At 37.3% G+C, this 135,928-nt stretch overlaps 2 protein-coding genes across 2 annotated transcripts; both read right to left on the bottom strand.

Annotated features, from left to right (window-relative positions):
- Positions 1-21,661: 21,661 nt before the first annotated feature.
- nAChRbeta1 (nicotinic acetylcholine receptor beta1) lies at positions 21,662-82,133 on the bottom strand. Its single transcript, XM_090163497.1, has 6 exons — positions 81,165-82,133; positions 49,336-49,472; positions 43,692-43,736; positions 39,653-39,762; positions 38,328-39,423; positions 21,662-21,967 (listed from the first exon to the last, which is right to left on the bottom strand). Exons 1-6 carry the CDS (start codon positions 81,217-81,219, stop codon positions 21,797-21,799), a joined length of 1,614 nt encoding a protein of 537 aa, XP_090019623.1. The 5' UTR covers positions 81,220-82,133; the 3' UTR covers positions 21,662-21,796.
- A 48,035-nt stretch (positions 82,134-130,168) lies between these two features.
- LOC149922558 (uncharacterized) lies at positions 130,169-132,718 on the bottom strand. The gene is made up of 5 exons (XM_090162307.1): positions 132,632-132,718; positions 132,339-132,572; positions 132,235-132,281; positions 130,900-132,052; positions 130,169-130,795 (listed from the first exon to the last, which is right to left on the bottom strand). Exons 1-5 carry the CDS (start codon positions 132,716-132,718, stop codon positions 130,169-130,171), a joined length of 2,148 nt encoding a protein of 715 aa, XP_090018433.1.
- Between the last annotated feature and the right edge of the window lie 3,210 nt (positions 132,719-135,928).

Here is a 135,928-nt window from a genome sequence, read left to right as displayed (position 1 = left end):
AATTTATGAACAATCCTTTTAGTAAAAGGTGACTTCAAAAAAATTTGTCTTGAGAAGAAAGACTAATTGAAGTCGACCTCAGCAGAACCTTATGGACAGTGGCCGCGGCGCTGTCAAATCCTTTTACTTAATCTTTCAAGCAAAATCTTAATCCTTCGTGACTATCTACTTAAAAATCATCGCCTTATTAATTAAAATAAAAAAGATGGCAAGATGATGACGTAGAGGATCAGTCATTTTTTTCCTATACCCGATTAAAAAGAGCAATTTTGTGCAAAGACGGTTTGTGGAATATATATTTTAGTTTAGAACTATCCTCGAGAACGGTGGATATTTCATTTCGGAAATCGCGTTCTATTTATTTTCCGCCTATAAAGATTAAATTCTTTTGACATCCAATCATATTCGCATCCTTCGCAATCACCCCCCCCCCCTCCCATCGCTACCCCCCCCCCTCACCGAAGAATTGAAAATATTTCCCGCTGAAGAATTTTTCAAGGCGTGGTTTAATCATCGAAGCCGAAAGTGATACATCAAGCTATCAACATTATTTTTCTCTTTCCCTTTCCATGACCTGGATTTTGAAATAAGCCTAGCTTCGCACGAATTATGAAACATAGATATCAATACCCACTAAAAAGTATATATATATACGTGTGGTTAAATACATATTATATAAACATACACATATATAAATAAATAATAATAGTAAATATATAAGGTCCAACAAAAATTAATATAATTCATCAGTAATCATTGATAATGAGCACTTCAATAATAATCAACTTATAATAAAATATATCAGCTTGTTACAATTGCACTAATTATTAAAACGAAATTATTTAACCTTAATTCCACATAATTAATTAGATTTCTATGGAAAATCTGTAAAAATAAATAAATAATCAAATACAAATTGGTAATTATCGTAATATTAAAATTAATAAACGCGAAATCTTAAATTTGAAATAAAACATTATTATCTGTGATAATAATTTTTTTTAATTAAATTAGAGACATATTAAAAATATACATACAAAATGATGATTTAAAATTTAAAATTTAATAATTATCGTAATCATCGTATTCCTAGTAATCAGTAGAATGAATTCTTGTTTATCAAAAATGTTGGCAAACAAGCTGCTTTACCAAATCGCTTGCATTTAAGTCTTGTTATTGAAAACGGTTGCAATGATAACTTATTTAATGAAGATTACACGAGCCTTAGAAAACAATTGGTATTAGTCATGATGGCATTTTTGTATTTTATGATACAAGTAATAAGAATGGATTGGGATTTTGACCAAAATTGATTTTAGTAATTTCAATCAATTGTTCGTCTTCATATACCCAAGTTTACCGCAAAAATAGTAAACCAATGCTTTAATCGTCAGTGGGGTGTCGGAGTGGTTAGTACCTTCGCCTCGCAGCAAGAGGAACCAGGTTCAATCCCAGCTTGTGGCATTGAGTGAAAAATCCGAACAACTTCCGCGTTGAGTTTGCAAGTTCTCTCTCCACTGGTGGAAGGGGTTTCCCCTCTAGCTCTTCGGTTTCGCCTTTCATAAAAACTTGTTGAGTTTAACGGTAATAGTTAGTGTAAGGAGCTGTTGGCTCGAGTGGCATGAAGGGCTTGCCACCACCCTCCTACGTGTTGTAACCCGGACACCTGAATTAATGGCTTTAAAAGTCGCTCGATGACTTGGTACCGTTATTATTTAGAGCTAGAACAAAGCAATACGCTTAGCATTAAACTCTCAACATACGAAATCGCTTTTCTACCGGAATTGGGATCGGCAGACTTGTTTGACCTTTAGTACCTAACGTTATTGTTTAAATTTAGCGGAAGCTCAAACTCAAACATTTTTAATTTACCTTGCCGGATTGTTAGGAATGGAAAATTTCTGGTAGGAGAGAACGAGCCCGCGAACTCGATATACCTCCTTCTCGACCCTATTTTAAAAGCGTTTGAACATTCCTTCCAAATGAATCGGAGAGCGCTAATTAGGACAAAGTTCAATCAGCTTCTGGTACAGGCGGCGAGAGAAAAAACCCGTAACTGGAGCTTCCCCGCCGGAAGAGCAAATCAATTATTCGAGGGAAAGCTTATTAGTAGATAAAGTGCGCTGCCAAAAATTAAAAGACAGAGAAATCGTTATTATTTAGGCGGGCCAGGCAGCCCAGTTGATCCGAGTACCGCTAAAAGACGATTTTAATTAATGAGCTTCAGTTACGATTTAGTCATTAATCTCGTTTGTTTTTATCACGGTTCTCTTTTCTTTCGTCAAATATTAAAAATATTTCCGATTATTCGCGTTGTTTGGTGAGGTTCCACTTCGTTGCCAGCTCAGCGTCGGTCACTATTGATAATTGATTGATCTGGTTTGTTTGCGCTACGTACTCGAATCGTATTCCATTTCATCTAATTTGCCAATTGAGTTTCACCGTTCCATTCAAAGGTTGACTTCGTGGGCCGTATACATTCAAAATTGATTATGTATCTGCTTTTACAAGATTGCTTTTTTATTAGTATTTATAATCCTATATGGAATTGGTTTCTATTTTTAGATTTTGCGATTTATTCAATGAATAGTGAAGCTAAAGTTGACAAATGTTTGTGTTTGAAACTGCGCAATTAGCTGGAACAACAAGTTGTCCAACGAAAGTTGTATATTAAGAACGACAAATAATATACAGGATTTTTCAAAAGGTTATGCAAACTTTTTAAGGAGTTGTAGGGGGTTAGTTGAGAAGTATGCCTGTTTTTTCCCCATTTTCCTACTATGAGTGTGGCCTACTAGCACCTGGAGGTAGGCTGAAATTGGCACAAAACCAAGCAACAGGGTCTTTAAATACTGTTTAAGTTACTTTTTACGTTGGTTATCTCGATTTGTTTACAAAGTCTTTTTTACCTATCACACGAACCTAAACCTTAATGTTCGCATTCCCTGGCTGCTTGTTGCAGTGTACTTCCAGGCACTAGTAGGCCACATTTGAAGCTCTCGGGCGCTCTTCTAACTCATCGTAGGAAAATAATAAAAAAACAGGCATACTTCTCAACTCACACCCTACAAATCCTTAAAGTTTTTGCGTAACCTTTTGAAACACCCTGATTTTTTTTATTTTTAACGTGAAATTTCTTTAAAATAATTTGGGCTATTTATGGTTTTCAGCTGAATTTCATTTCAAATCTAATCAAAGATAAATAAGCTTAGCGCTATCCCATAGATTTAGTATTCTTATGAAAACTTTACCGTGAGCCATTTGACTTTCTAGCTGAGTAGGCCTTCAATTAGTGGTCCACGTCACGCGCTGGTTTTAGCCCTAAATGCCGCCGTTTTCCCGTTGTCGCGGCTTCATCGGGGCGTAACGAAATCTTGTTAAATTCCAGCAGCGAAACAGGCGGGATTAAGCCTGTAAGGCGTTGAATGCCGATGAAATAAGATTGGATTTTTTTATTATATTTAAGAAGACGTAGAGGGATGTTAGTGGAAAAATTTTGTCAGCTCGCTCTGGTGGGGCCTATTTTTTCTCTCAACTCTCTTTGGGGAAACTTTTAATACAAGAGGCGGGCCCGTTTTAAGGGGCCTTTTCCGAGATTTAGGGCCGCGACGTGACGTTAGGGTTTGATGGGTACCCCCGTTACAAACTTTAAACTAGCAATTGCGCGATAAATTTGTTCTTAAGGGTTTAGCTATAACTTACGAGGTAAAGTATACTAAGGAGCGAAACAATAAAGTTTGGCCGCCGTTGTTTCGTTCAATTCCTTATATACGTTTCGCGTGTAGGCTTCGTCTACGCTTAATGCGCGTTTTTTCTCGAGTTAACTGGTATAGAAGGTCAACAATTATTTAAGTTGGTCTTATTCTTATACTACTTCCGTTTGTTAGCAGTCCATTTCCTTTAATTTTAACAAGGATATCACAATTTCTATACTTCACAAACAAGCTCGCAAGCGCTAATTTGTTTTCAGTTAATTTTTATAGACGATGTATCATATTATTTTATGTAATATAATTAATAATAATAATAATAATAATCAGCTAGGCTAATAACCAAGGCACCACCTTTAGGCCTAAGTCATCAAGCGTCTTTTAAAGTAAATAATTCAGGTGGCTGGGTTACAATACGTAGGAGGGTGGAGGCAAGGCCTGCATGTCACGCGAGCCAACAGCTCCCTACACTAACTATTACCGTTAACCCCTACAAGTTTTAATGGACGAGCTCGGTGGAAAACCCTTAAACCAATGGGGAGAGAACTTGCAAACTCCACGCAGAAGGCGTTGTTCCGAGTTTTCACCCAGTGCCACAAGCTGGGATCGAACCCGGCTCCACTTGATCCCAGCGAAACGAAAGTGCTAACCACTCCTCCACCCCATTGCGAACTTAAATTCTGTATACTCCGACAACGACTCTAAAATTAGGTCGTTGAAATCGTGGCCTCGGTAGCCAATGGAAGTGACCTTGGGACGGTAAACTGATATAAATTTATTTTTATTGATTTTTTATTTTAATGACTTTTGATACCTGTTTGATTTGACAAATTGATAAATAATCTGAGTTCAACCGTAACGTAAATATCTATTTAAATGATTTTTAATTTCATTACTTATGTAAAACAAAATTTAAGTTAGTTTGTTCCGAATTTACATTACTAGAGAGTTTATTTTAGTAAATTGAATTGTGTAATAGATGATTTAAAGCAATGACTTTTAAAAAAAACCACTGGATTTAAATCGCGAACTAAATCACCAATTTCAATTTAATTGATTTAAATTAGACAACAGTGGTTGAAAGAAACCGCTTTAGTTTCCGAGATTAAGAAATAATTTATCTATTAGACCTCAATAGTTTTATTGTTCTTTGTAAATTAACGTGAAATGGTTCGCAGTCTTTTAAAAAACAGGTTAGAAGGAAGAATTACATAATGTTTTATCTCAACTAACCATCCATTCCAAGTCTTGTAGGACCTCCTTCGTAGCCACGCTGTAAACTTATTGAAACTATTAAAATGCCCTGGTTTTATATTTAGCGATATACAGGGTGGAAGCCTCAGCCGTGGTCCAGCCTCGGTACTTCTCATAGTACACCAGAGTGCTGCGGGTCGAACACTTCTACAGGCGCTGGTATTACCAAAATAGACCAATGGGATAATTAGAAGCGCATCTTTATCCAATCACCCGAAAAAGCATTTGGAAGATTATTGCCTTGGTCTATTTTTAGACTAGTAAAAGTTCCGAGGCTGGACCACGGCTGAGGCTTCCAATTCTCCCATTGGTCTATTTTTGGGCTACCAGCGCCTGTAGAAGTGTTCCACTCGCAGCACTCTGGTGTACTATGAGAAGTGCCGAGGCTGGACCACGGCTGAGGCTTCCACCCTGTGTACAACAATTACGTTTTGAATTCCAAGTGATTTCATTTACTGGGCAATGGGTTTTTGGGGAGTGCAACTGCCTTTTCCGAAGCGGCGGCTTCATTTAAATCTCTCGATAGACTGCGGCTGTTCCTCCCAACCAGAGCCTGCCATTTGGCGAAGGATCCGGTTGCTGTTATTGCCAAAACAAACGGCGAACAAATTTAAAACGTACATATCCGCGGAGTTAATGCTAATAGATAATTGAAGCCAATGAGGCGCGTAACGAGAGGGTTTGGCGTTCTCGGCCGGACCCAGAGCCAAAGAGAGACCATCTCTATATTTACCGAGGGCGAGTCAACTTCCGAGGCAATAATTGCGACGTAATTGTAACGAATCGGACCTCCTATAAACAACATCCCCGATTGTATCGGAGGATCCTCCCGTCCGTCCCTTTTAAGGATGTCCGGGATGTTTCTAGTGACCCGAGCTCGAGCGCGACACGAGCCTGTCTCTTTTCACGGTCGGTCGCGCTTCCCCAAATCGTTTACCACGCCATCTATTTCTCGACAAATGCATTAATCAAAATTCCCGAAACATTAGCTCCGCGCGCTTTATTCCATTTCCAACCCTCTTTTTCGGCCTTCGAGTCGGGTCCTAGCTCTATCGACGCCCTCTTTACCTTTCGAGAGATATACGACCTCTTTCGATCTCTCACACCTTTAGCCATTTAAGGGGAAAGCTACCTGGAACGGTTTTCATTTCACATTTACTCCTAAAAACTCCATCGAATATTTTTGGTTAGTTTTAATTGATTAGATAACACTGTAAGTAATCAAGATTTTTGGAAACACAGTTTTGGTTTCAAGGGAGGGTTTCTCACTTATACAGGGTGTTTCAAAAGGTAATGCAAAAAATTTAAGGAGTTGTAGGAATGTAACGCTAAAATTATTAAGTATTCTTTTTTAGAAGGCCAGATGATTTTTTTTAAAACATTTCTTACAATCCTAAATTTATGGCTCTGTTTACGAATTGTCTTCCGCGAACTCATCTACCTACCGGGACGCCGGTCGTCCAGGTGACAGGCTAATAAGCTTACCCCTTCCTTTCTAAACCCCCCCCCCCCCCTTCTTATTGAAAGTCGTTCGGGGACTACTGGCCATTGTCCCCTTCCACTTTCCTTTCGGCAGGGCGAAAATATAATTGGTATCGCCCTGTCAACTTATTTTCTTTTGGTATTGTTAGTTCTGCTGAACTTCGTTAATTTATGATGGCCGCCACTCTGGCGGCATCTCGCGTCATAAATATTTTTGGAACGATGTGCGGGTCACCCCTTTGATGGTGCGCGACACCGTGGTCGCTCCCACGGTGTGTGATTGGAAAAAGTTCCAAGCGCGGGATTCTTGTGAACGGTGAGGATTGGTCCGAACGAAGAACGTTCAACAAGGACCACGTGACCTCCGACCTTAAAACCGGGACTTCAAAATTTTGTTGGGGAGAGAGTCAAAAAATGTCTTCGAAAACGGTAACCGTGTACTAAGGACCGCGATCGGAAAATGTATCGTGAGATCGGGGCTTCGCCGCGCTACAAAAGTTTCGACGCGCAATGTGCGACCATATATCGGACCATCTCAGCAACCAACGCTAATGCGGAACTATCGTCACTAACAGCGAGTCTTCGGATCGCCGGACAATGCCGTAAAATCGTTCTGTATATTTTTATTTTATAAATATTTATTATTTTACTCTTATCATGTGTTTATTGACCCGTACGTTTTAAGTTACCCGTTAATGGGAACTTTTGTTTATCCGTCTATGACGAAGGTAGTCGACTACCCTAATAATTATTATCTTTAGTATTCTTGTAAATTGGCAATGCTTTTATTATCTGTTTTAGTGTTATTATTAAATGTTTTATTTCCATGGCAAACCTCAACCAGTTGTAATTTCTATTTTAAGCTTACCCCTAGACACCATAACTGACCTTAATTTATCAATAATAAATCCCCTAGACAACCTTAAAAATTATATCGCTCACCCCAATAGAGAAAGTGACGCGGTTCCCCGGGCCAGAGTCTTTGTTCGACGAATGTAGTGTTAAGTTATTCCAAATTTCGAATTATTATTATTGATTAGGTATAGGTAGGGATACCCTAGCGCTACAGGGGGCGAATTGAGAAGTATGCCAGTTTTTCCCCATTTTCCTACGATCAGTTAAAAGAACGCCAGAGAGCTTCAAAATGTGGCCTACTAGCCCCTACAACTCTTTAAAAATTTTGCATCACCTTTTGAATTTAATAATTAATAATAAATACATTGTGCATAAGATTTTAAATTTTAAATTAAATTAGTTCTATTGGAATTGAAACTAAGGAAGTGAACCTCAATACAAAACATTTCTATAGACTGTCTATAATTTCTTATAGAAATAATGAAATTTTATATAAAGATATTTTTGTCTTCAATAGAGTTCTCAGTAAATATTTATCTTGATATGTTATAAGATTATTAAAAAGATGAAAAAATCTTTTTTTATTACATAATTAAAAGACTCATTTAATAATTCTTTTAAATACAATAAATTTAAAATACAACAGCGACAAATAAAAAAGACCCATATTAAAAAATTGTTTTAATTTTTATTTTCTTTAATATTCCTAAATTTACTGTCAACCTCATTTGGAAATGTGACAGTAAAAGCTTTCGAAAGACATTTAACGGTGGAAATATTTGGGGAATAATTGATTTTGAAAATTATATTTTATCATTGGATGAAGCCAGTAATATTTTCTGGAGATCAATGTGGTTAGTCCAAAAAAAGCGCGTAACCAGCTTAAAATAAATACCCCGCAAGTTATAAAAAAAAATTTTAAAAATCCCAAAGAAATACCATTTATTTTTTCAAATAATCCTTCAACAAGAAAACTTCTCAAATTCTCCAACTTATAAAAGAACAAAGAATTTAATGTCGGTGGACAGTCGAGTATAGGGTTCTCTGATAGTGTCCATTGTCCATTCGGTGTGACGCGCGAAGGTATAGAATTATAAAAGATATCAGTCAGCCCGTCGTCAGGGCCGGGTCTCTGGGGAAATGGCAACGTAATTCCGGGGCTAACCATCAATTTGGAGATCACGTTGCCTTTTGCTTATTCCGATATTTGGGCGCTCCGTTTTGAAAGGGAGAGTCGTCCGCGCACTCGGAAGAGTAGAAGGGGCTCTCGAGTAACCCGATTCGTCTCATTTATCATCATCTGGTCAGCCGAGAGAGATAATAGGGATCTAAAGTTTTTCCCCGAAACTCGCGGCGGAGGCTCGTCTTCACTCCTTCTCCGTTGCTTTTCCCAGATCCTTGTTTCCGATCCTGTTTTCAGTCTCTGTATACCAACCGTGTTTTATTTTTCGAGGAGGAAAAGGGGTTTTCTCTTCCCATCACGCATTGCTGGAATGATTATTTTTGCGACGAACTCCATCGCCGAGCTTATCAAGTTACTACTTGGGACACTTTTTTTACCGCTTATTTTTATTTTTACTATTTTTTAAGGCGTAAATTTTTCGAACATCCTGGCCCTCACACCTCCCCCGGGTGGTATTTGGCGTGCCCAGAATTTCGATTCCAGTGAGGGGAAGAAAATACGCGTGATAGCAATTTTAAAAGTGGCCAACCCTGATTCGATTACTTTCCAGTGATTTATCCCCCACCGTTTCTCTTAGTGTTTTAACTAGGAATATTTCAAAGATTTTACAGTCAGCTTGTTCCGAGCACTTTCGGTCTATTTTTGATCTACTAGCGCCTGTAGAAGTGTTTGACACGCAGTGCAATGGTGTCTGCGGTGAAGTTAATTTACACTTTTGGGTGAACGAAAGTCCGAGTCACAAAATTTTTAAAAATACACAAAATTATTAGTTTTATCCGAATTGTATCATCGTGGGATCAAAACCAATCGAAAAATTACTTTTCCCCAAACAGTTCCTACGCGCTAAGAGGATTCCGCGGGTAGTTACTAAGGCTAAAGCTTTATTGATGAAACAGAGTCCTTGATGTGCAAAAGGGTGATTGGACGATACGACAGCGAAGAAAAAAGTTCTTAGGACTGCCTTGTATGGTTACTCTTACATCATCGTGTACTCTGTTTAGGATAGACTATTCGCACTTTGAAGAGCGCTAGCTTTTTTATCTTCTTTGAAAAACTATCTTTAAATTAATTTTTAATAGTTAGTTTACGTGCCCCATTAAACAGTTTTAGCTTTAAAGTTATTGGTCAACGTTAGTATTTATATGTCCAATATATTAAAAAAATTTACGGCCAGTATAGAGACAATATTAATGTAAATATTGCAAGGGTCGCTTGGCATGGCTATGTTTAGGGGCTGGCGCAACTTTGCAATAAAACTGTTACTTTTTATACTAAGAAAACCATGTATTTATTTATTTTTGGATTTTTAACTCCGTTGTGACTTGACCATCTCTGACTAACCAACTCTCTCCCTTGTCTATTCGTACCTCGGTTGGGAAGTCCCCACTCAGGGGGAACCAAACGTGGCGTTCTACAAAAGTAAGGAAATTCCCAACTAGGGAAGAATTTGCGGGTGTAAGGTACTCATCCCCAAAATGGTTTATTGCTCGGGAAAACCCCAACTTATAACACATACGACAGGAATCCATACCTCTACTTGGAATGCTTATCGCGGAAGTTTTTCTTCTCAGTGTGGCTGACGGTTTTTTGGACGTCACTATGGTAACATAACAAACAACAACGTGAGAGGGGAGCTCGCGCAAAGGGGATTTTTTCTCTCGTAGGCAGGGCCAAAGCCGTCAGAGTTATCTTACCATAAGCGATACGGTAGGATAATCATTCCAAGTAGAGGTATGGATTCCTGCATACAATTATATTTACGGAACCCGTTTTCAACCCTTACACTAAACATTATAATATATTTCCCATACCATAATTTAATAAATCAAGAAATACAAATAAAACTAAAATTTTATTATCTATTGAATAATTGTTAATAATATAATCGTTTTAAATTTTCCCTACATATTGTCTTACTAGAGAAGTAACTTTGAAGCGGACCGAGAATCCGCGTAAACCTGCTCTGAGGGGAATATTGAAATCGTTAAAATATTATAGGCGACGTTGTCTCCTCTCCACCAAAAATGATGAGCGGAAGTAGTGTAAAGGGTGTCCGACGATCAAACTAATTTAATTACGGCGTTTAATAAGCTGTCAAGAACCGTTGCTTTTGGGGAAAAGACGGTGAGAGGGCGAGGGAGGGGACCTTTACTCAAATCGATACCCGGCTCGAGTTGGCCGTTTTCGCAGACTCAACATCTCTGGCGCCTCATCCGTTTCGGGCCTCGAAATTTGGCGGAGACTATGTTTTAATAGTCGTTTAACGCGTTATAATCTTTATCCAGGGGGCGCGCGGGTGCTTTAAATCGTGACCTTATTCGCTCTCCAAGCTTGACCGTCGACACCGAGAAAAAAAAGGGGGGAGGCAAATACGGGTCGGGCTTCGTTAACCCTATCCGGATGACGCTAATATTATCGGCTATAGCTTTTACCCGTTTTCCGCCCCACCGGCGTGCTTAATACCCTAAACTTATAAGGCGTTAACTTAAGGCGTAAAAGGTACCTTTACGAGGTTGAGTTTGTACCGCCGAGTCAAATCGCGAATGTGTCCGTTCACTCGGTGAAAGGCGAAACCTTAGGCCGGCGTTAGCGCTTTGCAACGAATTTCTAAGCCTTGGCGTAAACAACGGCTTCGGAGAAGGCTCTCGAGCTTCCCTCCTCAGCGAACAGTTTTGACGTTGCTCATTTATCACGGCACTTTTGGAAAAGGCGAGCAGGCCGCCGGGAGCGAGTGAGGTTGGGTTGTGGGTCGGGTTGTATCTACCCGGACGCGTATCCAGAAATGGAGGAGGTGAGAGCGTAGAACGGCGGGGGAGCTGGCCAATATGATGTGGAGATGAGGACTCATTAGTTGCACCCGACGAGCCTTAAGGAAAAGCGCGAGCTTTGGAATGGTCACGCTTATATCGTGGTCATCGCTCTTTCTACCAGACTTTGCTTCTATCAGCCTCAGCACCCCTCCTCTGTATACTGCAGCGGCAATAAGCCCGGCTTCCTCGAGAGCTCCCATCCAAGAAGAAACGACCAAAAAGGAGTATCGCAATTATATATATATATATATATATATATATATATATTTATATATATATACAGGATGTTTCAAAAGGTTATGCAAAATATTTAAGGACTGGTAGGGGGTGAGTTGAGAAGTATGCCTGTTTTTTACCCATTTTCCTACAATGAGTTAAAAGAGCGCCAGAGAACTTCAAAGTGTGGCACTACTAGCCCCTGGAAGTAGGCTGCAACAGGCGCCAAACCAAGCAGCAGGGAAATGCGAACATTAAGGTTTGGGTTCGTGTGGAAAGGTAAAAACGGACTTTGCAAACAAATCGAGGTAACCAGCGTAAAAAAGTAAACTTAATCAGTATTTAAAGTTGTGATGGACCGCAATTTATCATCACTTTCAAACTGCAACAATGGAGCTCACTACGGAAGATCTGGTGGATATTCATTTCGTGTATGGACTAGCGGATGGCAATGCATTGGCTGCTCAACGTCTTTACCAGGAAAGGTACCCGAACCGGCGCATCCCCGTCTCACGGACTTTCACCAATGCCTACTTCCAGGGGCTAGTAGGCCACACTTTGAAGCTCTCTGGCGCTCTTTTAACTCATCATAGGAAAATGGGTAAAAACCAGGCACACATCTCAACTCACCCCCTACAACTCCTTCAAATTTTTGCATAACCTTTTGAAACACCCTGTATATATTATTTCTTTAAAATTTCGTTGGAACAGTCCATGATGAGGATACTTAAATGTTATTTTTATTTCGCGACCTTTTGACTTTCTTTGATTTCTTAACAAACTCCGTCGCTCTCTAGGAATTGAGAGGCAAAAAATCTAAAGCCGAACACGGCTCTGCTAATATTGGTTTTCTATTAGAGTCCGTGTCTCGTAATTAAAGTTTCGAAGTAGCGTCTTTTTTTACCCTATTCAGATTTTCGGGGCGAGGGTCTCCGCGTTTCTTTCCCAACTTCCTTTTTCGCTTTTGGAGTAGGATGGAATTGCAACATCCTCTCTCTCTCTCTCGTCTCATTGGGAAACAGATTTTTTTGCCCAAGAAATTGGAAAACTATTTTTTTCGTTCTGTTCGAGGGATGGCCAATTGCTAAGTAGAAGCTCCAAGGGGGGAGGGGGAGGGGGAGGGTTTTGGTCTTCCATTTCTTTCCCTTACATTTGTCGACTTCTATACGAGGAATCGTTGTTTAAATGAACTCGGTAGTTGGACAAGACTTTTCCAAATTTTTTTGCCCTAAATAGGTGGTCTAACTGGTTCTTGAATTATTGACTTTCATCTAATTCGGAACCACTCTGTACTCTTTATACCTTGTTCCTCATTAATACGCTTAAGTTTCTTTCGTTGCGGTCATGAGGGCCAGGACACATTTACGCTTTATTATTTACTGTTCTAAAGCTACACTGATTGAACTGATCGACACAATACTCTCTTTGGTAAGTCCTTTTTCAGATAGTTCTGGTGCATGCAATTCTAACCTCATTTTACTTATAGTTAAATACGTGAATTAATAATAATAATTCAATTCAATTCAAAACCCTTTTTTATTTCCTGACAAATAACATTCATTGAAGCACTTTTTACAATTCGACAGGGTGTTAAAATGAAAATTTCATGGATTAATATTTGAATAAATATTTTGTTTTGACATGAATCATATGGTCGCGTTTTACATATCTTTATAAATTTATGTTCTATTATATATTAAATCAAGGTATTTAAAAAAATATGCGAATTAAAAGGATTTTAAGTAGTTTTAGTTTGATTTGATTTGTCTTGGGTATACAGCACGTTTCATCAACCCATTTTTGAGGCTTGGCCCTCCCAAACGCTGTGTTCAAAAACTAACAAGTTGATTGAAAGGCACCCATTATACACCATCAGTAAAACATTACGCACCCATGGTGTTCAGTAAGAAATTGCAATTTCAAAGGGGGGGCCAAATTTAACAAATTTTAGGGAAAAGTGGAAGTGGGGGGGCTCGGATAAAGTTTGCCCCCCTTTGAAATTGTATTTTTTTACTGAACACCATGGGTGCGTAATGGGTTACTGATGGTGCAAAATGGTGCATAATGGGTGCCTTTCAATCCACTTGTTAGTTTTTGAACACAGCGTTTGGGGGGGGGGGGGCAAGTTAACTGAGCCCATTTGGGACTCGTTACAAGGTTAAAAATTACAAATTAAAATTAAAACCCCTTGTAAAGTATTATGAGTTTTATGATAAAATTTACATTTCAATTTGGGGACACGATTTGGTTTTTATAATAATGATAATAAAAATAATAATAATCAGATAGGATAATACCCAAGGCAACACCATAGGCCCAAGTCATCGAGCGACTTTTAATGTTTTTAAATCAGGTGGCTGTATTACAATGAGTAAGCCCTTCACGATAAAATAAGAAATTTTTTGAAAACCATTCTACATTTAAGGAAACTTTAATGATGAATCGAATCAAAGTTTAAAAATTTCATTTTCTGTTTTGTTTACTTACCGAATGTACGTCGTCCATTTTGACGGTGGCGGCCACGGCTATACAAAATTCGTATTTTTTCCAGCCGCCAATTAGAAGTAACAGCTTCAACGTCATTTAATTGCAAATAATAATATTTAAGTAACACGACGGAAACTTCATGGTTTTAAAAACATTACTTTAATGTTGAAAACGTAAAAATTGTGCGAGCTTTCGGGTACGTGACCCCTTGTCAAGCGCTAAATCTTAATTAATTTTACATTTCATAAAATATTTCCTCTTTCCTTATCACAAATCATTTTTTATATTCCTTCATTTTTAATTCCCCCAATTTTTTATACAAACTTTCCCTTTATCTAAATTTAATTTTCCATCATTTTTATCGAAACCGCTTCTTTAAAATATCTTTTAAAATATTTCGATTCACGTGTTACAGTTTTACCATTATCAAAATCCACTGTAGGTCCTTCCGTTTTCCACTTACTTTTTTCGCCTATTTTTATACATTTCTCACGCTCATTTTTTCTAACTTTAATTGCATTCTCCCAAATAGTAATGAATGAAAATTAACTTACCTTTACACGGTAATAGATAGAATAAATAGAATAAAAATAGAATAAAATAGGAAGAAAAAGCCACTATATGTACAAAAATTATAGTTTATTTAAACTAGACGACTAGTTTAAATAAACTATAATTTTTGTACATATAGTGGCTTTTCTTCCTTTTTTATTCTATTTTAATGTACAAGTGCCATTAATTTAAATTTTTAGAATTTAAATCTTATTATTATAACGGTAATAGATGTTTCTATGAAATAATATGAATAATAAAATAAATGTCAAATGTTGTTCTTAAACATAGCTTTATCTGAAATTCTTCTGGATACTCTTCGTAGACTTGTAAAAGTGAGAGACAATGACGTCAGAGCTACATTAAATGAAATGTTAATGACGATATTTCCCTCCGATATGTTTGTTGAAGATCTTAAGTTTTAATCAAATATTCCAAGCTACTAGAACACGACCAGGGCACCTGCACTCCCAAAATAAATCTAATAATAATCAGCTAGGCTAATACCCAAGGCACCACCTTAGGCCTAAGTCATCGAGCGACTTTTTAAAGCCTTTAATTCAGGTGGCCTGGTTACAACGCGTAGGAGGGTGGTGGCAAGCCCTGCAAGCCACGCGAGCTAATAGCTCACTACACTAACTATTACCGTTAACCTAGACAAGTTTTTATAGAAGAGGAAACCCATTAAACCAGTGGGGAAAGAACTTGCTAACTCAACGCGGAAGGAGTTATTCCGAGTTTTCATCCAGTGCCACAAGCTGGGATTGAACCCGGCTCCTCTTGCTGCGAGGCGAAAGTGCTAACCACTCCGCCACTTAAAGTAATTCCCTTTGGCCACAACTCTTCAAATCTTAAGGATCTAATTTAATTTCCATTGCAAGGTCGAGCCAAATGTTCCTAGTCAAGTGGATCTCAATAGTTTCTTATGTATAATTACTAATAACTATAATTTTTATTTCGCAAAATTTAACAAGAAATTATAAAATTTCCATTTTAAAAGTTGAGAATTACAAACGTGTATCTCGGGGAAAAATCATAGTAAAATTAATGGCATTCGATAAAATTTTAATTTTTGCTTTTATTCTTATTAATAAAATCATAAGTAACATAACAACAATAAGTATGACACTTCCTATTCAACCAATGCAAATTTTCTAACGATAGTCTGTTTCGCCAAGGACAGCGTAAACAATTACTTACCGACGGACTGACAATTCTCTGGGAAAATCACCGACGGTCCGGCGTCGGCCGTCAGCCTTTTCGACGGACCAGCCAAGGCCTATTGAAAATTGAAATACTTTCTAAAATGAAAATAACTTTTATTTTGGAAAATAATGAGGAATTATTGATTCGGAAGATAAAAATAACTTTTATAAACACTGTTTTCATTTCAGAAGTTAGTTTTTTTCGAATTTCAAACCTAAACGCGTGTACGCTAGTATTTCTCGCCATCAAAATAACCAACTATTTTGCCAACTGAAAGAGTAGAAAGGGACGAGTTTCCTGTTCGGAAACTTCCTATTTCGCAATCACTCCACGAATAATCAGCTAGGCTAATACCACCATAGGCCTAAGTCATCAAGCGACTTTTGAAGCCATTAATTCAGGTGGCTGGGTTACAACGCGTAGGAGGGTGGTGGCAAGCTCTTCATGCCACGCGAGCCAACAGCTCCCTACACTTACTGTTACCGTTAACCTCGACAAGTTTTTATGGAAGGGGAAACAGAAGAGCTCGGGGAAAAACCCCTTAAGCCAGTGGGGAGAGAACTTGCAAACTCTACGCAGAAGGAGTAGTTCCGAGTTTTCATCCAGTGCCACAAGCTGGGATCGAACCAAGCTCCTCTTGCTGCGAGCTGAAAGTGCTAACCACTCCGCCACCCCACGACAGACTACCATTAACGGAATTCATTCCGTGCCATATTTATGTTTACTATATTACTTATGGTAAAATTAATATTAGAAATAAATTGGCTATTTCCAAAAGGTTGATCCCTAGTGCGACCGCGCCTGTACTAATCGGACAATGTTCTACACGACTTTAGAGACTTGCTCTGGAAATGGGCTGACCCTTTTTGCCAGCGATACAAAGTTTATAGCAAAGGGTAATGATACGGCCAAGGTCGATGTCCCCGAAGTCCGTTCTCCCGCCGTAACTTGATTGGGTTTAAGTGAAATAAATAGTCGTGATTCGGGAATGTCACAGACGCAGTTTAAATTTTATTTCCCAACTGGAGAGAGATATAGCGGTCATTAGGGTTTTCCCTCTCTCGCTTTTTCAGATGAGAACTGAAGGCAGTAATGGCTGCTCCTTGCCGTTGAATACTTGGCGCTAGGGGGAGCTCTTTGATTTAAAATGGCGTTTCACCCTTTAATGGCTGAACCGTTTGCTTATCCTCCTGCCTCTATTCTAGCCCTATATGAAAAAAAAGGCTGCAGTCTAAATATACGACTTCTTTTGCTTTGGTTAGAATATTGGCTTTTCCCCTACCACGGATCTGGTTATACCACTTTTAGCATAAGAAAATAATAGTTTAATAAGTAGGACACTTCCTATTCGAATAATAATAATGATAATGATAATAATAATAATTATAAGAATCAGCTAGGCTAATACCCAAGGCACCACCCTAGGCCCAAGTCATCGAGCAACTCAATGCTAATTTGTTTAATGATAGTCTGTATTGCCTATGACTATACATGTAAAAATCCTTACATGGTTAAGGACTGACAACTCTCCGAGAGTTGTAACTTGTCTTTGGAAATTCCAAGAAAAGGTGCTCTAGAAATATCAACCGCGAGTCTTTGGGTGGATGAGCCAAGGATTATGGAAAATAATAACGCTTACAAGAATAAAATAAATGATTAAATCTATGAAATAATGATGAATTATTGAATTCAAAGTAAAATTTACTGAAGGTGTTTATTTTTAAAATTTGATTTGAAAACGCTATTTTGGCTCAACGGTACTAAAATATCATTGCTCAAAACTACTTTAGAAACTCGAAGAAATTTTTAAATCGAAAGACCTCGGTATAATTGAACCTAACCTTATCCAAAGCCAAACCTAAATGAATCCAAACAGCTCGAAAAATAAGGACTAGTTAATCAATTCGCGATTTTCACAGACTATGGAAAAGACGTAAGCCTCAGACAATGAAATTTGGCACCTTTTCTACGTTCAGTCACTTCTCACATTTATCGACATACTATCAATAACTCTAAATTGTTCAATGACATTCTTCTCAGTTTTATGTTACTTATGCTTAAACGTATTGTTTGGTCAAGGCAATTCTAAACTTCCTTTAAAATACAAAAAAACCAGGATGAGATAAAATGTTCATTTGAAATTTCTTTATTGCCTATGCTCCGTTTGGGCTTTTTGTTCAGCGGGCAAACTGTCTGTCGTTTTCTACAGTGTTTAAAGATGCTTTTAAACTTAAATTAAAATAATTAATTATGTTCAAAATTATATCGGCTTAACATTTAAGTTAACAATACTTTTCGAACTTAATTGGGCTCATTTAACCATCTAGGTAAATTTTGTGAATATCATTTTTATTCTCAAGGAAACTTCGTTGATTAAATGAATTGTGGTGTAAGACCGAGCTTACGCCATGCATTTTTTGACGGTTTCGGCTGTGGCTAGACAAAATCTGAATTAATGAATATTCAATCATAAGTTAAAGTGTCGACCTAACATAGTAACAAAACGCTAACTACCACAGCAAAATACCATACCTTAGAATTTCTAATTTTGGATTTGGATGATTTCGGTAAGATATATGATGGCAATTTGTTTGGTGGTGAAAATTAAATTCTGAAATCTACACCGAGAATTATAAAATAATATTCCAAACTAAATTGAATAAAACAGTTTATTTCTTCGGCCATTCAAAACAATGTTTAATCCATCGGTCATACAAAGATACATTGATACCGATTTCGTTTTAAATATTTAACAAAAGTAAAAAATATAGTCAATAAACTCGTGCAAAATTAAAAAATTTCATTGAAGTTTATCCTTTAACCAAAAAACGAAACTAAAACCAAAACTATATCAAAACGAAAATTTAAAAAAAATCAAAACGGACTCCGAAGCTCTAGACCTTTTTATTTAATTTTATTTATTGAAAAATTCCATGAAACTGTCATTTATATAACGTTTAATTTTTTTACTTCATTTTTTAATATAGTTTTGAAATTTTTTTGTGTTGGTGGTTGGCATTAGAACTAAATGTCGTTTTCACGGTTAATATGTATCGTTCATTTGATACGATGTTGAAACCAACCCTAAAAGATATATTGATCAGACTACAGACATTTTTTTCTTCTTTCCCTCATTTCTGAGGTTTTTAATTTTTTTTAAATTGTTTTAAATATTTTTTTTTAATAGAAGACAATGAGCCCGTAATGGCAGGTGGAAACATCGAAATAAATCGTTCATTTAATCATCCTATTTCAATATTTATTTTTTTCGACGTATTTCCCCCCTTATTTTTATTCATTTCTTTAAAACTCACCGAAATGAAACATACGTACATTTTTTTCAACAAATATTGGAAATAGAGAAGGATCATGCAAAATTCGGTTTTAAATTATTAAAAATGTATAAAAAAGCGTCTTCTTTTCCTCGAAATTATTAGTATTTTAATGTAAGGCAGTTTAAAAGTTTATCCTTTTTTTCCTCTATCCCATTTAAATCAATTCGAATAACGGTAAGCGTAAATTTAAACTGTAATCCGTGATTTGTAATAGAACCCGATCTTCTACAAAAATCGATGAAAAACTTTAGGAAAAATCTTAGAGAAATAAGTAAAACGTTCTTATCCTCAACTTTACGAAACTACGGAGGCCATTAGAAAAATTACACATAGATATATATATAAAATAAAAAGGGTTCTAAGAAAACGTTTAAGGGAAAAGACGTTTTTAGCAGCGCGTTACCCCGAAAGCTATCTTAAAATTGGACATCTTTTTCTCTTTTTGTCCAGTCGGCAAATTCATTTTTGAGAGAGAGACATCCTGTAAATCAAAGAACGTCCAAAGTCCCTTTTTGGCTGACGTCCAGAGGTCGATTTGGGCCCAGCTTGACCCCCCAGGCGGATAACCTTATCCTAGGGTTAGCAACGCCCTTCTTGCACTTACTACTGGTAGAAGATGATAAATCAGCGTTATAGTCATCCTAGCAATCTTTTTTTGATCTCTCTTCACGTTGTGAGTATAAGCCTTTTACGCGCATTTAGGATCGCTAGCTATTCCGTAATTAATATCAAGCTTCGAAGAACATTGTTCATTTTATTTATTTTTTCAAACCCGCTTACTTGCCAGTAATTTCAACTCGTCATCTTTAGTTTCTTTACTCAAATTAAATCTTTAAAGATTTTAAATTAAATAGATTTTGGTGATAATTTCTGCGTGGCATTTAGGGATTTTTTTGGCACTGTTTCTTTATTTTAAAAGAAGGCTAGTGTAAAACATAAAAGCACCAAAAAATCGTATTTTACTTATTATTAGCACCAATTTCGTGTTTTATTTATGTAAAATAATGAAATTCCTTATACAATAATTACTGCATGGCGTGTCAAGGAAGAACTATAGTTTATTTTAACTTGATCAGGGTAATACATATCCTTCTCTATTCCAAATTTAAAAAAAAAGAATTTTCGAAGTATAATTTTAATTTTTTTCCTCAGTTCCCCGTATGAAACCCAACATTTGGTATTTGTCTCGGCCTTTTAACGAATATTTAACAATTTTTATGGTTTCTTCGGGGGGAAACTCTAACAACAAACTTTTTTATTAGAAGATAGTTTATTTATCGTTCACTTATTAGTTCATTTTCATTTTATCCTTACATTTTTTCAACATGACCTTTTATGACGAAGAGTTTTATTTTTTTTCTAATTGTTCAATTTTCCGTCGCTTGATATAAAGATCAAGTGACCAAAAAAAAACGTTTTTTTTTTAATCTTGGGAGGTCGAGAAACATTTGAAGACAGCTTGAGCATTTTTGTAGTACGACTTTTTTGTTATTTACCCGACAGGAGCAATTTTATTTATGTTTTGGCCGTTGCGTTGCGAGCGATAATTCACTTCACTTTTTTCCACGCTTTTTGACATAGTTTTTATTGTTCGTTTAACGAAATGATATATAAACCGTAAACCGCGTAAATCATTTTCAAAATTTCGCTGTTTTTTTTTTCTTATTTAGTATTTTTTTTAATATTTTCAACAAACGGAAGATCTTTACTATTGTAAGAACTCAGTAATGTCACTAAATATGTAGGATAACATTACTTTTAAATATATAATTCAAAATGTAAATGAAATTAACGTTATTGTAAATTTAGACGACACATCTCTCGAAGAACTCCTGACCATTTGTTCATAATAGTCAAAATTGTTTTAAATTTCTTCTACATTTTATATATATATATATATTTATTTATATTTATATATTAGCTGCTCTAGACATAATTTGAGACGAAAGTGTTTTATATATACGACGGAGCAATTCTTCATTTGTTTCATTTAAAGTTATTAACAGCTTTTCTCCGATTCTTCAACATCGTACTTATAATAATTTATTTAATCTAATTTATTTTCTTTTTATTAATATTGTTTATGAAAACTTTAACTGCAACTGATTATTTTTTCTTGTCGTTTATATTCGGGTTACGGGAGAGAAAATAAGCCACTTTTTTCGTATTTCTTCCGAAAATCTAATTGTGTAAAACACTGGGCAATCAATATTCCGATTTCTTGTATCCGTAAGACAAATCAAAAATATTTTCCGAGTCCGAATAGTGATGGTAAACGAATGAGAATAACCTATTTTTAAAAGATCTCGTATAAAACACCGATTTGTTTTTCCTTTTCTTGCCTCTAGATGGCGTTGATTAAATTTTCGTTCGTGTTATATAGTCCGTGCATTAGCTCCAGTATTACAAATTATAAACCGTTTTTTCTTTCGACATATATATATTTATATATCGACGTACTTATTCGCGCTACGAATTGGTAAATAACGCCTCGTAATAGTTCCTTTGAATTAGTTTTATATATATATATATTTTCCCCTAAAAAATGCCGCTATATTTTGCGAATGATTAGACGGTATAGACCTGTTTGAATTTGGTTGTTACGAATCTCCAAGGCGTAATTTTCTTCCTGGAATTTAGCGGAGTGGTCGTGGTACAACGTTGCTGAGAGTTAGATCGGTTGCGTCGGGATCGGGCGAGCGGATCTCACGTTGGCTTTCCTTTGTGAATCTCGATGATTCGATCTTGGTCTACATATTGGAAGATGTGCGGCGCATCCAGCAAAATGCCTATCGTACCCGCGGTCGTCACCGCGAAGAATATGTAGAGTTGTAGCCTGTCGATTACCATTGCCACGTATTTCCAGTCTTCTCGGATCTGTCAACAGAAATTACAAACTTTTTAATCTCACGACATTCGATAATATTTTCCATTACACACTAATTTGCCTATTTTTATCTAAAAAACGCCTGTACATGGGTTTGATCAGCAATACATTGACGCTCAGGGTCAAGTCGATATTCGGATATTCACCGGGAATATTAAATTAATAGGAAGTTTGTCAAATATTTAACCTACAACGAGTATTATGTAATTGGACTATTTTTGATCTACAAAACCCCTGTATGTATTTAAACAGCAATACATATATATTCAGGGTAAAGTCGACATTCGGATCATCACAGGAAATATTTAATGAATACCAATTTTAGGGCGTTTATTTTGGTTTTAGTAAATAGATATAATAAAATCTTATCTACCTTTAGAGCAATTTATTTTACCTATTACACGCGGATAATCGGAGTAATCTATATAATTTCTATATAAATTTTAACCATTTTGGCCATTGAAAAAAAATATATTGTTACTAATGTATGACACATGCAAAACGTTTACTAAGAGATATTAACTATAGGGCAATTTTATTCCAGGGAATATCTCTCGGTAAAATATTTCCCAAAAACAAACACTTATGGCAACAATTTAATAGACTTAGGCTAACCATATTTCGCGTTTTATAATCCGCTTTGAGGCAAAGCTAACCGCGGATATAATAAAAATTAAGCCGTCAAAGTTTAAAACCGACCGAGTATACTTTCGCGAGTAATACCAGTAAACGACCTTAACACTGAACGCAATTCGGAGTGGTATAAATCAAGCGAGGGACTTTGTTTTCCGTCGGGAACACGCGCTGGACTTTCGCGGCTACTTTACGCCGCTGTCCCACTGTTTGTCTTCTAAGGTTTTGTTTTAAAGTCAAAGCCTTTTATAGGCTCAGCCAGCCCTTCGACCGATGAGCGCGATGCGCTTGAATTATGGCCACTAAAGTAGCCCATTAGGCCGGTCCGCCGTGAAACTGCCATACCGGAGAATTTCAGTTAAACTAGCTGATAATAAATATATCGCCACCTATGTCAATTCATTTTGGACGAAGGGGGAAATAACCTTGGACCTGCCTCCCCCCTCCGATATTATTTACAGCGAGGTGGCCTTCCCCGAACTGCCCTCTCGTTGATGTCCCTTTTTATTACTAGATGAGGTATCTGGGAAATGTTTTCCCGCTATAGCCCCGGCATTCCTCTCAGTTAAGCCTAGTTCCCACTTAGCGAAAAAACCAATTTTCGCGGTGAAAATTGACGCTCGCGCATAAAATTTGCGATTTTTTTCAAATTCGCCGCCAAAGTCGCGTCTCCGCGGTATCTAGCGAATGTTCTATTTTTTGACGTCCACACCTTGGCGATAAAAAGCTTCAGCCAATCAGAAAACGCGTTCCCTCAATCTATTCCGCTCCCGTCCGTCACTTATTAAACCTAGGTCTTTAGAAAAGCGGCTCAGCCAACTTGACCAAGATACTGAAGTAAAGGTAATTATCTCACGAATAGAATCGTTTATTTATTGAAATTATCAACAGGAACATCCATTTGGTTCATTTTGAACTGATGTTTTATGTTAGGCCTAAAGCATTACTAAAAACCCGCACGAGTTGTTTTCAGCGTTTTTAAATTTTCGCGCTAAAGTGAGAACCGCTTCCCCAGCGACCGAAAAAACGCGTCTTTTTTCGTTGCGCGAAAATTTTATTAGTCTCGAAAATTCGCCAAGTGGGAACTAGCCTTAACAGTGGTAGATCGCGCTGCACTTTGAAACGGTAAATATGTTAGGCAACGTTTTTGAGAATGTACGCTCCGCAATTACAAATCTGTGTTACTCTATTAACAATCAGAATTCGTTTACTTTTTTCATTACTGGAACGTGTACTAATTCCATAATAATAACACGGCTATTATGTCCATCACCAAACCAAGAGTTTATTATTATGTCCATCACCAAAACAATAGTTTATTATTATGTCCATCACCAAAACAATAGTTTATTATTATGTCCATCACCAAAACAAGAGTTTATTATTATGTCCATCACCAAAACAAGAGTTTATTATTATGTCCATCACCAAAACAAGAGTTTATTATTATGTCCATCACCAAAACAAGAGTTTACTAGTTCGATCACTGTAGTACATTTAAAAGCTCTAATGATGCTAGCATGATTACTAGCTCCGTAACTAAGCAGGCTAACTATCTCCAACATTAAGCAGGTTTACTAGCTCCATCCCTAAACAGGATTTACCAGCTCCGTAACTAAGCAGTATTTACCAGCTCCGTAACTAAGCAGGTTTACTAGCTCCATCACTAAACAGGATTTACCAGCTCCGTAACTAAGCAGTATTTACCAGCTCCGTAACTAAGTAGGTTTACTAGCTCCATCACTAAACAGGATTTACCAGCTCCGTAACTAAGCAGGTTTACTAGCTCCATCACTAAACAGGATTTACCAGCTCCGTAACTAAGCAGTATTTACCAGCTCCGTAACTAAGCAGGTTTACTAGCTCCATCACTAAACAGGATTTACCAGCTCCGTAACTAAGCAGTATTTACCAGCTCCGTAACTAAGTAGGTTTACTAGCTCCATCACTAAACAGGATTTACCAGCTCCGTAACTAAGCGGGCTAACTAGCTCTATCACTTACGAGGAGACTACCCGAGGTGATAATCACCGATTCGGTTGAAACTAGCTGGGTATGTGGACCTTATGGTAACATGAAATTTCACCAAGGGAAAAGTTGCAATGGGCATTATTTTTGCCATGGCAACCGAAAATGTTTTTGACAACACAGTATGTATATTTTACCATTGAAAATAACAATTGATCAATTATTACATATTTTGATCAAATTGACCAAAATTCATCAAAATATTATAAAATTCATTTCATTTGTCAATTTTGATCTATTTTTTTTTGGTTTTGAAATTTGAAATTTTTTTAAAATTTTTCACAGGGGGTACCCTTAGAAGTGCTCAGATTCCCATGTTATTTTCAATAAGAAAATATACATACTATGTCGTCAAAAACATTTTCGGTTGCCATGGCAAAACTAATGCCCATTGCAATTTTTCCCTTGGTGAAATTTCATGTTACCATAAGGTCTACATACCCATCTAGTTTCAACCAAATCGGTGTGTTACACCTCGGGTCGTCTCCTCGTTTGTAGGTCTACCAGTTCCGTAACTCAGCATGGTAAATAGCTCCATCACTAAACAGAATTACCAAGTCTGTAACTAAGCAGGGTAACTAGCTCCATCACTAAGCAGGTTTACTATCATTAGCGAGTTCATCAACCTACAAATGTTAGTTCTATTTTGATTAGCGAAAATAAAATTCCCAGTAGTTGGACCAACGCTGATGGGGACGTTTTAATACCGTTACACTAAAAGAGTTTTTATCTTTATTTCGCTAGCAGCCAAAAAGGCTGGCTATCTGCACTTTTTAGTAGCGTATAGCTCCGGCAGATAGAAGCTAGCGTATTTTTTTTTAACGCCCAACGCTAAAATAAGAATTGCTGACACCGATAGTGACAGTTTCGTCACCAGCCGTATATTTATGACGGTTTTAACCAGATAAGATTGTACGCGGCATTGAATATACGGCCACGAACGAGGAAGGTTGTTGGGGGCTAAAGATACGGAGGAAGAGGGCGCGAGGGGCGAAGAGGGGCGCGAAGGGTTGGCGAAATTTGGGCTCTAAAAATGCTTGGCGGGCTCTTCATCACTCGCTTGACGCACTTTGGCGAGCGCCCTTAATGGCCAAAAGCGTTTGCTAGATAATGAAAAATCATCTCTGGAGGTAGATTTTTAGGGGCGCCTGCCCTTGGAATCTTGGTGGGCCGCCTTTTCTTCTCCAAACAGAAAAGTCATCTTACGCGCGAGCAAGGGCTGCGGGCTGCAGCGGCCCAAATGAAAATCTACGGCCTCCAATATGAAAGACAAACAACCAACCTAATAAGGCGTCGTAGAAGCCGCCATACGCTTTATACGAACCAGGAGGAACTCTTCCCATAAATTAACATTATAGGGCAGCGCCGCGGAGTAAAAAAATGGCGCGGAAAAATCTGTAACAACCAACGTTGGTGCTTTGGAGTTGAATAATTTGATAAGGATTCTGGGCGACATAGCGAGATTTCTCGCGATATAATGGTTCCCGAAAACCCGGAAATACGAACGACGGACGCCATTGCTCTAACGAAGATTTGTCAGATTGCTTTCGAGGAAGCTTTCAACGAGGTTAACGGTAATAGTTAGTGTAGGGAGCTGTTGGATCGATCTCGTGGCATGCAGGGCTTGCCACCACCCTCCTACGCATTGTAACCCGGCCACCTGAATTCATGGCTTCAAAAGTCGCTTGATGACTTAGGCCTAAGGTGGTGCCAAGGGTATTAGCCTAGCTGATTATTATTATTATTATTAAACATTCAGCTTGTAAATTACGAATTTGTAATATTTTTACCCGAGACTAGAGAGCGTGAAAATGCGGCTTAACGCCATATAATACGATAGGCTAGGCTAATACTCTACGTACTACCTTAAGCCCCAGTCATCGAGCAACTTCTAATGCTTTTAATCAAGTGATGGTTATACCGCGACGTTAGTGGCATGGCTAAAAGCTCCCAGCACTTACTATACCTAATACCGTTAACCTCAACACTTTTTTATGGGTGAGTGGTAAACTGAAAAACTTGGGTGAAAACCCCTTTTACCCTTAAGGAAATAACTCAAAGTAGGGGCTTCTCCAAGTTTTCACCCAACGCCACAAGTTGGGTTCGAACCCGGCTCCTTTTGCTGCGAAGCGAAAGTAGTAACCACTCCGAAACCTCACCTTAAATAAGTGCTCAATATTTCCAAGTGCTATACGCTGTTTTGCATTAAAGCCATAATAATAATAATAAGCTAGGCTAATACAAAAGGCATCTAGCGACTTATTATGCCTTTCCATCTATCAGTTTCATTGTTTCAATCTTTTTAATTTAAACCTGGAAAACATATTATTTTATATGATGTACACCAGAAATTTCTAAGACTCCGTTGCCACCGTCCTAGAAAGCTGCCACCACATAAAAAAAATAAACCAATCAGTAAACCCAGCACCCCACACAAGGAGAACGCAGCTCGTCAAAAGTCGTGCATTTTCTCGCGTACAATTTTCATTGGTTAGACGCTTTAGCGCCTGCTGCCGTCGGAAGGGGAAAATTCGGAAATTGTTCTTCCTCCTTTCCGTGAAACTTTCAGCGTAAAGGCTCCACCAATGAAATTTGTACGCAACACTGCGCTAGCGTGTTTAAAGGCTAGCTGAAATTCCGGGATAATTTAAAACATTCATCCTATTGAGCTAATTAGTTACGTGATCCAATGCGCGAGCAAAAATAAAACGAAATCATCTGTCATTAGAAGTGTGTATAATTCCATAAATATTAGTTATTTGTTAGTGATGGATTAGCACGTTCGATTTATAAATATTTTATTATACTAATCGTACTGAATAGGCAAACTTTTGAAGGTTACGCGTACGTACCATATTTAGCTTAATTTTTGTCGGCGTGCCGTATATTTTCTTTGGAGGAAAAGCCTAATTTAAAATTCGGGGTTTAATGGGCAGAAAACCTATTTTAGCGAGGCTAATCTATTTCGTTTTGTTAATTGAGTATGAAATATGATACTCTGTTGGTCACCCACCTGTTTACTTTGCTGAAATTTGGCCCCTCGCGCTTTGGGTTAATGGGCGACATAAATTTGAGACCGTGGTGGGGTGGCCTTAATCGCCGGCGGAAGGCAGTTTGCTTAAGAATTAAAAGCATCTTTCCACCCGCCCCCTCATACGCGGCAGCTTTTATGACCATGGGTAAAGCCGTAAAAACCAAAGAGGTTATCGTCGTCAATTCCCCTTCCCCACTTCGCCTATTTGCCCAACTCTTTAAACCTGGCCTGAAATATGGGCTATACCCCTTTCTAAAATGGTTAAGCGCTTAAATGTATAAATAAAGGTCAGATGCTGAGTTTTTACTTAATTTGGGTCGAGGTAGTTTCTTTGTATGTTTCGAAATCGAATGGTCAACGTTATGGTCAGCGAAAAGGCCCTTCTCAAAACATTTAACTAGTGGGGCGGTGTGGTTGGCACTTTCGCTTCGCAGCAAGAGGAGCCGGGTTGGATCCCAGCCTGTGGCACCTAGGAGCAACAAACACAGCACCATACACAAGGAGAACGCAAACCGTCAAAAGTCGTAGATTTTCTTGTGTACATTTTTCATCGGCTAGACGCTTTAGCGCCTGCTGCCGTTGGAAGGGGAAATTACGGAAATTGTTTCCCCCCCCCCGCCCGTAAACCGTTCAGCGTAAAGGCTCGTGACGCTCGTCCAATGAGCTGTTGGCTCGCGTGGCATGAAGGGCTTTACACCACCCTCCTACGCATTGTAACCCGGCCACCTGAATAGCTGTTTCTATAAAACAATATATACGTATACATGTATAAAAACTGTTATTTTTTGGAGCGCGCCCTTCCTAATATTTTGGTGTAGAGGGTCTCGTGCGTTTTCGCGCGAGCTCAACAAAAACAAAAATATGCGCGCGCTCTCTAACTTTAAATGCACGATGAATCTAACGTAATCACGTGACCTCTCGTAATGCCGAAGATCGGAAATTTTTATCACATGATTATTAATGGTGTTCATTGGGTGATGGGGGCTTAGACCTGAGGATCCCTCGCACCGTTTACCCAAAATGATATATAGTTTTCTAAATGAAATTGTACCCATTTCTTAACAAATATTTAACGGAAATCCATTCGCCAAAAAAAAATAAAGTATAAAAATTAAAAATAAGAAAACAACGCAGTACTTCATTCATAATTCAAAGACCGTTGGTGCTAAATTTTATAACCTTTTATTGACATAATTTGATAAATTGTAAAATTAATTTTCTATTTATCTTTTTAATTTTATTTCAAATTCAGGGCTGAAATTTCTAAATGGTGTCATCCCTGATAGAACTCGTGAAATTTGTGTTCCTAGTTTGGATTCTTTCTTTACGAATCTAAGCTAGATCGTTTACCCTTGAGTAAATTCTGAACTAAGAATTATGAGACTAACGTTTGAAATATTTAAACTGTTAACACGCAGTATTCCGCTAATTAATTACAAAATCCCTTACTTTAAAAAATATCCCCATTAAATCATTTCGAGTAGAACAATTAGTTTTTCATTTGTAAGATTACTATTTTGGCGACAAATCTTCCAATTATGGAGATTACGCGGACTAAATTGAAAAGGAATTCCCCCCTCGACACACAATCTGCGCTGGCTCCCTTTTGTTATAAAATTGCCTGCAAATTTATCCCTTCGCAATATGCAGTGTTGTCCTATAGCGTAATCACGTTTTCTGCTCTTGTCGGCTCCCCTCTCATCTTTTGTTAATCATTCAAGTCCCTCTCATAGGCTGTTCGCGGATGCCCCTTAATCCAGTCTCTAATCTCTCCGCGAGGACCGGACTTAATCCGGACATCGGCTCTTTTATATCGACGCAGCGCCCGAAAATGACCTACATTTCACTAAAGACAAACTAAAAACTAGGCCCAGAAAGAAACAGCTCGACTACCGAATTATCTCGCGCTATGTTTGAGCTGGACGCTGATTAAAGCTCTTGTATCTTCGTAACATGCTAGCAAAATTGGCCCTTAATTTAATATTACGGTCCAACCTGTTGGCCTATAATAGCTACCCGAACGCCATTTTAATTTTATTCTTAAACATATTTATTAAGTTAATTTTAAGTATAACAATATTACTACATGGTTTAAAACGGTGTTTATATATTTTAAAGATTTTAAGTTGCCAGGTTTTATTAACAAATGTGAAATTAAGCGGTACCTGTTTTCATAAAAACTTGTAGAGGTTAACGGTAATAGTGTGGAATGAGGGCTTGCCACAAACTTCCAACGCAATTTAACACGGCCACCCGCTATAAGGCCATAAAAGTCGCATGATGACTTAGGTCTGTGGTGCCTTCGGTATTAGCTTAGCTGATTGTTATGAATAATATAATTTAATTTAAAAAAACTATGAAACTAATATTATAACAAAAAAAACATTAAAACAATATAAAAGCTACTATTTTAAACGTAGGATTTACTATACCACGATCATATCTCTTTACTAAACCACGGTCATATCTCTTTACTAAACCACGGTCATATCTCTCTACTAAACCAAGTCTAGCATAGCCGTCGCCTAAAAGGTGGAAATATCATAAAGAAATATTTCTGGAGGCAAATGGCGCGCCGAGCAACGTTATATTTCGAATAAAAGATTCCAGTAGTAGATTCCAGATTTTCCTAAAATATGTCAGCACCAATGAGGTAGAATAAATAGAGATCCAAACAAATCTGGGATTTAAGTCGGAGAACTAGGCTTAAGTTTCAACTTTATCCAATCGTGTTGGCGCCATCTGTTTCTATAAGCAGACTTTTTTGCAAAATATATTAAAGATTAGTTTTCCAATAACACGATAGATGGCGCCAACACGATTTGATTAAGTTCATTTACTAGGCCTAACTCTCCAACTCAACAAATACTGTCCAGCGAAACGGTAGGTCCAGGAAGGCGGATTTGGATCTCTATTTATTCTACCTCATTGGTCAGCACATATTCTTGTTCCCAGTTACTTTGTACTGTTGGTTCGGTAACAGGGTAGCTATAACGGATAAAGCACTCTTGTGATAAAACAGGGTACCCGATGAGGATAAATTCGATTGGACGAAACTACTGCAAAGTTAATAGGATTGATCAATACGTATTCGGCAGCTTTAGCAAAAATAATACTAGCAGGCTATCATGAATAATACTAGTTATTTTATTACTATTACAGCAAAACCAAGATAACTATTTGGAGGCTTTCAAGTATCAAAGTGTTTTTAATAAAAATTAAGTTTTTCCAATTTCTTAAAACGCATTTAAGTCGATATTAGAAACAGCTTAAAGGTTACCCTTTAAAGGGCTATTAGATTAGATCAAGATATGATCAAAGATGGCCCATTAAGGTCCAAGAATTTAATACTTAAGCCCTGTTCCTTAAGAAACTTGATAGAAATCAATCAAAAGATAGCGACTTTCCCGCGTAAGCGATGTAGGCCAAACTAAGGCGCAGTAGGTGGATGGGCCGCTTTAGGTTGTTGTCCTATTTGGGTTCTGTTTATCGTAAAGATTAATGCCAGTCGATGTAGGCTATGACAGGCTGCAGGCCCTTTGACGTTATCCCAGAAAGGGAAAAGGCCAGCCTGACATTTCATTAGGAAGATCAGCCGTCCTAATATTATCCGGTTCCGAGGCGTTTCCTTTCTAACCATCGATCTGGAAGACGCGAGAAGGTTTTTCCTTCTCTTAATACAAAAAGGGTCAGTTAAGGTTGTCCCAGCGACTAGCGCCGCCAGCGATACCTAATCGGTAATGCCGCTGTTCTATATTTGCGAGCTTGACCGTCGGCGCCCTATCGCTTCCGGGAACCAGCGGTAGCGGTCACCATCCGGAAGAAAGCCAAGTTTGCCGTAAAATACTTTTCTTTCGGAGATCCAAGAGTCTTAGCCTTAATTTTATCTTTTAGTTCGAGAAAGCTAGCGACCAAAAGACGCGCATTAGCGTCCGAACTTCTTCGTTCGAAAGACATACATAGGTCTTCCGCTGATAACAACGTTCCGCGTCACAGAGCCTGCGAATGCCACGAGCCTGTCGTTGCAGTCTTAAAGGGTTTCAAAATATTAGTTTCACCTCTTGCCGTATTTCTGCCTAGGCCAACCTAGGCCGTGGCCTATGGGTCCATCCTTGGAAGGGGCCCTCCACTGTATTCGAAGGCATAAATCTATAATATCAATCGTAATTTATATTGGAAAAATTCCTAGGTAGAAGATTTTGTTTTAAAATTACCAAAATGTCTGGCTGGCAGTTTACGGACGCAGCCTTAAATCGCAATGTTGCATAATTATCGCGTATTTAGTCGACCATTTGTTAAGAGCTTTTATTAAGTAATATAACCGTAGAGCTCAGACTTCTACGCTGAATCCGGGAAATTCAGGCACAGCCTAGTTCCAGGGATAAGAGTAAATGCAGCGTGTGAAAAGGGGGCCCAGACTCCTTATCTGCCTATGGGCCCAGGATCTCTAAGTCCGGCCCTGGTTTCACCCTAGAGTGACTATCGCGCGACACACCAGACCTTAAAACTGATTTTACGTTGCTTTGAAAGTTTAGAGAAAGTGGTTTTGAAAATGGGATTCAAGTGATAAAGTGGCCTATTAGTTCTTAATAATTTCTATCATCGTGGGAACAAAATGAAAAGGTTGCGAAATCCAGTAACAGCTAAAACCCAGTAGCTAACTAGTTACTAACCGATTTTAGTCATTGTGTAATCAGTCAAAAAAGAGTCACCAAAATACTTGTTGTAAGCCCGGTTCCGTTGGTACTTTATAATAAATAATAATCAGCTAGACTAATACCCATGGCACCACCTTAGACCTAAGTCATCAAGCGACTTTTAAAACCATTAATTCAGGTGGCCGGGTTACAATCCGTAGGAGGGTTGGCAAGCCTTTTAAGCCTCACGAAACGACACTAACAATTACCTTTAACCTCAACAAGGGGATTTCAAAGAGCTCGATGGAAAACCCCTTTAACCAGAAGGAGTTGTTCCTAGTTTTCACCCAGTGCCACAAACTGGGATCGAACCCGGCTCCTCTTGCTGCGAAGAGAAATTGATAACCATTCCGCCACCCCACTGACGATTAAAGCATTGGTTTGCTATTTTTGCGGTAAACTTGGGTACACGAAGACGAACAATTGATTGAAATATACTAAAAACAATTTTAGTAAAAAGCCTTAATCTATTCTTATTACTTCGCTGTCGTACTCTCTGTTGTATCAAAAAACCTTAAGGCTTTTTTAAAGAATATTTGTTGTTTCCAATGACTCCCGTGAACTATACTTTGAATAAATTAGCTGATTTTAAACGTAGTATAGAACCTTTTAAGCCGGTCGTGTAACTGTTACGCTTTCTAGGCGATTCTAATCCTACAATACCTACAATGACGTTTCGTACAAGGACATTTTCTCAAGACTGCAGTGTATTTTTGAAAAAGGAGTGCCGTTAGGACACTCACGCGGCACTGCCGTTTTGACTCAAAGGGCGTCCATTTATAGTAATTCTTATAGCCGCCAAAGGTTCGAAGAGGAGAAGGGGGCAACGGAAATGCGCGATTTAGAAGGATAACTCTTTAGTTTCCGGCCACTATTAAGGCGACGGCTTTGCGGGGTCTAGCCACAGCTGCGATGGACTGACGTTCTCTCGATTTCTGCTCAGCCAGAGCCAGCGCCCTCGCGGCGGCCTCTCCTCTTTCTCTTTTTCGCCGATAGCCGCCTTTTAACGCTTACAATCTGTTACCCGCGAAAACTATTGACTGCTGGCCGGCCTTCCACTTTTCTCGATACCGCAGCTGCGAGAATTTCGCTTCCGCGCCACTCGAAGCCAGATTTTTCCCCGTGTCACTTCTGCTGCCGAAAGTTGCGCCGCGTGTCTCCGCAAATATCAAAAAAGATTTCCTCCCTGGCGGAAGACTTTTCCTCGATACCGACAGAGAGAGAGAGAGAGAGAGCGCGAGAAGAAAGACAGAGTAGACCTTACGTGTCGTTATCGGATCAAAGCTTAAAGCCTCAGCCTCCTTAGCTCGCCGCGGGTTATCGAGTCTAATAGGCGTTCAATGTAACAGCCGTCGCCGTTTTCGGTTCCGCTAACTGTATCAGCTTGAATTATTAGCCCGGAATATGGACTAATAACGCGTCGCGCCTAATAATCTGGCGCGCGTTGAAACTTTCAGGAGGCCGTAGCGTCGAATATCTTCGCCTAAATAAGACTAATGCTTTGGTTGTTCTCGATAATCGATAGGTCGGCCGCGCTGTTAATGGCACCGAAGGGAACGACGGAGCTGGAAGCCCCTTCAGCCTTGATTTGTTGAAATGTTCATAAAGGGCTGAAACGATACTCGAAGGTAAACTGATTCTATATCTCACGCAAAACGTGATCCTGGCTTTCTATTTACGGGTGACAGCGGGAAATTATATACGCTTCGAGGAAGTCCGCGTGACAAGATTTCTCGCCATCTCGCGTACTCGACGGTTTTCAACACCGGAAGTAGAAACGACTAGCGTTAATGTTCTCACGATAGATTGTTTTCGAGGTAGTTTATAACAAGAATTAAAGATCGCGGTGCCCTTATATTGGACAGGTTAAGTCACCTCTTGAAAACGCGTTACGAGGGACGAATATATATTGAACGCAATAACACTACGTTGGCACTCCAGCAAGATTCACGTTTTCCATCGCGAGCTTAAACTGTCCATGGCTGCTCGTTAACGGTTTTTAGGTATTTAATTCTTTATTAATTTTAGATGTACTTTTAACCAATTGTGAAAATTTTTAAGGTATAGATAACCAAAGCGAGGTTGAAGAAATTACATTTGTATCTAGAAACAAATGTGTTACACAATCTTTTTCAAATTTCAAAGGCTTATCGTTTCAAATTATAAACGTATTTGATAAAATTGATATTTTTTTAACCATTCTGATTTTAAGAAATTTTTTCAAGACCCTGTTCTTAAAATAAGGAAACCGTTGAGAATGTGGATTCATTGCCGATAATGCACCAGCAGAAAAGGACGGGGTTTGAACTACGTCCAATATATACCTAAGACGTATTTTAAAATTCATTGGCTGAGAAGCCGTCACTGCAAAAAAAATTAACGACGTTCATTTGGAAAATAAACTTAATCCAAAATGGTTCAGTTCTCTAATATTCTAATAATCTTCTTCTAAAAACTGGACAAGTTATAATGTCCAAATCTTCAACAGCGTAATGAGTCTTCGAATCATAGAACTGTTGAGGTAAAAAATGGTCGTTCGATAACTGCCCATAGATAAAAAAAAAGTTTTATAAGCAAAGATACCTAATATAACTTAACTTACCCTTAACCTCAGATACCTCAGCCTCAACCTAACCTAAATTAACACTTTTTATACATGTATGCGTATATATTATTTTATAGAAAGAGCTATTCAGGTGGCCAGGTTACAATGCGTAGGAGGGTGGTGGCAAGCCCTGCATGCCACGCGAGCCAACAGCTCCCTACACTAGCTATTGACGTTAGCCTTAACAAGTTATTATGGAAGGGGAAACTGAAGAACTCGGGGGGAAACCCCTTAAACTAGTGAGGAGAGAGTTTGCAAACTCAACGCGGAAGGAGTTGTTCTGAGTTTTCACCCAGTGTCACAAGCTGGAATCAAACCCGGCTCCTCTTGCTGCGAGGTGAAAGTGCTAACCACTCTTCCACCCCACCCCACCCCAGTCGCTAAATACAGTCGCTTTTAGTAAAATATGATTCGTTCCTGATAAACTATTAACCACTTAAACTCAGGGGAAACTCTTATCGTAATAAAGAGGAGTGAAAATTTGAAGGAAAGTAACAAGTTGGCAAGCCAAAATATACCTCTCCTCGGAATAGTTTTTTATTATCAATGAAGCGTAACTGTATCCGTGGTTCTGCGGTAGAATAACGGCCGATTAAAAAATTATACTACACCCAATGACAAAAAGAGGACGTTTTTGGAAAAACCTTTTCCCTGATTCTAAGAAACTGCGTACGCAGTGATTACCCTTTGCCCCGAAAATGCGAACGCGTTCGCAGGCCTGACAGACAAACCCACAGACAGACAGACACGGTGGTTGTATAACCCCTCCTAGGGTACAAAGTCCCCTCGGAGAGGTAAAAAGTGGATTTGAAATTAAATTTCTGCCCCCAAAATTACTATCCCCAAATTTGAAAGCACTTTACAAAGCGTCAGAATAATATCAACGAAAAACTAGTTAGTTTGGCGAAGGTGGGTGTAAGGTTAAAAGGGGTGGGGCTGGGTGTATCGCCAATGGCTGTCCTCGTTTCACTTTTCTTTGTAACGAAAACCCCTCTCTATCTTTGGATCTGTGTCTCAGTCCCGCAGTCCACGTTATATTCTCGTTGAGAAATGCGCTTGGCATCAGGCCAGAGCGGCCGCGTCTCTTTCACCGCGAGTGCACCTCCGGATCCGCCGAAAGGGACGAGCCTCTCCAAAGAAAAGTTTTGTAAGAAGGCGAATTTACAACTTCCTCCGTCGCCGCCACCTTCCCCGCCGCTTCCATTTTTTTCCTTTTTTTATTCCTTCTAAAATTCTCGACCAATTTATTTTGAGAGGCCGAAAAGTGTGAGCTGAAGACGCGAATAATAGGCGAGAATGAGGCCGTTTGTGTCAGAGTCGCAAATTGGCCACCCGACAGCGATATTTTTCCTCAGCCTCCTGACCCCTCTCCCATTTGCACGTCACCAAAGGTCCCCTTCATTCCCCGCCTACGTCCTCGTCTATTTCTTTATTTAAATTGATGAAAGATGGCGCGGGATTCATTCCGTTTAATATTTCGAGAACGCTTCATTTGCGTTGAGTTTGACAATTTTTGTGATTATCTACAGATAATTGTATAGTTTCCGCTAGTTTAACTGGGACAATTTTTATTATACATTCAGAGTGCCCTATATATGAGTAGTGCTCGGAATTGTTTATTCATTATCCACAAATTTTCCGATTTATTTAAAAAAACGTTGGTAAAAAGAATATCATTTTAACTTATTTAATTAGGTTTTTTTACGCAATCAAGCATTTATTTGAATAAAAGTGGCATTTATTTAAATAATTGTTTGTTTTATTTACATAATAGGCTTTTTCACTTTCGATTATTTAAACATTTTACAATTTTTATTCAACTATTGGTTATTTAAATAAATATTATTTAAATATCGCCGAGCTTATTTTATTCATGGATAAAAATTAATCGAAATCCGAGCACTATATATGAGCAGTCCATTGCAATGGGCACTCTGAAGTCTAAATGTATATTAGTTTTACTGATATCGGCAGATTTCCGAGGATAGCCGGAGTTCTTACACAGTACTGATGAGCCCCAAAAGGGCGAAACCGGTCTACTGTTGGAATCTCTGGCTAAAATTTTGACTTTTGATACAAATTTTATTAATTTATTTAAATAAAAATAATCCAATTAAATCCAAATCGACCACAACTGGATAAAATTTTATAAATTAATTTTATCAACGGATAAATAGGTAGATTCAAATATCTTTGTAATTAATGAAATTAATTAAGCGCGTATATATATCTTTTAGTCAATATTTATTTTGATTATAAGATAAATTAATAATTGAAACAATTTATTTTAAAAACTTAATTAATTTACTTGGAACTTTTGCGTCTCTTATTAACTATATTTTTGTCCATGGATAACATATACAATTTGGATAAATGAGTTATTTAATTAATATTTCCTTGAATAAAAATTAAAAATGTTTCTTTGTATAATTCTATTTAAATATTTTCGGTACAGATAGGATTTAAATATCCGAACAAATACAATTTTATCTGTATTATTTCTTGAAGTTTTACCTACGGATAACCGAATGTCGACTTATAGTCTTTGCAATTTTCCCGAAAGTTAAAACGTCGTGTTATTTGTAATGTTGGTAAATTTATATCTAAATAAATAGATTTGGGAGAATCGCGAATTATTATAGTTTTTGTCATCTTTGGTCGGAATTCACGAATTTACTTAATGAAGGAGTAATTATATTCAAGAAAAGGAACGAATTAATTCTAGGTATAAATTGAACAGGTAGTTTTCTAGGACAATGTTTTTCGGTCCCTGAAACGAGGTCACAGCGGGTGATGATGGGAAGCTAGCATTTTCTTCGTCGAATGCATTCTGAAGCGCGACAATTGAAATGGGCGAGTTCCGCTTAATAGCCCCTGTTCCCGTTCGTGTCAACTGGCTAGATCATCGCGGATTGCGTACACGCGTGTGCAACCTCTGATTTTCATCTTCCTCGCTGGTTTGCCCGCAGGCACCACTTCCTTTTTTGGGTGACTAGATGAATGAACCTAATTAGCTGGCTATTGTAACGCGCAATCTTAACGAGGGGCCTTTCTGTCGGGACAAGAGAAGGAACCGCCAGTTTTCCTTCATTCTATTTCTACCTCTCAAGAAAGACTTTTCCTTTTTCTCGTTCTTTTTATCGGCGAAATAATGTCTGAGAAATTCCTAGATTTAAAAATGTTAAAAGACAATTCCTGGTCTCTATTTTCCGCTTAAATTTAAAATCTTTAAAGGGAAGCGATTCTAAGGGAAGAGGATAATGGTATTAAACCCGCTAAGATAGCGCGTTGTTAAGTTATGGATTTGATCGACGGGTGGTATGGTAAGGAATACGGCATATGTCGGCACATACCTGTATGTACTCGTCTTCGCTTCTCAGGTGCTCGGCGATGAACTCGATGGCTTCGGTGGCTCTGTAGGCGTCCGCGGTAAGGTAGAGCATGTCGGTGCTGTCGGTGTCCGCCGAAGCCGCTCCTCGCGGAGGAATGGGTAGATCGCGGTCGGCTGAGCCTTTCCTGGCCACGGTGCAGTTGGGATGGTGGATGTCGGCCAACTCGACGAACTCCATTTTCTGCTTCATATTGCATTGCTTTAGCTCGGGCGAGCCGGCCCCCGTGGCCGGCGTGGCCCCTGAGCCCGCCGTGGCCGCCGCGGCCCCCGACGCGCCGACGCCGCCGTGGTAGTGATGGTGAACTCCCAGTCCCGGCATCTCCATCATCCACCGAAGGCGCGTTTTTTTGGGCCTCTTCATGAATAAGAGAATGGGGAGGTACTTGAGAAACACTACCCGTATCCAACTGGGCATGCGATGGGTCCGAGGGCCCCTGAAGTTCCAATTGATAATGATAACCGTCACCAAGATGGAGACGGTGTTCATCAGAAAAATGAAGAGCAGGTACTTGGCGATGAGCGGCAACACCAGCGAGGTCGGCGGCAGGATTTTGGACACTAAGAGCAAGAAGACGACCAGCGACAGCAGGATCGAGATCCCGAGAGTCACCTTTTCTCCGGCCTCGGCCGGCAGGTAGAAGACCAAGATGCACAGGAATGAAATGAGCACAGTGGGGAGAATCAAGTTCACCGTGTAGAAGAGTGTCTTTCGACGGATGGTGATGTGAAAGGAGATGTCCGTCTCCGTGGGCAAGCCGTACTTGCTGTTGTTCTTGACGTTCAGGAAGGCGGGCACCTCGACAATGTCCCAAGTGCCGCTCTTCCAGTAGTCCGACAAATCGACCCAGTAGTTGTCATTGTAGAGCTTTAAGGACACTTGGTCGCCGTTGAAGGTCCACGAGCCGAACTTCATGACGCATCTCTGCTGGTCGAACGGGAAGTAGGTGACGTCGATGGTGCACGAGCTTTGGTAGATGGCCGGAGGCACCCACATGACCATACCCGTCGGGTAGATCAGCACGTTGCACTTATACCGCACCTCGTAGTTACCGTCGGCGCTGCGCCCCGCCACCGCCATCACCAAGCGCCGCCACCGTGTGCGTGCGCGCAACGACAACGACCACGGACACGGGTCCAACGCGGAGTGGAGAAAGACGGACGCGGAAGATAGAAAAAGAAAACGACACGAAGAAATTAGTCATATTCTAGATATATGTACTAGGCCTATTCTTAAGCGTATCTAAACGATCAAAATTCGGACGCTATGAATTGAAACGTCGGGCTCACTTGTTAAACAACACGATGTCCGGTTTCCAGACTTTATCGGGAGGTAATCGAAGAACGGCAATTCCTCCGTAGTCCGCCTCGTCCCATCGAAGTTGGTAATCGTACCACATCTATAGAGAAAAGCGAGGAAAGAGGGAGATAAAAGAGTTTCGTTATTTATCATTTCGAGTAATCAAACCCAGCCACGCCGAGTACGCGCGTTGATGCCGAAAAAAAGAGTGAGAGTTGGTTAAGGCTTTACAATGCCGGGCCCCGGGGTTTCTTATTCGCGGGCCATTTTTAATAACGAGGCTTATTCCGGGCCCGATATCGTCCTCTTTTCGATTCCGAAACAGATGTTACAATTGATCGCTAGGTTTTAAATGTCCCTTCGCTCCTTCGCTCTACGGAGAGGGATGTCCCGTCGCTGTTCGGCCATAAATACTTTAAAAGGCAGCGTTTCATCTTTTTTCTCTGGCGCTCCGCGTGCCGTAAGAAAGGACAAATGGTCTTTTAGAACGGGCTCGGATGGCTTCGAAAGAAAATTGATTGTCGCGATTGTCCAAATCCTCGGATTTGCTCGCGGGGAGGGGCCTACTTTCCCCTCTTTTTATATCTCTGTCCTCTCTGAGAAGGACAGTTTCCCGGTTCTCTGATGAACGGGTCGCCTGGAAGGTCTTATCGTGGCACGCTACCCCTCAAATCAGCCCTTTCCCTAAAAACAGGGATCTCGGGGATAGAAAATGCCATCGACTTACAGGTGCGGCCTTACAAAACGCTCACCTTATCGATGGGACATTCCCTTTCCCCTCCTTCGAATAACTTTAAAAAAAAATCATTGTTACTATTTGAAGTACCGCTACATAATAATAATCAGCTAGGCTAATACCCAAGGCCCCACCTTAGGCCTAAATCATCAAGCGACTTACATGGGACCAATCAAACATGACGGCACGAAACGAAATTTAATTGTTACGAAGAGTGACGATTGACACTCAGCCCAAGAGCAAAATTGCTTTGACCCTCATTAAAACACGATGTCGTTACTGTTTCAAACTTCAAATGGTTTTATTAGATTCTAAACTAAAAAAGCTAACTATACTATTTTAAATGAGAAAATAAATAATAAATTGAGACTGTAAATAGAATTATATGAAATATAACATTTCAGCTATCATATTGGAACCCAAGTATCGACTTGATCTATAAATAATATATTGAAAAACATATATTTAGAATGGTGTTCAGGGATAAGCAAATTACCAGGGTTTACAGGTTTCTTTTCCTACACCAATATGTACCAATCAGTAAAAGATCTTAAGTATAATAAGTACGTTCCCTATCTTTTGCTGATAGATCTTCTCGTGATAATTATTTCATACATTTATTTAACTCTGAGACGAAACCATCTTATGTTCAATGACGTCGTATCTAGGTCACATCCCCCCGTAGCTATTTCAACCGTCTAACATACTTACTGAATATAATTAGACTTACGTTAATATTATCTAAATAATTTATACTTTGAAAGCTACCCCTATTGTTAACGAAAGAATTATTTTCAATAAACTACGGCTGGATATTTCTTTTTATCAGATAAAAATGATGGTATATCTGGTGAGTTCCATTTCTGGCAGAAATCGAGAATTCAATTTCTTTTAAACGTCTTAGAGAGTATCGGAACAGGGGTGAGGCTGGGGTAAAGTGATGGTAGTCTGTGTATACGAAGAAACTTAGCTGCAGCTGTCGATGTGAGAGCGCCAAGCAGCCATGGCCCCGCAAGATATAAAGGTTTTTAGCGAAGATCTCTTACATCCATTTGTTTGGACGATTTCTAACTTCTTACTTTGAGAAATGATACTTTGGACCTTTTAGAGTGTCGAATCTCTTTCACTGGTTTTTACCCCCTCTATTTTTATTATTATTATTTCTTTTCCTGTGTGTGTGGGTGTGTGGGGGGTTAGTGGGTGAGTGTCTGGGGAGGAGTGTACGACGAATGCTAGCGCGTGTTGGGACATGGAATAGAACGCGTGGGATAAGAATGAGAAACATGTCAGTTTTCCGCATAGACGTTCATCGTCTCGGAAGGTTGAGATTGATGCGGATTAGATTTGGATTTTGAAAAATGAATCGGACGCTCGCTATTCGTCCTGGTCTCCGGATATTAGCAGCGCGGACCAGATAGAACCTCTTCCCACCCACCTCCGAAAGAGTGATTGGTTTTAATGTCGATTCTTTAGGGCGGAAAACGACGGATAAATATCGCGCGAGGTCTTTTCCCTTTTCGCCCACCTTTTCACGAGAAGTTAGTGGTTTTGTAAACGTACGCTGTAAAGAACGTTTTTATGTGCACTGAGAACAAACGAGTCAATCTGTTTAAGTTAGGTTGAAAATAGCAAGTGAAATTGAAACCGTAACGACATCGTGTTTTAAATATTTTTTATGTATACGATTATTGAAAATAAATTAACTATTTTGCTATTTATAATTAAAATAAATTAAATAAATCACGAAATTCAACTTGCATTAAGGTTGTACGAACTAATTTAAGAGTTAAATTGAGCTTTTCCGGAAAACGTTTTCTACAACCGATACTAGATGGAGCTATAAAATTTTGAAAAAGAAATGTTTCATTTTCAGACTATAGCTTAGGTTTAACATCATGTTAACCGACCTGAAAGGTAAGTCCCTAAGTTATCAGCATTCTAAGTAAACGTTCGCTATATTAGTTATTTCATATTTAGTAATATAAAACTAATTTTATAGATTGAATTACTTTAATTAATAATATAGTCATATATTGTGAATAAGATTCCCAATTATTCAAAATACTTTTTTGAAACCAGACGATTTTCTATTTTTTCAATTTAAATTTCGTAAGTACGTATCCTCTCTTACGTTCTCAGTATTCTCAATACGTTCTTTGCCCTATGTAAGGAAAAGAAGGGGTTTGTATTCGCGGAATAAAATTTAATTTTATTAGGCACATCTATTAGTTTAAACTTACGACCTTGTTGTTTTGAATTTATTTCGAGTGTGCAGTAACAAATCTTTTGCTAGAGCGTCCTGTTTATTTCTAAACCACTTGGGGATGTCTAAGTTGAAAAATCTTTCCGGGCAGAGCCATTTTTGGCCTCCCTGAAACCCCAACATTCAATACGACTTACTATTGTGTTTCCTATATCTAAGAAAAAAATGGGCCTTTTAAAGTGATATCTCAATAAAATATTCTTAAGGGAATTCTAAATCTAAAATATTGCTCGAGGGTAGTCTTCTAGAAACGCTTAACGGTTTACGATTCTTTCGCTACGCACTTATAACTGTATTAATATAAACCTTTCAATATCCTTGTGAAATGTTTTGACCATTTATAAATTTATTTAAAATCTATTTTGAAATTTTAGTTATTAGATGTACTATAAATATAACAACAAAAAAATTATAAACAAAAGATTTCGATCAATATACTTATATTAAATTCTCAAGTTTTTGTATATTTGTAAAACTCAGTGGAAAATAAATCGAAAATATTTTTGTGAGCAACATAATTAAATAATAGAATTCTCAGACAAGATTCGCTACCATTAACAACGAAGAAACCTGCTCTTACAACCAACGACAAGGTAGACCATCCGAAGAGGAACGTAATGTCGAAAGGGGAAACGTAAAAAGCCGTACATTGAGAAACCAGACTAAATCGTTATTCCATTCAGTATTACTAGACGCAAACACCTGGTAGCTAACTTGTCCCTGAACACCGGTAAAATAGTGGAAATTTTTTAAATACTGTTAATGCAACTTTCTTTCCGGTTTTAAAATGTATATCGTTTTTTGTTTCAAACTGCTCGCGGGTCCAGAAATGGATTCATCCGTGTTTTAAAAGGGATTTGTACAGTACATTGAGCTAATAAATACGCAACGAGTAGATCAGCGTCAAACCTATTTTTGACCTACTACTCATTTACGAACAGAAAATTAAAATTGTATTCGCTTTAGCTTAGCACTATATCTCTAACAAGGGATGTAATGAAATAACCTTAAGCCGAAAAAAAGTACTTACAAACTGTAACCATACATTGGACGTCATGATTTGATTCTTCTCGTTCTGTTAAAGAGAGGAAAAAAGGTAAAAAACACACAAAGCGAAATCGATATTAGGATTACGGAGCACAATAAACAAGAAAGTTTATACGCCATACAGAAAGCGGCCGAGTACAGAGAACTATATACTAGTAATCTAAAAGCGAACAAAGGAAATGGCATTGAATATCGGCTGGAATCACCCCCTCCTCCCGTTTGGAAGAAAGTCTGGCAACATCGAAGGCTATCTTGATTAAACCCGCTTAATTAAAGGCGAAGTTGTTGGCCGAAACTCCTTCAAATCCACCCCCCCCCTTTCTTCTCTTGATCGAACAATTCTTCCGATAAAAAAGGGGGAGAGGGAGTGGCAGGTTTCCTTTCGGTTACTAATGGCTCGATCGATCACGCCTAAAAGCGGGGACACCGTCCGAGGAAACTATAATCGATCAAATAATTTAAAAGAAAGAAATACTGTATTGCCTAGCATTCGGCGCGACTTAAGCGACCCCTAACGGTCGTCGAATGAAACATTACCTTCCCAGCGATTATTCCAAAGATGTATTTAGCGTTTCCATATATTCAATACCCATTTTTTACTTAACGTTTAGTTCCCCAAAATAATATCTTTATAACTTATATCACTGACGATGTTAACGATTCATTTTGATTGTTGTCTTTAGAGTTTAAAATAACATAAACACAACTTTATATTATATTCAATTAATTAATTAAATTAATTTCTTAAGTAGTTTGTTACTAATTATAAATATGAATTTCATTCTCTCGAAACAATATCCAAAAGCTCTATTGTACCATTAATATTCCGTAAACCAAACGATGCGTATATAGAACAACCAACTTTAACTTTTCTCGATTGCTATGGGCGAAATATTAAGCATTTTCCAAGTTTACATTTCGTATCAAGTTCCTTAATATACATTTCTTTGAAAATCGGAAAAGGCTATATAACGTAGCTAGTTTCGGATTAAGTCGTTTCTATTGAAAAGAGACTTGGCTTTTGCCGACCCCCTTAATTGTATTCTAGTAATGCGAACACGTACTTTTTTTGCTCCCTGGCAGCGTTTTTTGGTGCCTGTACTCGCATTTGCTAATAGCTTTCGTTGGAACGATTCCCAAACAAGCCCTTATTACCATATTATTACACTGACTTTGACGACTATCCTGCCGGCCCGCTGAGCTTCCCCTCCTCCCTCTTCAGGGAGGGAAAGGTCGAGATAGGACCCCTAGCGGAGGGAAAAAAGCCTACTTCGTGAGCCCGGTTTCCTCCCTATCGTTTTTATCTTTTCCGTACGGTTGGACGATCCAACGTTGCTACCATTTTTTTCCCGCCTGCTCTCCCCTCCTCCATTTTCTCTTCGGATCTTTCTCGGGAAGAGGAACGCGCTTTCCTTAGGAAGCAGAAATTGAAATGAACTCTCGAGGGTTTCAATTGATTTTATTCGCGATTCTCTCTATGCGGAGCGAAAGCCGAAACCGAGGAAGAAAGTATAAAACGGATCCCGATCTTCAATGACCCTCATTCGATCGGACTCTCAGGGAAAAAGTGCCAGACGCCGTTGTTGTTGAAAGCAGATTCCAATGACCCCCGGGATGTCAATACTATAGAATCTGTCCACACTACCAATTTCTGCCAACGTGTGTGAAAAATTTTACTTTGAAAATCGTCCAGAGCTGGTCAAATCTATTTATCTATTAAATTATATCTATTATTATTAATATTATCTTCTTGGGTAGAAATATTTTATAGGAGTATATTAAATTTAGTTTTCTATAATTCATCATAGCTTTGCGCATCGTCGAAGAATACCCCACGTCCGTATTTATTGCGGCAGCTAGGAGCAACAAACACAATGAGAACGCAGCTAGCCTTTAAGCACGCTAACGAAATGTTGCGTACAAATTTCATTGAACGAGCCTTTACGCTGAACGTTTTACGAAAAGGGGGAAGACAATTTCCGAATTTTCCCCTTCCGACGGCAGCAGGCGCTAAAGCTTCTAACCTATGAAAAATGTACACCAGAAAATGCACGACTTTTGACGGGTTGCGCTCTCCTTGTGTGGGGTGCTGTGTTTGTTGCTCCTAGGTGGCAGCATCTACGGTAAGCAGATTGTATATCATTTTGTAGAAACTGGAGAGAAGGAATCATAGTAGATGGCGCGTTACTACGCGTACGGGGATCATATTTATGAAGTGGTGTATTACAAGTGGACAACTGGAAAGCAAAAATCAGGATATCATTCTTAACAATTCGTTATCATTTTTTAGAATTTATTTCGCTAATGGGTTTCGAGACGGTTTAAGTACCACTTGGAGATATAAACTTTCATTATTCCATTCTATCGGCATTTACTTTGTCTTAGAAAAACCACCCTCTTTAAAAAAAAGGCTCGTAGGGGTTTGTAGGTCAGACCGAGTCGAAATAAGCTAACTCAGATTGAATTTTTGGGTGCGATTTCGTCTCTTCCTCTTCTTCGAGAATAAACTCAAATCCTCTTTTATTCGTTCGAAGGATATAAAAAGCAAAGTAGGGGTGTTTAAAGGGATGAACTCGCCTCCTTCCCTACAACCAACCTCGGATTATCCTCCCTGGTTGGAACTTTTTTGGAAGTTTTAAAATTTACGGTTCCAACTCAATTCGAGGGAAAGTTCTGAGTTTCTTTTTGAAACTTGGAGCGAAACGACCGAAGAGGCCTGGACACTCTCCGGGAGGAGGGTAACGTTCCAGGGTCAGAGAGAAAATTGAGGATGGTGGGGACGGAAATGTCTTCCCGGAGAAATAAATAGTTGCTGGGCTCTGCGGAACCATTTCGGCCAAAGTCCGGCATAAACTGGGCCTAAGCCTGGCAGATTAGGGGCTTAACTGGGATCATATACCTGTTTCGTTGTTTTGTAATTGCCGAACTTTCCCCCCTCACCTTTGTCTCCCACGAGGGCGGCCCATATAGAACGCCTACTTTCTAAATCCGACGGCCTCCCTTGTACCGTTTCTACGCTAAAAGAACGGAGGCTTATCTATACGAACATATATTTTTTATATCATTTCTTTGTTTGTTGGGGATTTACTCGATGGCTACGATGTACCCTAACAAGACGATTCGCTCACGTCAAAGGCTTCCTCACCCACACCCTCCACCCTCCACCCTCCGACCGTATACTTCAATGGGTTTATTTTGTAACTTATAGCGGTTTTAATCTCTAACAAAATGTATTTATTGGTCGGACGATTTTGATTATAAATTGAAAGGTCATCAGACCATTGACCCCTGGATTAAGAGAAGGCCTAGAAATGGTATGGGCAGGTGTTGAATTTTTGAAACTGACAAAATCAATTTTAGTTTTATGCCTCTGTTGGCCGAAAGATGGCCCTAGATCTTTCTATTTTGACGTCATCAAGTCAGGCTGACAGCGAAAGATCGGCTGCTATTGCTTAAGGGCATTAGATTATGCGAGAATATTTAAAATTCGCGCCTTGATCGTCTCGATATAAAGGTTGGATATCGCGCCATCTACTGAGTGTTTCGCGAGCGTGTGAAAAATGTTTGCCGCCCCCTGTAGTAAAACGATTTCTAGGCCTTCTCTTAATCCAGGGGGCAATGGTCAGACTTAAGTTTCCGGGATAGTATTTGAGCACTACGTTTCTTTATGTAAGAGCATGAGTGTATAATATTATAACATAAGTGTGACACTTCCGATTCTTCACGTGCAACAGAGACTGCATTACGGGCTTGATCGCCGTTTCGCGTCCGCTCGCTTGCCTTTGACAGCGCCTCGCTAGGGGAATATTTTATCCTTATGCTGACGTCACTCCGTTACTAGCTCTCAGTAAAATATTCCCCAAAGTGACAAAACTTCTGGAAGAATATTATAGACTTGTGGTAAGAGTAAGACCTAATTTCAAATGAAATGTCAAGAAAGAATCTAGTTCAATTTCGGTTTAATTTCCGTAAATGTTTTAATACTTTCGTATAAACCAACTTATTAGCCTTAAAAAGTTTTCGTTTAAAATTAAACCCTATTTTAATTAGTAATCTCCCATTGGTCCATCACTTGTAAATAACCTTTGTTTAAGTCGTGTTTCTTACAATTAGTTCTTTATATCGTGGAACCACAAATTCTTCTTTGGTCACGCTAGTTTTGGAGAGTGTAAATTTATTCAAAACAATCCCTTTCTCGAACCAACTCATTTTAATCCTTAAGTAAGGAATTAATGGCTAAGAAGTCTTATGTTTTAGGAACGGGGTCGTGTTTCCAATAATTTCAAAAGGAAACGTCTAATTAGGTTCTTCACGACGGTGCGGAAGATATAGGCTCGTCCGACTAGCTGAGCTGAAAAGGGTGCCAAATGTGCGGGCACAATCGCGTTACTTCTCAATGAACGGAGAGAAGCGGGTGTTGGCCGTGAGATGGAGTGCGGACCCGCTTCAAACGCTCTGATATATCGGCCCTCCTTAAGGAAATCAATTTTCTCAGGGACACACGAGCAGTTGCCGCAAAGGCGGGGGCAGGAAATAGGGGAGGGGAAGGAAATAACGCCATGCTGGAGTGGGGGGCGCAATTTGGGGTGTATGCCGAGGGTGCAAGATTTCCAGCGAAGCCTTTTGGGATGTTATATTATAGCAGAAGTAAATGACCCGAAGTTATCGAAATAGCGCTCAGAATCGGAGGGCGTTTTCCTTGTGAAAATGATGAAAAATTCAAGTCAAATAAAAGCTAATTTCCATCCCCGTCTTTTAACGCGATAAATTGCACTTGTGAATTGTGTATAGCTATTTCTATGTATAAAAAATGGTTTCATAAAAACCAAAACTTTTTTTCAGCCTAGGAGCGGGCAAAATTTTAAATTCGAGGTCAAAATGTAACTTCATAAGGAAAACGCCTCCAGCATGGGGAGTATAGCAGTCTGATAACTTAGGTTCATTTACTTTTGATTATAGTTATATGCCGTAATAAAAAGTCAGCATTTTTTGCACACCATAAATTTCTGGAATCTATATGGAAGACTCCGGTTAATGTGTCGACAATTAAAGATTTTTTTTGTTTTATCATTTCATAAGCGTCTTCCGTAATAATGATCAATTAACTTTTTTATCATAGTGGTATATTTTATTAGGTAAAAGGATTTGGCTATTGTGAAATAATAATGAGGTATTCTTGAAATTAATATTAGTTTTTATCTAATAAATTGAATAACTATTTCTGTACTTTGTAAATTAGGACTTTTAAAATTTAGTGAAATTTTCTCTTAAATTGAAAAGCTATTCCATTATAACTTTTATAAATTACATTAAAAATATTACAAATTCTAAAAAGATTTTGGTAATTTTTCCTCTAGGATTTATATTACAAATCTATAAAATAAATGTAGAACGTTTTAAACAATTTTGAATCATAACGGGGGTGAGAGATATCAAACGACTATAAATCAAACGATTTGTATTTAAAATCTCTTCGTACTTGTCTTTAATGACGGGCCACCGGGAAAATCTGGGAAGCCGTGTCAAACAAGTCCCCGTAGGCCTTGCCACCTCCGGATTCTCTCTAGATAGGAGGATCCCGAACCCCCGCACTTCCCCGATCCCCCATCTCTGTATTTTTCACTTACCACGTTAATGAGTTGGATGAAAGAGAGGCCGAATTGAACTTCCACTGTTTTGTTCATGGATTCCACAGGCCGGATGAGTTTGTTGTAATCGCGAAACAGATCTCGAACTAACCTTTCCTCGTCTTCGGAACAGCGGACTTCAAAAGAAATAAGAGAAAAAATGAACCAATTTAGTATTATATTATTCCGATTTTAGAGAGATCACTTGGAATTATTTATAGGGAAATATATATTGTATACGATTATTGAATTTACTTTCAATATCGATTTAGTTGAATCTACGACAAAAAATGCTTTTTCAGAATTCTTATATTTCGTTAAAGCGAAAAAATACTAAAATTCAATCTTAGACAAAGGATGAAGAAGCTTATTATTAATTTAAAAATATATTGTTTTATTGTAAGAAAATATGAATTTTTTAGAGGTGCTGATCTAAACATAAATATTTTATTTTAGAAAGGTATAGTATGTAGCTAAGGTGAACTAGCCAAATAGAGTATTTTAAAAAATATAGGAAAATAAATTGAGTAATAAAACAGTATTTATATATCGTCATTACACTCCACACAATGGTTTTCTGCTTGCTTACTTACTTTATTACTTATTACATAGGTAATATTTAGAAAAATCTTCCCATTATTCACAAAAAGGAGAAAGCACCCTAACTGAAGCTCGCGAAAAAATGTGTCGCCTTATCTCAAACCTGTAATTAGAATTGGGGCTAGAGGTCGGCGGAACAAATAAATTAACCGGAATAATTTCAATTAATCATTAAAATTCGTATTATTTGTTTTATACGAATAAATTATACGATTAAACAACGATTTAACATGCAAAATTAATCATTTTTTTCGAATATTTATGAATAATTCTCGGTTATCGATAAATATAAACAATCGTATAATTTCTTATTCAAACGCCGACCTCTAAATTTTGGGGCTATATAGTGTCAAAGAAAAAGTATATTATTTATTTCCATAAGTGTGATCATTTAAAAAAATGTACTCAGTTAAAAAATTGACAATAATAAAATTATGATCATAAGCATTTTAAGCTGTGAATTTCCCTAGCCTTAAGCTAGGATTATTGTTTATCGCGTCATTTTCATAATCATATTCTAATGTCCACACTTTATATATACTTGTATTGGAAAGGTGTTCTAGAAGCGTTTTCTCTCTCGTCTCCTTCTTGAGGGTAGAAAACCAAATCTAATTCTCTATAAAGGCTACCATCGTTTTTTCGGATGGTTCTTCCTCCCCGTCTTTGCCCATCCCGTAATCTCTCTTCCTCCGTGGTGCCCGGTTCTTTCCCCTCTCCAGTGTCTTCCCCCGCATCTACTCCTCGGAGTATTTGGCAACGTTCCAATTCTTTTTCGATCCGCGTCACGAATTTAGTATGACTGATACGCCTGCGCTGACGTTCCTGTTTGTACCTCCCCCATTTTTCATCTCCCCTCTGTCGATGTGATTGGAGTTCTTTGATTAATTTAGTCGATATTTAGTTGGTCGTAAACTAAAGACTGAAATAAAAGTAATCTTGAAAAGGCTGCATTTTTTGGGTTGGTTCGCCAGTCAGGTGTTAAAAACGGTTGTATACCATTGAACCGAATCCCGTTCGACCGAATCCCATGGCAACGAAAAGTGATTTCGTTTATGGTGGGGATTCGGTTGATTCGGAAATTTAAATCTGCTTCGTGTTTTTATTTGTAGATTTTGATGTATAGTAGGTTTCGCGATTTTAGTATTCATAATTTGGACTAAGCAAACGAATAACTCCATGTTAAACTAATAACAAAAATGTAATACGAATATTTTCGATTTAATGGGATTCGATCCAATGGGATATAATGCTAGAGATTTTACCATTCGACCGAATTCCATACGACCGAATCCCATTATAGTATATAAATGCAGGACATATGTCAGGCTTTTATTATTTAATGTATTCGGTCGAATGGGATTTGATTTAATGGGAAATAATGCTATGGGTTTTCCCAATGGACCGAAATATATTTATTTAGGCTATCAGGTTAGGTTAGGTTAGGTTGGGTTAGGTTAGCCGGGCGCGCTGCAGGCGCGTAGGCACTCTAGGTTAGGATAGGTTAGGTTGGGTTGGGTTAGGTAAGCCGTTCGCGCCGCAGGAGCGTAGGCACTTTAGGTTAGGTTAAGCCATTATGCTTAGAAAAATATGTATTTTTGGTTTATTGCAGAATCATTTTTATTTATACAAGAATAAATTGACCGAATCAATACATATTACAGGCGATAGTTTCCAGTAGCGAAAGTACACTGTCAGTAATAGAAATATTTCCCATAAAATATCGAATTTTATGGGAAAAAGGTCTAGAAATGACATAGTTTAGTCCAAAATAAATATACTATCGTCACGTACCCTACGGTAAGTAAAAATGTACCACTACCGTATATTGAATAAAAACCGCGCAAAACGCGGTTTTCGGTCGATTGGGATTCGGTTAAATGGTACATTCGGACGAATGGGATTTCGGTCCAATGGTCTACAATCGTTAAAAACGTAAAGTGATTGAAAGAAGTGACTTTAGCTGGTTTTTTCTATTCAAATTTTGAAGTAATTGAATTAATTCTTTCTGTTTGATTTTACGTTTAGCGTTTTTAATTTTCTTCACCCAAATTTGAAGCCCTTAAAGGTTCGATTATAACGCTTTTATGGATACTAGATGGCGTTAATTTAAACACTTTGGCAGGAAGGGAATACAAATATTGATACGTTTGGCGCCATCTTTGTAAGACTTCGATTTTTTAATAATAATGGCGTTACCCCTGTGACAGGATCTTCTCCCTCGAGATATATATTGGTCTATAGGCCGATAGATGGCTGTCTCAAAATACTTTTAGGTTAAATCTTTAAAGAAACCATTGAATTCGATGAAATAAGGATATCTTACTGTGGATTTATTCATATGGTAATAATGACGTTACGTTAACTATATATTACAAAATTATTTTGAAAACTCATCGGTAGCCTGCAAAGGTGAATCTTCCAATCGAATAACATAAGCTGTACAGGAAAATCATATACAAGGTATTTCAAAAGGTTATGCAAAAAGTTTAAGGAGTTGTAAGCGGTGAGTTGAGTAGCATGCCTGTTTTTTCCCCATTTTCCTACGAGTAGTTAAAAGAGCGCCAGAGAGCTTCAAAGTGTGGCCTACTAGCCCCTGTAAGTAAGCTACAACAAACGCAAAACCAAGCGGTGGCCGGGTTATGAGATAGAAACCATTTCGTTACACGTACTTTCAAATGTATATTTTTCACAGAGTTAAGGTTTTTTTACTAAATTTTTAATCCAAAAAAAAATATTTTCATTTGGCGAGTAATGCAGCGTGTAACAATTGAAACGTTCGGGACGTGATCGCGAGTCCGAATCTAGAAATAAAGTTCTTCCCGGCACCGAGGTTCGCTCATTTCGGGAATTTGAAGAGCGTTTATCTCCCGAGATTTACTCTTCGAGACTAGCCCGTAATATCGTCGACTTCTACGCGTCGAGGCTGACTGAAATTATCGATCTGGTGGCGAATTTGACGACAAAGTTATACTTCTAGGATGGCACGTAGTGGCTCGGTGATGTCCGAACTGTCCAAATCGAGAATGAAATCTGAATCCCGAGCGCGTCCTTTTTGGTCAAAATGAAAAGGGAAGTTTCGGGTTTCTTCTGCCCGTTCCCGCGTCCCCTGACCATCGCCGCCGCTCCGTGGTGGTTCAAACCACGCTCGGAATCCCTGGAATGCGCTAATCTCGGCCGGACCAGTGACCACTCGCGAGATTTATGACGGACCGACCATCCCTCTGACCCCGTCATTCCTCTTTCCGAGAGTCGTCTCTATACTAAGCGTCGAGTGCCAGAAAGGAAGCCTCCCTGGAAGGCTATCTATATGTATATATACATATATATGATCACGAACATGTCGTAAAATATTTTTCGCAGCGGCAGGCGCGCCCCCTGACGTCCAAAATTGAAGAGTCCCGGCCGTTAGTCTTTCGTAATCTCGACGGAGCTATACTTTTACGACGCTCACTTCGGATTTTTAAATTTCACCTAGCTTCATCTCTCGAATTAAAATCCGGGACAAGTTTCACGTGCCACTCAAGAATGGGCTGGTTAAAGAAGCCCCCATATAATTTATATTCAAACTGTTTTGGTTTTATAATAACACTGTTTAAAGAATTACTTTAACGCTGTTAAAAACGGGGTAATCGAATTTACTGGCGTAGAAATATCCTAATACGTTATATAAATATATGAACTCCAGTTTGAGATAAAAACTGCCCAAAATTTAAAGAGATTCAAGATATACAAATCGAACCAAAAAAAATAATAACAAAGTTAACTTTGAACTTTTTAACTTGAAAAGAAAATGTTAATCTTTCTAAGCCCTTATCCTCGTTCTCGAGAGCGTTTCTTTAGTAGGGTAGAAATGCGGATCCAGGACCCCTAACGCTTCTACGTAAATCTTTTATCTAAAGATGGGGTTAGTTTCGGGAAGATTGAGCTACTTATTACGGGCGCTACCGTTCGCGAGATAAACGGATTGTTGGTCAGATTTTTCTTTAGGCATTTATCAATTTTCAGACAAGCACGTTAGAGGCGAGAAAGCCTGCGGGGGAACGAAGGGGAAACCAGTTTCCTTATTTGCGCAAATAGGATCAACTTATAAGATCGACGGGGGCCCCTCAGTTTCCGTTGTCTCTCAATCAGTAATAGCGTAAAAAGAATGCCCGCTTTTTCGTGTCGGGCCCCGAACTCTGGCAATGCAGAAAGGCTCTCGCTATTGGTGGGTGATTTCCGCGCTTATTTAGTGGTCCGCGCTTTGTACGGGGAATCGAGGCGGGCCAATTGGATTAAGAGATTTACGTCACGTGACGAGGTAAAGGGCAAAAGAAGGACGAGGTAAAGCCCGGGTTTTAACAAGGGATTCCCGCAGCCCCCACCTCGCTCGTTTCGCTCCTTCCGCGAGGGCCCGATTTCTTTGGCAAGCCGATCGATTACGCGAAGGGGCAAAGTGCGCGGGCCACGCTGATCCCCGCATTCTTTCTTTCATTGCCCGACCCCCTGCCTGCGCCATCCCGACCCGAGCTCAGATAGAGCGAGGGATGTGGCCTGAAAAAATCCCCTTTCGAAATCGCTGGTATTAGGGTCCCTAAGAGTATGCTTCCGATCCATTTATTTCACCTTAAAAGTAAGGTCATTACTTATAGTGAATATATACCCTTTTCCAAAATAATAATGACTTTAGCCAATTATTTGATATCATTGAAGGTAATGGTTATTATTGATTAGCTATTAAAGTTAATACGAAAATGCAACAGGAAATTTCTACCATATCAACAAATTTATATGGAAAGCGGCATTTCAAGGGGAGCACTCGTGAATAATGGCCAGTTTCATCTTTAGTGGGTTAAAGTTCGAAACATCCTTGGACTTAAAGTTTGCATTCTTTGCTCCCAGTCGCAAGTTCTCCTTGCAACGGTTAATTAATGGTAATACTAACAAGGAGACTACCCGAGGTGTTACACACCGATTTCGTTCAAACTCGGAGGATTGGTAGACCTTCATGTAACTTGAAAAATCCTAAAGGGAATTTATTCAATGGGCAACGGTTTTGCCATGGCAACGAAAAATGTTTTTGACAACATAAAATTGAAATTTTTCCTATTTAAGCCATATCGGTTCATTTTCACCCATTTGGTTCAAATTGATCAAAATGTGATCAATTTTGATTTTTTTCGTCAATTTTTAAATTTTTTTTTATAATTTTGGTATTTTAAAACTTTTCAATCGGTCCAAATCCCATGTTATTTTCAATGGGAAAATTTCCATTTTATGTTGTCAAAACATTTTTCGTTGCCATAGTAAAACCGTTGCCCATTGAATAAATTCCCTTTAGTGTTTTCCAAGTCACATTAAGGTCTACCAATCCCCCGAGTTTGAACAAAATCGGTGTGTAACACCTCGGGTCGTCTCCTTGTAAGTGGATAGCGTGGCATATATAGGAGCAACAAACACAAGGAGAACGCAGCTAGCCTTTAAACACGCTAACGAAGGGTTGTGTACGAATTTCATTGGACGAGCGTCACGAGCCTTTACGCTGAACGTTTTAAGGGCGTTGGGGGGAAGACAATTTCCAAATTTTCCCCTTTCGACGGCAGCAGGTGCTAAAGCGTCTAGCCAATGAAAAATGTACACAAGAAAATCCACGACTTTAGACGGGTTGCGTTCTCCTTGTGTGGGGTGTTGTGTTTGTTGCTCCTAGGTGGCATAAAGGGTTCATTGAAGGAGTACTTTAAGAGATAACAATATTGGATTTTTCCAAAGGTTTCAAACATCAATTTTTCCCAAAACAAATCATTGCCCTGATTGAGTCAATTGGGAATATTTCCTTCTTGGTCGATACGATAAAAAATATTGATAGTGCCATTTAAACTATATTACATAACGATACATTTTTATCGTTAAGACGTTAACGATCCTTAGTAAAATCAACAACTTTATGAAGTTCTTTACAACTTACAAGGAGAGTGCCAGAGGTGTTTATTGTCGGTTTTGTTCAAAGTCGGGAGTAATGTAGACCTATATGAGATATGAAATTTCCCAAAAGGAGGCGTTGCACTACCCATTCGATTTGCCATGGAAAAATAAGCGTTTTCCTTATTTTACCCAAACAGTTTTACAGTTTTACCCCAAAAATGATCCAATTTAGCCAAACTTGATGAAATTTACCTAAATGATGTCCAAACGACCCATTTCGTGATTTTCAATTTTTTTAAAAGTTTTCGTGAAAACGAGAAAATCACATGCATTTTTAAATGGAGATTTTTTTTAAGTGGTCAAAAACATTTTCGGTTGCCATGGCAAATCGAATAGATAGTGCAACGTCTCCTTCTGGGCAATTTCATATATTATATAGGTCTACATTACGTCCAACTTTGAACAAAATCGGATATAAACACTTCGGGTACTCTCATTGTTAGTTACTACGGATTGTATTAAAATTAATCGTGTATTTGATCAACGTTCGTTAACCTATGAAATTTTAACGGATAACAAAACGAGTTTAATTCTGGGTATGCTTAAGTAATTATCAACCCTAGTAATGGTATATTTCCATAGCCGTAGGCGAGTCCTTTCGTGGCTTATACAATTTAGCAACACCAAATTCTACCTCGTTTTCCTCCACCGCATTTTGACACGTTCCTTCTACCTTAATCCTAATTTGTACCGAGCTTCGCAATGACGCAATTTCCGCTGACCTTCTTCCCTTACTAGTTTTCCACTTCCTGGCACGCTCATCCGGCCAGTGCATTCTGATCCGTGAAAGCGAGAATGCGCTCTTACAAGCATCCAGAGAAATGGCGCCTTATTTTTACGTGTTTTGAAAGTTTCCCGTTTTCGAGTTCAGCCTGAGGAGGTCGCCTGGGAGGCTTTTATAGGGTCGTCCTTCAAACCGTCCTCCCGTTTCAGGCGACGCGTAGTTTACTCTCCTCATAACGGCGACTCTAACTGGCCATTCTCTTTAATTAAAACGCCTCTGGCCAGCGGCGAATCCTATAAATTAGAGCGCCACAATAACGGGTGATAGTCGATATAGAAGGATGACTCCTAGGGCCGGCTTCTAGGGCAAACGAAATTAATTATTCGCCCACTTGAAGATAGCGCTTATGAGAAACGCTATCGATATCACGCGCGATTAACTATATTTTAGGTCAGCCCCAATCATTACCTTTCCTGCTCGATTCCTCGACAGGCAAGGCTCTCGGAGGCTTGATTTTAAATGGGAAGGGATGTTTCCGGTGACTTAGGGCCTATCCGGCCGTATTTATATTGCCCGATTCGCGAGCGAAAGTTCATCGCGTCTTGCAAGAGTCTCCCCTTTTGCAAGCTTAGAGAAACATTTTAAGCCACCGTTTCTCGATGCCGATTTCGTTATCTATCTAAATGTTGGACTTTCGAATTAGTTTCCCACTTTTCCAATGAATTGTTATCAAGAATTCATTTAAGCTATTGAGAATGTACGAGACTACCCGTTTACGGAAGCGAGGAACGCAAAACTATAGATTTGTATCACGGGATATTATATTTGGAGGGGTATTCTGTAAAAATCAAAAGTAACAAAAATTATCGATCTGTCAAAAATGGCAATGCGCTTGTGGAGAAGGAGCGGATGTAGAAATATCAAACTATCGATTGCGTAATTTAAATTTTGAGAATTGGCAGTATGTTACGCGATATCCGGTATTTGAGTCAAATAATAAACTAAATGCTTAAGATGACGTAAAATAAATGTTTAGGTTTGGTGCCCAAAACTTAATTTGGCACCAACTATAAATAAAACTACCAATCTTGCATAGTAACTTGTTTTTTAAATTATTTATTTATTTAAAACATTTTAAAATTTAAACACTACTAGTGTCATTACCATTAGGGAACACCATAAAAATATTTTTAAAAACACGTTACTATGCAAGAGTGGTAGTTTTATTTGGTAATCGGAAAAAATGTACAAAGGAAAAAATGTCCACATTACTGGCAGATAGGTACATGTAAGAATGTACAGGATTAAAATGTACACATACAACGATAAAATGACAAAGATAAATATTTATTTTTTTATATCTATTTACATATTTGGTTTACCAAACCTAATATTTTGGCTTACACCACGAAGAAATTGTGGGATTTGACCAATACTATAGGCAGTTTGATATTTCGATAGCAGCTTCTTCTGCACACGCGCATTGTCATGATTTTTTTGTCATTTTTTATTTTTACAGAATAGCCTCCCTGATTAACTAATCAACAAAACTGTTTTAAAGGCCAAAAAAATAATAAAAAAACGTTAATCTTAAGTAACATAAAATAAATAATAATAATAATAATAATCAGCTAGGCTAATACCCAAGGCACCACCTTAGGCCTAAGTCGTCAAGCGACTTTTGAAGCCTTTAATAAGTATGACATCTAGCCAAAATTATCACCGAACGGATTTTCAAAGTTATTGCGCAATCAAGAATTAGTTCGTAAAAAATTGATAAATGTAGAAACTACATTAAGTTTATAAATAGTAAAAATTAAAAATTTTACCATAGTTTGTACGTTTAGTAAACACCATTCTATTTTTTAATTAGGTTTAAATTGAGTTGTTCATTTTCCGGAAAGATTTTAAATGCGGAAAAATTTCCGCAAAGCAGAAAAAAAAAATTGAAACAGGTTTTATTCTAGACTAGTCTAGAGATTTATTTTTACTTTTGGATTTGAAAAAATGAAGTGAAAATGCCACGAAAATTAAAATACTAGGCTAATCATGGAATTAAAGCTTTTATTTTCTTCTTTTCGGAAAAATATGGAAAATTTTCCGACTTACAACATTAGGTTTAAAATTGTTTATAGATAATAACAAATATAAAAAAAAATTATAAAAACGTTCTATTAATTTTGAAAACAATTTAACTCAAATTGTTCTTTTTATAAAGTAACTTGGCCTTAGTGTTTAAATGTGGCTCTGACTTTTACAAGGCTTTGAGCGCGCGCTACACCCGCTAGGAATATAGGTTTTTCTAGTGCGCGTGCAAATAGCTCGTGCGAAGATTATACTAATAAAGCTGGGTCTCGTGACTTTAGAGCAAAACCACTTTTCCCTAGGCACCCTACCTACAAAGTTGCATAGGTTAATAGCGTTTATTCGATTTATAGCATAATCTGTATTACAACGGTATACGTGTAAATATGGGCCCAGTTAAAATATTATCCATTTGATCGTATCCGTATTAAAATCTCTAGTGAGAACACGTATAATGTTATAGATGGCGCCAGAAACATGCCTTCATTATTCCAATTGATTTTGACTGATAGGAAATTGATTAGTAGCGATGAATTCTGTTATTGCATTGTAGTTTATCACTAAAGAGTGTATAGATCAGTTATCGCGTTTCAAAACATCCTGTATAATTTTAGCTAGTTAATGATCACTTGGTATTATAGACCGTTTCGCAAATTGCTCACAGGGACACAATCAAATAGATGGAACACTGTTAAAAATAAAGGTTTTAATTTAGACCTCTAAAGTGGTTAAAACTTTTTCCAATATTTAAGACCATTCTGGGTTTTATCATAAAACATATTTAAACCTTCTGCTCCCCAAATTCAGTCCTATCGTGGAGTGTTTAAGTACTTATTTTACACTCTTTTATCCATTTTACTTCATAAACAGTAAGAAGTTAATCCTTTTTAACTTTATTTTCAGTCCTTTATAGGCCTTATTTAATTAATTTTTTTTATTATTCAATATATATTAGGCTGGTTTTCGTTCGGGGGAAATAGCTGAATGAGCGTACCTGAAGTCGTTGACCGAAGGGAGTTGATCACGTAAAGTATAATTTCATGCTTTCAGTATTTTATATACACATAGCCAAAATTCTTTAGTGCCGATATTTGGGTTATCATAGTTTGACGCCTGAATCAATATCGCCTATAATTAAAATCTGTTATCAAATTTTTAAAGACTTAATCTTAGTTAAATATTCCTGGTGATTGGCATTTCTTCGCATTATGTTATTTTAAAGAAAATATTAAAAAAAGAAATAACGTAGTATTCAAATACAAGTCTCGAAATTGGTCCATATAAATTTTTTCTTCGTTTAAGGGAATTAAATGGGTATTCAAAAGGACTAAATGTTAGAGCATAACTTTTTTATACCTTTACCACCAGGACTGTAAAAGGTTTATTCTTATGGCTCGTTCCCATTCAATACCCCAAAAGGTATTGTATTAAACATGAAAGAGTAAAATGGGTCTAAAATAATTGATTAGACCGTTTTTAGTAACCAAATGGTTTGAAATAAATTAAAAGTCCAATTTTGGTCGTTTTATAAACCTTTATTTTTAACAGTGAAGACTTAAGGTATTTAAAAGTATTCTTCTAATGGCGTTATCCTATTGCAATATTTTACTTCAGTCGACGATAGTTCTTTCGGCGTTTCAGCTGACGTCTGGGGTAATTCCTGAGGGAGGAGTGTATGAGTGGGAGCACGAAATGCATCGAGACATAAATAGCCCTTTGAATTATTCGTTCTTCCTTTAAAGATAGCTTATAGGCGCTTTCCCGCATTTCATACCGGTAATGGAGATTGGCTCTTGTCGAGCTGGATGGATAACGGAAATACGCTTATGATGGCATTTCCGGTTTGCCTTAATAAAGTTTCCGTCGTCTATCGAACCCATTTCTTCCCCCCACCGCACCCCCCGGCTTTACCAGACACATATCTCGGAGGCAAACGGATCAAGTTTTGCCAAGAAGACAATTTTTGCGCCCTCCTAGACAGAAATTCGACGTACAACTTGTCCAGGAAAAGCAACTGCGGCAAACAAAAACGACTGATCGTTAATTTGACACGAAGCGTGACAAACGCTTTATTTTGGGGGTTTCTTTATTTCCACTGATGGCGTGGTCGTGGTCCCTCTTTCCTTCACCCCTTTTAGCCCGCGACCTTCTCACTTCGACGTGTTCGTGTGACAGAATGGATGAATCCCTGCGAGGTATCGAGACAACGTAGCTACGTTTCTTTTTCTGATTCAGCCCTTTTTTTCTGGTTTTATAGAATAGCTTTTAATGTATCTCTTAAGTAATACAATGGTAATAAAACCTTTTATTGTAAAAAGAAAAAAGTGGATTTTCGGCAGAATATGCTTTCGATGAGGTTACAAAATTTAAGACTAATAAAATTTAATTTAAAAGGCTGTATCTAGCCTAGTGCTCGGAATTGTTTATTCATTATCCACAAATTTTCTGATTTATTTAAAAAACGTTGGTAAAAAGAATATCATTTTAACTTATTTAATTGTGTTTTTTTACGCAACCAAGCATTTATTTGAGTAAAAGTGGTATTTATTTAAATAATTGTTTGTTTTATTTAAATAATAGGCTTATTCACTTTCGATATTTTTAAACATTTTACAATTTTTATTCAACTATTGGTTATTTAAATAAATATTATTTAAATATCGCCGAGCTTATTTTATTCATGGATAAAAATTAATCGACTGCCGAACACTAATCTAGCCTCCCGACATCAAATCAGTCGCACTTTTTGTGAAACCTACACTCTTAAAAAAAAAGGTGTATTTTCAAACCTTTAAGGGTTTTTTCTTGTCCCATATTTAACACCTTAACAGGTTTATAAAGGATGTTATTCTACACCTTAAAAAGCAGTTTTCCTGCTAGGGTGTTTATTTACACTGTTTGGGGTGCTTATGTCCTCCGTTTTGGTTCCGTTGTTATACAGTTTGTGGTATAAACCTATTCCCTTCAGGGTTATTAGCTACTCCCTTTAGCGTACAAGACTACTCCTTTTAGGGTACCAAACGACTCCCTTCAGGGTGTTACACTACCCCCTTAAGGGTTCTATAATACTCCCTTTAATGTTTTAAACTAATCCCTTTAAGGTTCTAAACTACTGCCTTACGGGTGCTACAATACTCCCTTTAAAGTGTTAAAATACTCCTTTTAGGGTACTAAACTACTGCCTTAAGGGAGCTACACCCTACCAGGTGTTAAATTTGGGACAATAAAAATTAAATTAACATTAAAGAGTGTTTTTTTACAGATATTACACCCTTAGTATACCATTAAAAAAACCCTTTTTTTAAGAGTGCAATCTAGTTAATTAGTGCAGGAGGAAAAGCTCTGAAAATTTACAGATATTAATTTCATTTTAATTTGAAATTGATAATAATTTGAAAATATACATAAAATCTGGCGAAATGTATCTGAATTTTTATAACGGACCACAGATGGAAAATTTAAATCTAATCTCCGTTACCGTTCTCGGTAGATAAAGTTACGTTCAAAATTGCATATCAAACGTGTCGCTATATTTAGCCGCTGATTATTTCAATAATAAGTTTATAATAATAATAATATATATTTCGCAACACAAAATTTGCAGGCAACCACTGAGGCAAAGCCTACACAGCCTATCAATGTCTAACTGAACTTAAACACTTATTATGTTAGTCTCGTACATTATCACGGTGCTATGGTAAATATCGATTGATATTTAAAGGACTTCATATTTGATATTTTTTATTTGTTCAAGATTAAAATATTTTTTATGAAACTGAGATAATAATAATGATAAATAATAATAATCAGCTAAGCTAATACCCAAGGCACCACCCTACATGTTTAATTCCCGCCTCCACACATTTTCAGGAGGGTAATTTCATTCCCTACATGAGCCAAAAAAAACCTCTTTAGTATTCATCGATCTAATCAACTTTTGAATCCCAAATATTTCCATTTTGTCGAATATTCGGTCAGCCCTCGTAAAAATAAATCGTAATTTCATGCCAGTTGGGCAGTTATAATATTTGCCATTATCGGTAGCGAGAACTTTCGCTGGTTTAACAAAAGGAAGCTAGTTTCTCAGGATTCGAAGAAGACTTGGCAGGTATAGCGCGTCTTTGAGAAAGGAAAAATCTTCGGTATCGTGACCTAGAGGTTAAATTGCCAGGGATTGGGTGGACAAGTTTTTGGAGGAAATCTTGGAAAAAGAATAAAGAGTTTATCTGTCGTCCCGCGCCACGCCCCGATATGGTCTAACGTGTCTCTCTAGTTTGATGGACTTGGATCTTTTTCCAACTTTCACTTTTTGCTCCGTCGGGGAAAAAGAGCTTCCAGCGCCATCTCCCTGTCTTTGCCAGCGGTCAGGAATAGCTCTCAATTTCCGGGGTGGGCGGATGCACCAGTCGCGATGGGCCACCCTACCCGATAACTAAGAAACGTAATAAGTTGTTGAAAAAAGTTACGTGAAAAAATTGAGCCCGAAAAACCCGTTTCTGTAACAAAAAAACCGCGAAAGAAGCTGAGGACATTTTTCGATAAAAAATCGTGGCGTGAAAGGAAACTAACCGGGATGATGTTGGCCAAAAATTACCTCTACTACTCCACTGGTTTTCTTTTTATCGTTGTTCCAAATAGAAGATAGTAGAGCTTATATAAAATTGAGTAGTAAAAAGTTTGGCGTTATTTCTCGCGAAACCTTTCAGTCATCTCTAAGGTCACACACGGAGGTAATCGCCGTACCATTTTTATCACGCGCAATTCGCTTTTTCCACGCGCGTAAGCCCTGTTTACAAATATTCGTTTGAATTATATTTTGAAGCAATGGCGTTTGAGAACGTGTGTGGATACGCATTGAGGACAACTTTCAAGGCGCAAGTACATCTACGATGACTAATTGGTTTTGTACTATTGTAACCTTAAAAGTAACTGAAATAAATTGATTGATTTAAAACTTCTATGAATAGAGTAAAGTTTTTCCGTGTTATCAAACTTCAATATTTAGACAATTTTAACAAATTCACTTCAATAAAAGAGGCTTTAACCAGCAACAATGCATTTCTTTATACTTAGGGAGAAATCGATCCATTGGTTCCATTTCTACCTGGAACGAGTGGGGTAGGAAAAATATTAGTTTAAGTAAAAGTATTCTTGATTCTAGGTCATAAACGTGAAACCTTCTCAATTTTATTGTTCAAAAGTGGTGTTCAGACTGACTTAATCAGAGTGAACTTATAGTTGAACGTGAGTATTAATAATGTAATAGGAATATAAAGTCACAGTTTAGCACTATTCGCCATATTAGCAATGAACAAAAAAATAAACAACGGCGTGGAATATATGGTTTATAAGTGGAATAATATTTCACTGCTGATCGGATTTAAATGTTGTATAAACCTTTTACCATAAGTGTATAATATTTTTATATAAGTGTGACATTTCATATTCTTCAGATGCATAAGTTTTACTGAGAGCTATTCACAAGACAGACTGCCGTTTTGTGTCTGCTTGGTGCTTGCTCCCCGCGTCACACGTAGCCTTTGACAGCTCCTTGCTAGGGGGAGATTTTCTTCTTGTGATGACGTCACTTCGTTACTAGCTCTCAGTAAAATTATCCCCAAAGTGACAAACTTATGTAAGAATATTATAGACTTATGCTTTTACCAAAAAGTGTGTTACAGAATTTCGCCCAAAAATATAAAGCAAACGCCAGGTCGTATTTAAGAAGGGTTTGATGTTTTAACACTCCAAATGAATCCAGGGGGAGTGGGAAACATAACATTTATTTTAAATATCAACGGGTGGATGGAAAACGTAAGAGCCTTTTGCGTCAAAAAAGGGGTGGACAGTTTAAGCCCCACCCGAAATGAAATCCTGGATACGCCCTTACAGCAAAAAAAAAGGTATTTTAATTGATGTATTCTTAAAATTTAAGTTATTGCGGAAGCCAAAAACCCTGTAGAAAAAGATTTGTGGTCTACTAACAAGTAAGTAATCCTCTCTAGGCTCTCTTCGCTCGACCAATTAGTTCCTGTAAATAATGCCGATGTTGTTAAGTCCAAATAATACGGTGTAATGTAAAATGCAATTAGGGAACTAAAGGGTTTTAGTTTATACGATACATTTATAATTATAATAGAGATTTCGTTCGAAATTATATTCCCTGTTCTGGAGGGCGGAGGCAATGGTAAATCACCGCTTAACACGCGAACGTGGAAAAAGACATTTAAGATCGGGATAAAAATAAATTTCCTCCATTACGGACCGTCCTAGCTGCAGCTCGCTATCTGACTAAATTGCTTACAAGAATGCTTTTTGCTTTTCTGAAGCGATGAGCGCTTTCCACAAAAGAGCCGCTGGGGGAACGGACGCGATTTTGAACCAGCTTTCTCTCTCTCTCTCTCTCTCTCTCTCTCTCTCTCTCTCTCTCTCTCTCTCGGACACGAGAGTGGACAATCAATAATATAGAGAAGAGGAGAGGGGGGAAGAGAAGGGACCGGAAATGACGACGTCATCGCGCTCTTGATGTATGAAACTTGGCTCGCGCTGACTTCATTAATGACACGGAAAATATGATCGTAAAAATGGTCAGGATCATGGCAGGGACACTTTTTCTATTTCCATTTCATCTCTCTCGCAACGCTTTTTTCCAGTCGTCTGGATTCACGCGATGCTCTTTGCCACGTCTCACATCGGTCAGTTAACACTCTATCCAATTCATACCATCTCTAACCTCTTTTGGAAACGGTTGGGTGTAAAGCTTTCACTAACTGCTCAGAGAGCTCGCACGCAACGTCTCTGCTTGAAAATCTTATAAATGCCGCGCATACGGCTTGCAGACTCGCTGTTTTCGGGGCTGAATTAAACCTGTTCACACCAGATAAATTATTAACTATTTGCCCAATAAATTGTTTTTACAAAAATGACCGTGAAAACTTCTAGAAATTTGCGCTTTTGCTAAAATAACGGAAAAGCCAACTTCCACAAAGCGCGAAAGACGAAAGTAAGAGAAGTTTAAAAGTAAACAGGCGCGTAGAAACGTTTGGGATCAAGGGGGTACAGCTTGTATATTGAATTTGGAGCCCTACTTTTCAACGGGCTTTTAGCACCGCTTACGGACCAATTTGGCGCCCTTTACAAGTTTAAGGCGGTACATTGTACTCCGGTACCACCTCGCTCCTACGCCAATGAAAGTAAAACAATAATAACAACTTTGTATGGGTTAAACTAAACTTTATAGAAATTAAACGAGGTAGCTCAGTCAACGGGTCTTCGAGGCGAGAAGACAACGTAAGAATAACAATAAAGTTAAAGACTTTCTAGATTTTAACAAAAATTTCGAAACCCATCGTTGGTCCGAACTTTTATGAAAATGGTATCCTTGAAGTTTGTTTAATGCGACTGCAACTAAATTAAGCTATTTATAGCTGGGGTGCCATTTGTATTTTGGATCTATATAAGCTTCTCTCGTAAAACACCCATTTAATTCTTTCTAACTTAAAGCTCGTTCTCCAATCCAAGATTTTTGGTTAATTCTATCACCAACTGCATTTAAATTAGGGTTGACCATTTTATAACTTAAATCTCGTTTTCCTATTATAATTATTTGGTAATTCTATCCCCAACTGCATTGTCATTATGGTTGAACATTTTCTAACTTAAAGCTAAGAGCCACAAACACAGCACCCCACACAAGGAGAACGCAGCTACCCTTTAAACACGCTAACGCAGTGTTGTGTTCAAATTTCATTGGACGAGCCTTTTCGGAAAGTCAATTTCCGAATTTTCCCCTTCCAACGGCAGCAGGCACTGAAGCGTCTAACCAATGAAAACTGTACGCAAAAAAATGGACGACTTGTGACGGATCACGTTCTCCTTGTGTTTGTTGCTCCTAGCTTAAAACCTGTTTTCCAATCCAAATTCTTAGATAATTTTATCCCCAACTGCATTGTCATTATGGCTGATCATTTTCTAACTTAAATCTCGTTCTCCAATCCAAAATGTGAATTATTCCTTACTTAAAGCTCTTTCAGCAATGTATAAATTATATCAATAGACTAACATGAAAAATGACTCAGGTAAAATAACGATTTCTTAGTGCGATCGTGGCCGAACGTACGTGGGCGGTATATCCCGAGATATAAAATACGCGAAGTAAACAGGCACTTTCCGTTTCTCGTAACTTGATGGTAATTACAAGATGTAGACGAGAAAAAGGGGCAATGGGACCCCGAAGGACGCGTCCATGATTGCCTGTCTTTTGAAATGACGTCACGTGGTTTTTCATTAGCCCTCTAACGGGAGGGGGGCATGGGAAGACGGAGATGGCCCGGAGGAAGTAAATAAAGGACCAAGAAGCGAGGACCATGCCGGGTTAATTCGGGTCGGTAAGGCTCAACCGGTGAAGGAGACGAGGTGGGCTAAATGGGGTGGACCTCTTACGCGCGGAGAGAGAGAGAGAGAGAGAGAGAGAGAGAGAGAGAGAGAGAGAGAGAGAGAGAGAGAGAGAGAGAGAGAGAGAGGGACAGGTCAGCTTAATTACGAAGCGGCAGAAAATTAAGCGAGTATCCGCTACGTGTCCCCCTCTACCGGCGGAAGGGGTCCTAACTCTAAACGTCTGTCAGGTCACCCAGAAGGAAAAGAGTTTTCGGGGGTTGTAATACCCCCTCGCTCCGAGTAACTCGGTATCGTAGATCCGTCCGCTTCCGAGCGAAGAAAGCGGGATGGAAAAACTTTGCGAGTAACGTCTCAATTCCCCCGCTTCGATCGGCGATCAATAGGGGGGGGGAGAAAAGCGGATAAAAAGGGGGGGCTAGGGTTCTTTCGTTCCTTTTTTTTTCATTTTATTCTTTCAGGCTGTTCAGGCTGCCCTGCCGGGCCCACCCGACCCTCCTCTAAATATATATAGATAGAGAAAAGAACAGATAGGGAAAAAAAGGAACCCCTGATTTATACGCAATGGCAGGGTTTGGGAAAAGAGCGGGTGGGGTGCGGCGAGTTTTCTGTTTTGAAATGAAGCGGATTAATACGGTTAGTGGATCTCTCGGGAGGATCACTCTATCCGGGGAAAAGAGAGAGCCTATATAGGACTTGGTGAAACGCGCTCGTGAAAAAAATTCCTAATCTTACGTAGGTCGCGGGCAGCCAGCGCCCCCTACTAGGGCACCCCCCGAATACTAGAAATGGGCACCGAGCTGCTTATTTTATGCAAAATTCCTTCTCTCTTCTCCTACTTTGTAGGATTACTTTTCGATTGAATCTTTTTAGTATTCTTCTTTCCTCCATCGTTTTCAGTTGGCGGGGTAATCGAATTAAATGACACCGGATTAAGAAGACGCCCCCCCTCTTCGTATTAGCAGATGCGCTAAAAGACCCCGCAGAATCACTGGAGAGTCGTCTTAGCTTGTTAATTTTACAACGTTCTCTCTCCCTTTTTTTTTCATACGTGTTTTGTAATGCCCTTAAGCCCAATTAAAATAAATACGTCGTGTTACGGCCAGTCACGAGAAAGATATCGAAACTATCTCTGATTATAAAGTGCTCGCTTGATGAGTCTAAAAAATTGACTGTTGGGCTAAAGAATTTCGTGTTTTGTGAGTGAAATTATAATTTCGAAGATGACGCCAGAGTGTGAGATAAATATTCCAAATATTTACCGTAGGCTCGGGCCCACTATCGATGACCCTGATCCTGTGTAACTACATAATTTGATCCGGAACCACATTTGTAAATTTAGTCGCTTCAAATACACTAATAGATTTTCCAACAGTTAACGGTGTATTTCTGAGTAAATCAGTATTCCAATAACGATAAAAATGCATAAAAGTGTACACTTCTTGAACCGGAGTACGTAATTAAATAATTTTAATTTATATATATCTTGGGACTTTTGAAAATTTACTCGGTCGGAAAACCCTTAAACCTTTTAATTTTAGCTGTATTTTTCATGGAAAAAAATATGATTAATTTCGAAAGCTTTATGTACAACGTCAATGGTTATTCTTGTCTAAAATTATTAGCCGCTCCCCCTGGCGGCGCTATCGGCGTCACTGCGTGAAACTCATTGAACACGCGTAATAGCTTAATTAGTGCAGTCTTTATACGCCTTTCTTTCGGTTGGAACCCCTCGGGGCTACTAGAGAGAAAAAACAGTTTGCTAAGACTAAAAAAAAACAGCGCTGGTGTAGATCCAAAAAAAAATATTATATCAAATATTTCTAAGCCTGATTTGAGGCGAGTTAGCTCACGAGATATGTCGATTAAGAGCGGGCGACAGAGCGGCGGGGGTGGTCGCCTATTATAAGGCTTACGGTGCCACGATTGGCATTTTGTAAAACACCGCAGCTCCAAACTCGTTTTGATCCTTCGTGACAGCTCCTCAAAATTGGCGCCTCTCACGAAGAAACGTTCCCTAAATCTGGTTTCCCACCGTTCAAATATTCTACAAAAGGTTTAATACGCTTTCTTCCCATAGCCTTACGAAATATTCAAACTTTTCAACTAAATTTTGGCCAACGAAAACGTCGATATATTAGTTTTTATAAGTTTCCGGAGTTTTTAAGCTCGCAAATTTTATCGATTCAACTTTACGTCCAAGTTTATAATCCGACTTATTTTCATTATTTTTCAAAGCTTGATTTTTTTACGAAAACAGGGTAAATACAAAAAAAGGCTGGAAAAGTTGGTTTTGGGTCAAACCATAAGTAATATTATAATATAAGTAGGACACTTGGGAAAGTATTTTTGCTATAAGAGAATAGCGATTTCGTGAACTATACTGCAGTTAATTATTTCACTTCCACTCGCTGATTTACCATTTAAGGTAAAGGCTTAGGTAAATAAAAAAAGTACAGAATCTTACGCTTATTTGGGCAAAGAAAAATATATTTTATAATTTATTCGAAATATTAAATTAATAATTAAAAGCATTCGTTTTGTTTTTACGGGTAATTTTGAATTTTAGACTTAAACGATATTAATACTTTTTTTACGAATTCTTTAAATTTGAATTTGGTTGACCGCTACTGGGGAAAAATAAATCTCCAACATAAATGAATTAAGTTTTGGATTTCGTAGTTCTTCTACTAGTTTTTCATTGTCTAAGAAAGGTGGTAGTAGGAAAAAAAACAAGCGTAAGACTACGAGTATCATACTTATTATATTTATGTTACTTATGCTAAAACTGAAAGGCTTATGTACTTGTAACACTGCACTCCTGCCTTTAAGAGGATTAAAATGATGCACTTTCGTAAAATTCCTCCAATAACCAGCACTTATCAGCTAGGCTTATACCTAAGCCACCACTTTAGGCCCAAGTCATCTATAGCGACTTATATTGCCTTTTCAAACAGGTGGCCGGATTACAATGCGTAGGAGGGTGGTGGTAAGCCCTTCACGCCACGCGAGCCAACAGCTCCCTACAATAACTATTACCGTTAAACTCGACAAGTTTTTATGGGAAGGGAAAACCGAAGAACTCGGGGAAAAACCCCTTACACCAGTGGGAAGAGAACTTGCTAATACAGAAAGTAAAAAAGGTTTCAAACTATTATTCGTCTACATACACTATTGGGGAAAAATATTGTTAACCATTCTGGATTAACGAGAGCCGTTAGAAGTTGTACAGTTTATTTTCCTCTTCCCTTAAATGAAAATGTGGAAATGATTCCTAAACATTTACCTACTGATCATCAATTATTTATTTTAGGGAATGGGCTGCCTACCAAGAATAAAACTGTTTGACAATCAGTGGTGGATATAAATTTAGTTAGGTCTTTGCTTCGCAGAATTTCTGCAGTTGAACAGAAATAATTAATAATTAATAATAATAAATAATAATCAGCTAGGCTAATACCCAAGGCACCACCTTAGCCTAAGTCATCAAGCGACTTTTAAAGCCATTAATTCAGGTGGCCGGATTACAATGCGTAGGAGGGTGGTGGCCAGCCCTTCAAGCCACGTGAGCCAAAATCTCCCTACACTAACTATTACCGTTAACGTTAACAAGTTTTTATGGAAGAGCTCGGGGGAAAATCCCTTAAATCAGCGGGGAGAGAACTGGCAAACTCAACGTAGAAGGAGTAGTTCCGAGTTTCTACCCAGTGCCACAAATTGGGATCGAACCCGGCTCCTCTTGTTGCGTGGCGAAAGCGCTAACCACTCCGCCACTCCACTTAGCCACCAGTTAATTTAAACAAATATTTAAAATCTCATAAGAGGTTCCGTAAGTACTAGCAGCAAATATGTCATTATTATATTTTAAGGATTTAAGGATAAAATATGTCATTATTATATTTTAAGGATTTAAGGATAAAATATGTCATTATTATATTTTAAGGATTTAAGGATAAAATATGTCATTATTATATTTTAAGTATTTAAGGATAAAATATGTCATTATTATATTTTAAGGATTTAAGGATAAAAATGTCATTATTATATTTTAAGGATTTAAGGATAAAATATGTCATTATTATATTTTAAGGATTTAAGGAAAAAATATGTCATTATTATATTTTAAGGATTTAAGGAAAAATATGTCATTATTATATTTTAAGGATTTAAGGATAAAATATGTCATTATTATATTTTAAGGATTTAAGGATAAAATATGTCTTTATTATATTTTAAGGATTTATGGATAAAATATGTCATTATTATATTTTAAGGATTTAAGGATAAAATATGTCATTATTATATTTTAAGGATTTAAGGATAAAATATGTCATTATTATATTTTAAGGATTTAAGGATAAAATATGTCATTATTATATTTTAAGGATTTAAGGATAAAATATGTCATTATTATATTTTAAGGATTTAAGGAAAAATATGTCATTATTATATTTTAAGGATTTAAGGATAAAATATGTCATTATTATATTTTAAGGATTTAAGGATAAAATATGTCTTTATTATATTTTAAGGATTTATGGATAAAATATGTCATTATTATATTTTAAGGATTTAAGGATAAAATATGTCATTATTATATTTTAAGGATTTAAGGATAAAATATGTCATTATTATATTTTAAGGATTTAAGGATAAAATATGTCATTATTATATTTTAAGGATTTAAGGATAAAATATGTCATTATTATATTTTAAGGATTTAAGGATAAAATATGTCATTATTATATTTTAAGGATTTAAGGATTTAAGGATTTTCCTTTGTTGGAAATTCTCTCTTTTAAACACGAAGTTAGAAACTTAATTTTTTTTTATCCGCATGCTTAATTTTATAACAGTAGCGTATTAATAGTAGACTGTGAAAGGGGGGAGAGTCGGAGCGGTCGGTGTGAGATATTCCGCTCGGTCGGCTGCGAAAGTTGCGAGTCCTGGAATTGTTTGGGAGTCGCGTAATTCGCGAATGAATGGACCCCGAGATGCAAAACACGCTCGACAGTAAAACTGTATTTCCAACCTGTAATGCTTTTTTTCCACGCCTCTCCACGTGACCGCAAAAATAAATTCGTATAACGAGCATGCACCTACCGCTTCACGTTCACTGCCAATCTGTTTCGCGTACATACGGTTAGCTTTAGCAGCCTCGGCTTCGTATTCTTTTACGTTTATTCTTAGTTTCCGCCTACGCCACTTTGCTGCAGAAAGCTAGGAGCAACAAACACAGCACTGCCCACACAAGGAGAACGCAACCCGTCAAAAGTCGTGGATTTTATTGTGTACGTTTTTCATTGGCGAGACGCTTTAGCAACTGCTGCCGTCGGAAGGGGAAAACTCGGAAATTGTCTTCCCCCCCGCCCGTAAAACGTTCAGCGTTAAGGCTCGTGACGCTCGTCCAATGAAATTCGTACACAACCCTTCGTTAGCTTGTTTAAAGGCTAGCTGCGTTCTCCTTGTGTTTGTTGCTCCTAGCAGAAAGTGTCCGGCGATTATTTGTCGTTCTGAGCATAGGGCAGTCCTGTTTCTTCCGTTTTGGAATGTTAAGAATTTTGACTCTATAAAATATTTATACTACCTTTAGTTCTATTGTTTTTAGGTAGAAAATATTATGCTAAGTATATAAAAAATTATAATGCTAAAATTAAATTTATGTGAAACATTTTGCTAGACATTTTCAGGATATTTGGTGATATTCTGTACCATGCGCATCATAACCCGTCCATTATAAACCCTGTATAAAGAGCTTTTTAAAATTGTGATAAATATATTTTGTAGCAGTTATTCCTTACACTCGACTGACGATTTAGTTTCGATGGTATACGTTTAAAATAATTAGGTTCTTTCTGCAACTATTAAGTGATGACCTGAAAAAAGTTATTTTTATTTTAGTGTTATATGAATAACGTACTTGATTCAACCCATAATAACTTGTTGGTGTTAACGGTAATAGTTAGTGTAGGGAGCTCATGGCTCGCGTGGCATGAAGGGCTTGCCACCACCCTCCTACGCATTGTAACCCTGCCACCAGATTAAGGCATTAAAAGTCGCTAGATGACTTGGGCCTAAGGTGTTGCCTTGGGTATAAGCGTAGCTGATTATTATAATGTACTTGATTCAACCCATAACAACGTACTTGATTCAACCCATAATAACGTACTCGACTCAACCCATAATAACGTACTTGATTCAATTTGGTATTTAAAATATTCTACTATAACGTACATTTGTAATACGACATCTAACTAAACCTGGGACTATGAGCAATGAAATGTCATCCTATTTATTTAAGCAACCGCCCTCTGAAAACCAAAAGGCCTGCTCAAAATGGTATTAGAGACAGCTTGACTGGGCTTAGATATAAACAAAAATATCGCGTATTCAGAAGGCTGGTTTTAGCCGCAAATAATTTAGCACTTCGTTGGGACGATTTACAGTGTATATACTTGGCTAAAAGGTTAGGACTTGAGAGTCGGAATGGCCAACGACTGCAGCGCGCTATAACTTATAAAGAGAGATAAAGGCTCATGGCCGTAGAAAGTAGAGTGTGCGGCAAATAGGCCCTAAGCGCGTTGCTTTCCGCCGAGGAAGAATTAATAACGTTGGCAAGCTTTTAACTCTTCTCCGTCTCTCTCTTCACTTAGCGCGGCCTGATTGCCTTCAATCGATACTTCTTGCCGCAGAAATCTCTGGCACTGATCCACTCTCAATTTATTAGGCTTAACTCCGCAACCGGGCGCTGGTGGCTCGACTGCAGCGGAGGGTCCTTTGATTCGATAAACACGGCAATCATCCATTTTCTTTGGCTTTTCGATTTCATCTTAGTCCAGCCAACGTATACCCATCCTTCGTCGAATCTTCCGATCCTAAAACTCCGCCGTTTTTAGCTTAATAAGATTGACTTCTATTTCGGGCCGTTTCTAAACGGATCTACTACTGATTTGGGAGAGGGTTTGGCTGGGATAGCAACGTCAAATGCTATTTTATTCTAGTTCTCAAAAACTAACGTTTGGTTCCAAACTAAAACGACAGCCTAAAGCCCACTAATTACCTAGGATGATAAAATTGGCGAATAAGTAGATAAGTCCATAATGAAAAGGGACAATAAAGCTAAACCCTAAATAAATTTGAAGAAATTTAAAAACTTACTAATAGCTCGTACCGATAGGTCTTCGAGCAAACAAAAAACGCGAAACTCGGACCAAATAGATCTTCGAGTGAATAATTAAATTAAAATAAATTAAATAAAATAGCCAGAAAATCCAATGGTAGACCGGTTTCATCCTATTTGGGACTCGTCAGTATCGTGCGGGAAATCTGGCTCGCGACTATAACACCGAATAGAGAAACTAAGCCTAAATATTAAAAATTTCAAAACGAGTTGCATAGCAACGGAAAGCCGAATAGGGGGAGAGTGGTGTAGATTAGTATATAATTTTAAAAGCAATTTTTGTCAAATTGACAATTTAGTAATTCTAAACCAATACGTGAGAGCTGGTTTGCCCAAATAGCACGAGGAAGATTCAATTGGTACTAGTTATTCGTTTGCTAACTTATATGATACACCAGGGTACAGAAATAAATAAAATGATAGTAAAACAGTAAAACGTTTAAATGACTGCAGCCTATTCTTACTAGTTTGTCGTCGTGAGCTCTGCTGTACCAAAAGATACTAGCGAACCATCTAAAAGATTACTAGTTGGTTTTTTAGGCTAGTGTGAACAATTTTATATAAATTCGAATTCCAAATCGTTTACAATGGCTAATCTATAATAATAATAATAAAAATAATATTCAGCTAGACTAATACCCAAGGCACCACCCTAGCCCTAAGTCATCGAGTGACTTTTATTGCCTTCAATTCAGGGGGCCGGGTTAAGTGGGGTATTGAAACATTTTAGTTGGGTTTATTTTTTTATTAATTTATCTAATAAGCGTTTGTCAATAAAATCTGACGCATGCGCCGGTAGGATGGTTCTTTGACGTCCTAGTCATACGTCACTGTGTAAAATAAAATCATTATAGTTCTTATTGAAGTTGACAGATGGCTGTGCGGCAATTTAATCTCGCTTATTTTATTATCTGCTTATTATTCTGCTCCTATAGTTAACTTTTGTTTTTCCAAATCGATTTTTCTTATGAATCGCGAAAACATCCCGTTTGAAACTTAGATCAATTTGTAGGAAAATCTAGTACATTGGGGGCCAATATTTTAACGTATTTTATTTTTGACTATGAATAATTATTTTAATAACATAAAACAATACAGACTTAAAATTCTAGCTATCCTTAAAACGCCTGGTAGTCGACTTCACCCTAAGCAACGAAGTACCGCGTGTAGAACACTTTTACAGGCGTTTGACCTATTTATATTCTACTTTTGAAAAAAGGATAAGTTTATTTTCCCGAAACAAAATATAAATTTGGTAATGTAAATATTGTATTTACTTCGTTTGGAAAACAAAACCTATAAATTCGGCGAAATATAAGATTACGATATACGTATAATAATGGAAGGTTTCGTTCACTATACATAAAACATAACTTCGAGAAGCAAAAAGGTTATAAAAATTCTCGAATAAAAAACCCGGTAGATTCGCCTTGAGTATATTAACGTTCTTTCGGTTTGGTAGAACGATTTAACCTTCTAGTTTTTTTCTTAACTCTTCGCATTAAAAAGTTTAGGGGAAGTTTTGGTCCAAAGGATATCTGCTTAGCCTAGCACCTTAAAGAAAGTTTAAGAAAAGCTCTGCCCTTTTTGAACGGAATGTATAAGCGTAGGCGGAATCAGGAATAAAGGTAGAGAGAATCTTCAGTGGCTTAACCGTTCCGAGCGAAAAAAGCTAATATTTTTGTCAGTTGCAGATTGATGGCGGCAAATTGTTATTCAGAAGGGGAGAGCCGGAGAAACCCCTGAGCCGATACGCGAACGTGTTCGGAAATTTTTATAGGCTTTTTGGAGGGTAGCCCTTTTTCAAATTTCCAAGTTGGACGATGACCGTATAGCCGCTAGGCCCTCCTCCAAAAAACCCAATAGTTTGATGGTTTTTATTCGCCATTTTAACCCTCGTTTTTTATCTCATATATAGAATAAAAAGATGGAGTAAAGAATAATTGAAAATTTTCTTCCGCTAAGGGATTTTTTTTGCTGGATAATCATGTGGGATTTCTAAAAGATGGCGATTTAAAAATTTTGATTTTCTCAGTAGTTTTTTTTCATACTTTAATTTCGTATTGTTAGATTTATATAGAAATTGAAAATACTATTATTATATCAAGGATGTCTTTGTTTATACTGTCGGGAATTAGCTTACTGTTAAAGCATGTAGCCGCGCTAAAACATTTATCAATACAGTTATTCCTCTTAAATATAAATATATGATTTGGGTACATTTGTTCGAATTTCATTCGTCCGAACGGTGGTATTAATGTCCGAATGAGCATTTTTCCGAATGCCGGAAAACAGGATCGTATGTCCGAAAACATATTTCATTTGCCCGAAAAATGTATCACAACTTTTGTTGGTGATCTAGTCGTTCAATTTATATTAACTTTACTGGAGAATTTCATTTCTTCGAATAATCGTTTGTCCGTTTTTTCGAAAATTAGGAATTGGTTGTTTTTTTTTTAAATATTGTTAATATAAGAAAATAGTAACATTAACGTGAACCTAACCTAATCTAACCTAACCTAACCTAACCTAACCTAACCTAAAATATCCACAACATTCAACGCAATTCCCACTTACTAACAAACAACGATATTTACAATGAATTTTTTTATTTTTAATTCTTGCACTAAAAAAAATCCGGACCAAAAAAACAGCAATAAGAAATACTAATTTAGCGACAGAATTCGGACAAGTGATGCTACCGATTTGGACGAATGAAACAAACAATTGAAACATTTGTTATTTCGGCGGTTCGGACGAATGAAATTCGAATATTTGTTCCACCGTTCGGACGATTGAAATTCGAACAAATGTACCTAACCCAATTATATACCATATTTATTTTGATCATAATAATACTTGGAAAAAACTAAAGTATTTACCATCAAACTATAGGATAAGCTACATTTTGACACAAAAGACGATACTAATAGGTACTCCTCGCGTTGATTGAATCGTTTGTCAATTGGTCAATAACAAGTTTTAAGTTTTCCAAATATAATACTCTGAAATGGTTCTCTGACGATATGATTTGGCTATTTTGAATTTTAGCTTCCTTTGCCATTAATAGATGGCACCACACTCTCCACTATCGTCGCTTTTTTTCGAAGAATCGAATAGATTTATGACCATCTCTAAAAATACTGGCCTTTTCATATTACAGGTACCAATGATAGAGTTGCTTTAAATTTACTTTTTGAAAAGTCTCAGAGTTTTTACTGTTTATAAAAATAGAATACGGGTTTTTAGGTATAATATTATTTATCAAAACATTGATAAATTTGGAAAAAATTGTAAAATTTTAAACGGTACTTCGACCAATAGGCCTTCGAGTAGTAATCGAAAAATAAATTATGTATTTTTGCTCGAAGTACTGTTTAACGTTTTGTAAATTTTTCCAAATTTATCCAAGTTTCAGCTTCTTTGTCCCATATTTTTATGGACTTTTCTACCTTTACGCATTTTAAAATTTCATTGAATTACGGTCCACCAGTGGTTCGTATTCATTCAATAAAAACATTATAGAGCGCACACTAAACCACTTTTCTCTGATATGAAAACTTTAATATGGACGTAATACCTAATAGTATAACGTCTGATATGTATAATCCTTTCGAAATATTAAATAGAGAACAAAAATAAATATGTCACGCGTAATACCGACTACCCGAAAGTGCCTTATTGTAATTCGAGTTTGTTTCTAAGGTCAATGCTTTATCAAAACCTAAGGTTATACAATAATTTACTCAAAAAATTATCGGTGAACTCTAGATCACCATTAAAATTGTATTATAGTAAAATTATTTGTAAGTTGTCATAATCACAATTAAACAAATGTTTTAGTTATTTTTTGATTTGGTTATTTTGTATAATAAATCATTTAATATAATTGGCCCTTACCGCCTGAGCCTATAAGTCATCCTAGACTTGGCCCTTTATAACAATTGTAAGACCTGAATTGGTAAACCGAAATAAAATAATAATCATAATAATATTATTTCTGGTAGTCTTGATTTGAAGCAGGTGGCAAATCTAGCGTACGATAGATGTCCTATTTAAAGGGAATATAACCTTTGGTATTTAAAGGGAATATAATCTTTGGTATTTAAGGGGAATATATCCTTAGGTATTTAGTGTGGAATACAAAACTTCCTACATTGGCCTATCCATTATATGGTTTTAGGTATTTCTGGATCTAGTTAGTGAATTCTTGCTCAAATTGTTAGCGGTCTTCCGTAAAGAATGCGTTGAGGTTATAATCCCTTTAAGCAGCTCCTCCAACCTAGTGTATTAAGTCTGACTCGTTGAGTTTACAATAACGGTATATTTGCCAGTACTAGTCTTATGACCGACGCTAAGCGTCAAATTTTAATCGACAATTATAATAAACATCTTTTTGTTTAAACAAAAATAAGTTAAAATATTAAAATTTTCACTCTTGCCTTATGTTTATCAACAAAAATTGTAGTAGATTAATTATTTGTTTAAAGTCTTATGAGTAAATTTAATTGCTGTAGTAACCCCAAAAGTGACGTATTTACCATAATGGTGTCAGCGTTTTAGAACTGATTGTTTCTAAAAGTAGAAATGGTGACTTTAACTTAGGAAGTAGTTAGCGGTTTTATTCATTTTAAGCCACTCAACGGAAACAATACTGCCATCTATCTGATGAAAAAATTAGCGAATAAGTAGATTAGTCCATTATGAAAAGGGATAAAAAAGCTAAACCCTAAACAAATATGAAGAAAATTAAAAACTTACAAATAGCTCGTACCAATAAGTTTCTTTATCAAAAATTATTCTTTTTAAAAATCCATTACTTTAGTATTGTCAAATTAGGAAATTATATTTTAGCCACAAATAACGACTAAAATAAGCGAAACTCGGACCAAATAGATCTTCGAATGAAAAACTAAATTAAATTAAATAAAATAGCCAGAATGTCCAACGGTAGACCGGTTTCGTTCTATTTGGGACTCGTCAGTACCGTGCGGGAAATCTGGCTTGCGACTATCACACCGAAAAGAGAAACTAAGCCTAAACATTAAAAATTTCAAACGAGTTGCGTAGCAACGGAAAGCCGAATAAGGGGGGAGTGGTGGAGAATAGTATATACGAAATGAAACGTTTCGCGTCTTTCTGTTTGCTCGAAGACCTATCGGTAAGAGTTATTTGTAAGTTTTTAATTTTCTTCAAATTTGTTTAGGGTTTAGCTTTTTTATGCCTTTTCATAATGGACTAATCTACTTATTCGCTAATTTTTCATCCTTTGCATTGCAGTCCATAAGTGGTTCCTTTTAACAAAACTGCCATCTATCTACCTTACATTTCAAAAGATGATACGATCCATCCATTTCGACTTCTTACGAGTCCTATCTCGATACCATTATTCGGAAAATCTTTGGTCATTAAAAATTTTTTGACATTATTACGTAAACATTAGATCTGGTTAAAAACGTGATTCTCTTTAAAATCTACAATAAAAAATAATTAATTATATGCCGAATGACGTACATCTGGCGGGAAACCGAACCGGGTTGTATGTTTATTGCGTATTGTTATAGTCTTCTAACTATAGAATTATAGTTAATAAAATAAAATAAATTATTACGTAACTAAATTGGTTCTAATTATTTTATACACCAAGTGCCGATAATGAGTTATAAAATAAAAAAATTAGTTATCTAAGTTGTTTAAATAAGGGTTAATTCTTTATTTAAGACTGCAAAGGAAATTGGGCAATGAAAACGAGACGGAAGGTTTCGAGTTTCGCCGTCTATAAACAATATCTATCGTCATTCTGGTTGGTTGGTTTTAAGTCTTAGGTCCCCCCCCCCGTCCCCCTATAAAACCTTATTTACATTTCAGGAACATTTTGTCTAAACTTGATCTCAGGGTATATATATACCGTAGGTTGGGAGGGGGCGGGAAACTCCTATAGAGATTGCCTTAATCTTTAATCTATTCATGAAAGATGTCGGGCAATCGGCTTCACCCGATCACCCTCTTTTTCAGCTTCTCTTCAGGCGAACCTGCCTCTCCTCTCCTCGCCGCTAGAGCAGTTTAACACGTCTCTATCCCTAGTTCCCCCCCCCGCCCCTTTAGGCTTCTCCTCTGAATCTCTCCAACCCCTCCCCCCCTACCCTTAGCGTTCTTCGCTGGAATGGACCCATCCCGAAGGAGGGACGAGGAGACCCCCGTTTCCATGGCAACGTTCGCTGATCTGAAAGAAGGGGCTTGTGAGGATGAGCGCGATGTCGTTGGGAGGGCAGGCGGGAGGGGGTTGATATATCCTATAGTGGGACGAAGCCTTGGTACATGTAGACGATAATCTATAGATATAGAAGCTGCGAGGAACGCTATGGAGAAGCGAAACGCTTCCGTTTCTATGATTTTACCGAAAAAGCGATGACAAATTGTCAGAATTGGAATACAATCAACAATTCCATCTAGTACTATTAGAAGTATTCTTTATTGGCGCGACTCTTAAGGAACTATTGACCTCCGGTAACTCTCGTCGACCAGTTTTATTCCAAAAAACAATGGAAGAGCTCGCTTTTAGACGATGAGCGTCAATACACTCTCGTTATTGCTTTTGATAGATCCGATTGGCTTCGAGCACTCTAACAGAGATCGGACAAACTAGATTCGAATTGTAAAACCGTAATGACCTCCCAGTTAAATTGGAAAACCGGCAATTTGGACACGTGTTTTTTGTTACGAGGGAGTCTAGACTCGAGGGATTAGGAACCAATGGTTTACCCAACTAGCTCGTTATTTTACACCTCAGTACGTCTATTACTTAAGGATTTATCGTTGGTTTAGCGGGGATACGATGGCTAGGGTTAATATCGAATGTGAATTTCGTAAAAATGAAGGACTCACCTCTTAAGGTCAAAGAGCAGACGAGAAAGACGACCACCGCTGGAATCTTCCTCATGACTTCCTGACAAAGTAGAGCGGCCAGTCTGGCACGGTCATTCCGGTCACTACATCCAACGGCTTGGCCTTATCACGCTGCCGCCGCTCGACGATCGGCGTCTCGCCGGACAATCTTCGATAAAGGTGCCGTTCTCGGTGGTAACCCGCATTACCGAACCCGCTACTTTTCGCGGCAACTTCTGTTGGCGGACGCCTCCGCCCGCCGGCGCGTGCAATCTCTCTCCTCTCCTCTCTCTCCTCTCTCCTCTCTCTCCTCTCTCCTCTCTCCTCCTCTCTCCACAGCCAGCAATCGAATTGGGGCTCGGCGATTCTAAGCCTCGGCTCGTTTCGGGCCTTCCTTCGTTCGTACTGACGACGAGGGAATTATTTGGGACGCGATTTCGGCGTCCACCTAGAAGAAGAACGGTGGTCACACTCGGTCGCTTCGTCCAAGTTAGTTAGGTTAGCTCAGCAGTTGAGCGAGTCCCGTCGAGAGCATAGCGGGTATGTCGGTCCGCCAAAGCGCTGCGGAGAATGTGGGTAGTTGTCGGCGTTATCGTCTGCTAGCCAAGGCCTTATCCGCCCACACCTTTCTCGGAAGCGCGCGTCTCTCCTCTTTCAGGCGGGACGCGCCGCTTTTTCGACGAAGCGCCGGGGGACGAACGAGAGGCGATTTTTTCTGGTTTTTCTTGACGCTCGCGGCCAAAAAAAGCGAGGATTCCGATCGGCGGGCGACAATCGCGACTGTCCAATATCGAGGGTTCCGCGTCGGCCGTCGAGTCCGTTCGTTTCTTGGGTCCCTCGAAGAAGAAACGGTCAACGGTACTAGGCTTACGACGCTGGGATAGAACCGAGTCCCTTCCGCGCGTTTCACTGTCGTCAGTCGCGGCGATGAGCGGCTGAAAGGGCCGAGGACATCGTCGAGCTGCTCGGCTCGAATCCGAGAAATAGGCCCCCGTTTGTTTAGAAGGAAAATTAAAAAATAAAAGTTTAAAAAAATTTAAATAATCAGGGAGGGTAGCGCGGGTGGGTTCTCTACGACTCCTTCCTCGGGATAAGAAAAGGGGGGCCTAACGCGAGGTCGGAACAAGCACTGGTGCCGCTGGAAATCGGTGACAAAACGTTTTTTTGGAGGCGAGGCGTCGACGTTTGGTCGGCTTTGCTGGTGTAGCTCCGCGCAGGCGGCCGCCTCACGAGCTGCCTCTCGCCGCCGCCGCCGCCGCTTCCCCACGCCGCCGCCGCGCCTGCGCACCGCCGACGCCATCGACCCGTTCGCCGGGTCGCGTTCCTCCAGCCGGAGAACGAGGGGACGGCACGCGCCCCACCGCCGCAAGGAGAGAGAGAGCCCCAGAACCCCACCGGCCCCGCGGGGGGGGGGTGCCCAAGCTGCCCGGTCTCGGGGCCCCTGCCCGACCCGGAAAAAAATCCTCGTCGAGAGAAGGAGGAATGAGGGGCAGAGAAATTGAGAAAAGCGCTCTAGGAGAACGGTGAAGAGAGAAAAACGGCAGCTCTCCGGATCCTCTCTCTCCAACCCTTTATTTTCTCGTAGCTCCTTTTTCTTAAAAGAAGCAACATTGAAAACTAAATATAAAATCGGTCACAAGGAAAACGCAATTATCGAGAAAGAATAAAAGTAAAAACACTCGAAACCGTCGGCGGACGAATTTAGAGTAATAAACAGAGATAGCCGCGTTTTCCCCAAATATTCTCTCTCGCCAGGCGTTTGCCCAGGCCTAAGATTATAATTGTTAACGTAAAGATGTATATATCACGGTCCGTGTATCCCAAAGTTATTAAGAACGTACGTTGGTTACTAAGAATGTAATAGTCTACAGGTTTACATAAACACTGAAAAACGCAATTCAAATTGAAACAGTAACGCCATCTGTCGGCGACTTGTTTTACAATATTTTTTCTTCACACAATATTTCAGTTATATATTTTGCTGAATATTTTTAATTAATTTATTAAAATCCATCCTAAAATTGCGCGTTTATTTAAGTTGCACGAACTGAGAAGTACTACCTACTGAAAAACGAGATTCAAATTGAAACAGTAACGCCATCTGTCGGCGACTTGATTTACAATATTTTTTCTTCCCACAAAATTTGAGTTATATATTTTGCGGTATATTATTTATTAGTTTAAAGAAATCCTAAAAATGCGCTGTTATTTAAGTGGCATGAACTTAATTGCGTTTAAGCTTAATTAACCTTTTCCGTAACATTTTCTCTGAAAGTTAAAAAACCATTATTATGATCGATACTAGATGGTGCTTTACAATTGGAAAATTTTTGATTTCCCATTTGAGAAGGGAGGAGGTGTTTGATAATGCGTTCTCAGTAACCTAAAGATGTTCTTGGTTTAAATTTGCCAACCGGAAAGAAAAATAGGAAATATCTCGAAACTGATGGCTGTCGAATTTAATCTAACTCGCTTTGCCTTAAAATTAATAAATCGCAAAGCGTTTTCACCGACCGAAAATTGATAATTGTCGACGTGAAGATGTACGGAAAGATATATCCACTTGACGGAAAGTTTGTTGAAGGAGCGAAAAGCCTGTTGAAGTCTTATGATTCGGGAATTCCCCGGATCTCGTCTGACTCCTAAAACAGCTGTCCGCTCTCACGTCTGCTTTTAATTATGCCTTTCTTACATGTTACATTGCTACTGTTTCTAACGAAATTAGACGAATCGAGAAATTACACTCTTACAAGGAGACATCCCGAAGTGTAACCCACCGATTTTGTTCAAACTCGGGGGATTGCTAGACGTTCATGAATCATGAAAAATCCTAAAGGGAATTTATTCAATGGGCAACCGTTTTGCCATGGCAACGAAAAATGTTTTTTGACAATACAAAATAATAAATTTTACCATTGAAAATAACATGGGATTTTGACCTCAAATTGATCAAAAGTTGATCAATTTTGATGTTTTTATTGTCAATTTTTATTTATTATTTCTTTTTTTGGCATTTTCGAAATTTTGAAATTTGTTTAAATTTTTCACAGGAATAGGTCAGAATCCCATGTTATTTTCAATGGGAAAATTTCCATTTTTTGTTGTCAAAAACATTTTTCGTTGCCATGGCAAAACGGTTGCCCATTGAATAAATTCCCTTTAGGATTTTTCATCATACATGAACGTCTACCAATCCCCCGAGTTTGAACAAAATAGGTGGGTTACACTTCGGGATGTCTCCTTGTTAGTGTGTATTGTTTTTAAGCCAAACTCCACAACCTATTTTATTTTACACTTTGTAAGTTCAATTTGTTTTTTTCTTTTTTTTGTTTAGAAAGTTAATAGACGTAATTGGATATAATAACCACGTTTAGTTTTATCAAAGACTATCAGTAATTACGTTATTTTCGAGGGGCAGGTCACTTCCATTTTGGGTTCGTTTTAATCATAGTAAAATGATTAAATCAGGGTAATCGTGATTAAATCAGGGTAATCAAGATTAAACAATTTAATCGATATTATAAAATCCAATCTCGATTTAATCAATTTAAACGTGATTTAATTATTCCAATCATGATCTAATCTTTATTATCAGGATTTAATCAGATTTAATCATTTCAATCATATTTAATCATTCAATCATGATTTAATAAGATGTGAACATTCTAACCATGATTAAACGTGATTTAATAATAAAAATCTGATTTAATCATTTAAACACGATTAAATCAGATTTAAACATTCTAAACATGATTTAAAGTGTTGTTATCAACATAATCGTGATTAAATCGAATTTAATAAAAGTAATCACGGTTCAATTGGATTTAATCTTTCGAGGGGTGCGTCGTTAATTAAGGAAGTGACCTGCCCCTCGGTTATTTTAACCTGCTGACGCCTGTAGAACTAATCTACCCGCGGTAAGGAATGTATGAATGAATATTTATTTACTCTTTGTGAAAGAACAAATCCCTTTTATAACAGGGAGGAAACCATAAATATGGATTAACGAGTTACACTTGAAATTATATTAGCCATCGTCAAAAACATATTAAATTATACAATAGTTTGGTTTGAATAAGTTTGGCAAAAACTATAGAATTGGGAAAAATAAAACAAAAAGATGGATATGACAAATAATAAAGCTATTTTCAATATGTACAGCTCATATATGAATGAATTTGCAAGAGGGAATAAAATTTTACCGGTGTACTGGGAGAAGTCAACTTCTAGGGTGTTGACTATAGCGCCATCTAGAGAGCATCTATTTAGACTCTCAATATCAATTGAAATTTATTAGTAAATTAAGACTTTTAAAACAATCTTTCAGGCCACAATTATTTGAAATTATCCTATTATTTACCAAACCATTGATCTACCTTAATTAATTAATTAACATAAGACCTCAAACTCAACACGTGCCAAATAAAACTACACGACGGTTCGGGGGCCAGAGGTTTGGCCATATCTGATTTATACCGATAAAATATTCAGATGAAAATTTTTAATTATAAAAGACAAGGCATTCATTTAATTTAGAACGTATATTATCCCTACAAAATCATTTAAACGCAATGTTTTAGAAAAATTGATATTAAACAACCGTCTCCAGAACAGGCTCATGTGACTAAGAAAATATTAGCCGACCCGTTTATAATCCAGATTGAATTTCGTAATTCAAATTGAAATAATAACGCCATCTGTAGGTGATTTCATTTCGAATATTTTGTTCGGTCAAAACTGAAGAATTATTTAGTTTTAATTAAAGTAACAAGAACTAAATTTTAAATAAATTGACGTTTTTGTAATGGTAAAATGGCTGGTTTACTATTTTGAGAATAATTTAGGTAGTAGGTCGTGCTAGACTAAGGGGCGGATTAAGCTGCCCTAAGCACTTTAAACATTTTGATGCCCCTTGGGCCCCTTTGGAATAATTAAAACAATTATAAACAGTTACATTTTATTTTAATATTGGAAATGACTAAATCGCATTTGGAACTTTAACAAACTTCTAGTTCAACTACATCCAAATCCTGCATTTGATGTAGGATGATAAAATTAGCGAATAAGTAGATTAGTCCATTATGAAAAGGGATAAAAAGCTAAACCCTACGCGAATTTGAAGAAGTTTAAAAACTTACAAATAGCTCGTAATCAAAAATTATTTTTTTTAAAAAATCCATTACTTTAGTATTGTCAAATTAGGAAACTATATTTTAGCCACAAATAACGACTAAAATAAGCAGGGTAATACGCACTATTGTTGCAATCGTGACCCCTGGCAGTGGGCACCCAGCAAAAACGAGCGACGGGATGCGAAGGTAGAAAACACCATGATTACTCTCCACTGCTTGAACTTCAACCTCGAAGACAGTGCTGCCAATGTTTGAGAGAAGAAATTCCCTCTATTTTCCTTACATTTTGACTATGAAAGTTTAATAGAAATATTTTTCTTGCCCCCAATTCTCTTGCTGGGATTAGGTTCCGGTTGTGCGTAGTGGAAAGACTTGCTGGTCACCAAAAGGATCCTTGGTCGTTGGGGTGGCCTAAGAATCAAATCCTTGAGGTAGACTCCTCGTGCGATAACTTTTTTAACCTTTTTGCAAGTTCTCTCCCCACTGGTTTAAGGGGTTTTCCCCCGAGTTCTTCGGTTTCCCCTTCCATAAAAACTTGTCGAGGTTAACGGTAATAGTTAGTGTAGGCAGCTGTTGGCTCGATCTCGTGGCATGCAGGGCTTGCCACCACCCTCCTACGCATTGTAACCCGGCCACCTGAATTAATGGCTTCAAAAGTCGCTTGATGACTTAGGCCTAAGGTGGTGCCTTAGGTATTAGCCTAGCTGATTATTATTATTATTATTATTTTTTTTTTAATATTATTTTTTTTTATTTTTATTTTAATTATTTTTTTTTTTTAAATAAAATGTTTTGTAAATAGTGGAATTTTTTTTAAATATTGTTAGTGCAACTTAATTTCCGATTTAAAAATGTTTATTGTTTTATGCTTTAAACTGCTCGCGGATCCAGAAATGGTTTTAAAAGGGATTTGTACATTACATTGAGCTAATAAATATTAATTCATTCGTTCATCTCGTTTAATGGTTAATCCAGCCTTGGGTAGACTCCCTCGTTCTCAGTAACCTAACTACGTTCTTCGGATCTAATTAAATTCATAAATTTCTCCGGATTAATAACAGATTGAGGACTTTGTTATTCTATCCCCTCTCAATGATCTATTAGAGGTCAAAGGCCACTAAACGGGTAGGGAAAGTTGTAAGAGAAACGTTAACCCTGTCTGAAACAGTAGCTTCCTCCTGTACGGATAAGTGGGGGGCCGATAGTTATATTTTCTCGATATAACATCTGTTTCCGGGCCAACCTCGCAACGCCGTTCCCCTATCATCGGAAGGATCCATTTATTAAACGACTTTCGGAGGGGTGGGTCTATAGTAGCCCGATGGTAATGCTGGGGCTTCGCGGGGGCGTAGAATATGCCTCCACCGCTCACTCTCCGCGACTACAAAAGATTGATTCCAGCGTTTTCAATCACTCTTCCATTTCTTCGCGTATACGCCCATCAAAATTTAAATCGATTCCGTATTATGTCACTAGCCCTTCTCTCCCCCCCCCCTCTTTAAATTACTCGGTTTATGCAGTTTTTTAGCCTGTCTCATCCAATTCCCCTTGTAAAACGCCCCAATGAATATAGGACCACGTGGTCGTCTTGTTACTTAAATGAACTGGTTGTCGCTAGAAGCTGTTGGGACCGAGGGCTAGATCGCATTGTTACAATTTGCTTTAACAATCAAGATTAAAAAATTATCATGATTTCATCATTTTTTATCGTAATGCATTCAATGATACAGATTTGATTTTTAAGTATATTTAATCATTTTTAATCCTTAGGCAGTCAATGATTCAGATTTCATTTTTAAGTAGATTTAATCATTTTAAATCCTTAGGCAGTCAATGATTCAGATTTGATTTTTAAGTATATTTAACCATTTTTAATCTTTAGGCAGTCAATGATACAGATTTGATTTTTCAGTAAATTTAATCATTTTTAATCATTAGGCAGTCAATGATACAGATTTCATTTTTAAGTAGATTTAATCATTTTTAATCTTTAGGCAGTCAATGATACCGATTTGATTTTTAAGTAGATTTAATCATTTTTAATCTTTAGGCAGTCAATGATACCGATTTGATTTTTAAGTAGATTTAATCATTTTTAATCTTTAGGCAGTCAATGATACAGATTTGATTTTTAAGTAGATTTAATAATTTTTAATCTTTATGCATTCAATCTTTATATATTTGAAAATGCATTTACATTTTAATCAGATTTAATTATTTTTAAATCTATATGCGTTCGAAACACATTTAGATTTTAAGCAGATTTAATTATTTTTAAATCTGTATACATTCGAAAATACATTTTGGTTTTAAGCATATTTAGTTATTTTTTAATAATATGTATACGAAACTAAAGATTTGATTTAAATCAGGTTTAATCCTTTCTAATCATTATGCAATTGACAATACAGATTTAATGTTAATCATGAAGATACATTATGATTTAAAAAGATTTATTCATTTTTAATAATAGGAGAGTGTCCTAATATTCGAAGGAGTTAACTCTGCGGAACCTAGATTGATATAGTAAAATCAATTCGGTCTTATTTTTTGGTGAAAAAATAAGTACAAAATTATTTATACTCCGAATAAAAATTAACTTAATTTCATATTATTACGTTACTTTAATGATTTTATTAGAACAAATATATGATTTATTAAATAAATTCAATCATTAAATTTATCTTTTATTAAAGTTGAATACTCTAAATTTATTTAGATTTATATAAAAATTGTGATTTGAATCACAAATTTGATAAAAGTTCATACAAATTAATTTATATTAAATTGTTTAGGTAAATTTTATCAAAAGCTATTATTGGTTTAACGTAATTAGAACCAATGTCAATATTTTTATAGGTTTTGGTAAATACTTTACGCAATCTCCCAAAATATTTTATAGTCATCAAGTTACATAATACACATAATATCTATTTGATACGGAAAACTCATGAGACTGTTGTACTATTTTACAAATTTTTTTAATAAATCTTAAAAACCTTAAAATATATACAATTACAACGTGATGGGTACAGCATCAACATTGGGACACAACGTTTCGGAATTTACAAAATCATTTGTCAAGTGTAAACGATTAATTGAGAACAGGTATATTTATAAACATCAGCATATAGAATGACGTCATGTTTCTTAGTACATTTGAATACAGAGTAGTGACACAAGAAATGAATTTAACAATTAGGGATTATACCGAGTGAATCTGGGTAAATTTAGTTGGAGGGACTATGTTGATATTGTCGATATCCCAAATGGGGGTTATTTCACCGTCTTTATCTAGATTTAGGTTTCCGATTTTTTTAACAAATAGATATTATTACTTATTACTCCATCATGACAAAAATCAGTTCCTCTATAATACACATAAGTATAACACTGAAAGGTTTATGATAATGATAGTCTGTCACAGGGCGATTTCGTATTCAGAAGATTTCGTCACTCTCTATACATCATTCTTTGGCAAAATTACGGTCAAGTTAGTTTGATGACTTTAAATACCTAACGCGAAAAATATACATCTAGGCATAAAAAAAACATGTACCTTCGAAAGCTTACTTTTCTTAAAGGGGAACGGTCAAGCTTTAACCAGTTAGATAGCCCTATAGCCCATTAAAAACTAAAATTTATGGCGAAAACCGCATCAAAAAATATTGACTGGTTAATTTTTAATAAAATAAAGAAATTTCGGGAAATCGAAAAGCGTGCGTCCGCCGCGACACCTGGTGAGAAGTCGGTGAGACAGAAAAACAACGTAAGAGCGCCCGCTGCTGAAGACGCAAAAAAATTGTTTTGCACGCGCGGCGCGTTCCAGTTATAAGAGACCTAAGCCTAAATTGCGCGATTTTAAAAGTTAGGATAGTTCGCAAATCGCTCATACGGGGTTAGGGGCGCTGGCGGCAGCCCCTAAGATGGCGGCGAAAATTCAAACCCAAACACCTGGCGTTATTTTTCGTTTTAACGTTTTGGCCAAAAGCTATTTTTTCAAGACAAAAAAAGGTACGTGTTGGTATATTGAACGTCTTGTTAATCTTTTGAAACGGAAATAAGGCCATATTTGGAAAAGCTTGGCCGTTCCCCTTTAACCATAAAATAATAAAATTACCCTGCATAGGTGCATAAATAGTTCATTTTCACTAACTTTAAAACATTGTCATAGAAGGAATTGGAATAGTCCTACTAATTTCTAGTATGTTACTTATGGTTTAGTAAATGACGAGCCGTAAAAACCTTTTTCATTAATTGAATTTTAAACATTTTATATTCGCAATCAAATTAATGGCATAAAATTTTGCCTCATGAAAAGTTCATCGAGACTTCAATGGTTGTCGTTTAATTTTTACGCCTGGACAGGTACTAGAGATATTAAAACTTATGGCAACTCCGAACATATTTTACAAATCCTTGGATAACTTAGTTATTTGTAAGCATATAGAAATATCAAAAGGGTATATTAAGAAGTATTCATTCTCACAAATTTTCAACTTTAGAAGTTTGCCCAATTTTAAATAAACTCAATTTTGCCCAAGGTGGTTTATATGGCTAACTCCGGACAAATTAAGGTAACAACGAATCCCCACTCTTTAACTTTTTCGCTTTTAATTCCAAAGGCCTACCATCAAGCAAATATTTTGGAGATGCTTACAAGTGCGTGTGCAAAGGAATAATTTTTAAAGGTATTGATGAAAATTTTTTGATGTTTTTGTGTTAATTATTATTTAAAATTATTTCAAAGCTTAACGTGTGGCACTGACGAGGAGTGTACCCGAGGTTTAAAACACCGATTTTGATGAAACTCGGGGGGTATGTAGACCTTGGGGTAACATGAATTTTCACCAAAGGAAAAATTACGCTGGGCTTCCGTTTTGCTATGGCAACCGAAAATGTTTTTGACAACATAAAATGAAAAAATCTACATTAAAAAAAGCATGGGATTTTCTCGGTTTCACAGGGGGGTACCCTGTGAAAATTTTTGAAAACCCAAAAAAAAATAAAAATTTAAATTTCAACTAAAATACTAAATTTGAACAATTTTGGGTGAAATTCATCAAGTAGCCCCCCTGTGAAACCGAGAAAATCCCATGCTTCTTTCAATGTAGATTTTTTCATTTTAAGTTGTCAAAAACATTTTCGGTTGCCATAGCAAAACGGAAGCCCAGCATAACTTTTCCCTTAGTGAAAATTCAAGTTACCCCAAGGTCAACATAACCCCCGAGTTTCATCAAAATCGGTTATTTACACCTCGGGTACACTCCTCGTGAGTGAAAACCCGGAACTACTCTTTCTGCGTTGAGTTTGCAAGTTCTATCCCCACTGATTTACGGGGTTTCCCCCGAGTTCTTCTTCGGTGTCCCCTTTCCATAAAAACTTGAAGAGGTTAACGGTAACAGTAAAGGTAGGGAGCTGTTGGCTCGCGTGGCTTGAAGGGCTTGCCCCCACCCTCCTACGCATTGTAACCTGGCCACCTGTTTAATGGCATTGTAATTCCATACATACTTTATAGAGGATAAAGGTAATAGTAAGTGTAGGGAGCTGTTGGCTAGCGTGGCATGAAGGGCTTACCACCAGGCTCCTACGCATTGTAGCCTGGCCACCTGTTAAATGGCATTGTAATTCCATACATACTTTAGAGAGGTTAAAGATTATAGTAAGTGTAGGGAGCTGTTGGATCGCGTTACATGAAGGGCTGGCCACCACCCTCCTACGCATTGTTTAATGGCATTATAAGTCGCTAGACGACTTGGGCTTAAGATGGTGCCTAGCTGATTATTATTTAACTGAAATTTGATTTACAAGAACAACTTGGTTGGCGTGTAGAACTTGACCTTGGAGGAAACCTTTTATAGGGACAGCGTAAAAAAAATAACGCCCCAAAGTTCTTTCAGATGCGGCTTAGGAGTGAGGGGGGGGGACACTTTAATAACGGCGGTGTCCCTTGACATGTCCGGAAATAGTTCGGCTGTATTATTGCGCACCATAGAACGCCCGCTTACAAAGGGAAGAGCGAATAGATAGTGGGTTATGAATCCAAATACCCGGGAATTTCGCAGCTAGCCGTCGCGATAATAAACACTAATAAGAGCGGAAAAATGTTCTCACTCTACTTCTTTACGATTGGTTCTAAGGGAATCGATATATAAAAAAAACTATCTTATAAAGATTGTCCGTACGCCGTCACTCGTAAACCATTAGGGCTACGTTATCCTCTTACCTTTACCTACTAACGCGTAGCCTATCCTTTTTGATAATTTCATACGTTTCGAAGTTGCCCGGAACGTCGAGCTTAGTCGGGTTATGAACACGGTAATATAACTCGGCAGCCTAGCGGGACCTATAAAAACTTCACTTACTAGTTCGTAATTTAGAGTTATCATGAAGTTACCGAGAACAGATTTGGCTCGGCCTATAACGGATAACAAGACCCTCATTAATCGCTCGTAAAAAATATTAGACCCTTTTGGGATTAAGTTTCTATTTATCTGAGGGAGTGTTACTTATATATCGTTTTCTATAGAGCTATATATCTTTCAAGGGATTAAGCTATTTTTGTTTTAGATTAATTTTATAATCTTTTGGGATTAAAGAAACTTCTTCCCCGATCGCTTTGAATTGTCAATCTTTGGAATCCTTTTACGTGGGCTCTTAATCTGAGTTTCTAAGCCTTTTGCCATTATGTATCCGTCGTTTGAGATAGCGCTTAATAAATCGGATCTTTTATATCCAGCGAATCGAGTTTTCGTCTCTCGATTTCCCGAGTCTCTCCGCTCCCCGTTTCTCGCTCGATTTTTATAAGGTCAAAAGCCCTCTTTGTCGGTGACCATGCTGCCATCTTTAGGAGATGAAAGGAGTTCTTTTCTCCTTTTTAAATGGATTTTTTCTCTGAATGTTGTTTTCGTTACGATGTAGTTTCATCGTCTGAAAAAAATTTAACGCGTCACTCTTTGTGGGAATTTTGAAAAATAAATTGAGTTAAATATTTGAAAACGTAAGGCACATTGAAGGTTGGTACTTTATGAAACGTTGATGTCTTTGAGAATTTTTGTGATGCAAGACTGCTGATTTTTAGCAGTGGTATCAGAGAATTCCTCCTGATAATAAAAGAGAAACTCATCTTACCAGCAATTTTTCAAAATGCTTTTTGAGACGAAATTCTTTACATAGCGACTTTCTAAAACTATTAGAAATCTAAAAATGATTTATTAATTAGTTTATACAGGGTGGAAGCCTCAGCCGTGGTCCAGCTCCGATACTTCTCCTAGTAAACCAAAGTACTGCGGGTGGAACACTTCTACAGGCGCTGGTAGGCCAAAAATAGACCAATGGGATAATTGGAAGCCTTAGCCGTGGTCCAGCCTCGCTACTTTTCGTATTCTAAAAATAGACCAATGGGAGAATTAGAAGCGCTTCTTCCAAATGCTTTTTCGGGTGATTGGACAAAGATGCGCTTCTAATTATGCCATTGGTCTATTTGTGGAATACCAACGCCTGTAGAAGTGTTCGACCCGCAGCTATCTATTTATCTATATTTATTTTCCTTTTGGGATACAAATCCGTTTTATATCACGGAATAAACCATTATACAATGGATTCGCAGGAATTTACATTTTTTTAAAGCGAATCAATAAAAACATAATAGTTCATCACTTAAAGTCATAAGGTAACCAGAAGCAGTATAAAATTTACGATCAGAAGCAGTATATATATAATACAATAACATATTTACAAAATTATTTACAAAAAGAGTTAAGGCTCTACATACATCCCAGCACTACATTAGTTTTTCTTTTTTGAACGTAAGCCACCCCATCGGCAGCACTCTGGTGTACTAGGAGAAGTACCACGGCTGAGGCTTCCACCCTGTATTCTTATGCAGTGTAATTTTGACATTTTACACGGTTAGGAAAAGTGAATTTTGAGTGGTGATGTGTTCGAATTTTAAACATATTATTTATACCAAAAGTATATAACTTTTTTTAGCTAGAAGTAACCATACTCATAACCTACGAATGTTATAGTAATCAGCTAGACTAATACCCTTAGGCCCAAATCGTGTAACGACTTTTAATGTCATCCAGCTAGGCTAATACCCAACGCACCACCTTAGGCCTAAGTCATCAAGCGACTTTTGAAGCCATTAATTCAGGTGGCCGGGTTACAATGCGTAGGAGGGTGGTGGACAGTCCTTAGTGGCACGAGCAGCCCAGAGCTCCCTTCACATCTACATGTTTTTATTTATGCGGAAACCGACGAACATAGGAAAAATCCCTTTTAACCAGAAAGGATATATCTGAGTTTTCACCCAGTGCCACAAGTTGAGATCGAACCTTGCTTCTCTTGCTGCGAGCCGTAAGTACTAACCACTCCACCACCCCATTTTATAATTTACTTGGTTGGAACATGCACTTTCGCAAGCTCAAAATACGTTTCGGTAGATTTGGTGGAATTTGTTCCTTTGGAAACGTGCCTCGAATCTACGAGAGCACAGGTTTCATTATAATGGCCTATACCGATAATTCTATCGTAAAATATATATTATAAACTACCGCGCACATAACGACTTTTAACTCTGAAGGTGATTTCAGGAATCGGAAAATGATATATTGAGATTTTACTGGGATTTTCACGCTAATTTGTGAATATTTTAGTGACGTCGTTTCAGATGTTTCTCCGCTATATGAATCTACAGTTTTCAACTTAGGTCGACCACATAAATTTGGTATACTATCTCATGGTACCCTGTGGTTTTCGACGGTTACGGTCGGCAAAACAACTTTAATTAATTGAATTAATTTAATAATTAGGTTATACAAATTGGCATATTTCCCCGGGAAATACCGGGTACCCCAGCTAAATACTACACTTTGACCTTAGCCAAAAAACTGAGTTTCTTAGTTCTTTAGGCAAACACACGAAAAAGCTTAAATTATTGCAATTTCACTGGGACGTATAATGAAATGCAAATTATTATGAAGTCAACGTAAAATTGGTTAATATTGTCAATAACCAGTCGGTTATATTGGGTACTATTTTCGTTGTAAATGTGTTGGAGTTTCGCCACTGGTGCTCTTTCCTTGGTTATACAAATAGATCTAGTTCCCCGGGAAAAACTGGGTACCCCAGCTAGTAAACTATAAATATTGGTTATAATACTATTCATCTCATCTAATTGTTAATCTGGGATTTTCACCGCAGTTGGAAATTCTGTAGGGATTTATTAAGATTACTATCATATATGTAATTCGCGATACTACAAAGAGGATCACTGTCTAGGACAAAACGAAATCCTTTCACTTAGCAAGCCCGATAAAGCTACGTACAAACTGAGAACTTACGAGTCTACAATTTTACAGAATCAAAAAGTCAAATTGAAACACTATAGCCATCTGGCGGGGAATGGTTTTGAAACATTTGTTTTCTTGAGAGTCTACTACGGGCCTGGAATGGAGACTTCTATGATTTCAGTAACTTAAATACGTTATCATATTAAATTCAAAAATTATCCGTATTAAAATTGTGATCGGTCCGGGCCTGTTTCTCAAAAACCATATTTTCGTGGTATTTTTATTTAATTTGTAAATTTAAAAAAAATCAGAAGAGGTTTCGTAGTTTTCTAAAACTTATTTTAAATCTAAGCCCAAGAAGATAATCATTTCCGTATATGGGTTTTCACGTTTTTTGACTTTAAATTAAGACCGACCTGGTTGAAAATTAAATTTTTAGTTAGTACTGATCATTTCTGAAGTACGATTTCGGTTTGATTAGCAATTTTAATTACGCACTATTGTGATTTTTGAATTTCGTACCAATTGAAACAGGCGCCATCTAACTCCAAAAAACATAGCTACCTTATATCCAAAAAATTCGAAAAATTCGGTTTGTCTAAAAATTAAATTAGTTGAACGTGCTTGAGTTGCCGGGAGTAGTGGCGTACTCCTGTATTCCCAGGCGTCCGGGAGGCAGAATTTATGGATGGCCGTGTGAGGACTAACACCAATCCCCTAACGGGTGTTCCGAATACTTTCGCCGCGGGTGTCCCCACCCCTGTCCCCACGTATCCCTCCGTTGGCGTGGCCGTTACACATATCTCGCCCTGATTAATCTATTTTGAATAAAAAAAACAAGACGTACGACGGTCAGAATACACACAATCCTTCTAATGTGTTAAGTTTGTTTGAGCTATTCACAGCAACCTGCAACGCCGGTATCACAACCAAAATATATCCACGGTCACACATATATACAAATTTACACTTATTTGTTACTTCTAGTCATACTTTGAAAGCATCGCAGATTCCTTTGATCAGTGTCACTCTTATTTTTTTACTTCTGATAACACTTATTTGTTACTACTAGTCACACTTATTTCTTCTGGTTATACGGCAAAGACTAGTTCGATCAGTTTCATATTTATTTGTTACTTCTGATCACACTTATTTGTTACTTCTGATCACACTTATTTGTTACTTCTGATCACACTTATTTGTTACTTCTGATCACACTTATTTGTTACTTCTGATCACACTTATTTGTTACTTCTGATCACACTTATTTGTTACTTCTGATCACACTTATTTGTTACTTCTGATCACACTTATTTGTTACTTCTGATCACACTTATTTGTTACTTCTGATCACACTTATTTGTTACTTCTGATAATATTTATTTGTTACTTCTGATCATATTTATTTGCTACTTCTGAAAACATTTATTTGTTACTTCTGATCACACTTATTTGTTACTTCGGATCACACTTATTTGATACTTCTGATCACACTTATTTGTTACGTTGAGTGTCACACTTATTACTTCTGGTCATACGCCGAAGACTAGGTAGATCAGTGTCATACTTAATTGTTACTTCTGTTGATACGTTGAAAGCGCGGCCCACTCTGAACGGCCTTAAAAAACGCCAGAGGGAAACCGGCGCGTAGACCTCTATAAACACGCGGATTTACAATGTTGGAAATTGCGGGGGTCCGTATACGCTGCCCAAAAAACCTTACTTAGAATTAAATTTAAGGAACGTTTTTGCAATTCTAGGTTATATGTTAACCACAGCTATTCATAAATATAACTTTCATGACAATCGGACTTAAATTAAGGAATTGTATGTAGATTTTTAGGGGAAAATATAAAAACATGAAAATTGGGGTCCCGTAAATTACCCTGAAAACTATACTTAAATTTAATATTTACTGATATAACCGAAGTTAACGTTATCGGACTTAATTTTAATGAAAATATCTACCACATAAAGCAAAATCAACGAAAATAGTAAATTGGGCAAATGCCCAACTTCTTGGGCTCCGATTTGAAAACTTTATGAAAGGCTATCAATGGTAATGTATGTACATTCGAACGAGATATCATTGACTCTTCTAGTTATAACACGGCGGCATCGGTGGCAACGGCTACACTGTACGTGAGACTAATACACACAAATCCTTAAGATTGTGTGTAAAAAACGTGTTTGGGTTTCGCTACTTTATGTCAAAAACCAGGTAACTCGAAAAATTAATTTTCGATAAAATTCCTCTTGGGTTTATTAAGTTGATGTATTGAAAATGTGATCAAATTTAATTTTAATATTTAAAATATAGTAATAACGTCGGGAGGATTGTGACATCTTGTTATATTTCAAGATCTTCGACTTCCAAAATTAAAATATCGACTATACGTTCCGCTTGCAACTTGTGTTTGTGGCAATACTTATTTGTTAATTGTACGAACTAAATTAAATGTTATATTTAACTTTTTTCATAAATACATATGCACGTTTTGTCAAAAGGTTTACGTTGTCAAGCGTTTTATAATCGGGCGAAGATCTTAGGTAGTGTACCTGTAAGGTAAGCTCGTACGTTCTCAAGAAGCTAAGTACGATCTTGGTACGGGCGAGTGAAGGAGTCGGTTTAAGAATTCTCTTTAATCAAGCCGAGACGAGGAAGGAGCTTTTAAGCCAATAGACTCGTCCGGAACTGAGAGTGAGAAGGAGGGAAAGCGGCGCTACGGGGGTGCCATTTTGAACTTGTAGCGACGAAAACTAGTTCGTGTACATATCGTCACGTCAGCCTTACATATACGTCGCCACCTTAACGAATCTCGACGTCTCTGCAAACAGTGAATCGTTGAAATGTTAGTCCTCGTTACCGACAACGTTCCTAACTTTCTACATTTCTGGATTTTTTGGAGTCTTTTTTATACTCTGTATGTGTAAAGCGAGAAACTCAAAAAGGATTTGATCTAAAGTGAGGGGTCTCTATGTATACCGTACCTTTCTTTTGTCTCTCGGTACTCTCTAGTCTCTGTAGTCGGACATATTTCCGCTGCTCTCGAAACTAAGGGATTTCGGTCGGAAGGAAGCTGAAATAATCTCTTCTCTTACTTGGACAGTTGGAGTTTTCTCTTTCGTTCGGATTCATTTAGAAGCTTCCTTGTATGATTTGATTAAATATTTATTGGTAACTAACTACCTGCGTACGTAAAGATTCTCGTTAATAGTGATAGAAGGCTTGGTGACTCAAAAAATAATCACACTCTACTCTCATTAGTACTGGACAATATTTTAATAATTATAACTAACAATTAGGTTGTAAATAACAATTAGCTAGGCCATAGGTCAGCCAGACCTTTGGCCTACAGGTTCCGGGCCTCCAGTCTCCGGTCCTCCAGTCGTCACTGGAAGGTCGAGCCTCCAGTCTCCGGTCCTCCAGTCTTCACTGGAAGGTTGCGATTCCATTATCCGATCATCCAGTCTTCACTGGAAAGTTGGGATTCCATTATCCGATCCTCCAGTTTCGAATGGAAAGTTGGGCCTCCAGTCTCCACTGGAATGTTGAACCTCCAGTCTCCGGTCCTCCCGTCTTCACTGGAAGCTTGGACCGCCAGTCTCCGGTCCTACAGTCTCCGTTCCTCCAGTCTTCACTGGAAAGTCAGGCCTCCAGTCTCTGGTCCTCCAGTCTTCACTGGAATAATGGGCCTCTAGTCTCCGGTCCTAATATCTTCACTGGAAGCTTGGACCTCCAGTCTCCGGTCTTACAGTTTCCAATAATAGCTTGGGCCTCCAGTCTCCACTGGGAGGTTGGGCCTCCAATATTCATTGGAAGGTTGGGCCGCCAGTCCCTGTACCTCCAGTCTACGGTCCTCCAGTCTTCACTTGAAGCTTGGGACTCCAGTCCCCATCCCGACTATAAAGGCCTCCAGTCTCAATAGAAATCGCAGGTCTCCGGTTTCGGAGGCCGGTGACTGGAGGCACCACCTTATGCCCAAGTCAAGTACCGACTTTTAATGGTCTTATAGGTCGGGTTACAATGCGTAGGAAGGTGCTGATCACACGAATCAACAGCTACCTATACACGAACTATTACCGTTATCCTTACCAAGTTTTTATGGAAATCGGAAACCGAGGAACCAGTAGTGAGATAACTTGCAAACTCGACGTGGAAGGATTTGTTCCTAGTTTTCACCCAGGGCCACAAGTTGGGATCGAACCAAGCTACTCTTTCTGCGAGGGGAAAGTGCTAAATACTCCGCCACCCCAGGGTTTCCAAGTGGTAAATGGTCTTGTAAGTAATGGTAAATACCGTAATAGTATAAACTAAAAAATGTTGTAAATAAAATATAGATAATTACATAATAGACCATTCACAAATTTCCTCTGCGAATGATTTCCAGAATATTAGGAACCAGGGAGGCTCGCAAATAGAAAACACTTATTTCGGAAAAATGCAAACCTTATTGCGCTTTTAAATATATGAATGATAAACCTGACTCGTTTCCTTTTAACAAACCATTGTTTACAGTGAAATAACGATATTTCATTGCCTTTGGTAAATTATCATTTAAAATTTCAATATGTTGAAATATACTCCCTTCACGGAGGCTACCTTGACGATATATCTTAAGCATGGCGTTTTAGAAAGTTAAGAACATAAGCCCAATTTTTAAAAACAAATAATATTTTATTGAAGTAGTACGAGTCACAGCTGTAAGTTTCGTTGCCTATAACATCCTCACCATTGAAAAACTTGTAAAGGATTAGTCAGGCAAAGGGCGTAAATTTAAAATAAAAAAATTACCAATTTACAACAATAAATAATAAAGTAATTTTTAAGTTATTAGGTAATTCATAAACAAATTAGGAAATTAGAAATAAATAATGTTAGTTCATTTAAAAAGTTACTAATAAGCACTCAAATAATTTTTCATAAAAATAAATTAAATATTTTACTTCGAAATCTACTTCTATAAAAATTCTAGTAATTGTATATTATTTATAATTTTATTATTTTACAAAATAAAATTGAGAAATTTAGTAACTTCGCAATACGAAAAATTAATTATTTAATAAATGAGTAATAAAGAAATTTACTAAATTAAAAAGCAATTAAATTTTAAAAACTAAATATAGTAAAGGGAAAATTGTAATTTAAGTAATTCGGAAAAATTAGATTTATAATGCCTAGAAAAATTAGTAATTTAAAAAAATTAATATTCAAAACTAAGTTAACAAATAATTAGCTAAAACACTATTTTGTTTTATTAACGAAATGTAACAAGTATTTTGTTAGTAAAGTACTTACTAATTTGTAATTTTATTCTGTATTAAAATTTACCCAATTAAGAGATTACTAATTCCATTAATAAGTAAATTTATTAAATTTTCCTAATTAAGAAATTATCATTTCCTTTAGTAAGTGAATAAGTAATTCCCTTAATAAGTGAATAAGTAATTTCCTTAAGTTAATAAGTGATATACTTAGTAAGTGAATAAAAAATTTACTTATTAAGTGAATAAGTAATTTCCTTAAGTTAATAAGTGATATACTTAGTAAGTGAATAAAAAATTTACTTATTAAGTGAATAAGTAATTTTCTTAATAAGTGAATAAGTAATTTGCTTAATAAGTGAACAAGTAATTTCCTTAATAAGTGAATAAATAATTTACTTAATAAGCGATTAAGCAATTTCCTTAATAACTGAATAAATAATTTACTTAATAAGCGATTAAGTAATTTCCTTAATAAGCGATTAAGTAATTTCCTTAATAAGTGAATAAGTAATTTGCTTAATAAGTGAACAAGTAATTTCCTTAATAAGTGAATAAATAATTTACTTAATAAGCGATTAAGTAATTTCCTTAATAAGCGATTAAGTAATTTCCTTAATAAGTGAATAAGTAATTTTATTATTAAGTGAATAAGTAATTCCCTTAATAAGTAAGTAAGTAATTCCCTTAATAAGTGAATAAGTAATTTCCTTAAGTTAATAAGTGATATACTTAGTAAGTGAATAAAAAATTTACTTATTAAGTGAATAAGTGATATACTTAGTAAGTGAATAAAAAATTCAGTTATTAAGTGAATAAGTAATTTTCTTAATAAGTGAATAAGAAATTAAATTAATGAGTGAATAAGTAATTTGCTTAATAAGTGAACAAGTAATTTCCTTAATAAGTGAATAAGTAATTTTATTATTAAGTGAATAAGTAATTTCCTTAATAAGTGAATAAGTAATTTTATTATTAAAAGAATAAGTAATTTCCTTAATAAGTGAATAAGTAATTTTATTATTAAGTGAATAAGTAATTTCCTTAATAAGTGAATAAGTAATTTTATTATTAAGTGAATAAGTAATTTGCTTAATAAGTGAATAAGTAATTTTATTATTAAGTGAATAAGTAATTTCCTTAATAAGTGAATAAGTAATTTTATTATTAAGTGAATAAGTAATTTCCTTAATAAGTGAATAAGTAATTTTATTATTAAGTGAATAAGTAATTTTATTATTAAGTGAATAAGTAATTTCCTTAATAAGTGAATAAGTAATTTTATTATTAAGTGAATAAGTAATTTCCTTAATAAGTGAATAAGTAATTTTATTATTAAGTGAATAAGTAATTTCCTTTATAAGTGAATAAGTAATTTTATTATTAAGTGAATAAGTAATTTCCTTAATAAGTGAATAAGTAATTTTATTATTAAGTGAATAAGTAATTTCCTTAATAAGTGAATAAGTAATTTTATTATTAAGTGAATAAGTAATTTTATTATTAAGTGAATAAGTAATTTCCTTAATAAGTGAATAAGTAATTTTATTATTAAGTGAATAAGTAATTTCCTTAATAAGTGAATAAGTAATTTTATTATTAAGTGAATAAGTAATTTCCTTAATAAGTGAATAAGTAATTTCCTTAATAAGTGAATAAGTAATTTCCTTAATAAGTGAATAAGTAATTTTATTATTAAGTGAATAAGTAATTTCCTTAATAAGTGAATAAGTAATTTTATTATTAAGTGAATAAGTAATTTCCTTAATAAGTGAATAAGTAATTTTATTATTAAGTGAATAAGTCATTTCCTTAATAAGTGAATAAGTAATTTTATTATTAAGTGAATAAGTCATTTCCTTAATAAGTGAATAAGTAATTTTATTATTAAGTGAATAAGTAATTTCCTTAATAAGTGAATAAGTAATTTTATTATTAAGTGAATAAGTAATTTTATTATTAAGTGAATAAGTAATTTCCTTAATAAGTGAATAAGTAATTTTATTATTAAGTGAATAAGTAATTTCCTTAATAAGTGAATAAGTGATTTTATTATTAAGTGAATAAGTAATTTCCTTAATAAGTGAATAAGTAATTTTATTATTAAGTGAATAAGTAATTTCCTTAATAAGTGAATAAGTAATTTTATTATTAAGTGAATAAGTAATTTCCTTAATAAGTGAATAAGTAATTTTATTATTAAGTGAATAAGTAATTTCCTTAATAAGTGAATAAGTAATTTTATTATTAAGTGAATAAGTCATTTCCTTAATAAGTGAATAAGTAATTTTATTATTAAGTGAATAAGTCATTTCCTTAATAAGTGAATAAGTAATTTTATTATTAAGTGAATAAGTAATTTCCTTAATAAGTGAATAAGTAATTTTATTATTAAGTGAATAAGTAATTTTATTATTAAGTGAATAAGTAATTTCCTTAATAAGTGAATAAGTAATTTTATTATTAAGTGAATAAGTAATTTCCTTAATAAGTGAATAAGTAATTTTATTATTAAGTGAATAAGTAATTTCCTTAATAAGTGAATAAGTAATTTTATTATTAAGTGAATAAGTAATTTTATTATTAAGTGAATAAGTAATTTCCTTAATAAGTGAATAAGTAATTTCCTTAATAAGTGAATAAGTAATTTTATTATTAAGTGAATAAGTAATTTCCTTAATAAGTGAATAAGTAATTTTATTATTAAGTGAATAAGTAATTTTATTATTAAGTGAATAAGTAATTTCCTTAATAAGTGAATAAGTAATTTTATTATTAAGTGAATAAGTAATTTCCTTAATAAGTGAATAAGTAATTTTATTATTAAGTGAATAAGTAATTTCCTTAATAAGTGAATAAGTAATTTTATTATTAAGTGAATAAGTAATTTTATTATTAAGTGAATAAGTAATTTCCTTAATAAGTGAATAAGTAATTTTATTATTAAGTGAATAAGTAATTTCCTTAATAAGTGAATAAGTAATTTTATTATTAAGTGAATAAGTAATTTCCTTAATAAGTGAATAAGTAATTTTATTAATAAGTGAATAAGTAATTTCCTTAATAAGTGAATAAGTAATTTCCTTAATAAGTGAATAAGTAGCTGTGCAACGGGGTAACGCTGCTTCCATTTTAAGCACGTTTCTTCCGGGAGCTTCGTTGGCGGTCTACATAGATAATCTATTTTAATGTAATTTTCTTTTTTAGGTTAAAATAAACCTTGAAAAATAAATGTAGTAAATGAATGTTGTTAATTAGTGCTTGGAATTATATGTACTAAAATACTAATTAAACATTTGTTCATCTTCAGTGAATAAGTAATTTCCTTAATTTGAACAGTAGTAATTTCTTTATGAAATAAATTAACAATTTCCCAAATTAGTTAATTATTAATACCTTTAATAATAATTTTCTTAAATAAGTAATTTAATTAATAAGTACATTATTAATATACTTGAATAGTACATTAGTAAATTCTTTAATTGTTTGATTAGTAATTTTATTGATTACTACTTTAATAATTTCCTTAATTACTACATCAATAACTTTTTTAATTACTACATTAATAACTTCTTTAATTACTACATTAATATACATTAATATCTTCCTTAATTACTACATTAATATACATTAATATCTTCCTTAATTACTCCATTAATATAAATTAATATCTTCCTTAATTACTATATTAATATACATTAATATCTTCCTTAATTACTATATTAATATACATTAATATCTTCCTTAATTACTCCATTAATATCTTCCTTAATTACTACATTAATATCTTCCTTAATTACTTTATTAATAACTTTTTTAATTACTATATTAATAACTTCTTTAATTACTACATTAATCATTTCCTTAATTACTATATTAATAACTTCTTTAATTACTACATTAATATCTTCCTTAATTACTACATTAATATACATTAATATCTTCCTTAATTACTACATTAATATGCATTAATATCTTCTTTAATTACTTCATTAATATACATTAATATCTTCCTTAATTACTTCATTAATATACATTAATATCTTCCTTAATTACTTCATTAATATACATTAATATCTTACTTAATTACTACATTAATATACATTAATATCTTCCTTAATAACTACATTAATATCTTTCTTAATTACAACATTAATAATTTCCCAAATTGTAATTTCTAAATTTGAAAAATAAATAAACTCCAAATGATTCCCAAAATTTCTTTTATTATTAACGTTTTGAAAGGGGTGAATCATTTTCAAACTTCCTGATTTTTCCAGGGCCTCGGAACCCTTAAGCCCGCTACTAGTCATTGTGGAGCCAAGAACAACGTAGTAAAACATTGAGCCGACTGTTATATCAAGAACGTATTGAGGTTACTGAGAATTGATCTGTTTACTTTGAGTTGCGTAACGAAATTTTGGAGATGTCAACTCGAGCCTCGGTCTTATCGAATTTACTGTTTTAAAAAGTTTTCTTCGAAATGAGAGCTATTTTCCTTTTCAACTCTCATTTTAGTTGAATTTTAAAATTCGAATGTAGATCCGGAGAAAATTTTCTGAAAATAGCATATCGTTCTTAATAAGCTGGACTGAATATCGAATACGTGTCTTTCGGGGCCTTAAAACATTGACTGTTTTCGGATCTTTTCGCGTTTAAATGAAAGGAAAAGAGTCCACGAGGGGGGGGGGGGGCTGACTTACGAAGGGGGAGAGAAATCGTGCGCGGCTTGATTTGACAGGTTTTCTTGTTTCGCTCTACATTTTTGAAAGAAAAATTTCTTTTGAAATGTAACAACCTCCTTTTTTGACCGACTTTCGGGTTTCTGGTCCTTTACGTTCTCGCTTGTTTTGGGCATCGTTACCATTTCTTTATACTCCTTGGTTTAAACCCAAACCCATTCGGCGTTGTTTCCCGACCGTTCGAAGCTCCTTAATTGAAGACTAACGACTTGTTTTGGCTCACAGAAACTGTCACTCGTGTCAAAAATATTTTTAACCTCGACTCACGTAGAATACGTCGAATAAATTTTATTCTATACCCGCGAATACGCGATTCCCAGTTACGATTGTTAAGAAAAGGATTATTTTTTATTTCAAGAATTCGTAAATATAAAAAAAGTCTTTTCTTAACGTAGTTTTTCCAGATTTTTCTTATTTATTCGCGTCAGCACTTATGAAATTTTAAATATTTCACCCGGATTTCGAAACGGGCCACTTTTGAAATATCACGCGACAATTTTAAACTTAACTTAAATTGAATAAAAACTATGGCTCTACGAATTTAACGCTCTGATAAAAAAATAGGCTATAAATGGAACTTAACTCTTTCTAAGAAAAGCCTTTTTAATCCGGCGCATCATAGATGGTGCAAGAATTATACTCTGATAAACAGACACGTTTCATAAATTTCTTTTTGGTTAACACCATTGCCATTTTGCCAAAGACTATTGGATATCGGAAAACTGGTTGTCAGGGTATAGAGTGATAATGTAGAGGCCTTAATATCGCTTCGCTTCGTTGTTAGTTCTAGGAATTTTGAGCACTCTGTTTAAAGGAGCTGGATTTAAACTTAAATAATATTTAAATTTATATTAATTTAAATTTAAGTATTTGTAATTAAATTTATTTTAATTTGAAATTAAGTATTTGTAATTAAATTTGTTTTAATTTGAAATTAAGTATTAATAATTAAATTAGTGTTAATTAAAAATTAAAAATAAATAATTAAATTAATATTACGTTACAATTAAGTACTAAATCAATATTACATCAAAATTAAGTTAAAATTCAGCATTAATTTAAATGAATATTATATTAAAATTAAGTTAAAATTCAGCATTATTTTAAATTAATATTAAGTTAAAATTCAGCATTAATTTAAATTAATATTAAGTTAAAATTCAGCATTAATTTAAATTAATATTAAGTTAAAAATCAGCATTAATTTAAATTAATATTAAGTTAAAAATCAGCATTAATTTAAATTAATATTAAGTTAAAATTCAGCATTAATTTAAATTAATATTAAGTTAAAATTCAGCATTAATTTAAATTAATATTAAGTTAAAATTCAGCATTAATTTAAATTAATATTAAGTTAAAATTCAGCATTAATATCAATTAATATTAAGTTAAAATTCAGTATTAATATCAATTAACATTAAGTTAAAATTCAGTATGAATATAAATAAATTAAATTTAAAAACCTTGACTACGCATTAGTCGCCAAATGCTGTTTCAAGAATGTAGATGCGGCGACATAAGCGCCGAACTATATTTCACTTCACTTTTAATAAACTTGTTTTAATCATTTAACAGGCCAAGCTATATCTTCATTATTTCGTTATTTTCGCTACGAATTTCCCAGTAATGAATATTTGGCAAATTCCTGGTTTGAAAATCCGAACCTCATCACGTTGTAGAATTAAGGAAAAGATTCGGTGAATTTTTTTGGTTGCTTTTCGCGTCGAGCGTTAAGCCTTTTAATCTTGCCTATAGAGAGATGGGAAATGAGGAAGAGACTCGAGCTGCGGCTAAGAAGATATAAGCAAATGTAAACGACATTACAGAGAGACGTTTTACAAAGGAAAAGTCCGCCTTCCTTCCGAGAGCCGACTATACTGGCAAAAAGAGTAGCGCTACTAATCGCTCTTCTTAACTCGTCAAGATTGGAAAGAGCGAGATAGGAGACGGGTCCGTGGCTTCCATAATCCTGTTAATTAACAAGGCGGTCTCCCGTTTCTAATTAATTGAAGAAGGGAATACCACCACCGGCTTTTGGCGCTGGGATCCTGCAGCGTTGCCAACCGATCGACTAGCTTTATCGTACCAACAACCGGAAATTATCGTATTTTTAGCAGGTTTATCTTACGATACAAAACACCGAGAGAGTAGTCAAGTATCTAAGAATACGGGACTGAACTCTTCGCGTGCTTTCTATTAGAATTTTGGTGACATTGTTTTTACACGGAAGATCGACATCTAGGTGTACGTTTTGTGATTATAAAGTAAACGAATTTACGAAGTATTATATGGTGGTACTGGTACCAGAGTTTAATGATATTGCCAAATATTCTTATATACCTGAATACATTTTTGAAAATACCGAGGGGTAAGACAGTCTCAGATAATCTGTACACAGAGTTTCGTGCATTTAGCACTGTTAAAGGTACATATTTTCAAGAGTTCGCGAGTTCCATTTAGCACTGTCAAAGGTACGGCAGTGTACACCGAGTTCGCAGACTGTCTTACCCCTCGGAAAATACCTACCAATTCTTAGTATATTTGACATATTTTTACGCTTTTCACGCTAAAACATTTCACTAGAATTATCCCAACGATATTATCAAATACCAATGAATTTTCAAACAATAAGTTTAATTTGCGCCAACAATTATAGCTTAAGTCTTATTTCTACCGAATTATCGTATGACTATTATCTATGGACTATTTATCGTTCAAACCGATAATTATCGTGCCAGTTGGCAACGCTGTTGGCGGTTATCCTCCAACAATGATTCGATCAGGCGTCGCTTCCTTATACGCTATCGTACATTTTTTAATTTCTCTCTTTTAGCAAGTAGAAAGACGCGTGGCTCGAGGTTGTTAGTTCGGGGACCACCTGGACACTGGCCCTTGATAAAAGTAATTTTAGGAGTCCTCCCGTTCTTTGCCTCCCTGACGTCGAGAGGGAACTTGGGGCAGCGGGATATGTGTTGCAAAGTCGATTGTCTTCGAAGGGACTCGCTTTCGTTACTTGTTCATCCGCGGAACGAAACAAAACTTCAGCTTGCCTCTAATTTTCGGCTTTCTCTTTTTAAAGGACACCACTGGATAATAGGCCGCACTCTCCCTCCCCCCTCTCTCTATCTCTCTCTCTCTCTCTCTCTCTCTTCGTTTATGCAAATTTTCTCCAACAGATGGCAGTCTCTTATTCATTTCTAAGCTAAACAGCCAATTTCGTCTTCGAAATTAGTTTCCTAAAAGTTAACGCCCTCTTTTCTGTGCACCCCCCCCCCCTCTTTCCAGTCCCTTTCGATATCTTTTAGTCAAAGCTGGGCCTACTTTCAGCGCTGAAAAAAAAACTCAGCCCTAACGACTTTACTACTTTCTAGTTTTTCTAAGAATCCGTTACGAGGTAGACTGCAAAAAACAAATATCTACAATTTGGATTAAATTGAATAAAGCGTATTTTTAAGAACGACCATACTAAGTTGCGACCTCAGAAAAGGGAAAATATTCTAAAAGAAGAAATGACTTTTAAATAATATTCAGTGGAGTTTATTTAGATGAATCGAGATAAGAAAAGCAGATACAATGAAAAATAGAAACTTGAACCACAAGTTTTAAAGTAACGTTGTCGTCGAATTGACCTTTAAAAGACTAAAAAAATGTAATATTTTGGATGTGGGGTTAGTAATTAAAAGGCCAGTCAATTTAGCTCAAAAATGGGCATAGTTTTGTTATTTGGTGATTAAGTAGATTTTGAGGCGCTCTTTCACGTGTCGAGTTGTCCCGCGTTGCTCGCCGTAGGATAGAGCCACCATCTTGGAAAATGGGGGCTTAATATCATAAAATCAACTATATCTTTTGTCCTATTAAAGATGCAGATTTGGGACCGGTTCCAATAGATTTCCTAGGTTATTGTACATATAAATCATTTTTATCCGGGTTTTAGATTTTTGAAAATAATTATTTAACTATTAGGGTTAATAAGAGCTTACCCTCCCCCCCCCGTAAAAAAAATATGAAACAATATTAAAATCATTACTATGTATGTCTATATTTCGTTATTTTAGATTTTTTTGGTTATTTGTAGTAATCAATAATGACTAGCACTTTCGTTTAAGAAATGTCTTATTCTTATAATATATATACTTGAGGTTTATATTAGTTATCAGAAATAATCCTGTAGTACGGGATATTTCAACAAAGCTCTAAAGTCAGAATCCATTGCATCCAAGGTTATTGTACATATAAATCGATTTTATCCAGGTTTTGAAAATAATTATTTAACTATTAGGGTCAATAAGAGCTCACAGCCACAGTAGTAACAAGACGTACGACGGTCAGAATACACACAATCCCTCTAATGAGTTAAGTTTGTTTGAGCTATTCGCAGCAACCTGCAACGCCGGTATCACAACCAATATATATCCACGGCCACACATAATTGTACTTACACTTATTTGTTACGTCTAGTCATACCTTGAAAGCATCGAAGATTCCTTCGATCAGTGTCACTCTTATTTTTTACTTCTGATCACACTCATTTGCTACTACTAGTCAGCCGTTGAGTGTCAAACTTATTTTTTCTGGTTATACGACAAAGACTAGTTCGATCAGTTTCATACTTATTTATTACTTCTGATCACACGGAACTGTATGTTGATTTACAGGCGAAAATATAAAACCACGAAAATTGGGGTCCCGTAAATGACCCTGAAAACTATACTTAAATTTAATATTTACTGATATAACCGAAGTTGTAGGTCCGCTGAATCCTAACCTATCCAATAACATTTTTTTAACGTTATCGGACTTAATTTTAAAGAAATATCTACCTAGAGGTCGGTAACGGTTAATCATTATCCATGTTTGAATTGATTTTTTTCGGGAAAAAATGTAAACAAAGAAATTTACCGGTTAATATTTCGGAAAATGATTAAAAAACATGTACTATTCGTAAAATTTGAGGTTTTTATCGAAAAAAACGTCGTTTTTCCAATTAATTTTACAAATTTATCAAAAAATTAATCGGATAATACAGAAATATAAATTACTTGATCAAAACGTTTTACGAATAATTTTGAAAGCTTTATCTATTGAATAAAAGTTAACCATCCCCGACCTCTATATCTACCACATAAAGCGAAACCACCGAAAATAGTAAATTAGGCAAATGCCCAACTTCTAGGGCTCCGATTTTGAAAACTTTATGAAAGGCTATCAATGGCGATGTATGTACATTCGATCGAGATATCATTGACGCTTCTAGCCCTAACCGTTGAAGAGATATGCGCGACACCCCGGCGGCATCGGCATCGGCATCGGCATCGGCTATAGTTTACGAATTGTGTATTATGCAATTTATTATGCAAGCAGCTTTTACTTTGATAAAAATTACGAAGTTAGCAAAGTCTTAGTTTTACCATTCGTAAATCTATATCCAAGTGACCCTTCTACCATTTACACTACTATTAGCTGTAAAATAATGCCATATTTTTGGTCAGAAAACGTGCATTGTCACTGTCGACCAACATTTAAAAGCTACGGAAATTATCATCTGAAAACCTTTCATCGGTGGTAGTGAGGTTGGGTGGCATTGCTGAAATGTAGGAAGATGTTTACGCTAAAGCATCGGTTCACCATATGCTAAGTGGACATGTCACATGCTTATTCACGTGCGATTAGAGAACACTATTTAACACAGAAAGCCTTATTTCAAGTAATTTTAAAGCATTTACCAGCTGCAACTACTACTGAAACCACGAAGGAGGAGATCGGTAATTTACATACAGAGTACTTACAATCTAAGTATATGGAAGAGCTACAAGAATTCACCGAAGTTGAAATTGGAAAGTTAAAATCCCCTGGATTTTGGATTATGGACTTCAAGATGGGTTCGATATTACGTTTATTTGTAAGAGCAGAATGAGTTGGAGATTGGAAGCTTCGTATTCATTGCGTTAAGGAGATGCTTCCTTACTTTCGCACCTAAACCCATTTAGCCTATTGCTAAGTCAGCTCACCTATACGTCCAACAAATGATCGAATTGTTGTCAAAATTAACCTCTGAAGAATATGAGCAGTTATAAATCAAGGATTTTTCGCCATTCGAAGAGTAAATAGAAAATGGTCTGGCATTTCTTCAGAGATGACAATAGAGCAAGTTCTTATGAGTACAATGAAAGGAAACGGAGGTCTGACGTGAGGTCGCGGATTAACCGAAAGTGCCATAGCTAAGTGGATTTTAACAATGCCAGTCTGCAGTCAAGTTAGTGAAGCATTTGAAGAATACTGTGGAGTAGTAGCAACTACTTCGGAGCAACATGGACTACGGTTACATGGAGCTCGGCAGGGCCGTTTTTACGCACAGGCTATCTAGGCTGCAGCCTAGGGGCCCGCACCACAAAATGAAAATGATAAAAATTTCATAAAAAGCTTTAATAGTCTTACCAGGTTCTTAGTCATAAAAATTTCTTTAAAATACGATTTCAGGATTCCCCCAGAAGGGCCCGCACCACTGGTCAGCCTAGGGGTCTACAGATCCTAGTTTCGGCCCTGGAGCTCGGAGCGTCGACGTAAGGAAACGTCAACGTTTATTTTTCTCATGTCACCGCACGAACGTCGACGTTCGGAGAGATATGTCAACTTAACGAAAACTACCTCGAACCGTCGATTTAACGCCTAACGTCGACGTTCGGCGCTGCATGTAACCTCTTTACGACGACGTTTCCTTAAACAGTAGGGTTTTCTCCTACTATCCGACTACGGTACATTAAAGTTTAACTTTTCTACTATTTTACAATATATCGGTTTTAACTTAAAATACTTATTTTTTGTTAACACGCGTAACTATAAATTATTGGTTTATTTCATATTGAAATATAAATTATCCTACCAAAAAAAAACACGTTTCGGGAAAAACCTTCTAAAGCATTTTTTCGAACGACGACAATGTAACCGCTCCCCTTTTTTGCACGTCGACGTTCGCGAAAGACGACCTTCCTTTACGTCGACGTTAAGTCCCCCATTTAACCGTAGTCATGATGAACTACGTGAATCTCGTCTTAGGACTTAGCAAAGTTTTTTGGCTGGTTAAAAGATCACTCTCCTTATAAGTACGATAATTCAGACCTAGTAGCTTTAGATAATGGAGCTAAAGCGATCGAAACTATTTACTGCCATCGTTCTAAACAAATTGTAGCACAATCCATGAAACGAACTATTGGTACAAAATTATCTGAACTATCAACTATGAATACCGTCATTTGCATAAGAGAAGAAGAAGTACCAGTAAACCCGCATCAGCTATGTTACTGTAATAGAATCGTCTGTGCTTTACAACGAGGAGCTGATAACCCGGCCACCTGAATTAAAGGCTTCAAAATTCGCTTGATGACTTAGGCCTAAGGTGGTGCCTTGGGTATTAGCCTAGCTGATTATTATTTATTATTATCTAGAAAATTATTTTGAGTTCGAACAGCCCCGTCGTTTTTTGACGATTGTTCATTGCGAAAAACAAACAAGCCAGTCATGGTTTAAATTATAGAACCATTTCAGCAAATTCAAGCCCTAAATACTAATTTCAATCAAATCGTTTTAGATGATAATTATTTCTTCATCGTGTAGTATGGTCTTGTCTTAGCACATTTGGTGACATTTTTTCTTTAAACGTAGAAACACATTTTGGACCCAATACGGTTATTGTTTTTTTTTTGGGTAAAGTGATAAACCATCCACACAGGGAGAAGAACAACGAAGGTAAAGTTCCAAAACTATCGCAGCTAATAAAATGGTGAAAGAAAGTAATATGATTTCGACATCTTAAGAGACATTCCTTCGAAATTCAAAAAACACCCTTTTAACTAAAAGAATGGAATCATCTGGATTTACAGTCCACCAAGCTTCCGGTGACGCAGAAACTTTTATGGTATCTACCTCAATTGACTTGGCTATGGACGACAAAGATCGTTGCTGTGGTTGGAGAAGACACCGATCTTTTCGTTTTACTGGTAGCACTTTGGAACCCAATGACCATAATTGGCATATATATTTTCACAAACCAGGACATGGTAACGTTTCCGATGAAATATATGACATAAGTTACATACATACATTCATTCTCGCGGTCACTGGTTGTTACACAACTTCTGCATTATACCGTAAGTGTAAAAAAGCGTTTTATTTACTTCGTAAGGATTACGATAAAAAATTCTTTATTTGCGTTGCAAAATGTCTGTCACAAAACAGTAGAAACAGCATTGTGCTGCAGTTACTACCAATCTTAATTCCGAAAGATACAAACCTTACACTAAAGCTACCGCGCGTAATCCAATCCGGGGTGTATGGTGCATTAAAAATGATGTCATTTGTGGCTACCTAAAATTGGGGAAACGATGGCAGCAACTTGCCACTTCGGGGGCTCTCGAGCAAATTCTTGCGGATTATCGTTTGTTTATGAACAAGTTAGCATGATTAAAGGCTTAGAAATATACATCGCGCTTTAAGCACATTCCCCGCGGGTGCTTCGCTTGAAGACTTTTTATTTTCATTGTCTTGATTTTGTTATTTGTATTTTAAAATTTATTGTATCATTTAGCAGATTCCATTACATTTTTATCAAAATTAAAATTATAAATTAAAAACATTTAAAACATATAAAAATATATAAAATAAATTAAAATGGTACTTATTGAAGCGCACACTCGTAAGATACTTAAATATCTGTAATTTGAGGCTCTTTGAATTGCCAGGCAGCAATTAAAAGCATTAAACCTTCATTGCTATCTAAATTATGTGTGTAAAACAATTTCCCACAGATTTGAGCTTGCTATTCTTAAAAAGCTTTTCACAACTATCGCAATACGAATCATGAAACTCGTACATCTCTTTATAGCAACTTACTAGCTGCTTGCCATACTTAGATAGCAGATCAGACTCGTCTAATGAAGGTTGCACTACGTCAAAATCAGATTCAATATTCGCTTTCCGTAAACTTACCTTGAACGTCGCAATGTACTTTATTAGACACTGTAGCTTATCAAAATGACCTATTTTAAAGGTCAAACCAAGCTTTAACCTTGTAAATATGTTTTAGAAGAATACGATGCGCATTTAAATGTGGTGCTAATTCCCTCAGAGTTCTCAAATAACTCGTACATTTCTTCGAATCAAGGCAGTAGAGTGGGTGACCCATTCTAACTTGGTGAGAACCAGCACACTTGTCAATAGCCAGATTTCCCGCACGGTACTGATGAGTTCCAAATAGAACGAAACCGGTCTACCGTTGGAATTTCTGGCTATTTTATTTAGTTTTTATGTAGTTTATTACTCGAAGATCTATTTGATCCAAGATTCGCTCGAAGACCTATCGGTACGAGTTATTAGTAAGTTTTTTAATTTCTTCAAATTTGTTTAGGATTTAGATATATTATCCCTTTTAATTATGGACTAATCTACTTTTTCGCGTATTTTATCATCCTTCTCACAGTCCATAGGTGGTCTCTTCTAACCTAAATATTTCAAGCCAAACATCTTTTTTGGAATTACCTATTGTCTTGAAAATTTCTACAATTCTTTCTACAGACATAAGCCTAATATAACAAATAGCACCACAATTCCAAGAATGTTTGTTGTCTTTTAGTTTTCACCATACCATTCATCAGCATTTACAATAAGAGGACACTGACCACACTCAATCGATAATTGATTTTCTAAAGTCCGTTTCTTTTTTTAAGGTATGGAAGGTTAATTTTTTATGTATGTGTTCTTTTCATTTGTTAAATTTGTTGCTGAACAAATTTACGGCCCTGGTTCATTGTATTACCACTAGAATTGCGAACAACTAGCCGTTCAAAATTCCCATTATTATTATAATCAGAATTTAAACTACTGAGGTCATTCCTCGTATGACTACCAAGATTATTTCTCTTACCACCAGTGTGGTTATTTATGCCATTAGAAAGTCCCATCGCATTCGGTTTAAAAACGGTTGAATTTTTCCATAGCGTTACGGTGGGGGAAGGAAGAGGTTTTAATGTTAAACTCGAGACTACCTATATATACACACAGACGACCGTCTGTGTGTCTAATAAAATAATAATTTTAAAAAAACGCCATTTTAAATTTTATATTTTAGCCTCAAGTTCGAATTGCGCTACTTTAAAATGATTGATGATCAAACGTTTTTGAAAACGTAAAATCAGTGACGCTGTTTAAATTAACTTTTATAAGAAACAATTATTTGATTTAAAAATCTGTATTTGTTTTAAGCCAGTGCAAAGTTCGTAGAGGTTTAATATTTAATTTATTTGCTCTCCTCCAAAACACTATCAAATAGCCCATTAGGAAAATTTGGGGATATTTATACATATTTTAGTTTAGTAATTCACTATTCGATTATTTGTAATGAGAATGCACAAGCCCCGGGAACTATTGTGGCGAAAACAGCTTCCGTTAGCGAATAGCTAATCACCATTGAAGGCAATTGATAGCCGCTACAATAGTTTAATAGGCAAATTTGAAAATATAATGTTATCTCCATAAAACAACCAAAAACATTCGAAGAGTATTTCCAATAAGTCGATCGCAATGCTGTCTACGTCAGTGAAAATAAATTATATATTCAACCTACTATAATTAACTGCCATGGAAGATAAAATTTGTTAAATACACATTGCAAATATATGTCTCAGTGGCGCACACAAAAATTAATTAAAGGGAGCGTGTAGAAGGCTTGTATTCTTATATTTGAAACTAAATGTACTTCGGTAGAATGCAAATATTGAATATAGTTTCAATATCTATTTAACTCGGATTTAGTTGAATCTGCGACAATAATTTTTAAAAGAATTCTTATATTTCATTAAAGTGAAATCATAGTATGAAGAAGCTTATTATTAAAGTAAAAAATATAGTTTTATCAGAAGTCGTGTATAAAGAATGTATTTATCTACACGTATATGGTGAGACTAGTGTAGCCCCAGTATTGCATGTTGGTTTATAAAAATGTTACTAAAAAATCTGGTGGCTTGTTCAACTTGTTAAAACGTTCCGTTTTCTTACTTTTAACAGCGGAAGTAGAGACTTAATTGCTAGTTGCTTTCACAACCCACAAGAAAAAACTCTTATCTCGTTCATCCACTTAATTGAATCCAAGATGGCTGCTATTTCATTATGTTATAGCGCAGTTGGAAAGAAACCTGAAGCTAAGTTTGAAATTTCAAAGAAATTTAAAGTCGTAGACGTCAAGAAGCATTTCAGTATTTGTTGCGTAGTAAAATGCCATCTTGAATTAAAGATGGCGGACACTTTTCCATATAAACCTATTTTATATTAATTTTTAGAAATAAAATCGAGATAACCACAAACTTTATTATGCTATTTATATTCTTAGGATCTGGTACGCTTTACTTACCCTAGTAGCACCAAAAAGTTGGCCCACTGTTGTGGTTTTGGTGGTGGCCAACTAGGTCGCTATGACTATGATTTTGGAGATGTTATGTCCTATTTGGCCAACCACCCAATTTTCAGTCGTTTCAGGTTTGGAAAATGGGGTTGGCCACCAGTTGCCCGACTGTTGGCCAACAGTTGTTTAACCAACTGTTTTAATTCCGGTTCTTACTCTTTCCATATGGATACCCAACACGATTTATACATGCAATCGAAACAGTATCCACCAAAAATCAAGTAGGCTTCCCACTACTAATCCCATGGGTTTCCCACCACTAATAAAATATTAATTTTTAAAGTGCTCAAAATATTTTGTAAATGTAAGCAATCAATTAGATATTTAAAATTGCAATCCATGAAGTTTATTAGAAAATTTAACAATGTCATTTTGAACTTATCAGTCTAATCAGTCCTAAATTTTTATCTAAACTTTAAGTTTAAGGAAACATTTTCAAGTCGGTGATCTATTCAGAGTCTTTATCAGCATTCTCGCCATTATTTCTGCGGTTTCTTCCACCTTCTCTGTCAGCTACATATTTGATCCAGTTTTTAATCACTTTTTCTATTTCAAATTCTTTGCTGCCTTTGATATTGACTTGAACAGCTGCTATAACAACTTCTTTAAATTATAGCTCTTAAAACGAAAATTTCCCATTTACACTTATCAAGTTGAATTCCAGAATTAGATTGTGGCTGACAATTTTATTTAGGCTTCTCCTACAACAGTCAGAAACCTTTTTGCCGAAATATGATGTCCTTTTATAGATACAAAAAATTGTAAGTAAATATAATGTCAAAATACATTTTGTGGCTCAAATTAGAAATTAAGTTTACCATTTTATTCTTAACTTCTTCATCATCGAGAAGTTCCTCTGCATTTTCCAACTGTTGGATTGTTTGAAGGGAAAGTTGTGAGGAACCATTCACTTCGAAGTTCTCAATTTCATGTCCTACTTTTAAAATATATGGTAGCGCCTTGTGCACTTTTTGTATTGAGATCCGTTAACATGAGAAAAACAGTTATTTTAAACTGATCGTCGTCCAAATCTTATTTAGAAAATCAGATTATTTATTTTTAAATATTAAAAATGCAATTAAGTAATCTTACCTATGTAAAGGGAATTAGGTCTTCCACTTCTACATATATTTTGTAAATTTGGCTTTGAATCTGTAACGAAATGAATAAAAAAATTATTTTTTGAAACAAAATTAATTTTGTTAAATTGAACTTGCTTCTACGTCCAATGGAATGGTGTGGGATATCTCTCTCAAAATCGCTATCCCTTCATAACCACTTTCCCTTGCGAGTCTTCCCTCAAAATCACTTTTCCTTGTGCAGCTTCTCTCAAAATCACTTTCCCTTGTTGGCCTTCTCTCGGAATCACTTTCCCTTGTTGGCCTTCTCTCAAAATCACTTTCCCTTGTTGGCCTTCTCTCGGAATCACTTTCCCTTGTTGGCCTTCTCTCGGAATCACTTTCCCTTGTTGGCCTTCTCTCGGAATCACTTTCCCTTGTTGGCCTTCTCTCGGAATCACTTTCCCTTGTTGGCCTTCTCTCGGAATCACTTTCCCTTGTTGGCCTTCTCTCGGAATCACTTTCCCTTGTTGGCCTTCTCTCGGAATCACTTTCCCTTGTTGGCCTTCTCTCGGAATCACTTTCCCTTGTTGGCCTTCTCTCGGAATCACTTTCCCTTGTTGGCCTTCTCTCGGAATCACTTTCCCTTGTTGGCCTTCTCTCGGAATCACTTTCCCTTGTTGGCCTTCTCTCGGAATCACTTTCCCTTGTTGGCCTTCTCTCGGAATCACTTTCCCTTCTCTCGGTATAGCTTAGTTCTCTACAATCCATCGTTGACCCGAGTGTTGATCTATCTAGAAACGATTTATCTGGAACTCTTTTAGGAAAAATAGTGTGGTTTAAAGGTTCTTCATCATGATTTATTTGTTGAGGGTTCAGAGACTGACTATCTCTGTCGTTGTTTTTTTTTTCGCTTTTGTATGGTTTCCGGATTTACCAACATTTAAGTGGGGAGGCGCAGTGGTTAGCACTTTCGCCTCGCAGCAAGAGGAGCCGGGTTCGTTCCCAGTTTGTGACACTGGGTGAAAACTCAGAACCACTCCTTCCGCGTTGAGTTTGCAAGTTATCTCCCCGCTGGTTTAAGGGGTTTTCCCCCGAGCACTTTGGTTTCCCCTTTCCATAAAAACCTTGTAGAGGTTAACGGTAATAGTTAGTGTAGGGAGCTGTTGGCTCGAGTGGCATGAATGGCTTACCACCTAAATTAATGGCTTTAAAAGTCGCTTGATGACTTAGGCCTAAGGTGGTGCCAAGGGTATTAGTCTAGCTGATTATTATTTTTTGATGCGGCGTAGATTTTTAAACTAAGCAACTACTTTTTCCAACTGATAATGAAACTTTATGTGAAGTCTTTTGTCGTATTAAAATAAAGGGAAATCTATTTTTAATGGACCCCATAGCGCAAAACCGTGTTTACACCGATCGACCTGACCAAGAAGAAAAAAAGGGGGGAGGAGACTATAAGCTAGAATGGGGGCTGGATGGAATTTTCAGGTGGATGTTAAGACAAGCTCTTCGGTGAAAGCACGTCATTTGAAAAATAACTAACGGTTGCATTTTTACCTCGCGACTAACAAGGAGACACTCCGAAGTGTAACAATTCGATTTTGTAACTTGAAAACTCCTAAAGGGAATTTATTCAATGGGAAACCGTTTTGCCATGGCAACGAAAAATGTTTTTATCAACAGCAAATGGAAATTACCCCATTGAAAATAACATGGGATTCTGACCGATTCCTAGGACCCCCCCCCCCTTTGTGAAAAATTTGAACAAATTTCCAAATTTCGAAAATTCCAAAAATTTAAAAAATAGATAAAAATTTAAAAAAAACCATCAAAATCCCATGTTACCTTTGATTAAGGCTGGCAAAAGTACTCCCGGAGACAATGGATCCCAGTCTGGTCAACCCTTCCAGAGGAATCAAATATTTGCTGTGAGAGTTTACACTGTAAGAATTGTAGCACTAGGCGTTGTAAGTGTAAGCAAAGATAATTTAAACTTCGTACCCTAGATTCGAATACTGAGAGCTTTCCCATTCACGGTTTTGTTACGAATCGTTTACCCTCTTCCGGCACGTGACCTCAGAAAAATCGGCTCCATCGGTTGCGGTAAGGCGCCATATTTAGGCCTAGATTTGTTTTATTTAAAACAAGAGTATTTATAGAAAAACGCTTAATTGTAAATCATATATTTCCAATAAAAACTTACTTTAACAACTGGTAATTCTGGTGCTTGAATATCTTCTTTCGGTAATGATGCCAATCTTGAAGAATTTCTAAAATTTCAGGCAAATATTCCTTAAGAATGTCGATGTTAAACACGAACCCTATTTAAATGGTAAATGAAATTGAATGAACTATTAAGTTTAGTCAATTTATGCTTGAATCGCTTGTAAGATTATATTACTCACCTTTAGTAAGTCTAGGTTTTTTCTTTCGATTTGAAACTTTTTTAGTGCTATAATTGTGGTGCATCATGTTTTAAAACTTCGAGTTGAACGCAAAACGCGTCAAATTACGCACCGCAACTTCCAAAAAAAAAATTAATTTCTATCCCTAGATGGCAGTAGTGCGCCACCATTGGAGCGAATTTTTTCTGAGTTCCGGCGGGAAGTGGGTAAACGCTATCGGCAACGCGCGAGAGAGTGATTTCGAATCTAGGGTACGAAGTTTAAATTATCTTTGGTGTAAGCAAGCATATTTACAATGTACACTCATATGTCAGTCTGTTGATTGCGAAAACACTGAAGAATAAATTGTATTTTGTTGTACTTTCTTTATATTATTTTACCTTGGATTTTGCGCTGTGGGGTTCACTTAAAAATATATTTCCTTTCATTTTAATAAGACGAATGAAAACAAAATAAATAGGTAGAGCGTACCAGATCCTAAGAATATAAATAGCATATTAAATTTTGTGGTTATCTCGATTTTATTTCTACAAATTAATATAAAATAGGTTTATATGGAAAAATGTCTGCCATGGTAATTTTTACATTAGTTCAGTTGGATTAAAAAAAATGAACCTATAACTAAATTAAATTTTGGATTCAAGGTGGTGGATTATCGAGTTAAGAGTTTTTCTTGTGAGTTGTGAAAGCAACTAGCAATTAAAACTCTTCTTCCGCTGTTAAAAGTAAACAAAACGTACAACGGTCAGAATACATACAATCCTTCTTATGTGTTAAGTTTGTTTGAGCTATTCACAACAACCTGCAACGCCGGTATCACAACCAATATATATCCACGACCACACATAATTGTACTTACAATTATTTGTTACTTTTAGTCATACTTTGAAAGCATCGAAGATTTCTTCGATCAGTGTCTTTCTTATTTTTTGCTTCTGATCACACTTATTTGTTACTTCTGGTCATACGTTGCAAGCATCGCGTACTGCTCCGATAAGTGTCACACTTATTTGTTACTTCTGGTCATACGTTGCAAGCATCGCGTACTGCTCCGATAAGGGTCACACTTATTTGTTACTTCCGGTCATACGTTGCAAGCATCGCGTACTGCTCCGATAAGTGTCACACATATTTGTTACTTCAGGTCATACGTTGTAAGCATAGCGTATTACTCCGATAAGGGTCACACTTATTTGCTACTTCTGGTCATACGTTGCAAGCATCGCCTACTTCTCCGATAAGGGTCACACTTATTTGCTACTTCTGGTCATACGTTGCAAGCATCGCGTATTACTCCGATACGTGTCAAACTTATTTGTTACTTCAGGTCATACGTTGTAAACATCGCGTTTTACTCCGATAAGTGTCACACTTATTTGTTACTTCAGGTTATAATAATATTTATTTTGCAAAAACACAAGCTTTGCTGGCAACCACGGAGGCAAAGCCTTTTCGTGGTGGTTACCGGGACAAAACAACAAAAAAATACACGATTGAATAGATACAGAATCAATTAAAAAAAATATTTAAGAATTATTTAAAAAAAAAAGGAGAGTGAAAGTTAAGAATTTTGATTCAGCCAATTTGTCAAAAGAAATTCAGACACTAAAGAGCGAAAAGCGGAATAGTTAACTGTCAGTGGGCAACGTGTTCCAGGTTCTAGCACTCTGGATGAAAAATGAGTGATCCAGGGCTAAGCATCTAGCAAACTTGATATAGTATGAAGGGCCTGAATGTCGAGTACTAACAGTCATAAAGTCGCTTAGAGAGAAAGTCGTATCTCTGATCAATTTCAAAAGCGTGACCATATCAAAAACATCTCTACGAACAGATAATGGTAAAAGACGAATGTTCGCTAGTCGTTTATCGTAAGAGACATGGCCAGGGTAGTTTGGTCGCGGCGACTTCCGGTAAAAACGAGTTAAGGATCGCTGAACACGTTCCAACGCGGCAACGTCCTTTTTCAGATAGGGATTCCAAACAGGAGAGGCGTATTCAAGAACTGGTAAACACATTGAGCGAAAGAGCGTGACGGATGCGCGGGTATGACTGGTAGTACGACGAATGAGTCCCCTCAAACGCAGTGCCCGATTACAAGCGTGGTTGACATGTGATGCCCATTTAAGGTCCCTCGAGATGAAGACGCCGAGGATCTTCATTTTATTAAAGCGAGTAATAGCCACACCGTTGATTTTGTAGGAGACATCGTCGTTTTGCGTATTCCTTCTAGTGATTACCATGAAATTGCATTTCTTGATGTTAAGCGAAATGGCATTGGCAACTCCCCATTCAGCCGCAGAATGAATCGCGATCGAAATGTAACTGTCGTCGGCTCTCTCCAAAGGGCTTGGCTCCTTACCTACGTAGGTAGGGTGTCGGCTGGAGTTGCTAGAGCATCCATTCTAAATCCCACTGCTGTGTGCGAAGTGGGGATTGGTCCACCCATTACTGCACCTTCTGCTGGGTTGAGTGGCTTGCGTCAAAGGTGAGACCATCAGTAGTAGGGTTCTGCTACCCATGCTGGATTTGTCACCTGTCCGGGCTAGGTGGACGCTGGCGTAGGGCACTATGATGATAGGCCTCCGGTGGTATGGTCTTTGTTACTAGGTACACCGGGCTATAAATTCTGACACACTGTCGTCGGCGTATTGGTAAAGGGAACAGCTACCAGTCAGAGCTGATGGAAGATCAGAGACAAACAAGTTGAATAGAAGTGGTCTTAGTATTGAGCCTTGACGTACGCCAGAAAGAACCGGTTGGTAAGAACTGAACTATCCGCCTCCGCGATAAACAACACGTTGGAAGCGATTGCTTAAGAAATCTCTAATCCACTTCAGAAGAACTCCACTGCCACCAGCTCGTTTGAGTTTAAACAAAAGTCGCCTATGGCAAACAGAGTCAAATGCCTTTGACCAGTCAAATGAGACCACGTGTATGTCAGGCGGGTTAGGCTCATCGAGTAACGACGACCATTCATGGAAAGAGTGTAGGAGCTGACGCGTGCATGATAGACCCTGTTGGAAACCATACTGGGAGGCCGGGATAACTGAATTGTCTTCTAGGTATTTATTTAGCTTATCGTAAATAATCGACTCCAGTAATTTGCCAACAACGGAGGTCAGAGATATCGGGCGGTAGTTGGATATCTCATTTCGCTTGCCAGACCCCTTGTAAACTGGAACGACGTTAGCCAGTTTCCAGGCCGAAGGAAGGGATGACGTTGAGAGCGACAAATTGAATAAATTGACCAGCGGGTCAATTATAGCAGGACACATTATCCGTAGAAGCCTGGGAGTTATACCATCAGGTCCGCAGGCGGATCCAGTTTTCAAACGTTTCAAGGCAGATGCAACATCCGAATAGTCAATAGAGCCAATTGTGAAACTATCCGTACTTGGTCAAGGACTAGGGAGAGTCAAATCAGGGTCCGGCTTAGTAAAACTTCGATAGAAGAAATCGCAATGGCCAGCGGACACGAAAGTAGTCTGTCCTGAACTTTAAAAGATGACGGAGGAGGAAGCTGGGATTTCGACCGAACGAAACTCCAAAATCGTTTCGGATACGTGGCAATAGTGTCGTGAAGGTGCGTCACAAAGCGGCCATAAGCTTCTCTGGATTTCTTCGTTGAAGACAAAGGCCTAACACAGTTTCGGTAAATAGTTGCTCCTGGGCCGTACGAGGGTTCGGATTCGACCAGTCAACATGGAGATTGAAATCTCCCAATAAGATGAAAACGTCGTGGGGAGGAAGTGTCTCATGCAGGCAGCCCAGGAGGTCACACAGCACGGCCATGTAAGTGACGGAAGCTCGAGGTGGACAATAAACGCAGCCAGCAACAGCAGTACGGGTGCCACATGTAAACGTTGCGAAAACCGCCTCAATATGAATGTCATCGTCAGTCGTTAGCAACTCGGCGGGAATTTCGACTGAAAGAGGATGCAGCGAGTCATGAATGGCAAGCAAAACACCACCTCCGCGCGAAGGGCGGTCGTTACGAAAGGCAAAGTAGTCGTGAGGGAAGATTTCCGAGTCAAGTACCGAGGAGTCGAGCCAAGTTTCAGTGAGACCAAATACGTCGAAAGGTTCATCATTGAAGACTGTCAAGTCTTTGATCTTATTGCGTAAGCTTCGGACGTTCTATAGCAAAAATTTCACATTACGAGATCGCTTGGGTGTTGTAAGCATCGCGTATTACTCCGATAAGTGTCACACTTCTTTGTTTCTTCAGGTCATGCGTTGTTAGCATCGCGTATTACTCCGATAAGTGTCACACTTCTTTGTTACTTCAGGTCATGCGTTGTTAGCATCGCGTATTACTCCGATAAGTGTCACACTTCTTTGTTACTTCAGGTCATGCGTTGTAAGCATCGCGTATTACTCCGATAAGTGTCACACTTCTTTGTTACTTCAGGTCATGCGTTGTAAGCATCGCGTATTACTCCGATAAGTGTCACACTTCTTTGTTACTTCAGGTCATGCGTTGTAAGCATCGCGTATTACTCCGATAAGTGTCACACTTATTTGAAACTTTGAGTCATATTAGAACGGCCTTGAAAAATGGCAGAGAGAAATTCGCGTATAGTCTCTATAACCACGCGTATTTCCAATGTTTGAAGTTGAGGGGAGTACGTATACGCTGTCCAAAAACCTAACTTAGAATTAAACTTAAGCAACGTATTTGCAACTCTAGGTTATATGGAAACCACAGCTATTCAAAAATATAACTTTCATGAAAGTCGGACTTAAATTAAGGAACGTTATGTAGATTTTTAGACGAAAATATAAACTCTCGAAAATTGGGGTCCCGTAAATCACCCTGAAAACTATAATATTTAATAATATTTTTTTAACGTTATCAGACTTAATTTTAAATAAAATATCTACCACATAAAGCGAAACCACCGAAAATAGTACATTGGGCAAATGCCCAACTTCTAGGGCTCCGATTAGAAAACTTTATGAAAGGCTATCAATGGCGATGTATGTACATTCGAACGATATATCATTGACTCTTCTAGCCCTAACCGTTGAAGAGATATGCGCGACACGGCACCATTGGCGGCAACGGCTACACTGTACGTGAATCTAATACACACAAATCCTTAGGATTGAGTTTAAAAAATGGAATATGGAACGGATTTTCCGGAACGCCATCCATAATGTTAATATCGTCACAGGAATCCACAGGACAGTGGGATAGGGCTTCGACTACCAGATTCACCTTCCAGCACGATAGAAGACCTCGAAGGGCAAGAACTTCTCTAACCGGAGAGCACATCGCATAAACCAACTCCTCTTGTTCCTCTCTCCCTCCTCCTTTTACCCTCCACCCTCTGGAGCAAACGTAATTAGCTTTGGTCGTTGCCCACCTGAAGGAACTATTTTATCGTACCCTAAATCCCCCCGTCCCTTGCCCTCCACTCTCTGGAGCAAACGTACTTCGCTTTGCTCGTCGCCCTCCTGATGGAACAATTGTACCCTAGCCTCTATCCCTGCGCCCTTTGCCCTCCACCCTCTGGAGCAAATGAATTTCGCTTTGGTTGTCATCCTCCTGAAGAAACATTTGTACCGTACCCTCTCTCTCTCCTTCCTTTGGCGTCCACTCTCTGGAGCAAACGTTCTTTCCTTCGGTCGTCACCCTCCTGATCTCATGATGGAAGTTTTGTACCGTACCCTCTCTCCCTCCATGGAAAACAGGGAAGAAAACTCCTGATACAGATATAGCTACTCCGCCCGCTGATTTTCACCCAATTGGCCCACAACTATAACTCCCCGAGATCCCCCATACCCGTATTAACAAGCCCCGGCTCCTTAATGCTGAGAGTGGTCCCAATAAAACGCAGAGGTAAAGTGCCATTCTTACAAAAAAATATTTTCTTTACGTAATCAATACGTACACCCATCATGTCAAAAAAGTCTAACCCCAGTACAAGGCTAAAACACAAGCCCTCCCCTACCCAAAAGGTAACCGGAACAGACCTAATGACCTCGCAAAACTCCACATCCAGAATGACATACCCCAGGCAAGAAACAATTGGCCCTATACCGCCGGGGAAAGCGGACGATCAACCGTTTCAAACTAAAAACACCCGCATATTAATTCCCCATAACCAACCACCACAGCTTACCGAATTTAACGTAACATTACAATAGTCCGAACTGATAAGTGAAGACTTCCCAACCCCAATAAAGGCTTCACCAAGAGTTACCCGAATCCGTTTGCTTAGGAATGGTGGTTTCATCCTGTGGCAGAGGTGGGTGATCCCTAACAAAATTGCCCTAATCACCACAAAGGAAACAAGTACGAGGTCGTTGAAAATTGAGGTGCCCCCACTGAACATCTCATGACTGACCCCTATGCCAAGGATTTATAGCCCCGCCCCCAGAGTTCCCACTTGCCCGATACACATTCCCAAAGTCATGAGTTGATTGGAATTGCGACGGACCATCCAAAGGTTTCGCACCTTCGGAAGTCTTGAGACCCAAATTCCGTACCACCACATCAATTTCTTTAATAGAACAATAAGGCGCCCTGGTTGTCAATCCTGGTTAGCAATAAACTTAAAAAGAGTCCGCTCTGGTAATGGTCTCTCCAACCGGGAATTCAAACCAACAACCCACCGACGAAAATCGGGAATACTCTCCCCCACCAACTGACCCCCCAACCCAAAACAGCCATCACAACACTTTCTCTGTCAGGGGAAAGAAACCAATCCCGAAACTCACGGACAATGACATCCCATGAACTTGCATTTTAAAGTCGTGGAACCATTGCCAAAGCCTAATGACTAATATCATGGACCAGGATATAATCTTCCCTGTGTCCCAGAAAAACCCGAGGATTCTCCAAAGGAATGCCCGAAAACGTAGGTAAAGATAAGGTAACCCCGGACCCTTGATGCATACCAGCACCCAATCCCACAGGAGACACAGGTGGTGAGTAGATTTTATCACGAAATAAGTGGCAAAGCAGCATTAAAGCGAAAACTCTTTGGTTGAGATTAAACAAAACGAATTTATTTACAATAATTACATTGTACAGGATAAAAAGTTAAAATGACAATAATCGGAAATTATCTGGAGGTTATATATTAAGAATTATTAGCGCCTTTGATTTTTTATCGTTAGTCGAGATAAGAAGTAGTTATTTTATTATTTTTTAGCGAGATAGTTGCGACACACTCCCCGCCATGAACCACTTAGTTCATCATTAATGTACACATTCGAACAGGTAGAGTAATTGGATTGGTCTCTTGAGGTTTTGTCCATTCTGCAATCGGACTGCACAGGAATGGACTTTATCATCACGGCCGATAAACGTCTCGGATATAACTCCAGTTTTCCACAGCAAACGCGGACAATTTTGTTCTTGAATCATAACAATGTCATTAACTCGAAATTCGATATTTCTTCTCGCTGGTTTTCTTTCGTTGGCGGTACGACGTTGTCGCATATATTCGGTATACCAGCGTTGCCAAATTCGCTCCAGTAATTGTAAACGATATCTCAGTCGGCGAGTCAATTCTTGACCAGTGGAAGGGACGTTATCTTGCACAGCGAAAGATGGTAAGGAAATTATACGTCCTCCGGTGAGGAAGTGTCCAGGCGTTAAGGGTGACGGCTCTTCGTTATCGTTGTATACGAAAGTTAACTGGCGGGAGTTCAGTATGGCTTCAATTTCCACAAGTAAGGTCTCCATTTCTTTATAGGATAGTCTAAATCTGCCGACGATTTTTTCAACATGGTTTTCGTCATCCCAACCAATAATAAAGTTCCATTTAATTCTAGAGTTCGAAAAATAGTTTTATACCTCGGGACTTCTTATTGCGGCCCATATTTCTTGCAGATCCTTATTAGTTCTTTTGAAGGTGAGCGCATTATCTGTCAGGACAAACTGAGGTATTCCTCATCTCGAGACGAACCTCCGGAAAGCCATTAGAAATGTTTCTGCTGTGAGATCAGGCACAATCTCCAGGTGAACCGCCCTCGTAACGCTACAAGTAAATAGAGCGATGTATGATTTTTCGGTGTTTCTTCTAAGCGTCGTGTACATCGGGCCGGCGAAGTCAATTCCTGTACGTTCCTGGTTTTACGCTTGGTTTTGGCAATTAAGGCAATTCTTGATGTTAGTTTTTATGAGTTGTCGGGCTCTTGGAATCCAGAATTTTTCTCTCAGGTCAGTCAAAGACACCCCGCCACGGAACGTTCTTTCATGATACCACTTTATGGTGAGAGTGGCCAATCGATTTCCGCCGGATATGATTAAGGGGTGCATTTCTCTCAGTACGTGAATTCGGCCTTTTGAAGTCTCCCGCCGACGCCAAGTAATTCTTTGTCGTCGAGTATCGGATCCAAATTTAATAAATAGGAAGATTTGGTAAGAGGCTTACGATTTCTCAATAGCGCAAGTTCGTTTGCGAAATCTTCTTTTTGCGCTTGAGCAACAAGGATTGTCTCCGCTCGGTCCATGTCTTCCGCCGTAAAGGGTTCCGTTTGTTTTTGGGTTGGATTCTGAGAATTAATTCTTTAAGAAGCGAAAAACGTAAGCGATGGTTCGGAGGGCCTTCTTATAGCAAGAAAAGTGGTCCAGGTTGAGAAATGGTTTTGTCGGTTCGGTGACGCAGTTCCCGAGAAAAACTGGATTTTTACGAAGCTCTGGATCGTCGACAGTACCAAAAATGTTCGATGTAGATTTCGGCCAGTAATTTATCTCTAGACCTAACCAGCGTGGTCCCTGCCACCCGAATTTAAGCGATGGTAGCTCTTCCGCTTTTCGTCCTCGTGTCGGAAGGTCCACCGGTTTTCCGTTCCAGGACAATGACTCCAAAATTCGGGCTCTGTCAACGATTGTATTTCACTGATACGATTGCTGACGAAAGTTTGATATTTCTTGGCTGAAGCTCGAATCCAGCTAAGCACAATGGTACTATATGTGCACATGGAAATTTCGGGATCTTCCGCGTGAAAGACGTTAGTTTTTAAATACCTCACCAGCCTCGATCCTAGAACAGCTCCCAGTAGCTCCAATCTCGGAATGGTAATTTTCTTTAAAGGTGTGACACAACATTTGGCTGCGACCAGATTACCTTCTATTTTTTCTTCTGAAGTAACTGATCGAAGATAGACCGCTGTAGCATAGTTCTTTCCGCTGGCGTCACATAAGGCCACTAGCGTGCGCTCGACGATTTTTGCTTCTTCGGTTCTTGTGACATGATAGTATCTTGGGACTCGTATTTTCCCCAGATTCGGTAGGTATTTACAACAGTTTGCGAACTTCTTGGAAATATCTTCAGGCAGAGGTTGGTTCCATCCCAGCGTATTCCCATTTTAGTCTCGAACGTTCCACGGCTCTTGGAAAAGAAACTTCCCACGAATAGTAAATGGAGCGATCAGCCCCAAACAATCAAAAATTCGTGATATCGACTGTAAGACAAATCGTTTAGTATTGACCTTGTCGGAAAGAAAGTCCATTAGCGCATGGGTATCAAAAACAAAACAATCATCTTCTGGGTTCCAGGTTAAACCCAATATTTTACATTTCCGATCTTGATGCTCTTCTAGGTGGAATGTATGATTGTCCATGTCGCCTTCTCCCCAGCGTTCTCGAAGCTCTCTGGAATTGGATCTCCACTTTCGTAAATTCATGTTGGCTTAACCGAACAGTTCTTTGGTTTCCACGGATAAGTAAAAAGCTTCTTCTGCGTCATCCTCGCCGGAGAGAAGGTCGTTGACGTAAATACCGTTCTTAATCGCTTCAGGGGCTCGAGGATATGATTCTTCCTTCTGCTTAACAAGATAACGTAACGTGGCTGCTAGAAGAAACGGACTCGACGTAACGCCAAACGGAACGCGAGTGATTTCATATACTTGGAAATTTGATTGTTCTTGAATAATAAAACTCCGTAGAAAACGTACCGCACTTCTGTCCAATGGTGACAAGGATATTTGAAGGAAAGCACGTTCGATATCCGCGGAGAAAGCTATGCGGTTTTTTCTGAACACCACCAGCAAGTCGAACAACTCTGGGTTCAAGTTGGGTCCCGAGTGTAAGCAGTCATTGAGAGATAGAGCTCCTTGTTTTCGGGAAGAGGCGTTGAAAACTATTCGAACTCTCGTTGTTTGACTGGTGGATCGGATTACTTCTCGATGAGGTAGATAATATATCGGACCTACGGTATCTTCTTGTGGATTTTCTACGGGTTGAATGATTCCTTGGGCCAATTGTTCTTTTAGGATTTCGCTATAATCTTGGAATAGAATCGGGTTACCACGAAATCTCTGAAATAAGTTTACCGTTAATGTCTTCAAGGTTTTCGTGATCAGTTTTCCATGGAAACTGGACTTCGTAACGGTCTGAAGTGAAGGTTACCGTTTCTTCGAACTTTCGCTAGTTCTTCTGATGTTGAATTCTCCTTGATTCCGATAGAATCCAACTCCCAGAAAGATCGAACCTGGGTTGTAAGAGGATCTTCTGCAGAAATCACTAAAGACGTATCTTGATTTACCTTCGGCGTAAGTTCGGAAATAGTTGATTTGCCATGGATGGTCCAGCCCAGCATTGTTTCAACGGCCGCCAGTCCTTCCGAGAGTCTTTCCATCTTCGTGGTGGTCATCGTATAATACCAGTCCACTCCGATCAGGACTCCAATTCCAGCTTCTTCACCTAACGCCAATCTGCCACCGACATCAGCTAACTCCAGACTTCTTTGTCGTAATTCTGCCAGCGATTCCGTCGGTACGGAAATTGATGCGGTGCAAATCGAGGGTACCACTAACGCTTCGATAGTAACTTGACACTTGCCATCTCTTACGTTTTCCAAGACAAATTTTAATTTTTTCACAGTGTTGACGTAACCTTCGGTTCCGAATTTGTGGACCGACAACGTCTCCATTCCGATGACCTTCAATTTTAGCTTATCGGCAACGTCTTCACGGATGTACTTTCTCGTGCTTCCACTATCCAGAATACATCGTACTAGATAGGTAGGGCCAGAAACTACCTCGGTAGTCGTTGCTATCTTCGCTGTTGCTGTTTGTAGAAAGACAATCTTCCTTTGTCTCCTTAATGACCTTCGACGTTCTTCAACAGTAAAACGGTAGCACTCTTCTGGTTTGTGGTCGTACTGCCCGCAGAAACAGCACGCTTCCTTCCTTTCATTGCCATATAATGTTAACGCCGCAGCTGATGGTAAATCTTTGATGGACCTGTCTGACTTCTTCCTAGTATTCGAGAATTGTGGTTTACGTGATCTTTCAGCTTCGTTATCAACCGTCGGGCAACTCGTGTGAGCTCTTTCCCGGTATTCAACTTCTTTCCGCAGGAATTTCAAGAGCTCTTCAACATCAGGAACGCCGTTACCAGTTTTTCTGCTGAAATCAACTCTACGTTCTGGAGGGATATTACTCATCATGATAGGAAACAACAGTGCGCCGTACGTTGCCGAATCTTGCCCCAATGATTGAAGACTTCTCACTTCGTCGTAAAATCTTCGCAACCCTGATACGTCCGATATTCCTCTTACTGGATTGGGGAGTCTGTTGTAGTGGTCGTTGATAATCAATTTCGAGCATCCAAATCAGTCCTTCAGAATCGTTATTGCTGAATCGTAGTTCTCTGCACTGAGCCCCAGTCCATAGATAGCTCTCCCCACCTTTCCTTCCAGAAGACTCTTTAAGTAATTAAATTTGTTGATTTTCGAGATAACCGTTTCTTTCACCTCGTGAACGGCTGACGAGAAGGACCCCCAGAAGTCTTGCCACCATACTGTTCAATTTTCAGCATTGGTAAGTTGATTTGCTAATCACAGCTGGCAACTTTCACCTTAATCGTTACTCCTGGAGGTTTTTTATTAGCGAGTGGAGTGAGAAACGTGTGAGGAAAAATCACTAGCACAAATTCACTTAGAGTTTTTCTGATGGTCAAGGCCCTCGGTGGTCGAAATACCCCCTTTGCTACAACACTGATAGGGCGCCAAATCTTCAATTTGTCAAAGCCGCCAGAACACCTACTTACGGCTCTGTTCAAAGGTGTAAGATCTTCAATCTGTTCACTTATCTTTTCCCATAAAGTTCCCATCTTCTCTAAAATGCTAGAATTGCCAAGTTTAGCAGTACGTTCTTCCTGGCGGCGTCAATGTCGCTTATCGCTTGCAGTCGAATTTCCTGTTGTCGCTTCTGCAATTGATCCAATTGTCTAGCCATCCTATCTGACTGCTAGAGATCACTTATTCCGGACAATCTTCAGTCAAACGGTTCCCGGGTTTCGGCACCAAAAATTAGTAGATTTTATCACGAAATAAGTGATAGTTGCGACTGGCGGAACCGGGTTAAGCTCAGGGGTACCCAAGTAAGAAAAAGAATTCCCGGGAGGACCTTAAGGCCTTGGATGCACCTGTCCACCCGGGGGAAGGTAGAAAGAAACAAGTTATGACTATTTAAAAACACCCGTAGTGACCGAATGGACAACCCCTTGTACCAAATCAGTTAAAATCCTGCAAAGATCAGCCACCGAACCGCCCTCCCCCGTTGACCCCGGAACGCAGAGTACCCTTCTCCCCGAACTTCAGCACCGTCTGGTAACTCACCCACAGATATTACCTCAGAGGATTCTAATCCATCCGACGGCCCCCATATCCAATGTTAACAGGATTAGTAGGCAGCGACGGAGCACCCCCGGATTAGGTAAAGCTCATGAAGCCAATGACCGCTAAGTTATCAGATTTAATAAAAAATATCTATCTACCTCCCTCAGCACAGGATTGTCCCCAAGGCGTTGTTTACGGAGTTCTAAATCAATTACCTCATATCGCATCAGTTTCCTCATCCGAACTAGACCCTCGGATACCAGGATCAATCACTATCTGGCGAATAGTGATCAGCGCGCCTCCCTAGCCACTCGATGCTTTCCTCTACTCCGATATGACCGAAAAACCCCAGGATAAGAACTCGGAAAGGGATCTGTCCAACGATTCCCCACCCCAATGTCCAGGTTAATACCTTAAGTCCCAAACACGGCTATAAACCACAGGTACATGCTCCCAAGAACAACTAAAATAAAAAAAAAACAATAAATACTAAAACGAAGAAATTTTTATTTAATAAGTAATTGATAACTGAACGCAGTAAAACCTTTTTAAGAACAAAAAGTTACAGGTCCCCTAGCTAAACTCATCAGCTCCAGCCCAAGCCAAGGAAAAACCCCCCTACTCACTACCACATAGAGATCTCGGTGGTACCTCCAAAAATTCAAGTGCACATAGGATGAAGGGGTTCAGTTCGATAAAAAAATCTTGATATATTGTATCGCACAGATATTAATTTATAAATAACTATGTTTAATATACAACGATATCTCAAGAGTGCATACAAACAAAACGTCGGTTGAGTTGAGCGTCCAATCGGTCTACCCTGAATGTGTCGAGCGGCTCCTTATATACGATGATCTTCCCGCCAAAACCCAGGTATGTGACGCCACCATATGGCCAGAGATCCCCTGAAAACAGCCCCGTAGTTCCAACATGGACAAATTAATAGCTTTCCTTAGGAAGTTAGGGATGGTTCTCTTCCTCTGAAAAGAAAAATATCTGTTCCCCTCACCACCTAGCGAAACGTCGCGGCAATCGGAAATGATGATACAAACAAACTCACCTTGAAACCCTTGCGGTTTACGGCACGTGTTTCGTTACGAATTTCGAAAGTACGAATTCGTCCCTTTTTATATTATAAATTAAACTTAAATTATGAAAAAGGCAATAATTGGTTTTACTTCTCGGAATATTTAATAGATTTAATGACCGGGTATTTACAGTTTCGACTTTAACGATTGAACCTCGTTTTTCACACTTTACAGAAGAAATAAACCTTTTGTTACGCGTAATTTTGGTTGAAATTTCTTTATTTCTACCTAATGAAATATTTTAGATCAAAATTATCATCACCGTTATTAATTCAATCCATTTTAAACCTTTAAGCTTCTGCTTTCCTAGAAACAATTAGAGCATGAAATTTCATTAGTTCATACATTCTATGTTCATCAACTCTACACAGTTAAAACTTTCTAGAAAACTAATTATTACTTGTACTATAACGCGGCTTACTGGAGGTTAATCGGCTAAATTTAATCTAAGGGTGATTATAGGGTTAATTTTGTTTGAGCAGAGACTGTCTCTGGTTTGGGATTGCCGTTTCATGGAGCAGACTGTAATGCCATCTCTGATCTCTCCACAGTATTTATAAGCAACTGATTTTTGAATATAGATAAAATTTCAGCTGTTGAGTGAGACCTGCATTTTGGCAACTATTAGCCTATTTAGATGTATCTAACATTAATTTTCTATAATTCAGTGACTGCGTTGTGGCTATTAAATAAGTTAGAAGTGATATTTTTGAAAGGTAATTACTGAAGAGCTTCTGAAGAATCACTATGTAGGATATCACAAAAATTATAAAGCTTTAGGGTTGGTTTCAAGTAAGACTTTTACTGAAATTAACATAAAAGTATATTCTAGACCACGGAAGGTTTGTTGGAAGTTTCATTCATTTTATAACCTTGTCATCGCAGATGTGAATTTTTCTTCAAATTCAAATGAAGTGGTTAAATTTTAAACTTTTTATTTTCCATGTATAAAATTTTGTAGTGTTGTTAATTTTCCGGAAAAATAAAATGCGGAAACATTTCCAGAAAATTTTCCGTTAATCGGAAAAATAAAAAATTGAAACATAAATGACTTTTTAAGGGTTTTAATGTTTTTAACATTTTATCGAAATAAAATGTCTAATAACAGTAAAAATACTACAAAACATTAATATTGTTACATTGTTAATCAATTTAAAGCTAGTCTATATGTTTAGTTTTACTTTTAGATTCGAAAAAATGAGGCTAAAATGCCACTTTATTTAAATTTGCAAACAATATTAGACTAATCATAGAATTAAAACTTTTCTATTTTTTTCGGAAAATTTTCCGACTTACAACATTAAAATTTGGTTTTGGGTAAATAATTTTAAAAATTTAATTACTGGGATGAAATATAGTAAATATAGAGTTAATTTTCAAGGCCCTTAATTATTTACAAAGACTAAAAAATCTACAATACAACTTTTGGGCCAAGCAAGTGAAAAGTTACTACTCTTTAATCCTAGTCAAATGATGAATAAATGACCAAACCTACAAACCTAACTATCTTAAAAACTCTAATACACAAGATTTCAAGGCTACTAGTAGTCCCTTGCATCACTCGCTAGGTTAATTAAATACGCTTTCATTTTTCAGGTTTCTAAACATTCCTGGTTTGAACCGTACGAATAATGGCAAAAATATGACATGTGAGTCAGAATGAAGAGATAGATATTAAAACAAAAATGCTTTAAACATAGCAGTTTAAACGCAGATTTAAGGGAGGAGGCTAAGAT

This window comes from Leiobunum rupestre, chromosome 11 (assembly GCF_980474605.1).
Source record: "Leiobunum rupestre chromosome 11, qqLeiRupe1.1.hap1, whole genome shotgun sequence".
In the NCBI taxonomy this organism is placed as follows: Eukaryota; Metazoa; Arthropoda; class Arachnida; order Opiliones; family Sclerosomatidae; genus Leiobunum; species Leiobunum rupestre.
Note: the sequence above shows the minus strand (reverse complement) of the source record. Positions and strands in the feature narration are given on the sequence as shown.

Bases quoted from the DNA above. Each gene is read 5' to 3' on its own strand.
- nAChRbeta1 (XM_090163497.1), bottom strand. From the start codon at position 81,219: ATGAGGAAGATTCCAGCGGTGGTCGTCTTTCTCGTCTGCTCTTTGACC. The intron at 39,424-39,652 runs GTGAGCCCGACG...GGCGGGGCGCAG, and splicing joins GACATCGTGTTGTTTAACAA to CGCCGACGGTAACTACGAGG. The intron at 21,968-38,327 runs GTATGTGCCGAC...TTCTGTTGACAG, and splicing joins GCGAAGACGAGTACATACAG to ATCCGAGAAGACTGGAAATA.
- LOC149922558 (XM_090162307.1), bottom strand. From the start codon at position 132,718: ATGGCTAGACAATTGGATCAATTGCAGAAGCGACAACAGGAAATTCGA. The intron at 132,573-132,631 runs GTACTGCTAAAC...TTATGGGAAAAG, and splicing joins TTGACGCCGCCAGGAAGAAC to ATAAGTGAACAGATTGAAGA. The intron at 132,282-132,338 runs GTGAAAGTTGCC...AAAATTGAACAG, and splicing joins CTCCAGGAGTAACGATTAAG to TATGGTGGCAAGACTTCTGG.